Raw genomic sequence first — 144,179 nt, 5'->3', positions numbered from 1 at the left:
TGGGTTGTTTTTTTTGTTCAGAGGCCAAACCGAAAAAGAAGGAAAAATATGTCTTGGATCAGAATTTTCTAAAGTTTTCTTGGCAAAATGAAACCAAAAAACTCCTCATGCCAAAACCTTGAATGAACCATAGTGTTTCGTTCCACCAAAATGTTTCGTTTCACCAAAATGTTTCATTCCACCAAAATATTTCGTTCCACCAAAATGGAATGTTTTGTGTTCTGATTATTATTGTCTTTTTTTTCGTTTTTTTTTTTTTTTTTTTTTTTAAGTGAAAGACACTTTGATCAAAGAAGTTGCAAAACTTTACTTGCAAAGAGTTGGAATGGAAGGATTTGCCGTTTTCAAAAATCTATTCTTGTACTCTCCTTTCAGCCAAGAATTTAGCTGAATTCAACCTGAATTCACTCATTGTTTCCATTTTTGTTTGGTTTAATTTATTTATTTATTTTTATTTTTGAAATTCGCTGCCTGTGGAAAAACATTGCCCAGAACTTTCCCTCTTGCTATTGAACTGATCCTTGAACGTTCTTCAGTGCCCCATCAGTGACAAATTCTTGTACTTTTACACATTTTCTTTTGTCTTTGTTTTTTTCTGACGAAGAGCACTTCAGTTTTGTTCGTGGATGATCTGAAAGTTCCTGCCATTTGTTCTGTGTCACTGTTAAGATCCTTCGTGAGCTCTGCCTTGGCCCTCTCCTGCTCATCCTGTAACAGTCACAGGCTAACAGGGAGTGAGGTAAATTCTGTCTGTGCTTTATGGAGTGGATGTTGCTGCCAATGCACTTTATTTTAGTGCTTTGGTTCCCCAATGCCCTTCCCAAAAATCCCCAAACCTTTCCCTTTTCATTAAGGAACATTAAGCTAAAGCATGAGTTCAAAATTGTGCAAAGAGAGATGAATCAAAGATTCATATTTAGACTGGCATGTTGCATGCTCTTGAAACACATCTTGCCTTAAGGATGCTTGGCTCTGCCAGGGAAGCCCACAGTCCTCCAGGCAAGAGTCCATCTCTGCCCAGAAACATTTCTGCTGCTGTTTGTTTGTTCCTTGGCCCAGGAGCTTGGTAATCTGGGCTTTTCCCAAAGTACATGTACTTGTAGGCATAAGCCACTGTAGTGCATCCAGTGTGTTTGGAAGATGTCTGTTTTCTGGTTTTATTGTGGAAACAAGAATTCTAACCAAGAGTTTCCAATTAATTTCTCTCCAAAACCGGAATCTGGAGTTATTTCCCAAACTCTGCACCACTGATAACCTTCCATCCATTCTGCATGTGCATTGTAAGTATACAGTATGATTAAAATGAAATTATTCTGGGAGGATGAATGCTGTTTCCAAGGTTCACAATTTGCCCCTTCCAACCTTGAAAAAGTGACCCTTTTGAATGAGGTTTTCTAAGTCTGCTTTGTCTGCAAAAGTGAGTTTTAAATATTCCCATAAACCCTCTTCATTTCCTGTGCCATGTGCATGCAAACATAGTCTTTAGATTGTTGGGTCAAGGGAAGCTGAGGTTTGAAAATAATGCTGCATTTATATATAGAGCCAAACAGGCTTGAAAATAATCCTTTTAAGAATTTTATTTACATGACCAAAATCAATCAAGATCTGATTGTTTGAAAACTATAGTATGGTATGTCAGTAATATTTTAACAAGCAAACTAATCAACCATTCCTCCTACTGCCTAGAACTGATGAAAGAAAAAGATTCTTATTAATTCTACTTTTAAATGCTTGGGAGCCATGCAAATCCTCGCTGGTGAGAGCCAGATGGGTCCCTCGGTAGCAAGATTCTTTTATAGGCTCATTCCTCATTTCTGTGGCTAATGCTTTCTCCTAACAGGGAGATTGTCCCCACCAATCCTGTTTCTGGTAGCACTGCCATTCTCAGAGGCAGCAGGAACATGAGTCATGGCTAGCATGTCATTCTGGTGGCCATCACTTGGGTATTGATGTGACACTGAGACCTGAACCCACCTCCAAACCCTTGCTGCTGTGCCCGTCTGCTGCTAATGGATAAGAGTACTCCAATAGGTGCACTGGAGCTGCTGCAGTGTGAGCTCTCCTGGCCTTGGCTATTTGGTCTTAGGCAGAAATGCCACTGGACAAGCAAAGACTGCAGGAATCGGATCAGCCTGATTAGCAGCAAAAGCCTATACAGGGACATAAACAGCCATATGGGATGGGCTGGCCAAGCCCTCACGCTACGAAGAGCTGCTGCATAACAGCAGTGCAGAGCCCTGAGCTGGACATCAGCCAGAACAAATCCATAGCTGAAAAGTGGTATATTCTGAGCTGGAGAGCTCAGGAGTGGCAATGTAAGGAAGGAGGGATGAGTGCAATTAAAAGGCTGCAGGAGGCAGGGAAAGTGCCAGTTGGGTGCAAGGGGGCTTTCACAGGAATGGCAGTGAGTGTTCCTCTGTAACCAGGGGGTGTTGGGATGAGTTGTGCAGCTTTTTTTGTAGTTAGAGGGATCAGAGCAATGTCCTGACTGAGGCTTGCCATGGGCTACTGAGGATTACGTGAAATCTGAAAACACTTTGGGCAGTGGGGAATCTTGGGAGCTGTGACATTTTGATAGGACTGTATTCAGATTAGAGCTGAAATCAGGTGGAGACACATCATGAGCTTTTGCTGGTCAGTAACTTCTGACACCTGAGGTGCCAGTGGCCCACTGCAGAGAAAGTGGTCCCAAACGAGTCTGTGTCAGAGGTTTTGTGTTGTCTGGGGGATGTGGAAAGAGCCTCCTGCTGCATGTGTCAGAAAACTTTTCCTTTGAGGGTTGCAGACCTGGCAGCAATAAAAGCTGAATGTAGGAGACAGTTGTTAGACAATTTGCTTTGGGATTTTACAGTGACATGATACTTTGTTCAAAGAATATAAATTGAGACTAATTTTCTCTGGTGAGGAGTGGAGTCAGCCTCAACAGTGTCACAAGACCTGACGCTTATTTGGGAAATGCATCCTTTGATTTTTGGCTGCTCGGGCTATGCAAGGTACTTGAAAGAGAATTACAGTCCAAGCAAAAACACAATAGCAACTGAGAGCTAGAGATAGCTGGTGAGTGACTTTTGTCTGAAGAGGCAACGCTGGGTGTTGACTTGCTGTCTTGTAAATACAAAAGTAGCTATACCAGCCCAGACAGGAAGTTTAGTAGCAGAACCTCTATACAAATGCTGATAAGTTAGGGCAGACTTTATATTTGTTACTGCAGGGCAGGAAATATTACATGAGAAGTGTGAGAAGATAAGTGCTAGCCAACCTCTGCCATGCTGGTGCTGGGAAACCTGTAGGTCCCATCTCTGAGTGCTGCCTTGGGCAAGTGGCATTACACATCCTACCTAAACAAAAGTGTGCATGCTTAGTCTGCAGGCTGCATTTGGGTTGTCTGCTCTGCTCATTTTAAACAAAAATCTGCACAACAACAAAGTAGAGCATTGTAAGAGCGTGGGCATGGTGATGTGCATGTGTGTGAATATGCACAGATTTTCCTCTTGTTCAACCAGGAAAAAAGTCATTACTAGCTGTAGACAGAAAGCTGCTTCTGCTTCCTCTCTGATGTGTCTGTCTGTTCATGTCTGCCTTACCTTGCCAGTGACTATTTGCTTCTGTTGCCTACAAGAAGGGGACCTGAGATGGGATTATACAATAAGATATGTATTATTACATGTAATGAGCCTTCTGTTTAGTTTTATTTTGTGGCATTTCTTCAGCTCCATTTGTATGCAACCAGGCAGCGTGGTTCCCATTCCTGGCATCTTCTGAGTGAGTGTCTGTGTGCCACAGCTCCATTCCTTGGCCAGGGAAGAAGGGATGTCACACAATGCCACATTAGCTGCCACTTTCTTGGCTGTCCTACTTCACCAGGCCTGGCAACACTTCTTCCACCCCAAGGCAGACCAAGGCGTACAGCAGACAACCAGTGTTCAAGCCATGGATCCATGGCTGTGTCTATTGGCACTGGTGTCCCTGGCCACAATTCTGTCCCAGCATACCTGCATTTCATAGGGATATGGAAAACTTTGAGGGTCAGGATGTTTTTCTCCTCTGACAATACAGCACCTACTGTCTTGGTCCACTGCTGAGAACTGTCACAGGGCATGTCATAAACAAGCAGGAATATTGACACAGATTTGAGAAGAAAGAAAAGCAGAAAAGCATCCTAACCCAGCATCCACACACTCTTTGTGGACCATTTGGTATAAAAGTTGTCTGATCTATGACAAAGCACCAGTGAGGCAGATCCTGGTTCTGTTTCCTCCCCTTTCTTTACCACATCAGTGCAAACTCACTCACTTCAGGCCCAAACTCGCATTTTTTTCTTAAGCATTTTAGAGGGAGTTAGTAATACAGGCTATATGCCCGAACAGAGACAAATCTACAAATTAACTAAAAATTCTTGGCCTGAACCATGCTTATAAATAAATCACAGATGAGGAATGGAGTCTCCTTAAAAAGGAACTCCTTCAGTGTTGCAATGGCAATTATTTTGATCATAAGGGAAGCTGTTACAGACAAATGAAGCAAGACTAGAAAGACTGGTGAAGAGCTTAATTGAGGTGGTTCACCCCGGTCAAATCACATAAAGGACAAAGTGGTATAACTACATTCAAAGTCTCAACAAGCATCATTGCTGTGTTGTATGAAGTTTTGACATCACTAGGAATACATGACAGAAGTTTGCTAATGTCCCACAGGAAACCCTGTGGTGGAACTTAGGGCAGAAATCATTAAATTCCAGACTTCAAAGGCTGATGTGCAGTAGATTGGGAGAAAACAAAACAAATAGTCTAATCTGATTTTAAATAAGTTTATTTGGGGTCTGTATCTCTCTGGCTTCACAGAAATTTTACATAATCAAAATAGTGAATGTGGCTTCCTAGGCTCACTCTTGGCTAGTTGTGGGCAAACTTTCAGGCCTCAGCTGTGGGTTTTGTTTGGGTTTTTTCATAATTATTTAGTTCTTCAAAATACATTGAAGTAAGTTAATTCAACTTTTCATTCATTGTTCTGTGCTGAAACAGACCGAGCCATGTTGAAATAAACTTTTGAAGACTGTTGTCAAGGTCCATTTGGATCTGTCAAATTTACAGGATGTACTCTGTAAGTTAAACTTTTAGAGCTAATTAAGAAGGAAAAAATAACAAAATGAGCTTAATCCCCTTTGCACAGACTAGTCTATCATGTGAATTCACTAATTCATCACATAAGTTGTGAAGTTTCTCACCAAGTTCTCCAATTAACTTGCAACTCACAATGTAAAGCTTGTAACTCAATTCATGTACCTATGAGCAAAATAAATACCTAGCTGGTGATGAGAGCGCTCATCCTTCATCCCTCCTCCATCACGGTGTGGGCATCCACTGTATCACACCAGGAAGCACAAAAGCCCCAGGAGCCTGGCTGCTGTTCCAACAGCTTCCAGAGCTTTTTGAGTAAGCTTCCAGCCTGGAAGTTTGATCTGTGCTGTTTCCAGACAATCAACATGCAAAGATGATGGCTGCAGGTAATAATGGCTGCATAATGGTGCTTTATTTCTTCCTGTCTCTCCTGTCTTGTCCATGGGGTGCTCTTTTGTTGCTTCCAATATACATCAGTCCTTAGCAGAAGCTGTGTTAGCCAAAAATCTGAGAAGCAATTGAGGACCTAACAAAGGTCACAACTGTTTAATATTAAACTTTACCAGGAATCATCAGGTTGGTGAGTCCCAGACTCTGAGAAAACCATCAGCTGGGTTTCAGCTTGTTTTGGAAGCAAAGGTAATTCCCTCTCTTGCAGTCAGACCAAAATTCTGTCTGGGAAAAATTATAGCTACCATTTTCCAATACCTGATCAGACTGAAGTCCTTTTTGAAGTAATTGTTACTATAACCGCATCCAGGATTGGAAAAACCAGCTCTGAGTTTTCACTTCAAGTCTAAATAACACGAGTTGTTTTGGGATTTTGTATGCATTTATTACACATCTGCAGAAATTAATTGATGGCTGTGGCTATGTAATGCTATAAAGCTGTTTATTACTTTACCACATCACAGCTAAATTGCTGCTAGGTTTGTGTAGACTCAATATTTGATCAGCTGTCAACTAATGTTTACATTTTGTTGACGACTTCCTAAGACTGGACTTTCTCCTACCACAGGCTCCTGCCTGCTTAGTTCTAAAAATACTGCATCCTAATGATCACAAGGAAGGGCATAAACTGCTATGGAAGGATCATAGCATCATTCAGGTTGGAAAAGATCTTTAAGATCATAAAGTCCAACCACTAACCCAGCGCTGCCAAATCCAGCACTAAACCATGTCCCTAAAAGACACTGATGATGAACTCCATGGGACTGTTTGCATAAGGCTGTAGCTCCAAGCATCTTCACCTGCCAGTGCTGAGGGCTTAAGGAACACTTCACCCTCCAGTTCTTTTGCCATCCTCTTTTCTACTGCTCTTTTCTGCTCTCTTTGCCAGCATGGTTATTTGTGCAACAAACCAGATCCAGGAGTTGACTGGGCTGGAAAATAACTATTTAAGGAGTGATGAACCTAATGTGTAGCTGCTGCCTTAGACTGTTAGAGTAATTTTACAGCTGTGCTGTGTAATGGCTTTGACCATGATTATCTTTCTCACTGACATTCCTTTGCACTGCTGAAATGGTGCAGAGAAAACAAACTAGTCCTTTATTATTTACTTTACCATTATTTTCTGCTTGCTCATAATTGTTAAGATGTGTTTAACAATAAAGGATTAGCTTTTAGATATAGAAAGTAACTTAATTTTCTGTGAATACTGACTGTGAGCAAGAGTGATGTTTGTAGAAAGCCATGCACTGAAGCAGTGTATTTTGCCTGACAATAACCAAAATGCTGCTGTGTCTGAATGCAGCCTGTTCAGCAGTATCTTCATGGAGCCCAAACTGAAAGCTCTCCTGTAAGGAAAGCAGAGTGTGGTACACAAGAAAATACAACTACAGTATCTGCTACTTATTCACATGTAAACAGAGCTTCCAGCCCTGATGTCATAAAACACTAACCCAAGCTCATGTTCCCAGTGCTGCATGGAAATTAAACAGGTCGAGTTTCTCTTTGCAGCTACCCCTCTGATGAGGATCCTATATGGAGTCATTCTTCTTCAAAGTACTTTGAAAATTAAAATCCTAATTATGCTGATGTCACAACTTTCTTACGTACAAGAGAGTTGTGACTCTTACAGTGTAACTGATATTTATTATCACTTTCTAGTGTTAGATACAGTTGCCAGCAAAATATTTTAGTGCTCAATCATAAATGATTAATGGGTGACTATTACAAGCTCATAAAATATTTAAAGACGTGTACTCATGCTACAGGAGTTTGCAAAGCCATTAATAGGCAAGGGAGGAGTGACTTGCTTGTAAGAACTGTGTAGGCTTTGGTATTTAAGATCCCCTTCCCAATCTGCAAAGTTTAGTGGGTGCTCAGTGGACTGGTGACCTAAAGCTGTTGTAATAGGTGGGCATCTGGGAGTGGAGATGGATGTTGCCTTTCTGCAGACAGGAGAGGTGACTAATGCAGCTTGTCAGTGGTTGGAAAGGACCTACAAAGGGCCACGGAGATCTCTTTTGGAATCTTCATAGCACTCCCAGTGCTGGATGCTTAGATGCTGGCTTTCAGGAAGTCAAATACACTGTCCCCACAAAAGAGTCAGAGCCCATGCTCACCCGAAGTCCTCTGCTGTGTGCTGGTTTTACCTCTTCATCTGACCTGGAAATCAAACCAAATCTGATTTCCATGAGGAAATCACACCTGGGAGCATGTGATGCTTCTTAGCCAAGACAGCCGATTCACACACTGAGGCTGAGCTGATGCAGAGTCCTCGCACAAGTGTTGCTGAAACCCAGAAAATAAACTCTCTAACCAGAACAACAGGTTAGAAAGCTGGCATTACTTTATTATGGTATTGGGTGCATGGGCGATCGCTCCACCTAATACACACATTGAAAAAAGACAGGTTACAGCTTATACACCTTCATTATATACATACTCATTATAAGTGCATGAAATGCTCACCCAGTTCTCACTAATCATGCATATGGTAATTTGGGTGCTGTGAATTTTGAGGAGTGGTCTCTGGGGAGAAATGCCCCTACTGATTTTACCCATTTATGGAAATCTGTTAACTAAAGAGGTTAGAATGTGTTTAATTTTTCCAATTAACTACATGTTCTTGTTTGATCTAATTTACAATCCTGAAAGGCTCCTGGAATTGTTTTATTTCACAGCCATTTATCTGTTTCTCAGGCCTTATCAACAGAAGAAAGGAACACATTGGTTTGAGAGAAAACATCTGGTTCTCTTGTTGTATGCCTTCCTTATCTTGAGACTTGTAGCCTGTATACGTAGTAAAATTCTAGTTTAAGAGTCCTTGTAGACCTGTCTATGTCTAAGTCTCTATATTCACTGAAATACGAATTTAATTTGTTATCAGGAGTGGCCTCACTTGCACTATCTGACATCCAGGATTGCTCTGTGAAGCTCAGCTAATGGAGCAACCCTCAACCAGAAGTAGCATAAGAAAGTTCATTTTATTTTGTACAAATCAAGTATTGCTTGTGCACAGTCGTTCTCTCACAGATTTTACTTGTTCATTGTTTCTTACTCAGAAGCTTGGAGATGCATCTGCACGTGGTCTGTGCAGGACTATTTGCTGTGACAGGATGTGGGAAGATAGTTATTTAGTTCTTATTGTGTCTTCTGGGGTCTTATTATTGGCAACCATGTGGTTGGGTTTTTAATGGGTCTTTTATACCTTCTAGAAGTTGACAGTGATTGTGAATCCTTTGTTTCTCCTGCTGTCCCACCTCTGTGAGTCATTAGGCAAAATTGATGATTAGCTCATTGTTCTTTTGTCTCTCCTGAGTGTGGGCTGTTGTATTTAGGCTGCCCTTTGGTTCTGGTTGGGTTTATTTTTGTCTTTTTATTTATTTATTTATTTATTTTATTTTTCCTTATCTGGGTGTTCAGAGAAACTGCAGATACTTGTGCTGGGGGCTTTATGACCTACTAATTTAGGTGTCATTAACACATGCTATTCTTTCATCCATTTTTCCACTTCTTCCTGTTCTCCCACACCCAGACAATTTCCCGCTTGTGCTCCATCCATATCAAGCTGGGATTTCTACTACAGCTCTTCAAAGAATTAAGTGCAGTACTTCTGCTTCTGCTATGCTGGGGTCTAACAGGCCTAATAGGAAGGAAGAAGGCTGAGGAATGTGGTGCCATTTCCTATGGGAAATATTTCCTGCTCTCTATGGCAGTAACTCAGGCTTGTTTCAGCTGTACAGGGAGCAATGCAAATATAAACTTCTAAAATTAAAGGTAGCTCATGCGAATGTGTAGGACAGCGGTAAGATAAGCTCAATACAGCTGTGTCTTTTAGGATAATTTTCCTGGGATTTGTACTGAGGAGTCCACCAGGGCAACTTTAAAGGTGTATGCTTCTGTTAGGCCCAAGGCAGCATTATAACTCCCATAAGTCAGTGTCTACAGGCACAGGGGCAGCCATAGGTGTTAAAGAGGGAGCCATGTGATGTGAAGGGTTAACTGATGTACAGGGGGGTTAGGGTTGAGGTGCTTGCTTAACATGTTACTGCTTACTCATGCTTACTCAACAAATGCTGCTCAACACTTATCATGCTTGCTGGAACAGGGTGGGAGGACCAAGGCTATTGATAAGAGGAAAGAACAGTAACTCGGTTCCTGTTCTCCGGACCCCTAAACCAGCTGAAATCAGCTTTGCGGTTTGGACAGTGACTAAATCACCAGGGAACATGCGCGACAACTGGAGGTGAAAAGTTCACGAAAGACTGGTTTACTTCATCTTGAGACCCTAACTCACGACCACCAGGAGACACTACACAAGCAAGGACCTTTTACCTCATCATGATATGAGAGGGGATAGGTCATGAATATGTATAAGTGTGTTGTGTAACCTCATGAATATGTAATAGTTTAGAGGATAAATATGAAGGAGAACAATGCTGAGGGGCGCATGCCTTTGGAGGAGCGATCTCCCATGTGCCTCAGCGCTGAATAAAGCATACCTACATTACAACTTCAACGAGTTGTGGAGTCTACTTGGCGATCACATGGATGAGGTCAAACTTTGCCTGCTGTACAACTACCCATACTTCTAGAAGTGTGGGATAATCATCTGGGCCACCTGTATCTCCCCACCCAGAAGCAATATCCAAGTGGGTGTATCACCTGGATATTGCTCCTGGCCCAGGGACATGCAAAGTCAGTGGGGTAACTCACTTTGTGAAGAGATTGGTGATGATTGCATGAAAGCTACAGTGAACAGGCTCTGCTTGAGGGACATGTATTGGCCGGCACAGAGCAAGACTCCCTTATCAGCAAGGAGGCAGGGCCCACCGGGATGCCACGGCTATGGGAGGAGCAGGAATACCAGATTGGCTTCATGGGATGGCCATATGCCCCATGCTGGCAAAACCACAGTGTGACAGGCTGGAAGTGCTGGACCTCTATATAATGGCTGCACTGCCGGCATTGCATGGGGCAAGACAGGAAGTTAAGCATTTTCTAGTGGCAGCTCTGGCCAGTGACATTGCTCCCCTTTGTGTACCACACAACCAAGTGCAGCAGCCACTCAAATCCTGGTTGTACACCCTTGATTCTAACATGTAAGGATCTGTGGGGCTGCTGGTTCATTTTGAAGCAGTTCAAACTTCAAGCAGTGGGTTTGGACAGGAGGTTGCTTGCTTTCTGTAGATGGCCCAGGGGGATAGACTTGCCCCAGAACAATAAAGTGCCGTGATTCACTGGCTTGTCAAATGGCTGGTACAGTGTTACTGCAGGAGGAGGGGAAAGGGACCGGGCTTCACATCAGGATACAGAAGGAAATAGTGATTGGTTGTTTCTTCGGAAGAGTCACAGAGATGAAAAAAAGCACACACACACAAAAAAATCAGTCCTTTGTCATCTCACACTATTCCCAACCATAAAAATAAGAAAAATGACCTTGAAAGGAGGTTGGAGACATTAATTAATGTTTGTGAAGCACTAAGTACTATAGCAATAAATTATATGTGAGATCCTATGAGGATATTACTAATTGTGTATTCAGGGCAGAGTTTGAATAGGATATAGTAAATGAGGCATGAGGCCATGCACTTAACAATGAGGATAAAACAAGCTAATGAATAGTTGCTCATTAAATGTATGCCATCCACGTGCACAGAAAGGCCAAAGGTCCTGTGTAAAAAGGTATGTGTTATCCTGTAATTAAAGATTTTACAGTGCATGTTAGAGTTACAAGTTTAATTTGTCTGGGAAACCTTAAATCAGGCATTTCCTACCCTCTAAATAACCAGCTTTGCAACCCTAACTCTCTTTGAATGTAGGCTTTTGATGTAATTCAATAGAAATCATTTAAACCTTGTGTTTCCCCTGCTTGTCTTACCACAGCTGGCAGTGAGCTCCTTCTCCCATGCTGCATTCACCATCTGGAACTGACTAAATGGTTTCCTGAGTTGCCTTCATTCCCATCACCAAATTCCATCTTCTGGGCCTATAATTCCTATCTACCTTTCTCATTAAAAGAACCCAGCCCATTTCTTGACCAAGCTTGGCTCCAATAAACTTATATTCCTGTCAGGTCTTGCCTTTCCTTTTCTTTTGTGTTTTTATGCCACATAGACATGAATCTATAGGATGCCAGTATGTCTGCTACATTTATTAATATAAAATGAGACCATTAGTGATTTAGTGTTCTCAAGTTTTCCATGTCATATAAATTAGTTTGGAGAAGTGTTTAGTTTAGTTTAAATTAGGTTTTAATGAAATAGCAGCAAGCTGATTTACTATATAAACTCAGACTGACAGTTCTCTTTCTAAAGGAATCAGAATTCCAGTACCCTGTTGAAAATAGTAAAGGTAAATAAAAAGCAGAGAATAGATCACATTCAATTATTCCCCAGAAATAAAAAGCAAATTAATATGTTTCAGTTTTGTATTGCAAATGTATTATTTATAATACGTTTCTATAATTTATACACAATACAGTCAACAGTAAATAAATATTGAGCAGTAATATGGTTGCAGTGCAAATGCAGTACTGATACAGGAAGAGCATGTGCCTTTGCAGTTCTTTAATATATGCCAGCTGAATCTGAGCCAGCATGCTCTCTTTGTGAAACACAAAATGTAAGGATTTGCAACAAAACAGTGTCACTAGAATCTCTCTAATCAGTACTTTTAATATATGGTAGAAATAGCAGGTAGTGCAGAGGACGTTCTGACATGGGCATCAGCTGAAAGTGGAGATGGCACTTGGTGTCGTTTGCCTTGTGCTTCTGCTTCTAATATGCTTTTACTCTAATTGTTCTAGTAGTTTATGCTTTACAACTTCTCTCCACCATTATTTTATGAGATAACCTTTGTATGGGTTTTTTTTTCCATAAAATTTAAATAACTCAAGCCTATTGGTTCTTCTCATCACCCTGAGTTTTTCAAATTGCCACCGATGTGATTTCTTTTTGCTTTGAATAAGCCTGGTACAATGATGCTGTTATCTCAGACCTCCTGAGTTTCCACGGCTTTATATAGAGATCACAGATCAAATGCTCACATCCTGTGTTTTTTCCTGGGACCAGAGAACCATGGATTCTCTAGCCACTACAGACTCTTCTAATTGTGTCGTAGATGAGATTCTCAACCTGAAAAAGGACAATCATTCATATATCATGTGAATTAAAAAATCAGTTGTACGGTGTTCACTATGTTCTGCAAAATCTTTTTAAAAGAAAGTAAAATTAAGATAGCATGCAGATGAAATTCGAAGAAAAGAAACCAACCCTTCCCTGCTGACAAGCTAATTTGCATTGCTCTAAGAATTACAGAATGAAGTAAAATTATTTTATTGCCTTCTTTCATCATTATGCCACAGTACTAATTACACTCCTGGTGTTCTAAAGTCTATAATGGTATTTCCTGCCACCGAGTTCCTATTTCTTTATTAACTTAATTCTTTAAACACATGCTTTATGCCTCCAGTAAGGACCTGGTAACACTCTATCATCTTACAATGATACCAGTGGGTAAGCCTTCATCCAGTTTGAAGATGGAAATGGCAGAACAATGACTCTGTAGAATTGAAACCATAGAAAAATGATTAACATTTTCCAGGATGATCAGCATATGCTGCCACAGAGTGAATATGAAATCATCACATTTTAATATGGAAAAGTGATGAAGCCAAGAGCATAAATAATACAAGTTATGCAAGCATATCTCTGCATGCATATAAGAGACTGGTGGTTTTCAGTATATGGAAGGCACTATACCTCCTGAAGGATACTTTCTTTGCTGGAGTCACTGCTTTGCATAGCCCTCAATAAGAGTGACCTTTCATCTCAGACCCTATTTCCAGCTGACTTCAGAAAAAGCTAAGGAATTTCAACCAAAACCCAGCACATCTCCGACAAAGATGGACCTGCTGCCACAGCTCTATAAGCTCAGGGTCTAACAAGGAACAAAGGGTCATTGCTGTCTGGTCTGGGAAGTGTTAGCAAACTGCACATAAGCGTAAGCAAGCTTAAAAATAACCAGTTTCAAACTACTTCCCAAGCACTGCTAGAAAGAGATGCATGAGATATGACTCTGCCCTTGTTAAGAGTTGTAATAAAGTTACTGACATACACAAAGGAGTCCCTCATGGGACTCAAGCTTACACTAGTGAAAGGAGTGCATTATGGCAATTTAGTCTGATGACCAACTGTAATAGGACTGTAGAAACATTTTAATCTAGTCCTCACACTCACATTGCACCTTCTGCCTGTGGCTTCCAGGGAGCTTTTGGCAGCTAGGGATTTCTGCATAGAAGCTGTCCCTAAGAGACCCCTAAGACCAGAGCTGTGAAAGGTGATGGCAAAGGGCTTGGCACTGCACTGGATGTAAAGATACTGGGGATGTGCTGGAGAGAAGACCTTGGCCAGAAAGAAGTGGTGAGTTCCTGCAGTTCCTTTCCTCTGCTTGAGCAAAGAAGGTAAGCCTGGGACCAGGGCTGGAGGTTAATAAATGCTGACGCCACAGGAAATTCCAGCATTAAGACTAAGGCTCTGCTATTAAAGAATACATTTATGCCTAAATGACGTCTCCAAACATAGAATGCCTGTCATCATTTTGCCTGGCAAAATCTAGTGGTGTGGGTTCTAACGTGGGTTCCAACCATACTTCCAGCAGTTGTCACAGGCGTATTTGGAGACGCTGTCAGACATGACTTTGGAATCTTTCTTTCCATGGCCATATTTTTCTCTCCCTTTACAGATGCAATTCCTGATAAAGCCAGAGGAAATCATACCTAAATGTTTGGCAACAGAAACTTAATCTGTTCAGTTGAAGCCAGTGTAGAATTTTCCAAGGGCTTTTAATTAACTAAAATCAGGAAGTTGTTATTTATGTTTTTAATGAGTTGCAAGATTTTGTTTGAAGAGCTTTGTCACCGTCATTACTGTCCTAACCACTATCCTATTTAAGTGTTCAACATCCCTAGCATAAACACCGCAAAGTTAGACAAATTATTGCAGCGATTTTTTTGTCATACAAGCAAATGCTTCAGGCTAATTTAGATAATCAGAATTAATTCCTCATTTTTTTCCTACATTTAAAGATATTTTGTATTTTACTTTCTGTCCTGTTGCTAATTATTTTAAAAGAGGCGTTGTAATAGAAACAAAGATCTATCACCAAACCAGTCATTTTTCTGGCATGCTATGCTGCGAGTAATGCAATTGCTTAAGTAAAAATGGTGCAGCTTTAACATCATAATCTAATAATCCATTTATTTGCCTTTCATTCTAATAATGAAAGACATAATGAACTCTTAGTAGATACAGTAATACTCTGTAAGTATTTCTATAGGATTTATGTTGTCATTTAATATTATTTCAAGAAAACAGGACAAAACATTAATTCTTGACATTTTGCTCAGTTACTCATTTTGCGATTTTTGTATTTTTCCACCAAATATATCACTGAAAAGAAATGATCAAATTAACCATTTTAACAAGCTTTTGCTAGCTGCACATACGTACTATTCATTTAAATGACTTGTGAAATCAATCAAAGAATGGAAACTGGTCTCCTTTCCCTGAATAATGACTTCAAGGAAGATCCACCTCCCTCTCTGGGAAAGAATGGAGCTGGGAATGCTCAGGGGAATAAAAGGGTTTAAACCACAGCACATAAAAGGCTGAGTAGAGGAGTCTTTGAAAATAAATGCAAGCTTCAACAAAAGATGAGAAAGAAAAGGGTACAGAGGGAGTGGCCAACTTGGTATAGATATGGGCAGTGCATACAGAAGAGGTTGCTGAGGCAATGCATATTACCCCAGTCAAAGGGAGAATGAGCTGTAGGTGCAGGGTTGGAAGCAGAAAAAATTGCATTTTGATGAAGGGTGCGGGATGTGCAGAAGCTGGCTGTGGCATGAAGAGATCTGAAAAGAAAGACAGTCTGGAAAATGACACCAGTTTTCTCAAAATGAAGTGTTTGTATTTTCACTAGTATATGATGAGCTATTCTTCACAATCACAAGCTGATGAAGGTGAGAAAAAGAGAGCTGAGGCCCATATCAATATTCTTAAAATGACAAAAGTAGTAAAAATTAGTTTCCCTTTTCTCAGATGTAGATCTGACTGAAAAGAAAAGGCACCTGATTTCTCATCAATCTGGAGTGAATCAAAAATCATAATATTGCCTCGCAGTTGCACATCTTCTGTCTGGGTTGTTTGCATTTGTAGCAAAGTCTCACTGGAAAATTCTTTTAGAGCAAGGCTGGAGTAGGCTTTATGGAGATGAGCTAAAAGATCATCACTGCCTGACTGATTTCCAATAATGTATCAACCATCTCCATGAGTCACAAGACTTACTCATGGATATTTGCTATGACTCTTCATCTGAGATTACCTTTTGGACTAGATCAGTTGAGGGTCTGACTCAGTATTGTAATGGCTATGTTCGAGTGTTTTTTCTAGGGGAGTTTGCAGCAAAGTGAGATCTTGCTTGAGCAGTTGGATATCCTTGGTCTGGAAGAATATAAAAATGCTGGTCTCCTTCTATACTATACTGCTGAACCTCAAATATTGCAGTGTTTTTTGAATAGAGGATATGAATTTTAAGTAAATTATATATTATAAAATAATTTATAAATAAATATATATATAAAATATAAATTAAATGAATTATATATTATAAAACAAATCTAACGAATGGGAATATGTTGACAGTGTCAGATAGATAGGATGACCAGTGATGGGTGCAAGGCTTTTGTATGATTAGGAGTGATCAGGTCCTGGAGGATGGGAATGGAGTCCTTTAGCAAGGTAAGCTTCCTTCTCTCTGTTTCCCTAGTGGGGGCAAGAGCTTCTCCCCTGCTCCCCATTTGCCCCTTGCAATGGGCCATCAGCACATATGGGTCCTGCTCCTGCCATGCCCCCATCCAAGTGGGAAAGGTGTAAAGTAAACACTAGGAAAGCTTCAAGGAAAGGTCCAGGATAGGTATGAGAAGAGGTGCAGCTAACAGAAATAGGCTGGCTCTAGCATTCAAATGACAAAACATGTGACTGTAACAAGCCTACAGGAGAACAAAAAAGAGGATAATGAAAGAAGGGTTCAGCAAGGGGTTCAGCAGCAGAAGGCACGAAAAATGATAAGGGAAAGGCTTCAGTCTGGATGAATGAGGATAAAGCAGCAGCAGATAGGCAGACACTGCTGAAACAGTTGAGGACTGGAAGATGACAGCAAATAGGAAGATGTATATAGTACCTGACCCTGAAACCTCCTTCAGGCTTTGGGGCCAGTCTTCAGGGTCTGAGAGCCTTCTGGGAATGCATTTACCTCAGCTACATGCTGGAGGTCCTTGTAGTGGAAAATCCACACAAGGATTTAGGATCAATTACTCCACTAAGCGCTGAGAGTGCTGTGGAACAGAGCTCCCAGTTTGGTTTCACCCATCAGGAATCTATTTTGTACTCATTGGCATCACTTTGAGAAACCAGTTCTTATGTGCCGAGTGGCAACAGTCTGAAAATTTGCTTCAAAGCTACCACATTGCTATGAACCAAATTCTTAAGGTAGACAGCATGGTTGTGACTTAAAAGAACATGAATATGTCTGTTCCCAACCATGATCAAGAATTTTTATCAGACACTGTATTATTTTTTCCTTAATGGTTTTCCTGAAAGGTATATGCTTAAAAAGAAATAATATGATTACTGCCTGTAGTTTCTGGTTTTCTGCAAAATGGAGAAAACCAAAAAGGACATTTTCTGAACCAGACAGCTTTGTGATAACACAAGGGACTCCACTCATACTTTGCTTTTCTGCCATGTTGTAAATATTTCAATACCAAACAAGTTCATGTAGTAGCTGACAGATATATTGATTTTGCAAGTATAAATCTCTCAACAATGTCACTTGCATTTTTTTTTTTTTTAAGACTAAATAAATACAAAGATCTGCAGCCCTGAAGAAGGGAGGAAATAGTAACCCTCTGTGACACTTAATTTCGAATTTGCATCACAATAGTGAATTATTTGCACGTCTATTGCCTAAAGTTTAAATTCTGTTGATTTCCTAAACCCTAAAAACTGAGTCTGAGCCTTCAACTTTGCAGATGTCTGAAGCTCTGAAGAACTGAGATTGCTAAACTCTACTGTCTTGAAAATAAGCCCTTTTGTAGCGTTCATGTAAGCAATTTTCTTTCATGTTCTAGTTTTGCTAAGTTTAGCTTGCGTTTGAATATCTCAGACCATGGCCACATGGGCAGTTATAGCTAGGACCAAACTTCTCTGTCCTTGCTCTGCACCTGCATCCTGTGGACCATCTGTGGTCTGGAATCTGTGTGGCTGTTTTAGATGGGGGCCTGCGTTTATCAGCACCAGTGGAGAACCACTCTTGTGCCTCTCTAGCTCCCAGACTGGCATAAATCCCAGCATCCCTGAGCACACACAGTTGAGTTTGTTTCCATTAGTCCCCTATTCACGTAGCTGTGCCTTTTGTTAATGAAAGTCCATCTTCATGACAGCTTCAGGCATTTTCTACAGATCTCCTTTTACGTATCAGGCATCTTACTGTTAGTCATGAGGTAGAAATAAACAAGGCACACTTGGTTTAGTGAATCAGTATTCAGGAAACCCCAGAATGTCATCCTCTGATGATGATAATCATACAGTCAGTCTTTAAATTCAGAATTTGGATTGCTTGTTGATGATTGCACCTATTTGTTTGCTTATTCATAGAAACTAGAGATAAGAAAGATGCAATAAGAAAGATGCATTAACATCTTTTGCTTCCTCAGTCTAGAACTGTTCAATTTGAATCTTGCTCTGGCCTAGTTTATCAAAATTATAAGCCTTGCTTATAAAAATACTCATAAAAAAGTAGCACCAGTCTGGAAGATTCACTCTTAACAACTATCCTTTGTTGCAATATTTCACTGCCTTTTTATGGGTGAGTCTATAGACGGTCACCAATTTTTTTAAATCTTTTTCTTTTTTTCCAATGAAGAGAGGTTATAAAGTCGTATCTGGCAAAAGGGATTTTTGTGTAGCTTCTTCCTTTCACGGTATGAAGTTTTTCTGCACCTTTTTCTGAGAACTCAGAGATGAACAAGACTAACCAGTAAACATAACTGTAGTAGAGATCTGGACTACAGAGCAACACCTTCGTCATAAGAAATTGATAGAAATTGTTAGGAAGCTCCCTGTTACAACAAGATGAGATGTGGTTTGGAGAACCTTTGAATCTTGGCTATGTTTATCCCACAGTCTGTCACTAATGTGGCCGTGCTCTGAAGAAGCACAATCCCTGGTTGATAGAGCTGTGCTGGTAGAAACCTTCAGTATAATTCCACTGCATCAGCAAAACTTCAAGAAGGAGGCATATAGATATTCATGTGTCTCTGTTACTCCACCACTTTACTGAACTAAAGTCTTGCTCCTTCAGCTTGTCTCAGCAGTCCTTTAAGCAGAAACATGGGTGCCAAGAACAATTCTCGTACCAAAGAAAGGGCTAGAGATGGAGGGCTGTTGAACTGCAGTGAGTGAGATGGTGAGTGGCAGAAAGAAGCTCCTTATTGCTGCAGTTTGATGCCTCTCTTCCTCCATGAGTCAATACCTTTCTCTGTTCATGCTTTAGTGATTCTCTCTCCCACTAGGCTTAAACTCCGTAGCCAAGCAGTATGGGTAATAAATCCTGAATGCAGACAAGGGGTGCTTAAGATAAGGAATCTCAGTCTGCAGGATGAACCCAGAAGCTGAAGATAGAGATGATGACTGAAGTCTGCCAAGATTCAGAGGAGCACAGCAGCGTACCAGATCCTTGCTGTATTTGAGCATATCAGCCTGGTAAGCGTTCAGTAAAGGGGGACAACTGGGTCTGCAGTGCTGGTTTTGTGGTGCACCATCACTACTAAAGTAGTTTTACTACAGAACTCATCTCAAAACCAGACCATTTTTCCAAGCTAATGCACAGCAAGGCCTTGAAGACAAATCACAATGTATTTATATAATGCTTTTCCTTTTACCAGCAAACATGAAAAAAAGCACATTGATTTCAGATTACAATGTCAGAGATACATGAAGAACATCTGTCACTATGACAGAATCATAAATCATCGCACCGAAATCCTGACACGCCTTTTTTTTTTCATTGGCAAAGTAGCTTTTTAAAATGGGATATAATTAAGTTGCTTAGAGCCACATATTATCTATTTTAAACCTGTTATTTTTCTCATGTGAAAAATGTCAGATGAAACATACCAGTTTTGTTGTGTTTTTAAATGAAGCTAGTTAAAAAAATGACCACTATACACCAGGGTGCTGCTAGGAATTGTACTACGTGAAGGAAAATAAACCTGTGAGTAAATTAAATAGAGCTGTAGGTGCACCAGCCTGATGTGGGAGACAGATAAGTAGTAAGAGACCATTATGGCTGCATCAGGAATTCTCCAGTAACCTGAATATCAAAAAGAAAATCCTGCACAGAGTGAAAGCAAGGGCATATAACTGAGAGGAGTAATAAAGCAGTAGCATAAACATCTAAAGGATATAACTAGGAAGATTAAGTCACAAAATGAGCTACAATTTTCTTGGAGCATAAAATGGAAGAAAAAGAGGTTCTATAAATACCAAGAAATTAGAGGAAAAGAAGGGCAGAGAAACAAATAACAGATACCCAAATAAGAGTGAAATGCTTTACTATTAATTTTGTTACATTCTTCACATGCACATAAACATTCATGATAGGTAGCTAACAACACTTTTTTTTTAACAAGGGGAATGACATATACCAGAATAGGAAAAAAAAACAAATAAAAGAATATTTGAATAAATTACATCTGTGCAAGTCTCTGGAGCTTGCTGAAATTCACTTAATGCATACTGGGCTCTCAACTTATGCCTGAGAGTTCCTGGAAGTGTTTAAGTCACTGGGGCCTGCAGCAACTAAGTAGCCTAAGATTAAACTACAGTCAGGATCACACTTCAGATTTTTGGAAATAAAGAGAGATCTGACATTTTCCAAATTATTTTAAACAAAATGGTTTAAGGCTTGCTCTTCCTTAGTTCTTGCCATTGTGGCACATGATTTAAAAAAGAAAATAAAAGAAAAAATGAATAAGGTTTCTTAAATGTGGCATTCTCAGCAGGCTTAGATTTGGGCACTATTTATAAATCGCTGGCTGCAGATCTGGTTTGCAGGGTTGTGGCAATTTCTGCTTTTAAAAATTGGAAATGAAGAACCTAGGGAATTACAGAGTACTCTACATAACTTCAATATCACGAAAGATAATGGGACAAATTATTGAGAAGTAAATACATACATGCCATGAGCATAATGTGATAAGAAACAGCCAACACGAATTTGTCAAACTAATCTAATTTCCTTCTTGAACAGGTCCAATAGATAAGGAAAAGCAGTAGAAATGACTGTATATTAACCCAAGCTGTATCTTGAGGTAAGGCTTTTGACACTGTCTTGTATGCTTATAAATAAACTGAGAAAGCTGTCCCATTTGAAATCACTCCTAATTCAATCCACTGTTACATGTAAACTGAACATGACTATTGCTAGTTGCACTAGGAAGATATTAAAGAGGAGTCTTCATAGCTCCTAACAGTCAGGCTTTTGTTCAGCATTTTAATAGAGGAAGGAGAATGGATTGAGAGCAGCCCTGAGGAGAAGGACTTGTGGGTGTTGGCTGATGAAAAGCTCAACATGAGACAGCAGTGTACACTTGTAGCCCAGAAATCAACTGTATCATGGGCCGTATACAAAGGAGCGGGGCCAGCAGGTCAAGTGAGGTGACTCTCCCCCTCTACTCTGTTTTTGTGAGACCCCAACTGCAATACTGTGTGCTGTTCTGGGGCCTCCAGCACAAAAAGGATGTGGACCTGCTGGAGTGAGTCCAGAGGAGGCCATGAAGATGCTCAAAGGGCTGGAGCACCTCTGCTACGGAGACAGGCTGAGAGCGTTGGGCTTGTTCAGCCTGGAGAAGAGAAGGCTGCATGGAGACCTTAAAGCAACTTCCAGTGCCTAAAGGGAGCCTACAAGAAATCTGGAAAGAGACTTTTTACAAAGTTATGTAGTGACAGGACAAGGGGGAATGGCTTTAAACTGACAGAAGGGAGATTCAAATTAGACATTAGGAGAGTGGTGAAACATGGGCACAGGTTGCCCAGAGAAGCTGTGGCTGCCCCATGGCAGTGTTCAAGGCAAGGCTGGATGGAACTTTGAGCAGTCGATAGAGTGGAAGGTGTCCCCGCCCATGACAGGGGGGTTGGAACCAGATGATCTTTAAAGTCCCTTCCAATAAATCTTTCTATGATTCTATGAATAAAGACTAAAGTGACATAATTAGAAATAACTATATACTTCCAAGCTTGGTAGATGACACCATGTAAAGATTTGCAAAATGCATTCAGGGACAAAATTAGAATTCAAAAGTATCTCAATAGGTTCTGAGATATTCTGAAACCCAACATTAAAAATTTGAACAAAGACAATTGCAGAGGACCGTGTTTGGGATGACAGTATCAAAAGCACAACCACAGAATGCCACTTCAGATAAAGACCTAGTGATTAATGAGGACCATGAATGAGTCAACAGTGTGATGCTGTTGAGGAAAAGAGATAAATGTAATTTTAGATTCTCTGAATTGCCTGCTCAAAACAGTTTATGTAAGACTACAGATAATGAGGGTGCTCTTGTTGGCACTGGTGAGGCTTCAGCTAAAATACCATATTTTACTCTGAAGCACCATAATTTAAGAAAGATGTAGCTAAGCTGGGAACAATCCAGAGAAGATCAACAAGGACAAACAATATCCTTGCTGAGAAAGCAATATGCTCTTGTGACCAACGATTGTTGTTCCTGGGCTGTATTAGCATTGCCAGCAGGTTGAGGGAGGTGATTCTCCCTCTCTTCTGAGCCCTGGTGAGGCCTGCCCTGGAGTACCGTATCCATTTCTGGGATCCCCAGTAAGAGATGTGGAGCTCCTGGAGCAAGCCCAGCAAACAGCTAGTAGAGTGATTCAAGGTCTGGAGCATCTCTCATATGAGAAAAGGCTGAGGGAGCTGGGACTGTTCAGTCTAGAGAAAAGAAGACTCAGGGAGGATCTGTTCAATGTGTATAAGTATCTGAAGGGAGGGTGTCAACAGCATGGGGCAGACTCATCTCAGTGGTACCAAGCGATAGGACAAGAGGCAATGGGGATAAACTAAAATACAGGAAGCTCCACCTGAACATGAGGAAGAACTTCTTTACTGTGAGGGTGTTCTAGCACTGGAATAGGTTGCCCAGAGAGGTTGCAGAGTCTTCTTCTCTGGAGATATTCAAGAGCTGTCTGGACACAATCCTGAGCAACATGCTCTAGGTGACCCTGCTTGAGCAGGGATGTTGGACTTGATGACCCCCAGCGGCCTTTTTCAGCCTCAACCTTTTTGTGATTCTGTGACAAGAAGTTTGGAAAATCAGATCCATAAAGCAAGGTTGCAAGTTCTCCTTTGTTTTAATCTTGAAAATATAAGGTTATATAACATTCAACTGCCTTAAAGCACAGAAAAGGTTATTATAAAGAGAATAGTGATATGTTTGGTCATGCTCGCTAAAGATCTGGGCAGAATCTGAAAAAACTCTTTTTAGTTATACTATAATAGGTATTACAGTAACACGTTCTAAGTAGAGAAAAGATTATCACTGGAATTCATTACCCAAGAAGGTTATATAATTCCTGTCATTAATGTTTTTAGATACAAATCAGAGGGACTGCCATCTACAATTATCAAGAAAATTGCAGTCTTTCTTCAGAGTTAGGATTTGGACCAGATGAACGTTTTGCAGTAGGTGACTGAGATCCCTGGAACTCTGACAGGGTGTACAAGTTGTTACAAGGTAATCTATAACAAGATTTCACTAAGAAAGAACTTGAAAATTCCATGTGTGATCCTGGGCATATTCATTAACTGTTATGTAAGATTGCACTGGCTGTTCTCTGGACTTCCTTTTTTAAAAAACTTGTTTTCCTTTGATTTTGTGTAGTGGGGTAGTTTTGTTTTGTATTTTTTTTACGTTAGGAGGGTTAGGTACAACTTTGATTAAAAGCATAGAGGAATAACAGACTATGAAACCCCTTGAGATCCCATCCAAGTCTACAATTGTGGGATGCATGTGCAATCTACAGTATTTTTTCTGTGTTGCTGAAGAGCTTTGCAAGCACAAGTTAATCATTAAACTAGTTCTTTTCCCAGGGCAGTAATGATCTAATCATTTATGATAGTCTTCAAATGAGGAATTAAACAAACATATCCAAAATAAACAAATTAAATCATCTTTGGCAATGGAAAAGGAAAAAAAAAATATCTCATTTTCATGCCAGTGGGTCTGCACAGATTCAGACCTCAGTAAAACTAACAAGTCAGGACTTCTTAATCTGTGAGAAATTCTCGATTTTAGTAATTGTTTTTATTCAAAATTTAGGGATTTTTTTTTATAATTGGAAAAATATTAAAAATGGGAATGGGAGATGGGAAGGAGAATAAACGTAAGTGTTTTGAAAGGTTGGAAACTTTTTTGAGGGCTTGAATTACAAGTGAACATTTCAACATTCAAAAACCAAAATGGCATACCACATATATATTTTAGGTAGGGGAGCAGACTGAGCATTACAGGAGCCACAGTTCTCCAGGGGCCCTGGTATACACAAGAAAATGCCAATCAGAATTACAGTGCAAATAAAGTAGCACTCTGCAGTAAGATATTTTTGTGTGTGTGTTAGCTGAAAATAAATCTTAAAAATCATACTCCCAAAGGAAAACTCAGCAAAACTGAAGTTTTTCAGGAAATATGTTCTTCGTTAGAAATTCAAACCTGTGCAAAACTTCTGCCAAACTCTAGTCACTACTTGATATTAAAAAAAACATAACCTGTCTCAAAAATGTTGTCTAGAGAAATCTCCTCATCACAATGCACTGCGGTGTTGACCCAAATATGACTGTAAAAACTGGAAGTGTCTGCAGTCACTGTTGTTATTTTAGTTTAGTGAAAGATGGTCATAAGCATCAAAGATAAGACAAAAGATATAAATATATATAATTTTTTAAATATATTTATATATAAATATACAGAAATATGCAAGTTTGGTGTTTCTTGATTAGGCCATACTCCAGTGAACGTCTGATGGTACTTTTGTTCTTTTAAAACTATGCATGGTTTTTAGGCACCAGAATAATGATTCCATACTGCACAAGAACCTTCTCTCTTATAAACAAATACCAGAGCTTGTGAACTTTGCTGTGAAAATGGATAAATACTGATCTAATGAATCTTCTCTAGATCTACCATTAGACACCCTACCCTTGTTGAACAACAGTAAAAAACTGCAGATGTTCGAAGATCCTGGGACAACCCTGTTAGGTGTCAAGGGCAGCCTTAATTCCAAACTGCTTAAGGACAGTTAGACCAAACTGAACAAATTTCAGCTCAGCTGAGCTTGCCTAGGGCAGTCCTGGTGGTTTCATTGCTGAGCCCCGTAAACCTGAAGGTGAACTGTTTGGTTTGCAGACCAGAACGTTGCGTACAGCCCCATGGCACACTCCAACAACCTAAAGTGTCTTAAGCTGCTTAAATAGCTTTAAGCAGCTTTGAAGCCTTAGACACTTTAAGCTTATAAAGCAGTTTAAGCTTCTTAAACAGACACAGGACTTTAACAAGGGCCTCACAATGCTGCTCCTCGCCAGGCGAGTGAAAGGAAGCTGGCTGCTCCCTTACCACCGGCTGGAAGGAAGGAGCTATGGGTTTGCCATAGGTACAGCCAGGAGACTGCTCAAATGCAAACAACTGTTATTGACTTACCTTCACAATGATGTTGTGTAAAATAATGAAAAATACACTCCCCTCAGCAAGCTCACTGTTTCTTCCTCTTTTGCAGCTACTTCCCTTCCCTAGCCACCTCCTTCTCTTTTTTTCTATTTTTGCCCATTTTGCACATCCTCTTTCAGTATCTGTTTCCTCTCTAATTATTTCTGCCTAAAGAGATCAGTGGAGTGCTCTTACTGCAGTGATATACTTTTATGAAGAAAACATGTTTCGATTCAGTCTATTCAGTCCACAGAACTGTGCTGGGGGCAGCCGTTCATTTGTATCACAATAGTTTAAGCTAAATCTAGAACTCTTTTTTTCTCAAGAGAAGGGCTTGAGTTGACAGAAGCATTGTGCAAAACCAGAACTGCATAATCCCAGAAAGTACCAGTGGCAGCCATTAGATTGCCACTTCTGAAAGCAGGTAACCAGATGGGCTAGCATTATTCAGAAGAAGGAATAAAATTCGCTGAATCCGCATCACATTTCCTGACATTTTGGAGGTTTCAGAAAGGATGTAGAAGAAGGAAGTTTGGGGACAGCTCTCCAGAAAATGGGTGAAAATGTCTTCCTGCATTGGTAATCTCTTAGGCCTGAAAAGACTTTGTTTTCAGTTGTTTTCAGTTTTCATTCGTTTTCAGTTTTCACTCCATTTCTCTGAATTTGGGGCATGCTGCACAAACCACAAGTTGTCTTGTTCTTGCCAAAGCAAGTAATACCCACTCCCCATTACATAAAAGACAGCATTGTACAACTGAGTAGTGCTCAATTTAGTGCCAGTTGTCACCATTTAGTGACAGTTCACTTCAATCTGCCATGTTGTTAACTGGGCTGTGGTGATGATGTACTAGAACACTTGAGCTGGATGTGATGTCCTGGCTGCTGAGTATCTGCTCAGGCCTATATCATCATGTTTTATTCAAGTTTGAATTTTCTTTCCAGCTCCTTTAGTAGGAATGTTCTGCTCTTCTCTCATATCCTTCACTTATTTCTTGGGATGGTATCCTACCTTCTCAGGTGTTGTCTCTCCACAGTCCTCAACTTCACTGACCCCACATTTTTCACAGGATTATGCGGTCCCATCACATGTGACATATATATTACACATTCCAATCACAATTTAGCTGTGAAATGGAACTGTAAAACTTATTATACTCAAACATTGTGTTCTAAAGACTTGAGGGTGGAAGCAGGAAGAGGGATCATGGTCAGCCTTACTCACTGCTCTATTTTTTGCCGATTATCTATGTTATGCATTTCTAAATGATGTTACATATCACTATAATGTGTATTGCATGCACAGCATGTCCAATGTGGCATATTTATACAAGTATCACATAATACTTCTGTTGAGGCTTAACTTATACCAAATGCTATTTTTTTCCCAGCAGCCTGAAACCATGTTTGTCTTAATTTTTATTGAAGAAAATAATTTTTATCATAATCTATTATTTTCAAGTCATCAATGCATTTGAATTCCTTTTTCCATTTACCCAGTTGTCAATTATTCCTTCCTTCAAAATGTGTTCTAAAACTCCACATATGATGCCAGTAGGATTCACTAGCTTGTAAGTGATTGAATTATTTCTCTTTCTTAAATATTGATTTGATATGCTCCTATCACTATAACTTAAACATAGGAAGTTTAGATTGGATATAAGGAAGAAATTCTTTACTGTGAGGGTGGTGAGGCACTGGAATGGGTTGCCCAGGGAGGTTGTGAATGCTCCATCCTTGGCGGTGTTCAAGGCCAGGTTGGATGAGGCCTTGGGTGACATGGTTTAGTGTGGGGTGTCCCTGCCCATGGCAGGGGGGTTGGAACTGGATGATCTTAAGGTCCTTTCCAACCCTAACTATTCCATGATTCTATCAGATGACACCACTGGTAGTTAACACATTTATTCATAGTGGACTATTGGAAACATTGGAGCACGGCACCTACAACAGCCTCCTGCTAGCCCCAGCTCCTTGTCAAGCCCTAGCCATTTTGGCAAGAGAAAGGGCAGGTTGTCTGGGCTGCCCATGGGCTTTGTTGTCAGTGGGATGGTGTTAGCTGCTCAGTGTCCGGGCAGCTCTCAGGCTGAAGGTGAGTTGCACTGCCATTCCCTCAGCTGTAAAAGCGATTTGAGTGTCACTCTAGGTAGCTACTCATCTGTATCAACGATTAATGATGGGAGTTAATAAGGTTAATTAAGGTTAATGACGAGCATGAAAAAATCATCTTTTTTGAATTCTGAAAAGCTGTATGTAGCCACCTATTTATAAGTTATGCATTTTCTTTCAAATATTTTCCTTTACTTCTGAGAAGAAGAAGGTCCTGTTCATGTTAGAAGACAGTTTGGGTAGTTTCAGATCTGAGTGACTTTTTTAACATCTGTAAACCAGGAAACACAAAACACCAGGCACCAGGTCATGTACAGAGGTTGCAGTTTGGCAGACATTTACACATATATCCAATTTTTCAATTGGAACTTTATTTCCTTTGGCTTCCAGGAAACTTCAGTGCCTGTTAAAATTAACTCTGCAATCTGAGGCAATAGTGGCACTGCATGTTTGCATGTCTTGATAAAGAACTGCATGTGGGCCAGGAAAAATCATTGACTGCATTGAGCCTAGCTAGGCACACATCTCTACTGGTCCACCAATGGAAAACCAAACTTGTTCAGAGCTGCTGTTGGACTATATCACCAAGTGCTGGTGAACTGCTGGTGTCCTGTTGCTGCGCAGATAACCAGGTGCTGGCCCATCATTGAGGGCTACTGCTCTGATTACCAGCTGCTCACATAGCAAAAATGTATCAGACAGCAGACTCTCCCTTCCTTCCTTCCCGAGACTCAAGACAACTGTCTCTTTGATGAGTGTATAGGATTACAGTTGACCTCGCTACAGGACAGTGTGCTGGTTTTGGCTGAGACAGAGTTTATTTTCTTCATAGTAGCTGGTATGGGGCTATGGTGTGGATTTGTGCTGAAAACAGTGTTGGTAATACAGAGATGTCTAAGTTACTGCTGAGCAGTGCTTACCACAGGGTCAAGGTCTTTTCTGCCTCTCACACCACCTCACCAGTGAGCAGGCTGGGGGTGCACAAGAGGCTAGGAGGGTGTACAGCTGGGAGAGCTGATCCCAGCTGACCACAGGGACATCCCATGCCATGTGGGTCGTGCTCAGCATGTAAACTAGGGGGAAGAAGAAGGAAGGGGGGAACATTTGGGGTTATGGTGTTTGTCTTCCCGAGTAACCATTACACATGATGTAGCCCTGCTTTCCTGGGGATGGCTGAACACCTGCTGGCCGATGGAAAGTGGTGAATTGATTCCTTGTTTTGCTTTCATTGTGTGCATGGCTTTTGCTTTATCTATAAAACTGTTTGTAACTCAACCCAGGAGTTTTTTCACTTTCATTTTACCTTCCTATTCTCTCCACCATTCCACCAGGGAGGAGTGAGAGAATGGCTGTGGGATGCTCAGTTGCTGTTAGGGGTTAAATCATCACAGTTCTTTTCGGGGCCAAACATGAGGCTTGAAGAGTTCAAGAGAACAACAGATTTGACTGGAATTTATAGCTGTTATTGCTGTTTAGCTATCAATGGCAGGCTTCTGTGCCTTGCCATAGGGTTTGCTTGCATTTACTGTAGAGTCTTGTGTTTGTTAGTGGCTGCTTTTTGCTTTTGCTGCTTGCTCTAGTGCTGTGCTCCATATCACCTTGTTCTGCTGTGCCTGGGAACATTTAGATAGCAGCAATGGTGATGCATCTGGGCTGGCAGACAGCCAGGGCACTGCTGCTGGTTCTGTGCTGCTGTATCGGACAGGCTGGAACTCCTGTGTGACCTCAAGTCAAAGGGACTGTGACCTGTGGATGAGGGGGACTTCATAGGTCAAATTGCCTCTTTGCCTCATCATCTTAAACAGCATCTTCCCTCAAACCTTGACGTTCCCAATAGTGTGCAATTTTAATAATCTTGTTTATCTGAAATAAACTGATCATTTACTTCAACTTCAAAAAATAACTTTTCTTTACATTTTTTCCTAGTTTGTTTTGAGGTTTTGTTCAGGGGTTGGGGGTTTTTCTGTGTCCTTTCATTTTGTTTTGGGATTTTTTGTTTGTTTTGGGTTTTAGTTTTCGGTTGAGGTTTTTTTTGGTGGGTTTCATTGGTGTTTTTTGGTTGATTGGTTTGTTTCCCTCCTCCTTCCCCCTCCCCTTTCTTCAGCTTTGCTGGCTAGCTTCTTTGGCTAATGGATGATACAGTGGATTGCCTGAATCTATCACTTGTCTGTGAATACCATTTCCCTAGATTGCAACACCAGCTCAATTCTTTGGCTCTGCTGGAAGCCATCCTAAGAGGTTGGTAGAGTTTAAGATTTTAGGAAGAAAGCCAGCATTTCCACTCTACCTACAGTAATTTCATGCATTCCCTCTTGCATTCTTGATTCTGTAATTGAGCTGTGCTTCCATCTCCACTCATATCCTGCCTTGACACACATCCTTGTGCGGATGACAGGAGGAATGACAGGTGAGCCAGCCAGCGTGCAGGCTGAGTCAATGCAGGAAGGTAGAGCGTCATCTGGCAATTAGGATGGAGAAGAAGGAAGTGTGCCAGCGGAACAGGTGACCTGAGCCATGCACTGCACCCCACGTGCCAAAATGGATATTGCACAATACTGTGCTATGACAGAGAAATGCGGAGAAGAGCAGAAGCATGGTTTACAAAATGACCTTCAAAGTAGGAATTAAACAAACACCAAAATGCAGGTATTTCTTTTCACGGATCCCTTTAATTCCAAAGGTGAATATAACAATCAAGAAATGGATAAAGCAGCGGTATAGCATAACCCTCTCAGCATTTTTGGTCAGCTTTATTTGGGTGTCTTTTCCTGTGCATGGAGGCTCAAAAGCAGGATCACAAACACAATTTATGAGTATGCAACAATTATGCTATTTACTGGATTGTACATGCAATGAGTGGCTGGGACTAACACACTATTAGCCTAAGCACTAGTCTCCTCACCACCTCTGATGCAGGTATCCACTGGGTTTCTGCTGGTCAGGCAGATGGTAATCATATGAGGAAGTGTCAGTCTCCATTGTTCCTTGCAATAGGCTGATCTTCAGTTTTGCTGAGTTGCTATCTTCTATTTGGATATTTTTCTTCAGTGTTTCAGAGCTTTTTCAGTTAATTCTTTTTCCCTTCAGTCCTTGAGTAACTGCTACCAACTCAACAATTTCACTTCTGTCCTTGTTTCTGCTTTTTTTATATATTTTGCTTGGGTTCAGTTTATGTGCTGTCATTCATAGCTTAGCAACCTTTTCTTTTAGTAAAGCAGAGCTGGGGTCATACAGCTGACCTAGACTTTGCATTAAAATGGCAATAGTGTGTGAAAGACCTACCAAAATGTACAGAGAGAGACTGATCTATGCTTGTTATCTGACATACTCCTAAGCACCTTGCTGGTTTAAAAACATGGATCTTGCCAGATGGCTAAAAGACTCCAAGAAATAGATGCTTGACAAGACCATGTGGGGGTCAGATGTGCTTTATAACTGGTAGTATCAATGATGGCCTTCATAATACCAAGCAGAAAATTCTGGAAAGAATGGACCTCAAAGGGAAAATTACTTAGAAATTGGTGATATGAAATGAAACAGTGCTGCAGGATATTCTGACTTTGACCATACACAGATTTATAGGAAAAAATAAATAATTTGCTGTGAGGACAATTTATCACTGGCACAGGCTGCGCAGAGGGGTTTGGCTGTTTCCATCCTTGGAGGTTTTCCAGGCATGACTGGATAAACCCCTGAACAGCCTAGTGTGAGCTCAGCATCGACGTTGCATTGAATGAAGTGAACGGACCGAGGATCTCCTGAGTCCCCTTCCAGCTTGGATCATTTGGTCATTCTGTGGTTTAAGTTATTGCTGGAGCCAAGGGTAGGTGGGGTGGAGAAATGGTGGTACAAAGGGCAAATGCGCAGCATGACATTTCCCAGTATGACTGAGTCTCTGTAAAACTGCTGCCGCCTGTGTAAGGTGATCTCGTCTCTCTCCAGGTCCTGTCCTGGTGTTCCTAGTCTCCCTCTTGAGCTAGTGCTGGCCCTTGTCCAACATCCCTGTGAGCTGTTTCAGCTCACCAGCCCGGCAGAAGCTGATTAGTTTTTCTAAACTGGTTGGCTTTCTGCTGATTTAGTTAGCTGAACTATTTCACTGAGAGACAGATGAGCACCGCAGCATGAGGAGGAGGTGGGAACATGTGGTTGAGATTGGAAGGAGTTAAGGTTGGGCAGAGCCTTCCCAGTGGGAGTGAGCCGTTAAATTTGCTTTGCTGCCTCATGAAACAATGTGATGTATCTGCAACTGCTTCAATACGGGCATAACAGCAAACTGGGTAAGCCCAAAAAGGATCCATTGTAAAGAAAATAAAAACTCAGAAATTAAAATGATTTAATGTTAGGACAGATGAAAAGTGTGGAACTACAAAATGGAATATGAAAGCAGAGAAATCAGTGAAAAATAATGTTCAAGGAAAACTGAACAGAAATACATTAAAGACCTAACACTTGAAACTGAAGCTCCTACCATGGTAGGAAGCCACATATCTCGTTTACCAAGTTACAAAAATCCTGTGTGGCTAGTTTAAACAGGAAATGGGCTGATCAGAAGCAAAGATAGGGAAACGCGTACAACAGAGATAAAATTGATGGGCAAAGCATTTTAAAGAAGTCAGCAGCACAACCTTAGTCCTACCTTGACATGAGATTCTGTGATACCAGATGATGTGACTTCAAACAACAGGAGATTGCCACTGTCTCGGTGGTGATATCAGAAAAGCAAGTTGTAGTCCAGTAGGTAGGAGCAACAGTGCAATGAAAGACAATTTGACTGTATCAGGAATACTAAGAGCCCACAATTTCACTGCAGAAGTAAAATTTAAAAAGTTGTTGAATAAAATCGGGGAAAACCCCCAACTTTTGATGAGGGGGAATATAGAGTTGATAAAACATTTTAAAATCAGTCTGGGAAAGTGTGTCTCTCACCTCCATTATAGGGGAGGTCATTTGCAGTGGAATGCCACACAAAATGACACAGATGATGGATGCAGCATTGGAGGAGAACAGCCTCTGGACTTAGACCCAGGAAACTGGATATTCACACAAAAGAGCATCCTGAAAGAACACATGCAATGACAGGTTTTGCTCATCATCAGTTTCATTGATTGTTTTTTTAAGGTTACTTGACGGCAGCCTCAGGGATGCCTTGTGAACTACAGCACTTCAACTCATCCTCTGTCATCACAGCCTTGCAGAGAGGCATGGATGGCTGCATCTGGGAGTGCATCTAAGCAACAGACTGCTTCGCTTTCAACACTAGTGTAAAACAAGGGTACGCTTGCTTTCTGCTGCTGTTTCACATTACCATACACAGCTACTATGTAGGCAGCGCAAGTAGCAGCATACCATGGGGTGGATTACACGTATCTTGGAAGTGTAAATTGTGCTAGTAGTATCATGTTACTGAAACACAGACCTGAAAAAAACTGTGAAGATACACAGCCTAGCAAAAAAAGTGAACCGAACAGGATTCAAAATCAGCTATCAAAGCAAACATCCCTGAAAGCTTAACACCAAGCATCAAAGTCATGTTAGAAAACATAAATTCCAGGAAAGTAGAACAGCTTGCCTGTCCTGTCCATACGCCACTTCTGAGTAATTAGGAAGAAACTGACAACAGGAATAGGAGAGTCTCCCACTATTCATACTCATTTCAGCGTATGGAAATGCAAGATATTCAGCCCCAGAATGAAAACAAGGCTTTTAAAAATGATTATTTGCATGTAATTACAATGCTAAAATAGACCCTGCAAAATAGAGACATCAAAGGTTCTACAAAACCAGATGCCTTGGAAAAAAAGCGCCTATGAAAAAGTCTGAACATTCTCAGCAGAAAGTTGAACAACCACCAGCTCATCTTTCACCAGAGTCAGCGAGGAGCATAGGATGCATTTGGTATGTGTTCTCTGTAGGGCAGCTCCCAAAACAAGCTGGTGGACACCAGTGTGTATAAAGAAGAAGATGCTCGTTAGAGATCTTAAGAAGACCAATCTCAAATGGCAGTGATCAATCTCAACTGTGTCCACTAGAAACATCAATGAATGACAGAGGGGAATGGAAGACACTTGCTTTCACTGCATGTCCCAACCTTGCTATAGGAAAAAGACAGTAAGAATAAAATAAGGGCTACTAGAGAATCAAATATATTCCTCATAATTGCTTTGTTTTCTCTGTAAAGCAAAACTTGTGTTAGCTACCTTGTTTTATTAGCTGCCACTGGAGATAATAGTTGTGAACCTTACTGAAAGGGTGGAAAATAAATCTCTTGCTCCAGAGATGCAGAGAGCACCTGATGTCCAGGCTAAAGCACTCTGCCAAATGCTTCAAGGAGCCAGGGGCCTGTTGCCAAGGCACTGCCATGTGATTGCTGTGGTCATGATAGACTGAGGAGGAAGTCCATGCCAAGAAAAGTTGGCAAGTGTGGGACTCAGGTAGTCATGCCACAGTGGAAATTACATGATCCATGATTAAAGGGGTTTTGCCTTTCGTGTATCCTCAAAAGTATCTGGAGCCTACTGGTGTCATAAGTAACAATGGATTATTTTTTATTACCTCGAGTAAGTGACAGATCTTTAATCAAACTGAGTTGCATTAGAGACAGTTCTGCTGTTTAACCATAAATATTTGGGTATGCAATCTGGTGTTGATCTGCAAGGTTGGTAATATCTATAAATAAGTAGACTTTTTTTATCTGAGTGATCTCAAATTGTTGTTTCAGCTTCAGCTTGTTAAGTTGGAGCTTAGATCTGAACGTGCTTTTTGAGGTAATGCCATTGATGGAAGAGGGCACACAGAGTCCTGTTACAGTGTATCCTGAATACATTCAGGATATATATCGTCTCTGCTACAATTCCCAGTCATTTTCTTTGCCAAGTTTGAACATAAACCCACTATTTCTATATTTTTTTTTAAAAAACCTAAATCTCTGAAGTATTTTCTTAGCTTTCTTTTACTTTTCTCACAAAATCAGACCCACACATAGCTCAGATTCCTCAGTGGTATCTGGTGAAATTTTTCCACCTTCTTGTGCTATATATATTCCTATGTCTTGAGCAGCAGCATGCGTCTGTGTTTTGAGTACAGACTGCTGTTATTTTAGATGTCTGCCTCCATAAAGGAGCATCAGTGCTTCTCACATGTATTCATAATGAGAATTTATTCACTATTTTCACAGAGGCTTAACCTCATTTTCAAAATAGCATTGTTCTTGTTCTCCATGTAAAACAACGAAATATGTTGTGTTTTGTTCTTGTTTTAAATGTGGGAGTCTGCCCACCAAAGCCCATATGTATTTCTATGTATATAGCAGTTGAAGTAAAGACCCTTATTCAGGAGAGGTTCTTAAATCTGTGCCTTCTTTTTAAGCACCTACTGAAAGTAAGTTCGATGTGCATTTGCATGCTTTTCTGAATGGGAGTGCATTGAAGAACAGGCTTGTTCACTAGAATCAAAACCTTGACTGAAGTGTCACTGCCTGATCACTTACCGCTTGCAAGGCTGCCAGCAACAAGGGTGTATAAACCATAGCTCAGGCTTGCCTCACCAAGCATCCATTGTACACATTGCATGTAATTGTACAACAGTTCCTCGGCTGAGATCATGCTGTAAAGTATCACGCCTTTATGCAGTGGAAGCATCAAGATGAAGGCCATGGGTCCCAGAACACAGCCGTGACGAAGCAATATCTACATTATGACATTCAATTTTGTTATATAATTAGAGCATTCAATTATAGACTGGAAGACATACTTACACTATATTAGAATATTCACTGCTGTAAATGAGGTTGGGTTAATTCCCTAACAGGTCAGGCAGTGATAAGAGGTGGAGATAAGCTCCCAGCACTGACTGGGGACAAAATTAAACAAGTAGTGTGCTTGCGTGCCCTGCCATGTCAGCTCCCCTGCCTTGGTCCTATGGCCACAGCAGCCAGCTCAGCACTGACAGCCCCCATGGCAAAGAACAGTGGGGTGATGCACACTTTTTGTTATTATCTGCTAATAAATTATTTCTCCTTTGGATTCCAGCTGCAGCTCTGCTCTTGTGCAGTCTAATGTTTGGGTGGAGCAGCTGCAAGCCTTAGGAATAGCTAGGACTCTTCAACAGTTTCAGTAATTTTCTTGGATTAATATCGGCTTAATTTCATCTCTGTGAAAACAATGACTTTTGATATGAGACCTTGCCTCTTGAGGGTGATCTGGCAGGTTCAGCCATAGCTCACATAAGCTGGAACATTAAGGCTTGTTTCAAAGAGAAAGGGAATATGAGCCAAGACACAACCATGGCCCCTATTTTCCTTTGAAAAATATGATTAGGTTTCCATTTTCTTCTTAGGCAGCACTATGCTACCCCCCTGAGTGAGCAAAGGATACTTTACATTTTGCAGATATTTGGGTAAATTACCTTGGCATTCTTATCCCACAGGTCACTTTCCAAATATTCTAGATACCACACAGAGGTGGAAAGATAGTCTGTGACCAGAACACACAGCCTAGAAACAACTGAGATTAAATGCAAGGGCAGCAGGCACAATGTACAAAACAGATAAATCAGGAGGACTGCATAGTTGCATTCTTGTTTTTCCACTGTAATAACTCACAGGGAGCACAAAATAAGCCTGTGTAGCAAAGACATGAAAAAAGACATACTGAAAGAAATATTTATGTTGTATTCGCATATTCTCTGCTCTAAATGAGCTTGAGCTACTTATTTATCAGGCCACACAGGGATAAGAGGGGGAGATAAGCTCCTAATATCACATTAGAAAAAATTAATTAAACAGAATAAACATAATTTATTTGATTCTGCTATTTCCTCTTTCAATTGCTTGACTTGGCAATCTTAGTAATGTTCTTCAACAAATTCTTTATTTATTTTCTTCAATAGAAAAAAGAGAAAAATTAAAACAAACTGAAAAAAAGATGGATTTCATCATAATACCTCATTTTCCTCAGCAGGCTGAGAACTGCAGAATCAGCACGGATTTCTGCTACTTGAGGTAATGGAGTGCCACTACCGGTCACGGGTTGTCATCCTCTGCGTAAAGCACTCCCAGAAGAGGATCACTGATGAGCACTGGTGAGAAACATGAACCGAGGATTTGATTCTCAGCTGGGGTGACAAGTAATCTGACAGATGTATACTCCGGATGCAAGATAACCTGCTGCATCTCTTTCAGTCTCTCACCATCCTTGCCCTTTGCCTTCCCTGATTCATCCCAGATCGTCTCCTCCTACAGCAAGTCACAGTGGACCTCAACTCCTGATCTCCTGATCCTATTAGCTCTTCGCTCACTCCCAGTATGATGTTCTTTGCACCCACTCTACTTGGCTAGGCTGCCCTAACTTCCCAATCCCTCCTCCCAGCCCCGCTCCTCATCCAACACAGCTCTGGGATTCAGTGTATCTGTCTGAGATTTTCTCCATGGTGCATTTGAACAACTCTGTTCTTTGTACTCTTGGTTCAAGCAATGGGGCAGCTGGGACCAGAGGAAGGCAGACTTTTGCTTTCCGTTTTCTCATGGTAACAGATGCCTACAAATTGGACCTCTTGCAAAGTTTGCTGTTAAAATCAAAGTCATCTTTATTAAATGTGCACTGTGACTTTACATACATTTATTTCAAGAGGACATAAACGACACATGCCTGACACAAATGCTATCTTCTATCAGGTTTTGTCACGGAAGACACTGGAATTTTTAAGTGCAGAACATCTCCTACAGCCTGTCAGACACATCAGATATGTCTGAGTTGTTTTACACTAGCTCCCCTTGAGAATGTGTGTCAAGAAGAAGTCTTGAATTGTTTAGATAGGACAATGAAGCTGATACATTTAATCTAGTAGAAAGCATTCTAATATATTTAATGACCAATATACAGACTTTCATTTTTTAGAGAAGATAAGGAACGTCCTTGCAAGTAAGAAAAACTAGATCCTGCTGTGCCAAGGCCTATGCTCTAAATCGTTCAAGGTGACCAATGTACAGCTCAGCCTCTTACATAAAATAATTTGAAAAGGTCAGTAAAAATTAAAGACAAAAATGACAAGGTTTTTTGAGAAAAAAAGACCCAGTGATAAGCCTGAAGGACTTAAATCATGCCCAGTAAAGGAAAAAAGTGTGGGACTGGATTAAGTGGGACAAAATTGATACACTGTAGAGTAAGCTTTGTTGATGAACAATATCATGAGTGGATGGGCTACTCCACCTCTCTGGTGCTCCCAACCTTGTAAGTCAGCTGGAAGGATGCTTAATTTGACCCAAATTGCGGGAAGACAGGTGGACAGCAGGAACACAGCCCAGTATGATTGCAGTCATATGTCCCGTCCCCTGCAGTCAGTCATCACGGCTCCTTTGCAATGGGCATTGATTATCAGTATGAAAGGTGTAGAGAATGGATTGGGCCAGAAGGAGGAATTCAGGTGCCCTCATGTCTCCACTTGCATTGGCTAAATCCTGAACAACACCTGGAATCAAACTGTCATAGGCGCCCAGTCTGTGCTTTTCCTTCCCTCCCATTTTCTCTTTTTTCGCTTGTGTTTCCCTTTGTTTTCTGTTTAAGAAGAATGTGCTTGAGATGTTAAAGCTACGTCCTTTGGAGAGCTGCTGCGACGCTGTTAATAGACAGCTTTCAAAAAGCTATGTTAGAAATAGCAGGGCACTGCTGCAATTTCCATGTTTCGGTGTGACCAACAGACAATATATTGTGCTGGAGTTTTTCTAGTAATGAACTTCCTATTCGGAGCCAACACCAGAGTGAGAGGCTGAGTTCCCTTCCCCTGCAGTTCTTGAGTTATCTTTGTGCCTTGTTTGTATTGCCTGCCTCTCTAGGGAAGGACAGAGCTCTGACAGCAGCTCCAGTAGCAGTTCCAGCCCATCTCAGTGAGCTGAACAACTCTCTTTTCTAAAATAAAAAAACCCCAGTACATTGTCTTTCTTACTGTCTCTTTAAGCCTGTTAAACAATGGTAATTTCCTTATACAGATTCTTAACAGCGAATGGAAACTGGAGTTTTCTAAATTAAAGCCTTATTTTTCTGTATTCCAAATATTTTTGTTATTTTTCCCCTTATTTTTTCTCTTTAACAAAGGATTTAAAAGATTTGCTGTGGTTCATGTTGCCACGGGAACAAATAAGCTAAGATTTATGCATCTGAAACCTCAAACCCTATCCCAAAACATGTTTAGCAGTATAGTTTTGTTATAGTGACACAATACCTTTAGTACTTTTGACCCTCTGGGTCTATTTATTTTGCTGAAATTTGACTCAGCAAAGTTAAAACCCCTTATATCATCCTGCAAGTCAACTTGTTTTATGTCTGAATACAAACCAATTCACCTCCTAAGCTGCATAATCAACTCCCACGCTAACATACCGGTTAGCACTAGTGTGGCCGAATGAAAAAAGAAATTGTGATGGGTTTATAGAAATGCACTTAATTTCTATGGGATGCTCAGTGAGTATTGGAACAATAAACAGTGTATTAATTACTGTGCGTACTGACACTCTTTTTCCTTGGCTTAGGTAATATTTGTATGTACAGGGATAGCAGAATACTCTCGTTGTACTAACCAAAATTCTTGACTGGATACCATGAAGTAACCTTTTTTTTTATTTTTAGCTCTTTTTGAATTTTTTTTTTTTATTTTTTCTTAATTTGGGGAACTGTTCTGTAATGACGAGCTCTTGAACAAAATCTAAAAGATGGCATTTTCTATGCTTGAAAGGTTTCTCCATGTGATTGCAAATAAGAAAATTATGGAAACATATTATTCTGCAATTACTCCATACTGTCCAACCAACATGGTTTATTCTTCCCTCTTGCTATATACTTCTGTGTGCAAATTTTATTGTCTTTTTTTTTTTTTTTAATATTTATTAACAAGTAAAACAGATGAATCAGCTGTTTAAGGATGTGCTGGAGTAAACCACTGTAGGAAAATGACATTTATTTCCATGTTCGGCTATGGAAAGCTAGCCAGGAATATGCCTTTTCACCCAAGCATTGTGAGTCTATTGGGAAAGAATTAAGGATTGGTCAGATAAGGCTTTTATTTTTCTTCTTCCCTCTTTCCCTCCCCTTCTCCCCCATTTTGTGTTAAACATTATAATCTGGGCAAAACAGTCCACTCCTTTAAGCCATAAATCAGTTCCTTCTCCGTTTCAGGGAAATCTACTTGAAATGTGTCCAGCCTTTTTGATCTCCAGGCTCCTGGTCTGGCCAAACAGACTGGGATGTTTCTAAGTGGGCTGTTATTTTCTTTTCCTCTTCTCCCCATTAAGCCAAACCATTCTCCCCATGCAACACGAGAGGAGGAATTTGTAAACTGACATACAACAACGTCCTTGGCTGAGCAGATTACAGAGAGAGCCTAAAAATTCTCAGTACTCTTCGGTTCCAACACTCCAGCTCCTACAGTACCCAAAGTGTAGGGGCCCATCTGCTTTGTCTCCTTCACACTGCCCAACTACAGGATTTCCAGGCTCTGACAAGCTGGTGATGGCTACAGGACCTGCAGCCTGAAGAGGGAAGGACTGAAATACTGCTTTCATCAAGACTGACATATTAGAGGTGATCACTGATTGCTTGCAAGTCTGAATTACGCATTTTTTAGTGGCTTGCATTATCACCAACAGAGTTACCTTTTTCCTCTACATTGCTGAAGTGGAAGAAGCCTTTCCCTTTTGAAACATTGGCTTTCTTCAGCTCCTTATATTTCCTCTAATAGTCCTTAGGCGTTTTTCTTAATATAAACCTGTGCCTCGGCTACAACACATCATAGGTAATCGTATAAGAAGAGTGTAGTATACCTGATATGACTACTGCATGACTCTGATCTGACACAAGCTCATCTTAACACTTTCAGGATGTGATTACTCCATTGCAGTCAGCACGGAGCTGCCACAGTGCTGGTGGGAAAGTGCAAAGGCTGCAACAGAAATACAGCAAAATTGGGAAGAAGGCAGTCAAGTGTGACAAAACGTGAACAAAGGAATGGAAAGACTGAAATGTCATATTAACAGTGAATACATTCAGGCAAAAATATTGCAGAGAAAGGCTTCTACTGTAAATGCAGGTACTGGAAATGCAGATACAGGCATAGAGAAGAATGTATGTAGGAAAAATGAGTTAGGAAAATAGAAGAAAAACATTAACAAATGCACCCAAAACTGTGACAGATGTTGGACTGTGCCATTATATTCCAGTGGCAAGAGGAGGAATTACTAACTTGAGCTATTTTGCATTCCTCTCTGGGCAAATCTGTAGAAAATTACAGAGGGAAAATATTATGCACTGGCCTATTGGATAATCATAAATAATTTAAAGCAACTTCTCTCTTGATTTCTACAATTCAGTGGACAGTTGACTATGCTGCTATGTAGTTTTATTATAGCTGTTCCTTTTACCAAAAAATTGTTGTGTTTTTTTTCTTTTTTAAGCTAATACTCCTTTTTTTTTTCTTTTTTTCTTCTTTTTTTTTTTTTTTTTTTTTCTTTTAACCGCTCCTGTTTGGTTGTTAAATTATCTCAAGGGAAAAAAAATTGTCATGTTCATTGCCTGACACTGATAGTATTCAGGACTGATTTTACATTAATCCTTCTCAGTTTGTCACTCACCTGTGATTAATCAAGCAGAAGCTAAGAAATAAAATTACGTTTTTTGTAAAGATGAACTGAGATATGAGTCACTGCAAAACTGTAAGTGGGGACACTAGGACAGACTGTCAGGAAGTCCAACTTGACCTAGTTACAGCTACTTCAGTGGAGTTAATGCTGAGCCATATTTACCAATAATCAGAATATTGAGTTTCCTTGTATGTTCTTTTTCATACAGTATAGTCTTTGTAAGAGTAATAACTTGGAATAACTTTGTTTTGGCCAATATCTAGTTGAAAATTATGTCATTAGCTGTGAGTTGTCTCCCAAGACAAAAATACACCCACTTATTGCTTGAGAGCAAGAGAAAAAAAAAGCAATATGCCTAAATTTAATCTCCTACTGGATGACAGTAATAATAGATTAGAAATTACTTCTGAGTTCCAACTTCATTTTAACATTTAGGATATTCTCCTGCTGCACATTTTATGTGATTTCAAATTACAACAACACGTGAGATGTCTCAGTCTTTGAGGTCCCTCACAACATGCCTGGACAGAAAAATGCTATTTTTGTGCAAATGCAAATAGAGATATAGAGTCAATAATCTTCCCAGGGAAGTATGTGATCTATATAAAACAAGACAAGCCTGTTGTCTTTAATCCCAGAGTGTGTCTCTAATCGATGAAGCATCACCCTTGACCCTAGCTGAAAAGTCAAATGATACTTTCAAAAAATACATTAAAATTCACAATGCTGTAGATTACGAAGATATTCCTATGGGGTATAGCTTGTTTGAAAAAAAGTAAAAGAAATAAATTAGGCATTTAGGCATTACATATTGCCTACAGTTCTACAGAGTTGTGAAGAAAACAAATCTGGAGTGCTGCACTGCACAGCTTCATAATGCTGCAGTCAGATTTTCCCTTGTATTTACAGACTGGCTTATTTTAAAATCTGTTCAAGCATTCGAAAATCATAAACATGCGGCCCCACAGATCTGGACATTAGATTTCTGTGACTGTAATGCACAGCTTCTGCTTATGAAGCTTTTCAATTTAGGGTCAAACTCTGCTTGGTTTACTCACATTTGATTTAGGATGGAAATGCACGTGAGTGACAGAGCAGGTTTTGTCACAGTATTATATGGCTGCACAATGCCAACACTGCTTTAAACATAAAAATACGTACTAAGGTATTACTCTAGGAGGGGCAGAATATAACAGCATCCGGTAAGAACATTTCTAATAGGTGTCCCAGCACGTGCATGATTTCATAGGAAATATAACTGAATCCTGATATATGGCTATTTTTCTTATCAGTACTTCTGAAGGTTCTTATCAATGCAGTTGAAGTGTCATTTTGACTCCTCTATTAATATTACAAATTTTTAAAAAAGCAAGTCAACAAATACAAAAGCTGGTGTCAGTCTTAACCTCATCAATTTTGCTTGTACAATTGCATGCAGTAATTCAGATTCTGCAAATCTCAAATCCTATTGTTTGCTACACCAGTGTAAAGGAGCAGAAAGCAGAAATTTTAGTATGTCCTCTCAACTCTGCCATCCATTCCTCTCAAATCTGCCAGAGAGAATGGACTGCCCCAGTCATGTAACACCCTAAAATCAATAGTCACCCATTGATCCATGTGAACCACACAGGCCAATCTTACAGTCAATCTTTCTTTAGCCTGTCAGAACTGAGTGAGTTGGTTGGGATACTGCAGTTTCTCCAGCAATGGCCACTCTGTTAGGGTATTTGAGAGAGAAATGGGATGGAACCAACACTGACAGGTGTGCATTTCAGCTCACAATAATTAGAGGAATATTTCTGTCAACTTACGTATTCTTTTTTAGTTTGTACAATACTGTTTCTGATCATAAATGTAATCTAGAATCATGCCTTTATTTTAAAGCAAGAGGTGAGTGCCTGAGAAGCTGAAACATGGTCATAAGAGTATCATCAAGGCTCTATAACTCCATTGTGATGGGACAGTAGAGTTGCCACTGGCATAGTCATTGACTCCTAAAGATTTTCTTTCCAGTAGTCACAGAAGGATGACTGTGACTTGCCCCACAATAAAATGGAACACAAAAAATGTCTTATTTGTCATCTATCAGTGCTATGTTCTTGTAGGCCATGACTCAACATTTGTACAGCTATGTTGACACCACCTTACCACTGGCATTGGTGCCAAAATAGTTGTATGTCAAATTGTAACCCCAGTAAGAAATTTCTCTATGGCTGAAAATTGCACGTGGGAAAGCAAAGGCAAAAAAACCCCTTTCCCTGTCTCCCACCCTTCTTCCCAATATGCTAACCAAGAAGCACAAAGACTTTGAGGAGGAAATGCTCTTAGATGTTCAGTATTTGCCTATATCCATAAATGTATTGTGCTAATTGAGAGTAAAATGTGTGGGGTTTAGATATTGTCTATCTATCTGAAGTTCCTATATATATATTATCTATTACCTTTTATTTCATTATAATATAATCCCCTAAGAATCAGTACCTTAAATAGTGATGACAGAAGGAAAAAGAAAATGGAGAGAGGCTTGGGCTATTTCTTCCCCTAAGTCTTCGGGTTTAAACAAGTCCAGAGTGCAATGTCTCCCATCCCACAGAAGGCTTGCAGAGCTGAGAGGCCAGGTGAGAGCCTTGAACTTTGCGTGCAACAGTTCTGCCGTCTGTCCAGACTCAGATGGCTGGAGGGCTTGAAAGTGTTATTCTAGGTAATGCAGTCCTGTGTCACTCACTGTGGCTTTTAGCCAAGATTGTGACTTGTTTATCCTCTGTTTCATTGTCTCACCCTCCATTCAGGGCTGTTCAGAAAAGATGCATAAGAAAACAGAGGAATTGGTTTGACTCTGGCTGGTCCTGCTGCATGTTGTCTACTATGGCTTCAGTTTAGTTGTGTGGATGAGACTTGAGGCACAATGAAAGGAAAACTCAAAATAGCTCAGGGGCTTTTTAGGAGGTGAACATTTTATTTACTAGATAATTACTACTGTAAATAAAATTTTCAGTAACCAAGATAACATTGGTTATATCTTTCTGCTAGAAAATCTGTAGCATGCTCCTTTGGCTTAAATTGATGGATTCTGAATTTTCTAATAAGCTTTGCTCCATTGAAAAACAGCTCTTTAAAAGTAGCAACATGCAAAAGCAAACCAAACCTTCTTATTTTCCCTAGATGTGTGTTTAGAATCATATCTCCAAACAACCTTAGAGAAATTTTTGCTATTTTTTTTCTTATTAGTTCAGCATAGCCAACAGTAAAGGCCTTGTTTACATTAAGCAAATGTGCAATGATGCAGCAAAATCAATTTAGTCACACTGATGCAAATCTCTCATACAGATGTAATGCCTGTGTGCAAAGTAGGGCATTTCTGAATATACACAATATTTAAAATGAAGTGAGAGATTCTATTCTTCCCATCTGACTCCTTAATGTGATTGATACGGATGGCTCTGAAAGCCTAAGTTCAAAGAAAGGGACTTTCTGGTCAAAAATAAGGGTTCATTAGGAATCCCATTGATTGTGAAGGAATATCATGACCTTTAGATTGCAAGTTGCAGTAACTTAACAGAGAGACGAATACGTTTAAAAACACTCTTTTCTTTTAAACTTTTGACCTTATATTTGACCTTAAAGTCACGGGGAAAATAAATATGTGATTGCATAACTCAATTTTATAGTTACTTTTCAGAACAGAAATGAAAATGAATGTATTTTTGGTCCTGGGCTGTTCTTAGTAATTTAATGTGATCTGTGGTCTGCAAGAGGGAAAACAAACCTCTGACACTCATTAAGAATGAGAACAAAATGTACCTTACTGTAGGTATTCAGCCAAAAAAATAAGAGTGAAAAATGGTACAGCCTGTGAAGGCGTTACTGAAAACCAGGTGGGGTCAGCAAGTGAGGTGACAGGAGGAATACCAGTAATGGGATAATAACAATTTTTCTTTGCAGTCTGCAGAGGCTTGGGGATTTTTTAATTATTTTGGGTTTTGTCATTTTAATAAAAATGCTTCAGAAAATTCTGAAGTTGGAGTAAGAGTTCTGGTAATTTGGTAAATATCTCATAGATAGTTTTTCTGTAGGGAAGAAAACAAGCAAAAAAGATTTCAAATACTTTCTGTTGCAGTATAACATTTATTTTGCATAGCAATAAATAAAGGACAAAAATCCAAACAAAATATTTTCATTGACAACATAGTTTTTTAATCTAATCCAGACTATGTCTCAAAAGCTTTTCTTCACAAATTATTTAAAAATTGGGGAAACTTTCCTAATCTGAATTAGCACATTCTGAAACCTGAGAATCTTTTGTTAAATAAAATTTTGATTCTTCTTACAGCTAAAGACTAACACTAAGGAAGTGAAAAAGATGTCACACGGAGCTTCCTTTCCATATGTATTCACTTCCTATAATCAATGCTGACATTGAAAGTGACTGTTAAAGCAGTATTGCTTTCCTACTCCATCCTCCCTAAAATGTTAAAATAAGGAAGTCCCTTTTCAGGAGTGAAGTCAGGGCAGAGTCTCATCCTGCTGCATTACAGTTTCCCAGTGGAGCCAGGTGACTTGACTTCTCAACACTGCTCTGCAGGTCTCTTTGGACTTTCCCAAAAACATACATCAAAAGGAGTTTGCAATGCTTCATTTTTTCCTAGCGGTACTAATGCTAACAAGAGTCTGAGTAGGAAACCTTCATCAGATAAAGAGACAGGGGCAAGAGAAGTGCTTAGGCAGGTAGGGAGCTAAGCACTCAATTATTACTGAATTTCAGATCTACAGGCACTATAGTTATACCCCCTACCTTATAATTCCTAAGATTACTGAGATACATCAAGAGAAGCTGTGGCCCTCACTGGATAATTCTGGAGTTCCTTGAAATGAGTCTTATACCCAACAAGGTTACTTGTGCTGCTGCAGAAAGATATTTCTGGCCCTTTACATGTCACAAAAGAAACTCGATGTGATAGATTTAGAGCTGCCCTGTGATAATTTAGGAATATGGTCTGTTGGCCTGATTATTTGGATGAATGTCTAACTCATCAGGGGTTGGCATGCAACTGCACTCTTACATGATTGCTGGACCAGTCTGTACTTGCAACCCTGCAATGCCCCACTTCCACTGAGGCTGAACAAAGGGCACAGGGACTTGGAACAGGGAATAGGTTCAGTTTTGAACCCCAGCACCTCTACATGGGCAGTCCTAGCATCCTGCTCATCCCTAGGAGAGACTCAGGTCTCCAAAGGCCCACTGGGGATTAGAGATGGGACCTGTAATTGTGTGATAAAACAACTGGATAGAGCATTGTTAAGGGACATTAACTGGGATGTGTTCATGTTTAGCCATGCTGACTTCATGTATTTGTGGAATTTTCTGTGGAAGTGAAGTTTACCCCTAAAACATACACTTTTGAAGAAAAAAGGTTTGTGAACACCACAGGTATTTTTCAGCAGTTTTTGTCTAATACTGGGCATTCAGAAGTGGCATGTTGCCTCTCCCCCTAGGCAAGCCCCTTTCCCATGAAAAGGTACCCAATGGGACGACCACAGGGTTAACTTACAAAAGCACAGCAGCTTTTCTGAACATGAAACTAATGTGAAGCTGTGCAATAGTGGTGTTATTCCATAGTTACAGTGGAGGCATATTGGGTGGGGCAAGAGAAACATTACAGGGCAGCCGGCCCACTCCAGGATCTTGGGCACAGCCCCATCTGTGGTGAGTTTCCATCTGAGACCAAGCTGCTCAAGTAAATCTCCTCTGGATTGTGAAAGTAGAGTGCCACCAGCCATTTGCCAATATTTGAAATATTTGAAATATTCTTTTGCCCTATCATATAGGACAAAAGAAAGTTTCTAAGAAACCATCCTCAATTTGGAAGAAAAGGGTTTTTTTGTGTGTGTGCATATGTTGGGTTAGTGAAGTACAGAGAACAGAAAGCTGAAATTCCTAAGAAAATTACCCAAATCAGGTTTATCTCACTCTTTCACGGCTGAGAGGACAAGCAGGTTCTCTGTAAAAAGCAGTCTACTATAGCTTTATAGACTCTTGGTTGTGGAGTTCAGAAAGGCAGTCTACAGGCCTAAACCGTATTCTAGTTTGATTCCTAATTGGGCCAGTATAGCTAGGGAGGCACTATGTTCATGTGCTGCTTATTCCAACTGTTTGGGTACGTAAAGTTCTCTTTCTTCAATACTGCTGGAAGGGTTAATACATTACATCTCCCTATCTGTGAGTTTCTAATGCACTCATCTTGTCCCCAGTGAACATCTTTTATCTTTTATGGTTTTCACCCAACAGCAAAACCAAGCATATATTAAGACATCCATTTGTCAGGAGAAGCCAGATTAGTAAATGCTTTATGCTCTGGAGCAGATCCTCCTAGAGACTGCTTCATGTTATTGGTAGTAGAGTCTGTCCAAAAAGCTGCTCTGCCCAGGTCTTGGATGACCACAGTGGCAAAAGCATTTTTTAATGATACAGAGTGCTGAGTCTCTTCTGCCACTTCCTTCACAGTTGCCACATAAAGGACAAAAACTGAGCTGTCTGGATCGTGCTGCAAGCCCTGCAGCTTTACTTTGGTCTATGGAAAAACTTTGGAAAGAGACTGTTTCGTGTCGCATGGCTGTTTTAAGAGCAGGAAATGTACATGCTGATGGTTAGGGGTAATCTGGGACGGGTTGTCTTTTGTAAGGCTGAGTGACTGACTACTAGAAAATCTAGAAATACAGGGAGGAGACTAACTCAACCAAAGACAAAAGGAAGAAATCAGAGCCGGCAAATAAATTCTGAGTACAAAGAGCTCCTAGGTATGAGCCCTCCACTGAGAAGTTCTGCTGGGCAGCTGTCAGCCATTTCCTTCTGCAATTAAAGTTTCTGAATAACTTTTTGTAGAGAATGTTGCAGGAATCCAGATTACAAATGGCAAAAATCTAGACTGCGGTCACAAAGTGAACAGAAGGTGAAATGCTGGAGGAATAATACTGCTTTAATTGGCCTTTAATAAAATTCACATACTGTGAACAGCTCTTATGCTCTTCTGTGAGTGTTGAAAACGGAAAAAGAGATGAAGTAATCTCAAGCTCTAGTAATTTCCTGCAGCCAGTCAACATGATTTCCATGCTTTCTAAACTGTCTCTATCAGTTTATCACCATCTTCATTCTTTCTCCATTGATTTGCCTCATCCCAGTCAAACACTGGAGAGCCCAACAAATCTTCTTCTGACAGAAACTAGACAAAACTGGCTGCTGTTTTCAGACTGAAGGCAGTGCAGCAAGTATTGCCCTATGGCATGTTTGTCTACATCGCCTTTTACAAGCAGCCCCAAGTCAGCTTTGCCTGGGGTCCCTGTTGGCCACATGCCTTGTAGATGTGGTCCCAAGCAGTGCACCCAGGTGAGCATAATGGATGCAGCATCCTTCATTGATTGTTTCCACATTTTGTCTGAGCAACGCACTTAAGCTTAAAATCTTTTTCCTTCACTCTCTTTTCTTCATGCACTGAACAACTGGTTATCTCAAGCTTATTTCTGTTCCTCCTTACCCTTTTTGCTCCTGTCCTGAGTACTCCTAATATGATGCCACCACTAGGAGGAAGGAGAGCAGGGCTTTCTTTACTTTCAAATTCAAATTAAAAAAAAAATTGATGAACATTTATTTTAAATCAAATGATGGTCAGATGCCACATGACTTTACAGCACAGTTTGAGTGAGCTTTCCAAACATCCCAAGCAAACAAATTTTTCAGGAAATGTAATCATATAATTTTGCTAATCTCCGGGATACTCGTGAGGATCATATCTTTCAACAGTGTCTGCTCAGATCTTTTGCAGGATGATCTCCATAGCCTTAGATAATATCTCTGTTTTCCTGTTTGACATCTATCGGAGAGACATCTCATACTCCTTAAAGAAACCATCTAGTTTGATGATCTTATGACTTGCTATCATTCCTCACAAATAAATCATTCACTGATTTTCCTGTTTGCTATTAAAAGTAATCAAACATACTTCAATTATTGCCTGTTCCCTGACAGACCCATTCTAATGGCATTTTTGATACTTTTTCACCTTAAGGAATCTGTACTGTTCTCCTTAGCTTTAACTCCTCAATCCATTTCATCGTTAACACTTACACTGCTCTCAGCATGTTAGCTCCTGTCACAAGGAATTATTAGAACATCACCGTACAACGTTGGATAGCCAAGGCAGTGTGGAGGGGATTAGAGGAAGTGTACGATGGAACTCTACCCTACGAGCTGGTGATTCTTAGCAAAAGAGACAGGCAGCTGGACTGAGAGGCAGCAGGTGTGCTTCAGGAAACTGCTTCTGGTGACATTTTTTCCCCTATGTTTTGGCAGGTCACGGGTTGAGAAGGCATGACCTATCCCCTCTGTTGATATTCTTAAGCAGGGAATGATACTTATCTCTTTAACAGTTCCTCATTGTAAAGGCAAATCTGCTTCTCTCCCTGAAACAACTTGTAGTATTGTTCTCCTGTTATGATGGTAAATTATGGATGTGAGACACGCTGAATCATGACAATGCTCTATGCAGTTCTATGCACTGAAGAAATTCGTCATGAAAGGCTTTTCTATGCTCCTATTTATTATGGGTCTGATGTTGGGATCTTGATGGGAATGCAAGGCAGTGGGAAGCACACTGGCTGCTCTGGGATTTTAAATGCGGCTATCTGGAATATTCTCAGGAGCTCAGACCAGTTTATGATTGACCTGTGACCAACATGCAAGCAGCGCTTCATGTCTGCACGCGTACTTAAGTTACAAGTGTTAAATAGAATCACAGAACCATACATCAAGTAGGTTGGAAAAGACCTTCAAGATCACCAAGTCCAACCTTTACCCCAGATTGCCAAGTCCACCACTAAACCATGTCACTGAGGGCCTCATCTACATGGTTTTGAACACCTCCAGGGACAGTGATTCCATCACTTTCCTGGCCAGCCTTTTCCAATGCCTGAACAGCCTTTCGGTGAAGACATTTCTTCCTAATATCTAGTCTAAACCTCCTCTGGCACAGCTTGAGGCCATTACCTCTTGTCTTGTCACTCGTTACTTGGGAGAAGAGACCAATACCCACCTCACTCCATCCTCCTTTCAGGCAGTTGTAGAGAGCAATAAGGTACCCCTTGAGCCTTCTTTTCTTCAGACTAAACACCCCCAGCTCCCTCAGCCGTTGTGTCCAAACCAGAATCATACTTTTCCATTGTACTGTTTTCATTTTACCAGTCACTAGTTAGCTGCACTCAGGTGACATGCCTGTGCACAGTAGAGTAAATGCGATCCAGGACACCAGAACTGCACACAATGCTCCAAGCGAGGTCTCACAAGAGCAGAGTAGAGCTGCAGGATCACCTCCTTCGACCTGCTGGTCACGCTCCTTTTGATGCTATCCTTTTGATCCTATCAACCAGGATACGGTTGGCTTTCTGGGCTGTGAGCGCACACTGAAGCTGGCTCATGTTCATTTTCTCATCGACCAACACCCCCAAGTCCTTCTCCGCAGGGCTGCTCTGAATCTCTTCTCTGCCCAACCTGTAGCTGTGCCTGGGATTGCTCCGACCCAAGCGCAGGACCCTGTACTTGGCCTGGTTGAACTTCATAAGGTTGGCACTGGCCACCTTTCAAGCGTGTCCAGATCCGTCTAGATCCCATCCCTTCCCACCAGCGTGTCAACCCATTATTCAGGCAGGGTCTGAGAGGACCATGGGCACCAGTCATCAACGCCATGCGTGTGTGGTGCAGCTGCTACCCTCCCGCGCTGCCCGCCGCCATGGGAACAGGGCGGGGCCTACCGGGAGGTGGGGCCTATGAGGGCGGGGCCCTCGGGGCGGGGCTTCCGCCGGCGTTCGGCCGGGTTCCTGCGGGGAAGGGGCGGGGCGGGAGGAGCGCTCGCCGCACGCAGCGGTGGAGGCGTGGCCTCTCAGGGGGCGTGGCGTGGAGGGGCGGAGGGGGGCTGACACCGCGGGCGGGGCGGGGCGCAGCGGGGCGAGGGGCGGGTGCGGGCCGCCGTTGGGCAGCGTCCTCCCGGGGCAGGCACACAAACAGCGCGGGCTGCGCGGGTCCGGGTGTCCGGGACCGAGCGAGCGAGGGAAGCGGCGGGAGCAGCGGGGCCGCCACGCCTCCCTTCAGCGCTCCGGCAGCGGCGGCCGGCGCAGGACAATGGAAGAGGCGACGGTAGCGGGCGCGGCGGGGGGGCCTTGCCCGGCGGATCGCACGGGAGTGGCGGCGCTGAGCGGGGAAAACGAGGCCGAGAGCCGGCAAGGTCCGGCGGAGCGCGGCGGGGAGGTGGCCCAGCTCAACCTGTTGGACACTTGCGGCGTGTGCGGACAGCCCATCCAGAGCCGGCGGCCCAAGCTGCTGCCCTGCCTCCACTCGGTCTGCCTCCGCTGCCTGCCGCAGCCCGAACGCTACCTCATGCTTCCCCCCGCTATCCCCTTCTCGGCCGTCGGCACCCCGAAGGAGCCGCAGCCGCCGGTGCCCTCCTCTTCGTCCGTCTCCTCGCCGGCCTCACCCGTGCACTGCACTCCCGGTAAGTCGCCCTTTCGCCGCCGGCATCCGAAGTTGGCGGTGCCGTCTCACTCCCTTCCCTCGGAGCCGTGTGTGTCGCGATAGACGTGGGGGTGGGAGCTGTCGCGACGGGACCTTGGGAAGCAGTGGGTGCAATGGCGGGGTGCAGGTGCCTGGCCGCGGGGCTGCTGAGGTATGGACCTGTCAGTGCTCGGGGCGGGCTGTGCTCGCCGGCGCCAAGGCTCTGCGTGTGTTGTGTGTGTTTTGGGTTTTAATTATTTGTGTTTAAATTTCCCACCTCGGAAGGGACGGCGGTAATTGCACTTTCCCAGGACCTCTCTCTGTGCTGGTGGAGCAGAGAGGCGGGAGCAGTTTCTCTTCTCCCCCCGCAGGATCGCGGGTACGGGGCCACTTCCTTCTGTGTATGTTGGGGGGTTGCACCTAGAACGGGTTTGCTTTTGCCTGCGGCCGGCGGGAAACTTGAACTCGGGGTGGTGAGGCAGGAAAACGTAGCGAGGAAATAGCCTTGAGTCCTGTTTGGTGGCTTGGAAGAAGAGAAGGGAGACGGGGGGGGGGGGGGGCGGGGATCCGGCAGATGATACCCTCTTCACACGAGGTTCAGGCGGGGAGGGTCGGAGGGCCGGGGCCGTACCTAGTGCGGGCGGGCAGGAATACTTGTGCACGTGATGGGCAGCCTGGATGGCTGGATCTGGTCACGCACTAGTGTGTAAATTACGTGCTTGACTGTGGCGCTGAAGGGAGAATGCCGCGAGGAAGTTTTGGTACTGGCAGCTACTGAAAAAGTAACTCATGTCAGTGTGTTTACGGTACATCTTCCACAGCAAGATGCATTTTTATAAACTCCTGCAATCAGAAAGTATTTTCCTAATGTTTTTCTTAGGTCTAGTGGATTGCTTAATTTTGTAAAAGGCAACTTCATCTTAGGAAAAGGTGCAGACAAGCATCCTCTAGTGGAAATGGGTGAAGATCCTGGAGAAATTGAATAGAAAAGAGAAAGGGAGGTGGAAGCTGAGTTTCTGTAGGTATCAGTGGAGGTTGTGCTTATTGGGATGTGTAGTGGGGGCTCAGTAGAAAGCTATTCATGAAGAAAGAAGTAGTAACTCCAGGTTGGCCATTCTTAAGTGAGTATTGGCTATTGTCCTTGAAGTGCATTTAGGAAACCTTTGCCATCCTGCCAGCAGTTCTGAACAGAAGGATTACGACGTGAATATGCAAAATGCTTGCAGCAATTCATAAAGCAACACCCTTATGAGAGAAAGGAATATTTGGGACAACCGGACCAGAGACAACCTTGCTTCAGAATATCTGTGAAAGTCCCGAGTATGCTCTTAGCAGGACATGCTAAGCCTCATCATCTGTGTGGATGTCTGTGTTAGTGTATTCATTCAGTCTTTAATTTTAGCATGTGATTTGTATAGTAGTCAGACTGCCTAGTCAGAAGTTCCAAAGTGGGAAGATCTGTGAGCCCAAAGCTCCAGTATATTTAAGCTTGGTTGATCCAGGAGGTGTTATTCCTTGTACATCTACAAGTAGAACTGTAAAGTTCTGCATGAGAGGAACAGAAGCAGCAAAAGCTTTGGTGTATGATGGGATATTTCAAGATGAGATACTTGGGAGTGAGAAAGAGGGCAGAGATGTAGCTAGCTTAGGGGTTGCAACATAGGCTGAGAAACAACATAATCATTGTCCTACAAGTTTTGAGGTCATGAACAGCATAGCTCAATTCCCAGATGTTCAGTTTAAATATAGCAGAAATAAGGCTCTCTACTTGAGTAATAAATAAGATGCATCATAAGAATGAAAAGATTAGTGCTATTCAAACATCTGCTTGAAGGGGAAAATGATAGACAAAATAACGAGTTGTAGCAACAGTAAATGTGGAGCCTAAGCATGGTGGCTCTGTATGAATGGATACAGTATATATTCCTCTTCCTACAAATTTACAAACATACTGTTGTTTGGTGATGTTATTTTTACTCTGTTGACTTTACTTTCAAGTTATTTTCATGCTTCCATGCTACCATTCAGTGGCCAATAGGAAGAAGAAACTTGTATAGATCTCACTCTCCTTGATGCATTCTTACATCTTCTTGAGGTTTTTAGCCCATTTAAAATGATAATGGCTGTACACTAGCAAGCTAAGTCCTAACTTGATGATGTGCATGGGCTGCTGTTTTCCAACTGATATAAAAAAGTTCTGAGCTTAAGTTAGAATTGATTTAAAAAAACCCAAAACCTAAAAAACCAAAGAAACCCCAAATGTCAGTCCTTGGAGCTGATTTTGATTATATTGAGGAAAAATGCTATGGTTGGAGGAGTGATTAAATTCTCAGAAAATGAAAGGAAGGACAAAGCGGTGCAAATCTGTGACCTCTTCTGCTAATATGTTGTGCAAAATGTTTCTGTGGAGTGACCTGAAGAAATAAACTGAAGAGTAGAAGCTCAGAGAGTTGGATAGTGAATGTCCCTTGTAATTTAAATTATGAGATTGCTGTGACTAAACTGAAGAAATGAACAGCAAGGAAGCTGTTTGTGCTGGAAGGAATGTCCTAGGTAAGGAATACAATAGAACTATAAACTATGAAAAGCTACTGAAGGATAAGCAGACTGCTTATGTACATGTGCTGTGCAGTAAGGTGTTACACAAAGAAGCCTGAAGTGTAGAAGTGGTAGAAGGGAGTCTGGCTTGGACAAAGGAGAGACAATGTGATTTGTGATTCGGAGAAATCTCCAGGAACTCTCCAACAAAGTTTGACAAGCAGGTGTTCTTCATTGGGGCGCTGGGAGACCCCGGGGGATAGCTCCTCCTAGCGTGTCTCATCCGAGCGAGCGTCAACCAGCCTGTGATTATATTGTCCTTAAACATACATATTCATTAGATTACATACATATTCATTGAGTTACTTACACATTACATCATACTTCTAGAGAATTCCTCCTGCATGCGCACTAAAATGTGGTAGTGGGCTTTGGGACCCTTAGTGGTTATTTCTTCATCATCTTCCTCTTCATCACTTCGTTTTAGCATCGTTGTCATGTCAGTAACCACCAGGCTGGTTCTGGCCAGTTCTTGTCCAATGCTTATCTTAGCCATTTCCTTATCTCTATAGCTGCTAACAAAGCCTAACTTCCTTGAAGTTACTTATTTACAGCCCCATTCTTCAATCAACCCCATTCTTCATTTGAAAAGTGCTTCACTAGGCCCTGAGAAGGAGTGTTGTGCTAATACCCAAATGAGTTGAGAAACAGGTAGCAAAAGAGGAACTGAGGTTCAAGTATGTTCTGGATGTGCTTTTTGTCTTCAGTGAAGTGTTTCCAGGTAGAAACGGTCCTTCGCTTTACTGGAATAATTCATACCTTCAACTTCCAAGATACAGACAAGTTTAACTGGGAGAATGTTGGCTTGCTTCCTGTAAATATGCTAACAACTGAGTGCTGTGAAAAAAATATTCAAACATAAAGATCTAGAATGGGTTAACATTTCTAGTGTTGCTTTATTGAATATGAAGTTTAGCATGTATAATGACAAAGACAAATGTCAAGGCATACAAAGGAGTTTCCTGCAGTGGATGTTAATCAGTATTCCTCCTGCAAAGGTATGCTGGTGGCAAGGCCAGTTGACATGGATATACATTACACTGCCATGTGCATTCAGTTTTGTAATAAAATAATTTCTATAGAAAAGGAAGCCTGGAGTTTCTGATCTCTGTACCATTTCTGAAGTTTAAGATGTGGCAGAATCATCTGCGTGTCAGACTTCAGTGGTCTTAGCTGGCACTGAAAAACTCACGGCTTGTTTTGTCAATGTCTAGTGGCAGCTTATTTGATATGATTTTTTTTGTTGTTGTTGCTGTTGCATTGCCAAAAAACAGGCTGCCAGGTACAGAACATTATAAACTACGGGGAGTGCTGCAAATGTAGGTCTGTAAGTGTGATACTAGCTTGTGAGCAAGTGTTCAAGGCCAGGCTGGACAGAGCCTTGGGCAACATGGTCTAGTGTGAGGTGTCCTTGCCCATGGCAGAGGGGTTGGAACTAGATGATCTTAAGGTCCTTTCCAGCTCAAACCATTCTATGATTCTATGACTCTGCAACTAAATAACTTGGCTAACTTCATGTGTGTTTTCTTTTTTTGTCTCTCAAGTGGACATTATGTACTACTTGATTGTGTGAGCTGTAACTGGTGCGTACAAGAAGGCTGTTATTAGAAATCTGCCATTTGCCCAAATTTTGTCCAGAGTAGTGCTTCAATGGCTAGTTGAGTAGTCGTCCATTCTTAATTAAAGGACAGCATTCGTAATGTGGGAGTATCTGGACATCATAGTACTCTTGTGTAATTTTTTAATGAAAGAGGTATATGAAAACTGCAAAGTTACAGGATGAGATTCTGTTCCTTTCCAAAAATAATTTTGTTTGCTTTTTCTCATCAGTCTGTACAGAAAATAGGTTGGGAATTGGTATGGGAAAAAACTTGTGAATGGAAATGTGTAGCAAAGTTTTATGCAGGTATCATGATTAAATGTGTCAATACTAAAAATAGTAGAGGGATGATTTGTTTTCTTTGTTTATCTATAGACAAACCTACTAGCAAACAAATCTATGAAGTTGTTAAAAGCATGTAATATTTGGACACTCCTAGGATATAAATTACTGGAGAGTGTCCAGACTAACAACTCAGATACGTTCAGTACTTGATGTTAATTAAGGAATAAATACTTCATAATTACAAAGCAAGGATTTCAGTGATGTTCATGTTTGATATTTCAGCTTATTAATTCCCATAAAGTATTTGTTTACTGATACAATTTGGAGGTGTAATAAGGCATGGCATGAAGACCTTCATACCCCCTCATGTATGTGGATGACATCTGTTGTTCTATTATGTCCCACAGTCAGTCCTTATCCAGATAGCTTTAAACTCTTTCAGACTCTCATCTCATCTTGATATCTGGACTTTGATGTCATCAGTTTGACCTGGAAAACACAGCTTTTGAAATTGACTTAGAGTTTTCTTATTTATCCGTATGTAACCTGTTCTTTCCCTCTTTCAGTTTGATAATGATTAAGACCCCTGTTAATTAGTATGAAGGATATAATAGCTTCATTTGGGGTTTCTTACAGTGAAAATAATTTTTTTCTTTCAGGTCTTGGTACTCTAAAAAGTCATATAAGATTTTTTTTTTTTTTTTTAAATCTGCTTGCTATAGTTATGAAAGATGAAATGGAAATAACTTATTATTATATTGCTGCTTGCTTAAAGCAAATTCTCTCCATCTTCACCAACAGAAAGAGTCCATATTCTGTATGGGTATACACTCACACTTGCACATATATAGTTGCATTTGTGTATCTTTTCACAAGTCTTATTTCTCCTGTGGTGCCATCAAAAACAGAATTGTTTAACCTGTTTAACTAAGGATATTTGGGAGTGATGATAGTTTAAAATAATGTATGTTATAGGAATGTGTAGGAAAGATATGCCTGATTTTCTTACTGGTTTTGATTTGTGCTTACTTTGAATTGAAAAATCCTGGAGCCCCAGAGATTGCATATGTGAAAAAAAAATTAGCATTGTTACAGGTGAAGGGTAATATTATTGTTTTGATAGCCTGTAATAGACAAACCTCTTGGCTAGAAAGTCGTGAAACTAGTAAAACATTAAAATATTAATCAGAAAGCTATCCAGAGAAGATTTTTACTTTTCTAATTATGATGCCCTTCTTTTAGAAAAGCTATACTTTCAAGATATATATGATGGGATATGATACTAATTGTGCAAGTGTAATTTGAAGTAGAGGATGTATTTGCCAAAAATCCCTTCATTCTTTTCTACCAAGAATTCCACAGAAATCTGTGAATATACCTGTGCAGCCATTCTTAAGATGGACAACAGCATGATGCTGAAAGAAGCTTTGACCATGCTTGCTCCAGTATATGCTTAATATAAGCATATAATATATATTTATTATCTCATGTATGTCTACAGGATAGTATTTCAAGGGTAGATTAGATGCATATATATGCTTGCTTATTTTACTAATAGGAAGTGGGAGACTGAGACGCTGAAGCCGTCAGAAACATCAGGTGTTAAAACTACTGCAGTGATGTAGCCAGCCAGGTTAATTTGAATTAGAGGCCTTTTAGAAGTGAGGCTGTAGAAGTTATAAAAATTGCTGGATGCTTGTGTAAAACTTTTTTTTTTTTTTTCCATTTTTGTTTGGTTGGTTGTTTTTTGTTGGGTTTTTTTTTTTTTTTTAAAGCCAAGATTTAAGTCCTCAGAGGCCAACCTAGCTCTGTTCTGATTCAAAATCAGCTTATAATGTCTCTGGTAAGCAATCAGTACTTTTAATAATGGAAAAGAATCTGAGATCGTAAAGTAACATGAGAGGAAATATATACTAATGTATTAGAAATTCTCAGATGTGTGCCTAGTTGGAAGGATTGAATTCTTTTAATGGATATGAGAGACTTTGTAAGAAAATTACTTATCTGAAAAGCAAGGAAAATAATGGTGCATATGTTCATGAAGAGGCAAGTCGACGAAGGATATTTGTCCGAACTCTGTGGGCTAGCTCATTTGTAGGAGAAATGTACTGTAGGCCATGCAGGATACTTAAGGTGGCCTGGTGACTTACATAAGTACTACAAAATGGTCACATTCACTCAACTTTACCCAGCTTGTTAAAATAAGACAGGAATTTTGTTGAAACTTTTGATTCTGAATGTAGTGTTGTTTGAAGAATCATAGAATCATAGAATCATAGAATCATAGAATCATAGAATCATAGAATCATAGAATCATAGAATCATAGAATCATAGAATCATAGAATCATAGAATCATAGAATCATAGAATCATAGAATCATAGAATTGTTAGGGTTGGAAAGGACCTTGAGAGATCATCTAGTTCCAACACCCCTGCCATGGGCAGGGATACCCCACACTAAACCATGTCACCCAAGGCCTCATCCAACCTGGCCTTGAACACCGCCAAGGATGGAGCATTCACAACCTCCCTGGGCAACCCATTCCAGTGCCTCACCACCCTCTCAGTAAAGAATTTCTTCCTTATATCCAATCTAAACTTCCCCTGTTTAAGTTTGAACCCATTACCCCTTGTCCTGTCACTGCAGTCCCTGATGAATAGTCCCTCCCCAGCATCCTTGTAGGCCCCCTTCAGATAGTGGAAGGCTGCTATGAGGTCTCCACGCAGCCTTCTCTTCTCCAGGCTGAACAGCCCCAACTTTCTCAGCCCGTTTCCATACGGGAGGTGCTCCACTCCCCTGATCATCCTCGTGGCCCTCCTCTGGACTTGTTCCAACAGTTCCATGTCCTTTTTATGTTGAGGACACCAGAACTGTACACAATACTCCAAGTGAGGTCTCACTTGGTCTTCTGTACAGAAAAAGCTTTGTACTGGGTTGTGTGAGTTTATGTTACGATGCTGTAGGTGGAATTTCCATAGTATTTAGTGGAATTTCCCGGTAATGATACCAGCTTGTGAAGCTGGTATTTTTGCCCACTGTATCTAATCTAAAAACAAGGCGGGGGAAAACCAAAAAGAATATTAAGTGAATTTTAATGTGACTGTATTTCATTATGAGTGAGTGACTGTTTTTGAAAAGTCTGTTATTTCTGAAACTGGAAATTTAAGACTTTTAAAATATTTTTACAATTAGAAGAAATACTTTTAATTACAATAATTTTTCACTTATTTCCTAACAATAATATGCTGGTCAGGCAGGGTTCTTCAGGTGAAGATGGCCCCATAGCTTGCATTGTGGACCTAGGCGGTTGATCAAGCTGAACTGTGAATAGTAGCAAGGTCTTCTATGGAACTTACTGTTTCTTCTTTAACTTTTATCTGCTGTAACAGTTCTTTTTCTGTCTGTCTAATTTCAAGACTGCAGAAAAATTCTTCTCATAGTAAAATTCCAGTGATGCTGTTGAAATTTACCTCAGCAACTAGGTAGCTGTGGCATTATTTAATGCTTAAACTATGTACTTGTAACGCAAATGTGCTTTGAAGATGTTGGTGTCAGACAAACTGACTAAATATCTGTGTGGCTTTTGTTGTAGTGGCCAGATAGAATGTATAAAAGCATAAATGTTTACCATCAAAGAGCATTAAATAGTTGTGTGAAGTAGCTAAGAAAATTCCACCATTCTTAATGAGAAACAGTCTTGTAAAGTCAGGTATAAAACCAAAGATTGAGCTAAAGAATGTTCCTAATTACTTGGTATTGTCTCTCCAGTGCTTCAAGTAAATGCTTATTTGAAGCTTTTATGTGGGAGAAAATTGTGTGTTACCTTGCATGCATTACTAACTTATGATGGAGGACTGATGTTAAACAAGGTTTCTAGTTATTTTTGGAGTTTATCAGTGGGCTATGGGAAAAGCAAAGACAGTAAGCATGGCTCAGCTGTTTGAGCTGCACTCGTGGGTTTTGAGGGCCCTTGTTTCTAGCATGGATCTGGGTCACAGGCACATCCTCGTTTCAAAAATGAAATCTGCAATTCCAGTGCTAAAAGCTCCATAGGTGGGAGTACATGGACATGAGAACTGAGCCAATTGCTTTCTGACTGTAGAAAGATTCCTGCTTCTGATTAAATAAGTTGCCACGGGCAACTTTTTTAAAGGGTGAGTTCCCTCATTATATTCTGTATATAGTAGTGTTCACTATATTCACAGTTATCCCTCAAGGGAATATAGTGCAATTTGAATAAAACCAGACTGTAGCTGAAGCACCCTTTGAACTAAAATGGTTGTCTGTTTTAAAAAGTGACTTTGTATTTTCCCAGTGACCTGACACATGTTACTGCACATAGTAAAAAAGAAAAGTGACTATTTTTATGTAAATATTGACTTGGAAAGCCCCACGTATTTTCTAGGATGTCTGCTTGTGTTCAGAAAGCATGTAACGAGGTTCACGTAATCAGCTTAATTTTATCTGATACAGAGTCGCAGCATGGTTAAGGATGTGAAGAGCTGAAGTTTGTTGAACTAGTCTGTAAGCCAGCCCAGCAGAAATTCATGTTACTCTCTAGGCTGCTGCTCAACTTGGTATGTCAAGGTACTTGTAACAATGCTGCTTCCCTGGCAGTTGTGCAGGGAATGAGTAAGTGGGAATGAGAGGTGGAGAGCTGCGGTAGTCTGCTGGGGCTGGAGAATAAGACATTTAAAGTGGTAGCAAGGTTCTAACTTTAAATGCAAGGTACAGTGCCTTCATAAAACAGCCCAGCACCAACAGGTCTGTTACTAGAAGTGAGTGGTATATAAGATTGGCCTGAACAGCAGAAGTTGAAGTTGAAACATACTTCTGTTTGTTTGTTTTTCCAACCTGGACTTTGCTTTAAAATAAGTAAACTGCTTGCTGAAGTAATGTGGGAGTGTAAATTACATGCCTTCCTTGTCAGTTGGTTTAAAGAGAAGTGAAAGTAACTTTGAAATCTCTTTGCTGTTCAGAAAACTGTGACTTGTAAGTATTGTTTCAACACTTTTCAAGTAAGTTCAAATATGTAGCTCTGCCCAGCCCCAAAGTGATAAATTGAGGTACTGAGCAACTGATCACTCAGGAGCTGAGGTAAAGACAGTCTATTTAGTAGACAAGCTTTGCTGAATGAATATAGAGCAATGAAATTATATGTAGTGTCTAATAGTGGGACCGCAGTAATGACTAAATGTCATGGTAACTTTGAAATCCTGGAGCTAGCATACATCAGGGTTAGATTTAGCTCTTTTGAGTTTTTACAGGTTCCCAGTTTCCAGTATTATCTTTGCTAGCTTAAGCAGTTGGTTTTGAACCCTCAGTATTTCTGTTTCTTTCTTGCTTTTGTCTTGTTTGGGGGTCTTTGTCACCTGTTAGCAGCTATTGTTCTCACCTGTTTCAGCCTATGAACTGTTGAGTTTACCAGCTACAGACTATTGGGACTTCAGTAGTTCTGTTTTTTCTTTCCATTGCTAGTAGTGAAAGGGCACTGTGAGGTTATAATCCACTAGCTACAAAATCTTTGAAACCCCCTGTCCTGGGTTCAGCAGTAGCAGTCATTTTTCTCCTTAGTAGCTGGTTTCAGCCTGGGAACAATGCTGATAACACCAATGTTTTTACTTGTTGCTAAGAAATGCTTACTCTGACCAAGAACTTTTGTGAGTCTCATGCTCTGCCAGGGAAGAGGGGAAGCCGCGAGGAAGCAGAGACAGGAGACCTGACCCAAAATAGCCAAAGAGGTATTCCATACCACAGCACGTCACAACCAGTATATAAACTGAGAGCAGTTACCCAGAAGGGGTAGATCACTGTTCAGGTTGGGCTGAGCAGTATTCTCTTCCCTTGTTATTTCCCTTATCATTATTATTATTGGTGGCAGCAGTAGTGATTTGTGTTATACCTTAGTTAACTGGACTGCTCTTATCTCAACCCATGGGAGTTACATTCTTTCAATTCTCCTCCCCATCTCTCTGGGAGCAAGGGGAGGAAGAAGGGTGAGGGGGAGTGAGTGAGCAGCTGCATGGTTCTGAGTTACTGGCTGTGCTTGAACCGCGACACCCCCAAAATAATTTAGAATACTTTGAATTGATTGTTTAGTTTAATGTTAACTTGATCTCCCTTGAGAAGCTCTACTTAGCTTTTCCTCAGTCCCTTTTCTGTGGAAGGAGCTCAAATGTGGTTTCAGAGTTCATTCTTTAAATTTTCCTGAGTAAGTATTATCTCAAAATATAGAATTCTTTTCTGGGATAAACATAAGGTAGTTAACCTCCCCTAGTCTACATGAATGTGAGTCCAGAGATGCTAGGAGCTCTTCCTTCAAACATTATGCTCCAAACTGTAAAATAGAATGATTATTCTCTGCTTCATAGCAGTCCAATGTTTTGAAAGAGTGGAAGAGCCTGGGATGAAACGTATGGGAGGGCCTGTGGTCTTCCCACATCTAGCAGTGAAGGTTAAACAAAAAAAACTTCAAACCCTAGACCTCTAGTAGCAGGGGTTTATTTTACATTTTTCTTCATTCTTTATCTGTTTGTTAAGAATGACCTGCAAGAATTGCTGTGAGCACCCAAGTAAGTACTTTTATATAAGTTGTTGGGATTTGCACCATCACACATCAACAACCAAGTTGTGTATATCTTGATAGACTGAGCAGATTCAGCTGTGGATGGGAAGACAGTCCTCTGTTGCCTTTTTCTTAGAAATGGCCTTATAACTGAGACCAGATCCAACTTAAAAGCAAAACCACAGTTTATGGTAGCTCATATGTCTTCTAGAGTATGGTCACTGCTGTTTAAACTCAATGGGGCCAAAGATCTATTCTCAATCATTCTAGAAGCTGCTTTGGCAAAATGAAGAAGACTTAATGTATTGGCATCCCAAATGGACTGAACTGACAGTCTTCTACACCCTTTGTGTAAGAGCTGAATGTAGTTTGAATTCTTTAAGAAGCTAAATGCTAATCCTATTAAAGTCCATTTAACAACAGTATTATTGTATTGTGTTCTAATCTGATTGTATTTATTGTGTGGTTTTTTTCATTTTTTTTTTCTTTGCTCCCAGTTCTATTGGGATGAGATCAGATTTAATAAGGTTTTCTTTGGCTGCCTTTTGACTGATTTGAATTATTGAGAATACAGTGTAGGTGCTATGAGCTGCAGTATGTCTGACTTCATTGCCAGAGCAGCTGTTGTTCTGCCTTAAAGCTTTGGTTGCCCTTTTTTTCATTTGTCATTTTGCCAGCCAAGTATGTTATGAGCCACAATGCCATGGTTGAACCCTTGTGAATATTCCTTAAAAATAAACTAAGAATAGAAGCATCATCCTAGTGCATTCCCAAACTGGTATTGGAGGCAAAGTGTAATGCTTCCAGAACTGTATTATCTAAGCTAGTTTATGATCATACTACCAGGCAGTATGGCATAACAAGGTAAAAATAGGTCAAGTGAATCTAAAGGACAGGTAAATGGCACTTATGAAGAGCAGTTTTGGTAGAAGATTCATTCTCAATACAGAATGTGTCATGCTGAGAAAGCGCTTTTGAAGAAGCTCTTTGGTTTTGTGAAGATGGGGGGGAAAACTAGGGAGATCACATTTCTTCAGTGGATGTTCACATCAGCCAACAGCTCATGGTTTACTTATCTACTGCAGATTTCAGCAAAAGTGATCAGGAGATATGAAGTGGAAACATAAGTAGTATTAGTGCTGCTTCTGTAACCTGCTGTTTTCTGAGAGCTGTAGAGCAGCTGTTTGAAATCACTGTTGTTCTTTCTTGATCAATCAGTACAACTCTTCAACCCAGAAGGAATACATTTTGTTAGTTAACATTCAGTAATTTTCTTATTGCAATTCATTAATGCAGTGTCAGAGTAGAAGGAGCAACACTACTGCTTAATTAATGCTGGTGTTTGGAGGCTGTATAATCTGATTGGATCTCAATGCATATATTGGTCCAGCTTTGTGTCTTAAGGTTATGTGGGAACTAGAAAAAGCTGGTTACTTTGGTTTTTGAACACTAACAGCTGTCATGTGGGATACTAGGCACATATGAGAGGAATATACAGTGAGTTCGCTTTTTATTCCTGCACATCTACACCCAAAAGTGCAATGCTTGCAGATAAGTTGGAGGACGTTCTGCTCTTTAGCTACTGGTTTTAGAATATTAGAGGGATTCTTGCAATTGAACTGGATGCCCAATAGTGGATAAGAGTATCAATGTAGTTACTGGAAAGAAACGGATGTTTTTAAGGCACAATGCATCTGACCAAGTGTTACCCCCTGCTTTATAGGATGAGACACCTCATAACCTAACTGTATTACTTATGTCTGCATTGACTATGAGGGGAACTTGGTGTAAATCAACACTCAGTTGAATTCCGTCGTAGAATCATAGAATAGTTAGGGTTGGAAAGGATCTTAAGATCATCTAGTTCCAACCCCCCCGCCATGGGCAGGGACACCCCACACTATGGTATTAAAATAGGTATTAAAATCAAAGGTATTAAAATTAGGCAACACTACAAAGAAACTTCATCCCCCTTTCAAGTGCAAAGTTTAACCTTATGGAATCACTTGGCATCACCAGCAGATATAAAAATATTATCCCAATTTACTTGGTGCTTGTCAGGCCACACTGGAATGCTGTCTTCAGTTTTGGTCCCTGCTGTACAAAAAAGGTGCAGACAGGCTGGAGAGAGTACTAAGAAAAGCCATAAAGATGATCAGAGGACTGGGAAGCCTGCTGTCTGAGGAAAAGCTGAGAGATTTGGGTTTGTTCAGCCTAGAGAAAAGAAGGCTCAGGGGAGTATTTAAGGTGTGGCTACAAAGAAGATGATGACTCCCTTTTTAGAAGGAGTCACATGGGAAAGATGAAGGGTAATGGGTACAAGTTACCCCTGAGGAGATTCCAACTGGACATAAGGAGAATTTTTCATGATGAGAACAATCAGCCACTGGAATATTCTGCCCAGGGAAGTGGTAGACTTGCCAGTGTTGGATGCTTTTAAAGATTTGGCTGAACAGGGTGCTGGGACATCTAGTCTAGGTCATCTGTTGCCTAGCAAGGTTGGACCAGATGATCATTGAGGTACCTTCCAACCTATTATTCTGTGAATAGATCACTATTATTCCTGTGCTGCCATTTAGACTCTTTCATTTATATAGCAGAATACAGATGGATGTAGCAAACACTGCAATTAATAAGGTGATGGCTCTGAATATTGACACTTAAGTGATTTTTAACCAAGTTTTCTTTTGGAGCTACAGACTGCAGTTTGTTTGGGTGCTATGCAGGAGATCTTCTGTGTACCTCAGTTGTGTTTTCCACCAGGAATTTGACATCACATTTTTGAAGGTACATTGAATAGAGTAGATGGCTAAGCTGATATTCATCTGTCCAAACTGGAATATTCTCAGCCACTTTTGAGTTTCTGGGATGACTGTGACATTCAAAAAAGGGTTGGCAGAGGTACTGCATAATCCAGGGAAACCTATTTTCTTATGGAACAGTAGCTTAAAGCAGGGCAGGATATTCTCCTTAAATTAGGTATGCCTTTTTAGGTACCTGAATTGCTCCCCTGAGGCTAGTGGCTTGAAAAATGAGGGCCAAGAGACTAGTTTCCTAACTCCTGATAGGTAATTTCCAGTTACTGGGCGGTGATTATATTGAGAACGGGAGGAGACTTGTGAAAGAACAGGTTGCAAGGTTGGATCTGAGCACTCAAAGAGAAGGAGAAACATGAGCTAGTCAAAAGCCTTGCATTGCATTATCTTGTTTTGGATATTTCTATTGAAATTCTCTGAGTAAAGCCTGTTACTAATGTTCCCCCTACTGCTTCCAACTTAATTCCCTTAATGTGGTCCAGATTCTTAGATGTTGGGATTTTTTTAAGGCTTTTGTTTTTTTTTTACCTTCACATCTGATCAGTATTGATGGGAACTTTATGGTATCTGGGGCTAAATGGAGTAAGTGGGTGAAACAGTGAAGTGTCATGTGTTGGAGTATAGTTGCAATCTTTTCAACAAAGGGTTAAAAGGAACCAGCAACTTCAGTGTTTTCCAGAAAGGCTTGGTTCTTCAGCTTGTGACTGGTTCCAACTGCCCAAATGTGTTAATCTGCTTACGTACTTCTTCTATAACTATAATTTCTGGTAATAAACACATTGTACTGTAACTACTAAACTGTCAGCTGGTAGTAGTTGAGAATTTGAAAAGATGAAGACCAGAGCATGACGTTTCTTGCTACAAAGAAATGAGTACTAGCTGTGTAGTTCTTTTAAGGTGAGGTCCATCTACTTACTAGAGATTCTGGCAACAGAAATTTTTTACCCTGGTGATCTTTTATAACTAGTAATAAAACATTCTAACATGCTGCTATTCAAGGAGAAAGGTATTAATTTCCTTGTTCCTGAAGCACATGGGTACAATGGACTTGAGCACTGTTGGCAGGATCCTAGAGTGTCTGCAAAATGGTATTTCAGTAGAATGTATGAATCTAGGCAGCATTAAACCCACTTTCAAAACGTTAGCAACTTGAAAAATATTTGGCTGCTCAGAGAAAACGATGCAAGCATAGAATTGAATCTTAAAAATCTTTGTATCTTGTATGTTTGAATTCATTACATATAAGATGGAAATACTTGACAGTTTCAGGACTTGAAAGAGTGTATTTTAATTTTGATGAAAGAAATGCTCATCACAGGCAGCAGTGACAATTGGTGTAATTGTTGGCAGCTTCTGCATCGCATTGTTGTTTAAGCATGTTCATTGCAAGGCAGTGAAGTTTTTTATTCATCATTTTGTATTTGAATATTGTCTATCTCACAATAGCAGTGTTTTCCTTTGTTACCATTATGACACTTCTTATAATTGTGTTGTTGAAGAAAATGCATTGGACAGCCTTGGATGTGAACATAAACTCTCCCTCCAGCATTTCTTAAGGTATTCAGGAATGGCTGGAGAGTCAGCCCTTTCACAAATTACAATTTATGAAGTGCAATACATGATGTTTGAAGTGTTTGAAGATTGGGTATGTGTAGCAAAAACAATGAACCATTTCACAGAGCAGCTGAAATATTTTAATTCAGCTCTGCAGTGCTTTCCAAGAAAGTCAATGCACTGCAGCATAAAAACTGGCCTGTAACACTCTTCCAGAGGGGGAATTACAGCTAGTAGTCTTTGTCTGCTTTTCACCTGTTTACATTTTAAAGTGTGGTAAATAAAGCATGGTGATTTTAATAAACTTAGCCACTCGATTAGTGGTTGCTTTGAGTGTTTGTATTTTGGCAGTAGGTGCCAGTTTCCCCTCGAGATGAGCTTGCTTATTGGTTTAACCTATCTCCTTTCCACTAGCAACAGCAGGCTGTCAGAACTAGATAGGAGCAGTTTTTTCCGGAGCAAACTGGTTGCAAGAAGTTGCCAATTTTGCAGCACCAGCGTTGGCTTAATGAGAAGCAAGAGGAAAGCAGTAATTATTTTTAAAATTGATTCAGATGTTATTGCACATGAAACTGTCTCTTGAATTAAGCTTTTTAAGTGTTTGTTTTTAACAGAAAAACATGACCTGTGTAAATATCACCAGTTTACCTTCAACCCCATGCATTTTAATGAAAAACCTAGCGAGTATTCATGGTGTTTACATACACAGTGAGAGGAGAAAGGATTCTGCAGGTCACAATGGAAATGCCCTAATTTTCTGTGAGGTGATTCAAAGAAATCACTCCACAGTACGCACTGTAAAGCAGAAACCTTTATTGGTGCCAGGAGCACGTGGGGGTTCAAACCTCCATACATGTGTCCAAAGAACAGTAAATCTTAGGGGTTCTTTTATACCTACTTTTCATCTCAATGCAATTTTATGTAAAGCATACTTTCATACAATTTGGTAAGTTACATAACTTGTGGTTTCCTTACTCTGTTGTGCAATTGAGTTAGGGCTACAACCATAGTCTATGGGTTAGTATTAATCAGGATTCTTACAGCTGTTTACATTTTAGCTTAGTATTATTAACTGCTATTACTTATGAGTTATGTGCTTGGTTCTTCATTGAGATTGTTATCATATTTTGCCATTTGGGATGTCTCTGCTTATAAGCAACTTACAGAAACAGATGCAAGGCTGCCTACATACCTGAATTCTAACTTACTGTTTATCATGCCCTACCAGGAGGGCAGGTCCTTCCTTGCGGTGGTGTTTTAAAGTGCTGAGTCATCCTCGTGCTAAATAGCCAAGTTATGTCAACTAAAGCCTAATGGCTTGGTCTCAGTCCTTACGCTAAAAATCTTACAGCTGGCACTGTCTTTGGTCTCCGACATACTTTGTTAATGTTAACTGGCCTGTCTGGTTTTAAAAGACTTTAACTACATGTGTGACTTGCTCTATTAGTGTTTTCTATTCTGAAATCTTTATAGTTAAAATTTCAAACAAGATTTCTGTAAAACTGAGGAAAATTGCCTTATGCAACCCTAATTAATTCTGTAGATGACTGGTTTTTTTTAGATAAAACTAGCTACCAGTTGTTTCCAAGCACTCTGTTAAAGAGAGAGCTCTCTTTCCTAAAACTAGTGCATTTTTGACTGATCTGTGCTGAAGAAAGGGAACCCTTAAGCCCTCTTTTTTTCTTTTTTTTTAATTAAAGCACTTTTGGATCTACAAGTGATTATCCAGTGGCTTTATTAAATCGTCTCTGAAACCTGTTCACTACAGTGAAGCTGCAAATGAGATGAAACTGGGGCACAGACCAGAGCAGTCTCCTCCTATTGTCTCAGGATGCTTCAGTAGTCTGGAATGTACTCCCAGGAAATTGAGAACTGAGTTGGAAATAATAGTCTCTGCTGTGAATCCATTCTGCTGAATGGCTTGAGTGTTGTGGATGCAGCATGTCACTTCTGAAGAAGAGTGAGAATGTGCTGTGCTTTCTCCTACATGTCTAAAATGCAGGCTAGCATTGCTTGAAGAAGCAAATGCACTGTGAGCCTGTAGGCAGTGAGAACTGTTACAGGCACCATTATTCCCTAATCCAGCTCATTGCGTGGCAGCATAAGTCTGTGTTAGCATGGTATAGAAATGAATGGGCAGAGGATCCTGCATGGTTACTTTTGTTAGCAGTCTGTTGTCCGGGCCTGGTTCAAGCAAAGTCTGAGTGTAAGGTTCCACAGCTGCTTGATTTTTATATGAATGGATGCTGCTGCTAAAAAGGCTGGAGGTCTTTCCTCTCAACTCCTCCTACTCAAGAACCATGTGCTCTTGATCTAACTCACTGTATAGCTGCATTAACAACTATCCTAGCATGAGGGAGTAGATGAAAATGCGGGTTCTTTTCACTTAGCATCCTTGCACTAATGATGGGGACTGTGGAACTCCTCCCAAGCTAAGTAATGATTTTTTCACCTACCCACTGGAGCACTCTGGAAATGCTTGCTCCATAAAAAAAAAAAAAAAAAAAAAAAAAAAATTAGAAATCTTACAGGCTTATTTTGACAAAAATAGACCCTGATGTTCGAGACATTTGAGAGCTCATTCTTCTGACAAAAAGCAAACAGGTAAGTTATGCTTGTAACATCTTACTTGCAGTGATTTCACGTTAGACACTCACGGTTACAAACTGACACATTCAAAATACCTACATTTAAAGCTTAGTGGACTGCCTGCCTAGAATTAGGTTCTCACACAGCTTGAATCTTACAGAGATGGGAGGAGAAATAGTTTCAAGCCTCACTTCCTTCTTGATAGACAAAGTTTTTCTTTGTACCTTTGAATGAAGGTACTTATGTAACTATTGGTTATTAAAAGAGAGCAAACTATGCAATTCCTGTTAGGATTCTTAAATTTGAAATTGTAACCCAATGTAAAATGGGACTTTTCTCAGTGAAAGGCATTCTAACACGTGTTATCTTATCCCTTGCAGTGTTGACCTTTTGAAGATTCAGTAGGTGCTAAGACTATGGGAGAACTATACCTGCAGTGTTGTGTTTTGTTACTACCACAGTATCTAGGAGAGGCATACTTATCCATGGTCTTGAGTTAAGCCTTTGTACTGGAAAATTGGATGAGAAAAAAGGGCTTCAAACAACGCCTGTGATTCATATATCAAATTAACTCTGTACATACAAAATACATTATCAGCAACAGGCTTTGAGATAGTAGGGATAAAACTATTTAAACTGTCAAGTCATTAATATGTTGATATTTATCGTACAGCATTTCCACTTTTATGAAATGGATTTGGGTGGTGAGAAATGAACACAAAAATAAAACATAAAAACCCAACCGCCTTCCCCCTTGCAACTCTCTTCAACTTCAGTCTTCCATTCCTGAATTTACCTCCTCAAGTGGTGAAGGGGGGATGGGAAATGGGGTTTGTGGTCAGTTCATTACAATTCTGCTCTGCCCGTTCATCCTCCACTCACTTGTTCCTGTCTCCAGTGTGAGGTCCCTCCCGTGGGATACCGTCCTTCAAGACCTGCTCCAGCGTGTGTCCTCTCCATGGGGTACAGTTGTTCAAGGAGCAGGCTGCTCTAGTGTGCGTCCACTGTAGGCCACAAGTTCCTGCCACAAAACCTCCTCTGGCATGAGCTTTCCACAGACTGCAGCCTCCTTCAGAACATATCTCTCAATTATTGCCTTCTCAATTATTGCCACTGTCCCAGACTGCTGCTGACCATGGTCTGCTCCAGAAAGAGAATTTGTCACAAAAAGACTGCTGCAACGCAAACAGAGGTCCTGTCCCAAACCTTCTCTGTTCAGGTCTCCGGCTGCAGGGAGTGCCAGAACCTGCTGCAGCCAGGGGAGGAGGGCAGTTATTCCACCTGCGTGAGGTGTGATCAGGTACATGATCTGCTCAGCATGGTGGTGAAACTTAAGGAGGAGGTCGAGACACTGAGCTCCATCAGGGAATGTGAAAAGGAGATTGACTGGTGGAGCAACTCCCTGATGTGCCACTCAGAAAAGCCAAAGGGGGCAACCCACCAAAAAGTGATGGAAGACCCGAGACAGTCCCTGCCCTGTCGCTGTCGAGCACAGGCAGGGGACCAAAGAGATCAGCGTCACAGGCAACTCCCTTCCCTACCTGCTTTGCTTCCCCAGGTGCCCCTCCGTAATAGGTTTGAGGCCCTGGATCTTGAAGAAAAGGTAGGTGAGGATGTGGTACAAAGCCTGCCTACAAGGTCACATAGGAAGAGGCAGCTGCCTCCACACCTCAAGACTGCCTCTGATAAGAAAGAAAGAAGTGTAATTGTAGTAGGCGATTCCCTTCTGAGAGGGACAGAAGGCCCAATATGCAGAGCTGACCCTCATCATAGGCAAGTTTGTAGTCTACCTGGAGCCCGGATCAGGGATATCACCAGGATACTCCCCAAACTGGTGCACCCGACAGACTACTACCCGCTGCTGATCTTCCAGACAGCTGGGGAGGAAGCTGCATCCCATAGTCTGAGGGGAATGAAGAAAGATTTCAAGGCCTTGGGACGGATGGTGAAAGATTCAGGGGCTCAAGTGGTTTTTTCTGCACTCCTTCCATTTTCAGATGATGACGTGGGATCAGTTAGAAAAATTCAATCCATAAATGATTGGCTTCAAGACTGGTGCTACAGGCAGGGTTTTGGATTCTTCGATAACGGCTGGTTTTATAAGACACCAGTCCAGACAGTGATACGTTGGAAAGGTTTATCTTGCAGTGGTAGAAGGATGCTGGGACAGGAATTGGCAGGGCTCGTTTGGAGAGCTTTAAACTAGATTTGAAGGGGTATGGGGTATGGGCTTGCCCCAGTGGGGCAGCACTCTAGAATTGATGAAGTCTGGGAGGCCTCCTATAATCCTAGGGTGAAATCGGCGTGCTCAGCTCACACCCTGAAATGCCTGTACACCAATGCGTGCAGCGTGGGGAATAAGCAGGAGGAGTTAGAAACCTGTGTTCGGTCAGTAGATTATGATCTGGTGGCAATTACAGAGACGTGGTGGGACAGCTCGCATGACTGGAACGTGCTCATAGATGGCTATGTCCTTTTCAGGAAAGACAGGCCAGCCAGGCGGGGTGGTGGGGTTGCTCTTTATGTGCGAGAGCAGCTACAATGTACTGAGCTCTGTCCAGGGACAGAGGACGAGCGAGTTGAGAGTCTGTGGGTGAGAATTAAGGGGCAGGCTGGCAGGGGTGATACTGTTGTGGGTGTCTGTTACAGGCCACCAGATCAGGGTGAGGAAGTTGACGAGGCCTTCTACAGGCAGCTGAGAGCGGCCTCACAGTCACAGGCCATGGTCGTCGTGGGGGATTTTAACTTCCCTGATGTTTGCTGGAAGGACTACTCAGCAACCCAGCCACAGTCCAGGAGGTTCCTCCAGTGTATGGATGATAACTTCCTCATGCAAATGGTGGATGAGCCAACCAGGAGAGGAGCGCTGCTGGATCTCGTCCTCACTAACAAGGAGGGTCTAGTTGAAGCAGTAAAGGTTGAGGGCTGCTTCGGTTGTAGCAACCATGAAATGGTGTTCAGGATCTCGTGCATCATGAACAGAATAGCAAGCAGAATTGCAACCCTGGACTTCAGCAGGGCAAACTTTGGCCTTTTCAAACAATTGCTGGGGGAAATCTCATGGGCAAGGCTGCTCGAAGGTAAAGGGGCCCAAGACAATTGGCTAGCATTCAAGGACTGCTTCTACCAAGCTCAAGATCAGAGCATCCTGACACGTAGGAAGTCAAGGAAGAGGGCCAGGAGACCTGCGTGGTTAGACAAGGAACTGCTGGGTAAGCTCAAATGAAAGAGGAGAGTTTACAGATCATGGGAGGAGGGGCTGGCCACTTGGGAGGAATATAAGGCTGTTGTCAGAGGTTGTAGGGAGGCAGCTAGGATGGCTAAGGCCTCCTTAGAATTAAATCTGGCGAGAGGGGTCAAGGACAACAGAAAGAGCTTTTTCAAATACATGGCAGATAAAACTAACACCAGAGGCAAGGTAGGCCCACTGATGAATGGGGTGGGTGCCCTGGTGACAGAAGATACAGAGAAGGCAGAGTTGCTGAATGCCTTCTTTGTCTCTGTCTACTCTGCTGGAGGCAGTCCTGAGGAGCCCCGTACCCCTGAGGACCCAGAGGAAGTTGGGAAATTGGAGGAGTTTGCCTTAGTTGATGAGGACTGGGTTAGGGAGCAATTAAGCAATCTGGACATCCATAAATCCATGGGTCCAGATGGGATGCACCCGTGGGTGCTGAGGAAGCTGGCTGAAGTCATTGCTGGACCACTCTCCATCATCTTTGCCAAGTCTTGGGAAACGGGAGAGGTGCCTGAGGACTGGAGGAAAGCAAATGTCACTCCAGTCTTCAAAAAGGGCAAGGAGGACCCGGGTAACTATAGACCGGTCAGCCTCACCTCCATCCCTGGGAAAGTGATGGAACACCTTATCCTTGGTGCCATCTCAAGGCATATGAAGGATAAGAGGGTCATTAGGGGCATTCAACATGGCTTTACCAAGGGGAGGTCATGCTTGACCAACCTCATAGCCTTTTATGAAGACATAACAAGGTGGTTGGATTATGGCAGAGCAGTGGATGTGGTCTACCTTGGCTTCAGTAAAGCGTTTGACACAGTCTCCCACAGCATCCTCACAGCTAAACTGAGGAAGTGTGGACTGGATGGTCGGGTGGTGAGGTGGACTGCAAACTGGCTGAAGGACAGAAGCCAGAGAGTTGTGGTCAATGGGGCGGAGTCTAGTTGGAGGCCTGTATCTAGTGGAGTGCCTCAGGGGTCAGTGCTGGGGCCAGTATTATTCAATATCTTCATCAATTACCTGGATGAGGGAATTGAGTGTACTATCAGCAAGTTTGCTGATGACACTAAGCTGGGAGGAGTGGTTCACATGCCAGAAGGCTGTGCTGCCATCCAGCAAGACCTGGACTGGCTGGGGAGTTGGGCTGTGAAAAATGTGATGAAATATAACAAGGGGAAGTGTAGAGTGTTACATCTGGGTAGGAACAACCCCAGGTTCCAGTACAGGTTGGGGAATAACCTATTAGAGAGCAGTGTAGGGGAAAGGGACCTGGGGGTCCTAGTGGATGGCAGGATGACCATGAGCCAGCAATGTGCCCTTGTGGCCAGGAAGGCCAATGGTATCCTGGGGTGTATTAGAAGGGGGGTGGTCAGTAGGTCAAGAGAGGTTCTCCTTCTGCTCTACTCTGCCCTGGTGAGACCGCACCTGGAATATTGTGTCCAGTTCTGGGCCCCTCAGTTCAAGAAGGACAGGGACCTGCTGGAGAGAGTCCAGCGCAGGGCAACTAAGATGATTAAGGGAGTGGAGCATCTCCCTTATGAGGAAAGGCTGAGGGAACTGGGTCTCTTTAGTTTGGAAAAGAGGAGACTGAGGGGTGACCTCATTAACGTTTATAAATATATAAAGGGTGAGTGTCACGAAGATGGAGCCAGGCTCTTCTCAGTGACAACCAATGGTAAGACAAGGGGTAGTGGGCTCAAACTGGAATACAAGAGATTCCACTTAAATTTGAGAAGAAACTTCTTCTCAGTGAGGGTGACAGAACACTGGAACAGGCTGCCCAGGGGGATTGTGGAGTCTCCTTCTCTGGAGACATTCAAAACCTGCCTGGACGCCTTCCTGTGTAACCTTATCTAGGTGTTCCTATTCTGGCAGGGGGATTGGACTAGATGATCTTTTGAGGTCCCTTCCAATTCCTAATATTCTGTGATTCTGTGATATTCACCTCCTGCAGCCAGGGGTCCTCCACAGAAGACACAGCCTGCCTCACCATGGTCTGCTCATTAGGCTGCGGAGGAGTCTCTGCTCTGGCACCTGAAGCACCTCCTCCCCACCTTCTGCACTGACCTGCATCTCTGCAGGGCTGTTTCTCTCACTTTCTTCTTACTCTCCCAGTGCTGTTGCAGTTTTTTTACCCTTAAACACCTACACAGAGGTGCCACCAGCGTTGCTGATGGATTTGGCTTTGGCCAATGGTGGGTCTGTCTCAGAGCTGGCTGGAATTGGGGGCTGCCTCAGTGTCTTCTCCCAGTGTACACCCCTGCAGCTCCCTCTTGCCCCCATTACCAAACCATGGACATATGAACCCAATGCACCATGTTGCTTGCCCAAACATTATTCTAAAAGAGGACTCTGCACATGAAAAAACCTAACTGTTATGTGTCATCCTCAGAAACTGAACAAATCCAGTAACTTTCCTGTTCCTAATATCTCTTGTTTATAAGTCTCTGCAGCTTGGTGTTTTCAGGTTTGTGCTCTTAGGGTTGTGCTGATGCGTTTTCAGCTGTAAGCAAATGCCATCAGATCTGTGATAGTTGACAACTGTACTTTTTGTATTGGATGAATGGCTGAAAACTTTGCTTGTCTTATGTGTAGTTTTATCATTTTGTACAAAAAGCTGAATTCTACATCTATTATTGCAAAGTAAGAATTTACTTGAAAATTACTATTTCCAAAAAAAGCTTTAGTGTTGTCATGCACGGAGGGAATTCTTGACCTGGAAGGATTTTGTACTGCCATTGCCCATCTTGCTGCCAGGTAACAGCAGCTCGGCGTGATTTCTTTCCAGCATCGGTAAATACAGTTAGAGCATCTTTCAGAGGTCTGGATGATGCGAGTGGTTTGGCTACCCATTCTTGCAAGCCCAACCATTTTAACAAAGGCATATTTAAGGATTTTGTAGATATTACTGTACTTTCTGATAACAGTGCTACTAATAATGACATCGAGTTCTCCATGAACCATTGTAAAACGTCATTTTTCAGGGGTAAATAGATAGTATCGGGTTCAGCCCCTGTCACAGAAACAAGCCTATGACGACCTTTATTAATCAGTTCTGCCAAATTTTCGATTTCTGTTTGCAACGTTGTTTTTGGAACCAGTGCTGTGAAATAACCATTCCAACACCTGGATCTCCCCCTTTTTCTTTTGTTGAGCAAGGGCTGCAAGCAGCTGCGTCCTCCCTCGGAGAATGACGAGATCCACAGGGAGCTGTGGGTCACGTCGACTCACCACAGAAGTAGCAATACGAGCCCCAAGTTCCTGCAGTTTGGCTAACTGCAAAGGGGTAAGAGAAACCGGTGCGGCTGGGTCAGTTCCTTTCAACAACGGCCAAAAAATTTCAAGGTCATCATTAGAAATCCCTGTGACAGGGCGAAGCTACTGCAAGTCACCTAATAATGTTTGCACATCATGCAAGGTACACAACTGTGGATGAAATTCAAGTTTCAATGGCGAGACTGTGGACTCAGTAATTGACCACCCCAAATATTTCCAAGGAGATGTTTTTTGAATTTTGTCAGATGCTATCCCTAAACCAAATTGTTGCAAATGATTTTGAATGAACTTACACTGTGATTGAGAAAAGGGAGTTTCCTGACAAAACAAGATATCATCCATATAATGATACACAATAGTAAACGGCCACTCGCGTCGCAGAAATTGTAAGGCGGCGTCAACATATAACTGACATAACGTCGGAGAATTTTTCATGCCCTGTGGAAGTACTGTCCATTCATAGCGTAATGCAGGTGCCTGTCGGTTGATGGATGGACGAGTAAATGCAAATCGTTGACAGTCATTAGGATGTAAAGCAATATTAAAAAAGCAGTCCTTTAAATCAACGACAAGAACAAACCAATTTTCAGGTAACACTGAGGGTAAAGGGAGACCTGATTGTAGGGCACCCATAGCTTGCATTTGATCATTTACTGCCTGTAAATCATGCAGCAAACGAAACTTTCCCGATTTCTTTTTTATGACAAAAATAGGAGTATTCCAAGGGCTCGTAGAAGGACAAAGCTGTCCCTGTTGCAACTGTTCTTCGACTAGAGCATGTGCTTGTTGTAGACTTTCTCTCTTGAGTGGCCACTGCTCAATCCATACAGGGTTGTCACTCAGCCAAATCAAGGGGGTTGGGAAAGTCCATGCAGAGGCCGCTATTAAAAACCCTGTTCAGTAGTTAAAATGGGCTCCAATTTGAGCAAGTACATCTTGACCAAGGAGCATAGACACTCCGGCTGGCAGCGGCATAAGAGTTATTATTGCAGTAACGGTACTACCATCTATAGTCAGTTGTATCGGTGGACTCTTATATACAGATTGTGATCCCCCCACGCCTTCCACCTTACCAGCACTGGCTGTTAACGGCCACTCTGTGGGCCAGTGTCGTAGAGCAAGTATAGTTATATCTGCTCCCGAATCTAGAAGAGCCCGTACAGTACAGGTCCTGTCCTTATGGATTAGAGTAACAGGAATTTCTGGCCGCGAATCTAAGGTGACGGAGAACAACGCAAGCTGCCCAGTGGATCCAAAACCTGCTTGTCCTCGGGAGCTCATAGTTTGACTTGTTACCATCTGAGTCATAGGTATCAGTTGAGCAATTCTACTATTTTTAGGAATCAATACCGGTGGAAAGTCTGTTTTAACCATAATCTTAATCTCTCCCGTATAGTCAGCATCAATTAGACCAGGGACATTAAAAGTCCTTTTAAGGCGGCGGAGGAATGTCCTAACAAAAGTGCTCCCACCGCCTGCCCATTTATTCTTAAAGGACCAAACACTCCTGTAGACACCAGCTGAACACTTTTATCAAATAAAGTGATTTCTACTGTGGATGCCAGGTCCACTCCGAGGCTGCCGTTGGTGGCTGGCTGCAAGGCGATAGACTGGCTTGCAGCGTCTGTTGCTGACGAGTGGCAGGGGTTAGCCGAGTTGGACCTGCTCTTGGGGTCTTCGCGTGGCGGGTCTTTGCGCTCACCGGATAGTTTCCCAACCTCGCCTTCTGCCGGAGGCAAGTAGCCGGACAACGATTATCAAGCTGACAGTTTGGACACCAAACGACTGCGGAGCATTCCCTTTTAAAATGCCCGTTTTGTCCACAGCGAAAACAGCGCGGACCCCTTTTCAAATTTAAATTTGGATTAGGCTTCTGCAATGGTATCAAAGCTGCTAAAACCTTATCGCCTAGGGAATGGACCGCATCTACTAATAGGGCTTGGTGCCCCACAGGTACGTGGGACATTCGTTCTAGCATTTCTGCGATAGAAGCATTTGCAGGAAGTTGAATCAGAATCTGTCTTGTAGTATCATTACAATTTTGAAGTGCACATTGTCTCAAAAGTGCACCCTTCATATACTCAGGTAAATTGTGAGTTTTTGAAATAGCATTTGCGATACGATGTAAGAATTCACTAGATGGTTCATTTCTACCCTGAATTATCTTTAAGTAGGCAGATTCAGCATTTGAATCTCTAATTCTCAACAATGCTTTCATTGCCGTCTGCATAGATTCTTTTAGTAAATCTGGCCCCATTCTAGCTTGTGCCTCTTTATTAGCCCAAGCACCCATTCCCATAAGATGCTGCAATGTTACTCCTGCTAATGGGTCTTCGGCTCCTCTCTGCATGTCACAAACTTCTTGACACTCTTCCTGCCAGTACATATTAAATAGTAGCAACTGCGACGGTGTCAAAATTAACTTTGCTACACTTTTGATATCTTCGATAAGTAATAATCCAGAACCCCAAATATAATTTAGCATTTGTTTCGCAGGCTCTGACTGTACGCCAGAATCTGCGACTGTTTGGCGCAGTTGATTTAATAATTTCCAACTAAGGGGTGTAATATTAACATCAAGTCCACCCTGCACATTGGGAGTATACAGAACTGGAAAAGCATTTGTTGCCTGCAATTCTCGAGCCCCATCATAATCTTCATCCCGAATAGCCTCCTCATAAATGGTTTTCCAATTTATTCCCTGAGTCTGATTCTTACCCCTAATGTCAGAGGAGCAAGTTGCGGTACTTGCAACTGCTTCCTCCCTTAACGAGTTAGTAGGTCTGGGGTCTGGGGGAGCAGAAGGCTCCGCAGCGGCTACTGAGTTAGATAAACATGGAAGGTGGGGTAAGTGAATAGAAGACATAGATGGGGGCAAGGGAATATCCGTGCTACCAAATGCTATAGCCCCAGGGGGATCAGAATTTTCTGACGGAGGTGCGTTATTCAGTTTCTCTTTAGCTACAGCAGCGATATGTTGTTCAGAGGCATATTTTTGGATACACTGTATAACGCACCTCCAATCCTTTGCCAATTTACGCGCCTGTTTGTTATCATCTATAACCTGTTCCCAAAGTACATCACCAAATTTCCTCCACTCCGCTACTTCAAATATTTTATCAGGATCATGGAAACACCCCGCACTCTTCCCGTAATCGAAGAGTGCAGTAAGCCCTTTCCCTAAGTCTATCTCTTTCCCTATACCTCGCTTCTCTAAGAAGCACTTAAACAAATCAAAGGCCGCTTGTCTTTCCATTATTCACTACTCTCTCTTTTTTAAGCTTTGGTACCAATGCAGCTCATCAGCAAGCAGGCCAACTCGGCGGGCGGCGGAGGCTCCCTTTCTTGTCCTCCAGGCTCAGAGGCTCCTCTTCTTTCTTCTTTCAGGATTGACCTCTTTCTCTTCTCCAGGCTTTACGTTAGGACTTCTTCACTGTCCGACTCTTCTTTTACCAGAGGCTCCTCTTCTTTCAGGATTGGCCTCTTTCTCTTCTTTTACTGCCTGACCTCTGCTCAGCATTTTCGACCAGCAAAACCGAGCATTTTTTTTTCTTCTTTCAGCCCTCCGGATGCTGCTTCTCCGGTGCTTCCCCGCTCCGTGCGTAATTCTCCCAGCCACTACGGGTACCCGGGTTCCCTAAGTTTGTCCCTGTTCGGGCGCCAATATGTCGTCGCGCACGGAGGGAACACAAGCACAATCAATATGATTGATAAAAGTGATCCATTTATTGTGCTCAAATAATGGATATATATAGTGTCAAACTACCACGTACACACAGCTTCCCGTAGTGATTGGTTGATATACACAGTATTGGGTACATTCCAGGTGCATTTCGGTGGTTTCCCTTGTTCGTATACACATCCTCCTCTCAAGGTCTCTGCTCCTAGTTCACAGACAATTTTTAGCTACAAGGTTGGCCAGCTGGTCTTCTATCTCTATTGGTTAACTTCCAGGGTTTTTACACCGCTGGCGACTGTACACAGCTGGTGTTTTTTCTCACTTTCACAGGATCTGTGCTTAATCAAGCTCAGACATGGGAACATGACCTTTGCTTGCTAACCATGCTTCCACACTTTAGTACTTGATGACCGGTAACGCTGACAAAGTCAGTAGAAATGCTGATGTTAAAACAGAGAGATGTTTGTCTATGAGTTTTGATAAATCAGAGCATGTGTCTTTCCTTGAACATAATCAGTTTTCCTTTTTAACCTTTAAATATATTGTTTTCATATTTACTCAAGTTTTCCACTTAATTCCAGAATAGTCATTGTCTTTCATCTCCAGTTTTTTAAGTTCTGAATTCAGGATTCATTGTAAACCATAGTTGTCTTTCCCAGTAACTTAGCGTCTCTCTTAGTTACGTGAGTTCTGATGAGCTGCCAGCTCCTCGCCATGTTCTGCAGGACTGACGCGATCACGCGGCCTACTTCATTGTACTATTTGTTTACTGATAAGGAGCATGGGTAGAAATTCCAGTGTCTCTGGGTGGCTAGGCTGAAGTTCTGAAATGAACCTGCATGAGTTTTTTAGGCACTGTTGTTTGCCACGACCCTTTGTGTCTCAAAAACGCCATGCATGAAAGCACATGTACAGAACACCCTGCTTGTACCTTCCATTTCCCATGTGGAGAGTGGAGAGGATAAGACCACACGTGGTTTATATTCTTCAGTATGTTACTGAAAAAGCATTGGATACATTCGAAACAGTAGATAAGGACCTGAAAGAAATACTGCCTGAAAAATTTGCATTTTACATTTTGTGCCAGAAAGAGGGCTTTGTTGCCTGCTGTGTGCCTAACAATGTAAGCTGGCTGTAACACGCTGAGATTGTGATACTAGGTATTTTCACTTAAATCCATGGTGCTGAGATTGACTAAACCTGGTTTAAAACAGATTTGTGTAGGAGTCATCAATCCAGGATTAGAACAAAAGCAAATTTACCCACACACAGTTGCAGAATAAAACCTTGATTTAAGGGTAGACAGCATAAGGAATTCTAGAAAAAGTTTCAAGAGGATATGAGAGATTTGGACAGTTTTCCTTTTCTCCTTCTCCCATCTCTGTCTAGAATTTGTCATCTATTGAACACGTAGTTGGCAGTATTCTATTGGTGAACATGCAAATTAAACATTTGATTTACATTAGCACTTTTCCTAACTCGTACCCTGCCCCTTCCTTGCTCACCATGTTTTCAATGTGAGCTGATTTATAAACAGTGGTTAAACTGTGACATCAGCTTAATAGAACTGATCTGTTTCAGTGGTTTCATGTTTAATTTTCAGTGGCAGTGTTGGCCTGTTCCCATCCTCATGCTGCTTCTCATGTTGCTTTGGTGTAAGCAGCAGTGCATTTGGTCTGAAGCAGATTGGGGGCTGGAGGTGATGCTTGGGAGAGCTGGATAAATACATCCATGTTTGAATCAGTTTGCTGGTCTCATTCTTTGTCTATACCTGGCTCCCAAACACAAGCAAAGACTGACCCAGTCGCTTACGCTGACCCAGAGCACTGTGCTTTGTCAGGGTCAGGAATAAGCAGTGGAGGAGCAGAGGGCAATTTGTAATGGGCACTATTGAAAAATGTAAAAAATAGTCTCTTTCAGCAAGCATGTATCTTGAATATTAAGAGATTTGTTCACTCTTGACTGTGGTAAATTGATTTGCTTAATAAAAGGAGAAATACAGTCATTGGAGTTCTAGTGACTACCTGATACACCAGAATTGGACTTCTTAATTATCCTTCATGATGATGGTATAAAAATTTTACAGGAGTTTTAACCAAGATACAGACTTTATATCAAAGGAAGCTGCACAAATATGTATTGAAATGCAGACTTGCGAAACAGCAATTATAATAAAAGCAGGCTTAACATCATAGTCTTTCAGATAAAGTAAAATACCTTCTTGTATACAAGTGGTGAAAACTGCCAGCTAAATTTTCAGAGTGAAGACCTAATTTGGTAAAACTGGTGGACTTTTATTAGAGAATTGCTTTATAGTGGGTTGGCCAGTTAAATCTCTAGCATGTGTTGGAAGAACGTAATGAAAAAGTTACTTAGATCTTGTATGATGCACTTACATTAAGGAATTCTGCAGAAAACAAAATTTTTGAGTAGTTTCTTTCTTCTACATGTTATTGTAAAAGTGAAACAGGAACAGAATTAAGCCCATTCAGGCTTAGTTAAATATACAAGTGATGAATTGTATACTAGTGTTAAATTCCCTGAGTTAAACGGTGCTTCTGATTTTCTTTAAGGCCCTGCAGTCGTGCCTTCTCTCAAATTGCAGCTGTACGTCTAGAATCAATCTCTAGACCCATGTGACTATTCTACTGTTAGCTTTGCATGATGACTTCCACATCTTAAAGTGATTATTTTAACCTAACTTAGTTTCAATTAGGTTTTTTGGGGGGTTAATGACTGTGATAATTTTCTTAAAGCAAGATGTTAATGCATAGACATTTTCCTTGGATGATTAACAAGTCTCAGTGCTAATAAGACATTCTATTTTGTGCAGCTAGGAAAAGTGTCTACTTTAAAATGTTTGTATAGATCTTTTCCATTTCAGTCGGTTCTACTCATTGTTAAACCCCAAGTTTTGAACTTGACTTTGTCCTTTTTATTCTCTTTTTAGAGAATGTCTTCTTTTTATTAATTGTTTAACCCTTTGCATTACTGGTTCTCAGCTCTTTCTTCAACCTGGAGTGTAATGTTATTGTCCTATAATTGTTCCCCATTGTGTCTTGCAGAGGAGAGGAGGGAGGGGACTATGTTTGCTTATTCTTATGTCTGTCTTGCTTGTTTTCCCTTGCTTAGTGTGAAGGTAATCACAATATTAATACAGGTCTGTTCTTCCTCTATAGAACTTGCCTCATTTATTATGAAATTGAAATAATAATGAAAATAAAATTTATTACATTTCAGTTTCTCATGTAGTTGAAAGTCAGTCATTTCACACTGCTGGTGTGTATGTAAGTGTCACTACTACTCCACACTAATTAATATGTGTTTACTTTAATAAATTCTATAACAAATTGTCAGTGGGAATAGTTTCCCTTTAAAGAAAAGGAATTAATGTTCTATAAGATTATGGCAAGTACTTTATAGGATAGAAACAAAAAGATGTTTGACCTTGGTTGAAAGAACACATCATGAGGGAATAACATGTAAAGGTTACTTCAGTGATAAATGTGGATTAGCTGCTTTTACTCACATATTATTGACAAGAAGGTATTAAAACATCCTTTTAAAGATTTATCCTTACAAGCTGTCTTTGAAGTTGTTTGATATATCTTAAGTTGTCCTAAGTTGCACAAGCATAATCGGATTTTATTTTTTTCCCCTAGTTGGTGTTATCCGCTGTCCAATTTGTGGTCAGGAATGTGCAGAGAGACACATCATAGATAACTTTTTTGTGAAGGATACCACAGAGGTTCCCAGTAGCACAGTTGAGAAATCAAATCAGGTAAGTGACTTAACCTGTAATCAAGTTAACACCTTTTGGATGTGTATGAGTAGCCTTGGCTGCTTGCTGTGTGGCCTTTTTGCTGTTTATAAGCAGAAAAATACTTCAAGTGCTTAGTCATCACATGGGGTAGCTACTTTAGAAAATCAGTTAAAATTGATGAAAACACATGTGAAGAAGTGATTATCTTACTCTGAACTATTTTTAATTGTTGATGTACGATTGTATTGCTTGGTATTGTTGATAATAAAGGTAAGGGGTAGGCAAAAGAATGGAAGTTTCTGTACTTAGGACAGGGCACTTAAAGCACTCTTTGAAACAGAAACCTGAGCAACACTGCATCAAGGGATCCCAATGTAAAATGGAATCCTCTACTTAAATCAGCTATTTTTATTTTTTTATTTTTTAATCTCATCACTGACAAAGCATAGCACTAAATAGAGGCTCACACTTCTAATTGAGGAGGATGGTATGTTGTAGTGGTTTCTTGTTTTTCTTATGTAGGTAGCCTATTGTTCCTTTTGCAGTCAAATAATAGCCATCTCATAAAACCAGAACCTGCTTATCTGAAAGAATAGTAATACTGGGTTTTTTCCTCATGATGATTTTTCAGGAGAAGAGTACTAATGTGGAAGCAGTACCAAATGAATAAGTCACGTCTCTATAGTATCACAGTTTAGCTATTTCTGGGAACAAAATATTGCATGTCTTCATTTTTAGCTCGTAACAGAGTATGTAAAGTATTTCTTTACTCAAACTTTTTATTGAACTCTAGGAACTTACTGTAAATAATTCAGCTTCTTTAAATGTTGCTGCATTCTTCATAATAATACTACACAGGGTTGCTATGTCAGTGTGGCTTGCATTTCAACTCTTCCCCCAACATTTGGATGGTGGTCTCCTTTTATTTTGAAAATGCCTTTTTTTAGTTTTCTGCTTGAGACCTGTACCACTGGCTCTAGATCCATTTGTCTTGGGGGCAGCTTCTTACAGGACATTTATTATGTACTCTGCTTCTCTCAAAGCTTAACTGGAATTTGTGCTTACATGTATGAATGAGTATGTCACTCAGGAACAGATGACAGCACCCAGTCAAGCTTGTGACACGTGCTCACTGATGATTAAAGGCATAAATGTTGTCATTGTCTCTGAGGAAGAGGAATTAACTTATGTCTGAAAATCATGAACTTGCATTCAGCTTATAAGGAGCTTTGCAGCTGGATTTCTGAGAAATGATAGACCCTACCAGAAATTGAAGTTTATTTGGGAGTCGCTGGAATTACAAGCAGTGTTCTGTTAATGTGGGACAGTTTTTGGCATTTGTGTGTGGTTTTTTGTTTTGTTTTGTTTTGTTTGGGGTTTGGTTTGTTTGTTTTGTTTTTTTGTTTGGTTTTCCTCCCCTGGGTATTGCAGGGAAACATCTGAGTTTTGGAGGTGGTTGTGAGATTTACACGAATTCTCTCAATACTCTACCAGTAAGACTGAGAAAATTAATAGTCCATGTTGCGTTGAAAATTTGATGAGAACTTTTTTAAAGACTTTAAAATCAGGAAGAGAAAAAAGATAAAAAAATAACTTTGTAATGCAGCAGCAGTCCTGAAGTTTTTTTTGGGCCTGTGCCATAACCTCTGCTCAGTTATGTAACAAGTCCTCTAAGATGTTTCTCTGGGGAGTGATGATGGAATTGCAATTATTTTTCGGGGGTTTAGTGACAAAGTTGGGTTGTGGGGTGGTTTGTTTGGGGTTTTTTCCTACTTTTTGTGAAAGTTACATGGGGAATTGATGCCTTTGGGACTTGGATAAGCAACTGAAAATTCAAGAAGGACTCTTTATATTCTTGAGGTTGATCATAATCATGTACAACTGGATGGACTCCAGTGGGTCATAGGGTGTCAAAAGTTGGTGTATGCACCAAACTCAGTCAGTGATGTCAGGGTAAGCCGGACGCTTTCTTGGAATTCAGGGAGATGTCTTTTTTGTTTACCTTTTGGATCTTGATATGCTGGAGGCAAATACAGAAAAATTCCACATATTTCAGCAGCTGTTGTGGAATCATCCATTGTGTAAGCAAACGTCAGGGAGGTTCTTCAAAGCATTTGTGTTCCCTCCTCAGACTTCTATTTACCCTTCCATGTTTGTTTTCTCTCTCTCCCTAACAAAAAGCAGCAGGCTTGCCATTCAGAAAGCATGTCTGTTCTTCAGCTAAATTCCCTGGCTGAACTCTGCATACTTTCTGCAGCAGTTGAAGGCAGACCAGCAGACTTGCTGACCTTTTTTTGGTTTTGGGTTTGATTTGGTTTGTTCATTTTAAATAGAGCTAGATGCTTTTTTCCATACCCGCCAAGTAAATGTGTGCCTTACCTCCTGGAATTGAATGATACGTAGTTCTGTTTTGTTTTGGTAGATTTATTTTGGTCTGGTAATGAAGTTTTTTGGACTTTCACATTGGAACAAAAGAAAAAAAGAAAAAGCTGCACCATTCTATAAAGCTGTCTGTGTGGAATAGTAAAGTTAATAACAGTTAAATAGATCAGTGTCTTGTTCAAGGGGTACTGCTAGGAGGTTCAAGGCAGATGCATCCTTCTAATTGGCCTGTCTTGTTTTGCCTTGGAAGGAGCAAAGAGAAAAGAGAGGAAAAATTGCTAGTAGGAAGGTGGGGAACAGATCTGAGGAATTGAAGTGGAAAAGATACTGAGACTTGCAGGAAATACTGGATCAGGGATCATCCAAATTCTTTGGCTATTTTGTAGACATTTTCTACTGAGATAGACATTTTATAGATATTTTCTACTGGTTAGTTTGGCTTTGATAGTTTGGTAGCTTTAGCAGGATGTGAAGAAATTGGAATTAGAGGTAAGCTATAGGTTCTCTGTAAGTGACATGGTGGCTTAGAACCACTGGTCCATATCTATGAGTAGCCTGTGTACGTGTGTTGTCAGGAAAGACTGGTTTATTTCAATTCAAGACAGCAGAAAAAAACCCACCCCACTTTCAAATTCAATGATCAGTTGTTTCAGTTCTAAAATGGTACTAATGCTAAAATAGTTTTTAGTGTAATAAATTAAAACTGAATGATTGAATTGCATATCGTGGAGCCTGGCGTTGTGGGATGAGAATAATAACTAGAACCCATGAACGTGCTATCCATCTGTCTAAAATCATGTTTATCTTATCTGAGCCTGATTTTGGCTGTTTAATACTCTGCTTACATAGCTATGCTTTCTAGCAATTACTACTGCAAACTTTAGGAGCAAAAGAAGTAAGCATAAAGAAAATTTAAAACTCCCTAGTATGTGTTCTGCAAGGAATTTCCTGGCTAACATTAGAGAACATTAAGGATTTTGTGCTGGCTATTAGCATAGTAAGCTTTCCAGAAGAAGAGAGACTAATGGGAAATGCATTTTTGATCTTTCTCAAAGAATCATTCTAGGTTGTAGGCAACTGGAACTTAAATACTTGGGAAGAGCAGATCCTTTATAATTTTTTCACATTATGATTTACTTAAAGTCTCGGCAAAATTATTGAATGCTAAAGAGATGCTATTCAAAAATGAATTAATTATACTTGATTCATGAAAGTGAGTGCAAAGGATTTTCAAGCCCATGAGATGTTACTGAAGCAAATGCTAAATTTGAGTAAGACTAAAGGGTAGACAAGTGAAGGAAATCTAGGAACTTAACAGAAGAAAATTGTTTAATATATGTGCAAAGCCATGAAAGTAAAAATGCAAAGTGTGAGATTGATGCAGAAGAGAAGGTCATAGTGATAACTGATGCTGCTGCAGCATATAGAGTAATGCAATATAGTCTGGGTCCTAATTCTTACAGCTTCTGTGTCCAAAAGAGAACATACGTAAAATGATTTTTGATAGTAAGATCACTTTCTGTATCTTTACCAGTTACTGACCTGAGAGTTTGAAATGTTATAGTAGGAATGAGGAACATACGGACTTCGTGAGATACTGAGAATGTAGTAACAGAACAAGGTACAAGTCCAGATTTCTTACTAAATCTGGATAGTAAGACAGCAGGTCTGACTGGCATAATAGAGGAATTAATGAGGACAATTTAAAATAAAAAAATTATCTAGTTTTGTATAGTGCCGTCCATGTATTCTTCCAAAGAACTGGTATGATAAATAGCTAAGAGGAAATCCTGCCTGACCAATTTGGTGGCCTTCTATGATGGGGCTATGAAACTGATGGACAGTTTCTGATGCAGAGCAGTTGACATCATCTACTTGAACTTGTGCAAAGCGTTTGACACTGTCCCACACGACATCCTTGTCTCTAAATTGGAGAGACATCAATTTGATGGGTGGACCACTCGGTGGATAAAGAACTGGCTGGATGGCCGCACGCAAAGAGTTGTGGTCAATGGCTCCATGTCCAGCTGGAGACCAGTAACGAGTGGTGTCCCTCAGGGATCGGTGTTGGGACCGGTCTTGTTCAACATCTTTGTCGGTGACATGGACAGTGGGATTGAGTGCACCCTCAGCAAGTTTGCCGATGACACCAAGCTGTGTGGTTCGGTTGATATGCTGGAGGGAAGGGATGCTATCCAGTGGGACCTCGACACGCTTGTGAGGGGGGCTGATGCCAACCTTATGAAGTTTAACCATGCCAAGTGCAGTGTCCTAAACCTGGGTCGGATCAATCCCAGGCACGGCTACAGGTTGGGCAAAGAAGAGATTCAGAGCAGCCCTCCAGAGAAGGACTTGGGGGTGTTGGTCAGTGAGGAAATGCAGGCTTCAGTGTGCGCTCGCAGCCCAGAAAGCCAACCGTATCCTGGTCTGCATCAAAAGGAGCGTGACCAGCAGGTCAAAGGAGGTGATCCTGCCCCTCTACTCTGCTCTTGTGAGGCCTCACTTGGAGTAATAAGTAATACTCTTCAGTACTCAAAGTATATTTATTTGGAAGAGTGGTTAGTTACTACAATAGTTGAAAAGACAGCTTTATTATCTCAACTGCTTGCATGTAAATCTGTTTTTAAGTAAATATATAAGCTTTTACAACAGAAAAAATGGTACTTACCTGCAACATGCTGAGTAATTTCAGCTTTCGTTACATTTGAATGAAGGCTGAATGAACACTTCCCAGGGTTATAAATACTAGAACTAGTAATTGAATTAAATATAATTACAAGGGAAACTCAATTAAAAATAAATATCTGTCCAACCAGAATAAAGGCTTACAGGTTAACTAGGGAGGGTTTTCTTTGAAATCACTGAAACATTGCCTTGTATGAGTCACAAAAATAAGAATGAAATAAGTTTTGTGTTTTGTAAGAGCACTGCAAATATTTGTAGTAATTGTACTTCGTGTACTTTGGCTATATGACTTATTCTAATAACTAAGAGTTCTCTAGCAAAATCCAAAGAATCTGGAAATGGGTATTTCAAATAAGAGGTGAGCAGAAGGGAATCTAGTTTCTACCCAGAAGGCATAGCAATTTTGACAGCATGAGTTATGATGTCTGTGAAAAATTGTAGAAATATGTCTCTTTTCCACTTGGTGGTTTTGAAGTGTATAAAGCTGGAATATATATATTTGAGACTACAAAGGAGGAATTGCAGTTCATTTGGCACCACCTGATTATTGGTTATTGAATAACAGCCTTCATTCTAACTACAGCAGGTCAAACCAGTTGGAAAAAAGCCCCTAAAGCATATTGAAAAAAGAAAATAGATGAAGGTCTTGGAATCTAGGAGGAATGAATAACTTCAAAAATCTTTTGAACTTAAATGCCTCGATATGTAGCAAGTTTATTTGCCCGTTTGCTAAAGGTGACCTGGAAAGGCTGATCTGGGTTTGGTTTTTGTTTTGGGTTTTTTTTTTCTATTTCTTATATATTTTTTTTTTAATTGGGCTCCTGCCTCTTTCTTCCCACCCCCATTTTTTTGTCTTTGTTTTGCTTTTTTGACTTAGAGAATGCCTGAATACTTTTGTTGTTGTTGTTTGTGTTTTTTATTTGTGTTTTTCTGTATTTTGTTTTCACTGTTGGGGTTTTTTTACACTGAAAAAACAAATGCCCAATCCCTCACTCTCCACTCTAGCTTGCAAAACTGCCTCTGGTTATCTGGGGGCATAGCACAACCAAACCTTTCCGGCAATAAGGCCAATTTCACTTGTCTTGCAGTAGTTCACTGCAGTGGTGATGTAACCCAACCTTGGGCTATAGTGGTGTAATCAATCCACTTGCACACCACAGTCTTGCAGAGGGTTGCGTTGGTGCACCTGGGGAGAAGATGACTGGTAAAGGAGAAGGGAGGGGATTTCTTTCATAGGATTTTCTGCCAGAGAAAGTGTACCATTGCAGTAATACTTCAATGTACCTGCTTGTTTTAAATTGGCTTTTTTTTCTCCCAAGAAGCTGTGCTGAGTCTTTAAGAACAGGTTGTGTGGTTTGTGGGGTTTTTTTCCCTCCAAAATATCATTGAAACAAAGAGTTAAGAGCACGTAAAATTTTTCAGTTTTCTGATTGCAATTAACCTCTCAATTGCTATACTCTCATTTTCTTGACTTTTAAATGATATCTTGACTTTCATATTTCTCCCTAGTCAGCTAAGATGAATAGGATTAGAATTTTATTGTTAAGAGAACAAGGGGAAGAAAAAGGAAAAACAAATAGAAGATTAAAAAAATAGTAGATTTTTAAAAATAAAACTTTCAGGCCTCCTTTTTGTAGAGAAACAGAAAAAGGGGCACAAGCCCAATTTTTTCTCCTTTGCAGGTCACCTTTAATGAAAAGGAACTGCTTCAAACTCCAAGTGACAGCAAGAGAGGGGTCAACAACCCTTGTGTTTTAACTTCATTTCTCAGAAGATACTTGCTTTGAGAGGCAACATGATCCAGAAGAATAAGCACAGCATTGGGAATCTGGAACGCCTATATTCAAATTCCAGTTCTGTCAGTAACTTGCTATGTGGCCTAAGGCAAGTTCTGTGCTAATTTTCCTCTTTTTCTTGAAGGGGAAACTGGGACATAGCTCTACATGTATATTTGCATAGGATGTAAATACTTGCTTCCTCTTTAACTTAACCTACATTTATCTCGTGTGGGTGCAGGAGTTGGCTTTTTTTTTTTTTTTTTTTTCATTTAAATCAAACTGAAAATAAACTAAAATCGAAAATTTTCACCTTGTTGCTCCTGCATGCAGAATTCCATCACTCTGATCTGTAGGGTATAGACATCTTCAGATATCTTGAGGCTTTCGTTTGCGGCAGTGCTAGATGTTGACAGAAATGGATGGTAATGACCTGAACAAGTATCTGCATAAGCATGTTCATTGGTTTTACCACCAAAAAACCGTTGAAGGCATGACTACAGAAGCATTTTAAAGGAGGAGTTAAAAATGAAATGAATTATGGACATGTGTAGTGATGGTGTCCTTCATTCATAATTTTCAACCTGTTGTTCAAACTGTGGATCCATAGGATTTTATTCTCATGTGTATTGACTTTGTGCGGAGAGGTTTTGGTCTGCTTTCAGGTTTATTTTCCTTATTTATTTTTTTTCCTAGATCTCTTGGGTATAGTTCAGAGAGGCTTAGGAATTAACAGGCAGTAGTCTGAAAATTATTATGCATTGGTTGCAAATCTGTTCTGGTGTAGCTTTACTGATAAGCTTAACTGGAATGCTCTCTCTCAGTGGTGATGCAGATTCCTGAGAAGTATCCTTCTGTTCAGTACTGTGTGTACTTCCTGAAACTTTTAAGAGGGTGAACAGAAACCAAAACTAAAGCTTCTGTGTGAGCTAGGGGAGGCTTCTAAAAACTCAGAACAGTGTTGATTGTGTTCTGTCTGGAGTAAATATTTCACAAAAGTGTATTATATATAGGAAACATCGTATGACTTAAGTGTGCAGTGTTGGGCAGAAAGTAAAGGTTTTAGAGTAACGCTGACAAAATGACCACTTTCTTTGAAAAGTCACATTCAGTTACTTTTATGCAGTTATTTATAGTGTTCCTGTACCTCAGGCAGTTTTCCATTCTCATTTCACTGTTTTCAGAAAACTGTAGAAGTGCACCGATATGTGAACAACAGCTTGTATGTATATTCCATATTTATTTTAACAGCCACCTTTCCTTTCTCATGTCAGGTCTGTACAAGCTGTGACGACAATGCAGAAGCTAATGGGTTTTGTGTGGAATGTGTAGAATGGCTGTGCAAGACCTGCATCAGAGCTCACCAAAGGGTTAAGTTCACAAAGGATCATACTGTGAGACAGAAAGAGGAAGTATCTCCAGGTAACATACTTGGTTTTTAATTTCATAAAGAATGTGTGTCAGCATTGGAAAACTGTGTTAGACCACCACATTTCTTTCTAAAGTGATAAATAAAAAGAAAAATAATTCGTTAATACTAGTAAATGTAAAAGGACAGATTCACTATGATGTAACCCTTTGGTGTATACGGATTGGTGGAACTATGTTATTTTTCTGGTTGGGAATGGATATGTTCTAGCAGTCTCCTGCCCACACTTATTTCAATTATATTGCTAAAGGCTGTGAGCATCTGAACAAATTCTGGTGTTTCTTTGCCAGCTCTCCATCTAAGTGAATCTCTTAAATGGTCCACCTAACAAAAGAGAAAACTATTTTAAGCATTGGCTGCATTATAACATAGCTATTGAAAAGGGAATCTTTGTCATGGCTGAGCATATGGCAGCTGTTTTTCTGTCAGATACGTTACATACTGGCAAGAAACTCTAGAAATCAGTATTTCATATTTTAATGCAAAGTGTTTTAAATCGGTAGATTTAAACACATAGATTTTTATCATTCACCTACAGTGACTGCAAATTTTTGTCTACACTTCTAGTCCAGCCTGCTTAAAGCAGTTAGCTGTGAGATCAGATTAAGTAGCTCAGGGTTTTATCCATTTGGGCCTTGAGTACCAACAAGGGTGAACATCATGTACAGTATAGCCTCTCGGAGAAATCTTGACTGTTCTTGTGGCTAAAAACATTGTACTTTTATTCCTTGAGAACCTGTTTTGTTTCAGTTTATGCCTCTTATTTTTTAGTGACATTGTAGGCAATTATAATAGGATGCTGACTATCATTCTGCTCATTCTGGTGAGTCCATTGGACTTGCATGATTTATCTTGTAAATTTATAAAATATTTTTATAAATCGTAGAATCACAGAATAGTTAGGGTTGGAAAGGACCTTAAGATCATCTAGTTCCAACCCCCCTGCCGTGGGCAGGGACACCTCACACTAAACCATGCCACCCAAGGCTTTGTCCAACCTAGCCTTGAGCACTGCCAGGAATGGAGCATTCACAACCTCCCTGGACAACCCATTCCAGTGCCTCACCACCCTCACAGTAAAGAATTTCTTCCTTATATCCAATCTAAACTTCCCCTGTTTAAGTTTGAACCCTTTACCCCTTGTCCTGTCACTGCAGTCCCTGATGAATAGTCCATCCCCAGCATCCCTATAGGCCCCCTTCAGATACTGGAAGGCTGCTGTGAGGTCTCCACGCAGCTTTCTCTTCTCCAGGCTGAACAGCCCCAACTTTCTCAGGCTATCTTCATGACTATACATTATTATAAATTATTATAAACATATGTATTGTAATACATATTTAGTTTCATTCTATTATATCTAGTTCTGTGAATTTTATATGCAACATGGGCTTTTACTTCTGTAATCTTTATTGTTCAAAGGGAAGCTCCCAATATGATACTTTGGATATACACACTGTACTCTGTATCCCATGTTCAGATGTGGTTAATCGAAAGTGAGTACTGTGTGTACTTTCAGAAGAGGACAAAAGCAGTAGGTAAAAGTGTTTGGCTGGTCACGTTCAGTGTGACTTGGTGGTAAGAATGCTGTCTGTGCACGCAGGCCTCCTCTGAGTCTGCTGGTCAGTTTCAAAGAATTTTGAGTGAATTGGACTTCAATTGAAGAATACAGATCTGAAAATAACTTCTTCCATGTTTCATGAAAATAAGTAAACAAAACCTTATTGATCTGCAGTGAAGGATAAGTGCAGTGTGAAGCCAGTTTTCATCAGAGGCCATGTAATCCTCATGAATTCAGTGTCCAGTCTAACTCGTAACAAATTGGGTTTTGTTGATTCAGTTGTTCTAAAGAACAGAGTTCATATCTATCATCTGGTGGTGTTTCCTATGCTCTTTGGTCTTTGCTCACTATAAACAGAAGTAGGACCTCTCATCCATCTAGAATGGGGTCCTGAGGGAATGCTTCTGGTAACTTCTGGTTTTTACGTTCTGTATATTTTACACTTCCTGAATGCCCATGTCTTGATATCCTCAGACCCCTTTTCAGCCATTTGACTGAGAAGGAAGACAGAGTAATGACTTAAGTCAGCAATCTCCTAATTTCCATTTAAGAAAGGAACTTGCTTGGTTGTGCAATGTCTTTTGCAACTGCAACAGTACTGGCTACTCCTTCTGTAAATAGTTTTGTGGGGCCACAATAAGGTATAGTAAAATTGGTGCTAGGCATTCTCCATGAGAGAGGGTGTTAGCTGCATGCTTTATCAAGAGTAAGGCATTGCAATTTGAGCTTACAGCTGTTATATTCTTGATTAGGGGGCCTGATACACATTTATGGAGTCTAGTTGAGGAATGTGGTAAGGAAAAACAGGAGAATGCAAATCTTTAATAATTGCAGAAGACTGGACTGACATCTTCCTTTATTCAACAGAGGCAGTTGGTGTGACCAGTCAGCGACCTGTGTTTTGCCCTTACCACAAAAAGGAGCAGTTGAAGTTGTACTGTGAAACCTGTGACAAGTTGACCTGCCGAGACTGTCAGTTACTAGAACACAAAGAGCACAGGTATAGAAACAAAGTACATGTCTTATGCAACTCACTTACAGGAAGATAGCCTGAAGTTGATTGTAACTGTATGGAATACAGTCAGGTGAAAAAAGTGCAAAATAAAGTCTTTGGCTTAGAAATGAAGCCCACAAGTAAAGAGAGTTTGTATCTGAGAGTGTGGCGGCTGAGTGTGTGACAGTTTGGAATAAAGACTGATTCTTCCAGTTGTTAATCTGGTGACTTAAGCGCAAGACGTCTCTTTACTGTCAAGTTATTTGAGTAGAATTTGTTGGTATGCAGCTCTTCAGAGTCTTAAAGTGCAGGGGCTGTGTTATGCAACTGTACGCTTATATGCAGTTTCATTTGTCCTTCAACAAGGTGATTATATAATGGAACATTACCAAAGAATTTCAGAACAGAGTAAATGGGCATTTTTTTTATTTTTTTTTTTTTTTTCTGTGAAGAGCCCTTTAAACGGAAGAGTTAACCTAAAGTTTGGCTGTACTGTACTTTGACAACACTGTAACACTCAGGTCTCTGGGTTGCTGTTCTTTGGTTATCTCTTACTGGCCTTAGAAGCTGAAAAACAGGATTATATACAACTTCTGAGTACAAGACAATCTTGCTGGCTAACACATACTGTAGCTGTCTGGGACAGGTGTAATCTTAGGTTAAATATTAATATGCTCGTTATTCCTGATGCAACCTCCCAAAGAACTTGCTCACCCAACAAGGTGAACATCAGTTGGCTGAAGTGTTGGCCTTGCTCCTGCAGAACTGCAGTATTCCTCTTCAATTTTCCTTTTCTTAGAATTTATATCTCTTTCAGAATGTACCGCCTCTTTTTTCACCTCAAATTGTTGATGATTCCAGTTCCTTGATTTAAAACGTTGCTGACTTCTACTGACTCAGCAATCTCGCTTCTGTTTCTCCATCCTTATCTTGCATGAAGTAATAGCTTACATGCACTTTCACTTTCAAAGTGATGACTACAGCACAACATTATTTTTACTTTGCTAAAATTGGGCTATTATCTTGCAATATCCCCTCATATTTATGAAAATAATAAATTTCTCAAAAAATACAGGAAACATACTATAAATTCAAATATACTATAAATAAAATCGGCGTTCGCTGACGTGCTTCCATGATGACAGTTAAATTTTTGGACTTGAGCAACATCTTTCTTGAATTAAAGAAGTCTTTTGTAAGGCAGCCTGCTTTTTAGCAAGTATTAACTGCACATTCTGCATGTGTAAATGCTCACTGTTTTTTACTACAGGTACCAGTTTATAGAGGAAGCTTTTCAGAACCAGAAGGTGATTATTGAGACACTAATCACCAAATTGATGGAAAAAACTAAGTACATAAAATATACAGGGAAGCAGATCCAAAACAGGTATGTATCAGGTTTTGACACAGGGGACATCTTTATATACACTGTTAATTTCTTGAGATGTTTAGGTAGAGTGCATGTTGTACCTCTCTCCTTTTACCCTTCCAGGAAGATAAATACTAAAATCTCCAGTTTGCTGTCGTAACTGTTGCCTGTTTAATGGGCTTGGTTGTGTTAGGTAACTCTTCTGCTTAGCCAGAAGACTTTATGGGCAGCAAGTGGCTTGGGTGCAACAGAACTTAGGCAATAAACCCTGTGGAAGGCATCTTACATTCTTTTTCCACCATCAGCACTCTTAATTTCTCTGCGTAGATCCCTCTTAGAAAGTGAAAGGCTGTGACTCATGTTTTCATAATGCTTGTGACACATTTTGAAGATTTATGTAATACTTCTATGCTTGGGGCTTTATTCACTGGGTATTACAAACCTAGGAGAAAAATAAATCTGTAAAATGCGTGCTGCAGTAGGCCTTTCTAACTGCTCCTTCAGCACAGTTCAAAGGCAGTACCCAGGAAGTCTCAACGCTGTATGGGATGTTGAGTGCAACCTGAACTCTTCCTCTCTCTTTGTCTGTCTTTGAGTATGGTGGATGTGGAAAAAACCAGCAGACATCCTTCTGTTTTGCTGCATCTGAGTAGTTATTCTGCCTTGTATATTAGTAGTAGTAGTTTTCACTATGTAAGATGATGATTTGCTGTTACAAGTTTGACCATTATTGTTGAAAGAGCTAAAGTGGAAAATCTGTTTATTGGATTTTTTTGTTTGTTTGTTTGTTTCTGGAGTATCATTCTACCTTAGATAGAAATTAGACTTAAACTGTTTTGATTGCTATGGCCAGTCAAGAAATGTACTGGACCATTAAAAATCAAGAATTTTAATTCCAGTAAGCATTTAATTTTTATCAGTGGCACATGTCAGTAATTTTACAGACATACAGCATTAGAATTTGCCACCAGTTAATTTTATCATAGCTTACTGTTACTTGCTCTTTCTATTTCTCCCAGTAATTTTCCTGACCATAAGTATCTGATGGTGTATGTATTAATTGGTGCATATGACCAAGAAATATTGTAGTCTCAGTAACAGAGTAGAGGGGATTCGGTGGATTTGTGAATTAAAAAACACTGTTTTCTATGCTGTCTACTTACAGAATTCTTGAAGTGAATCAAAATCAAAAGCAGGTGGAACAAGATATTAAAGTTGCCATATTTACACTGATGGTGGAAATAAATAAAAAGGGAAAAGCTTTGCTGCATCAGTTGGAGGTAATTTAATTTCTATCATAAGAAAAAAATCAGTTTTCATATTTCTATTTTTTTTGTAGATTCACATTAAAATTTCCAATGTAGATGATTCTAAAATAAAATTGATTTCTAGCATCAGCCACCTGTGCATGTCCTGTCACAATTTCGAAGTACAGAGATGTCCCACAAAAGCTGTTTGGCCAAGTGAGATTTTGATAAGGGAGGAGAGGAAAATTTGTGTTTGGGGGGTGGTGGTTATTTTGTTTGTAACTATTATGTGTTCCCCCCCCTGCTTTGTGAATCAGAGCTACCTCTGACTCCAGTTTCTTTCTCCATGCTTTTGCAAATCGTGTCATGCATGAAAAGTATTTCCCTCAGAATTTTCCATAAATTCATCAATTCAATAACAAACCAAAGTAGAGAATTGTCTAGAACGAATACATGGAAAAATACTACCTCCAACTATTTTTTTTTCAGAAGAGTGTGTGCGCACAGGGAGGCATGTATGTATGTGAAAATGTGTCATAAGAGAATATGGGAATATGTACAGGAAGCCCTGATACCTTGAATAAATGTATCCTGACTTTTCTGTTTGATAGCAGCAGTTGGGGGCAGGAGTGCTTTTTAGAAGAGCTAAGCGATCATTGTGAATCACAAATATGAAAGCTAATGCCTGTTAACTGTAAATTGAACCCGCTGACTGGAACTGCATTTCCACTTGTAGACCCTGGCAAAAGAACATCGAATGAAACTTCTGCAGCAACAACAGGAAGTGGCAGGTCTCTCTAAACAGCTGGAACATGTCATGAATTTTTCCAAATGGGCAGTCTCCAGTGGGAGCAGCACAGCACTACTGTACAGCAAACGCTTGGTAAGGTTAGAACGGTAGCTGTCTTCATTTACGTAGAGACTGTTGTTAGTCTCTCACACACACACACACACACGTCAGTAATGCTAGGGAATTAGCCTTTCTAATGACTCTCTACCAATAGGTATATTTGTGTACAGATTTCAGTTTTCTCTTAAACATAAATGCAGAATGTTTCTAATAATTTAGAATTATTTTTCGATACTCACTAAAATGCTGCAGGCTATAGCAGATAGCAGAATATTACTTGGTTTTATCAACTTCAAGTAGTTAAATTCATTTTGCCTGCCTTGTACTGCCTCAGCCAGTCATATTTTTTTAATTGAATAGAGAAAAATGACATCAGTCTGAGTCATATTGTTTATAGCTGCTTAGTGTTGCTACAAAGACTTCTGCTATGTGAGTGAGAAAACAGGTTGCGTTGCAGGCATCTTAAGTTTATAAACATTATACGTTTGAAGAAAAGGAGCTTTGAGCCCATAAGGCCTCAACAAATGAGAAATATTTTTTCAAAAGAACAGATAAGCTTTAGGCTCCTGGGTTTTTTTTGCTGAAAGGTGGTGTTATCTGGGAATTGAGTAGCTGTCCTGTCTGTGGACACTGGAAAATCTGGTTTTGAACAGTGATTCATGGAGAGCCTGTGAGACTTCTGCTCCAGCATATCCAGCCACTTGAAAGTAGGACGGAGTAATGCTTAGCAGACTTCATTGTAGTTACACCCAGGAAGTAATGTCTGGGCTTCAGAGAAATAACACACTAAATGGTTTGCTGAAAGACATCAGTTTGCCAGCCTGGTCACCTGGCATGAACAAAACACTGGTAGTTACCACTGTTAGTTACAGGAGGTAACTAGTCTACTCATGAGTTTATCAACAATATATATGTGTGTGTGCACAATAAGAGGAATATGTGGAACAAGCTATGACAAGAACTGTGCGCAAGCAGTGTTAGTGACAGGACTGGAATTTCTATAGTGTGGTATACTTGATTCTGGTAGTGTACGTAGAAATCCTGGGAAATCTATATGCAAAATAGTAGTGTACTTAAAATTTTCCATGGTCATAGAAAATATTGAAGTCTCGCTAAATGCTTTTGTATTTGGTCTAAAACTGACCTGTCTAAAATTGAAAGAAAAAACTTGTAAACTGGAAGCCCTTGTAAAATTCCTATGTAAAAGATAACTAGTATAATTTTAAATGGATAAGATGTTTTCCAGGAAATCCTCTATTATTCAAGAAAAATAGGTATAAAAGTGTTGTTTTTCCTGTATCTGCTGTTTGTTATTCTAAAACTAATGCCCATGCTAGGTATTTCTAGTGAAACAACTGCAAGAAAATACTTTCTTTCTGGGAACTAGATAAATACTGAGCATTTGATGGAGTATTCTGTTTGTGTAATATGATCATAGTCCAGTCCTTTGGAACCGAGGTGACTGAATCTTATAAAACCTGCTCTTTGGATCTGAAGAAAACTTAAATTTATTATGGGAACAGGAAACATCTTTGTGATGACACTGGTTGCCAAAAGGATGTGATACTTTTCTTTGAAAGAAAAATGAATGGACTAGCGTAGGTTTGAGGGAAAACAGAACAACAATGGTTATGTGAATCTGTACTTCACTTGCAAGTAGTTCAAGTCATTGAATGTAATGACCAAGTTTGTGGAAGTATCTGTATTTCTACAAGGGAAAAATGATTTTTTTTCTTTATTTTTTTCTGTAGTTGATTGCTTTTAAAACTACTTTAGGAATAAGGGAAGGATGTTGAGAACACCTCCTTTATTTGTAGCTTGGATACATTTCTTTTTCACCTCAGTTCTCTGGGGGCTTGTTCAGGTTTTTTCCATTTTCTTGATTTGTGCTTTTTCGCTTTGGGGAGTGTGGAGTTTTTGTGGTAATGCTGTTTTTGTTTGTTTGTTTTGTGTTTTTTGCTAAAGGCTTTTTGTGCAGTTCGGATACATGGCTCTGACACCAGAGAAAAAATAATCTTGTTTTATTCCTATTCTAGATTACATATCGACTACGGTATCTTCTCCGAGCAAGGTGTGATGCTTCACCAGTGACTAACAATACCATCCAGTTTCACTGTGATCCTAGCTTCTGGGCTCAAAATATTTTCAATCTAGGTATGATAAAGTTTTATTAGCCCTTTGGTGTCTTGATCCCATTTTGAAAGCAGCTTGCTTTCTGTGAAGATAAATAGCCTCCGCACTATTCAGTTCTTGATTTACTTTGTTAGATTTATTTCCTTGTCTATAGAAGACATTTAAAGTGTGTTGTATGGAGAAAAGTATTGTTCATGAATACTTATGATAAAGTATTAGCAAACTTACCCTGCTTGAATGGTACATGTGGTGGTGAAAATAGAAACTTTCAGTTTACTGGGCAATACAATGAAACAAGAAACACAAGCTATAACGTACTTCACATCTTAAGAAAGGAATTTCAGAAGTCATCCTCATTCTGCATCTTCCAGCCCTTTCATCTCTTTCAATCCTGTCTTCCCAAGATGAAATCCATAGCAGCAGCATAAATGTCCAGTAACCCCCATTTGCTCTACTATCAAGCTGAACAATAAGCCTTGCAGAACTGAGATGAAGAGAAGGGAAGAATATACGAAGGAAAACCAAGGAAGAGAACACCTTCCTTCACAACTTCCAAAAGTTGTCTGGCTTTTTAGATTGTGAAGTTGTGGGGTGGAATCTTGAGAAAGCATGTTTTTAACAGATTTGCAAATGTACTTCATCTTCATTATCATAATAGATTTTGATTTAGTCTCCAAACTAGTCTCTACATTTTTCTTTTTCTTGCAACTCTTAAGTTGATAGATTTTTATGATACTGGTGAATCGCAGAACCTGGAAGCTTGTGTGAAGCCTGAGTTTAATGGAGATAACCACAGGAATTCATTAGCTTAGGAGCAGGAGTTAAAACTTAGAGATCTTTTTAGGTTTTTTGACTGCTGTTATGCTTCCTTTCTCTCTCCATTGGTAGCTGATGGGCTTTTTGTTTTTCTGTCATGTGCAGAATGCTTTGTGAGATACCTGTGAGACCTTTTTCTGCCTTTTATCAGGAAGTACAGTAAGATCTACAAAGGTACAGAGAGGTGCAAATGTGTGATTCTCTACAAAGGTAGAGAAAGAAAGTGTTATAGCAGTACTTTAAGGTGAACCAGCTCCTTTTCCCACACCCTGGGACATTGGATGGTAGCAGGGAAATTCTCCACGTTTCTTCTCTGTAAATAATTTTCTTCGGGAAAGGAATTGAAAGTGAATCTCTTGTTTTCAGAAACAAACTGTCAAGCTGTGTGGTGATAATTGTGAACTGCTGCTAAACTGAAATGATGCTTGCCGAGAGGGGCCTTCTTCATGTTTTTGGTTTTGGCTCTTTCAAGAAAATTTGCTTATTCAATGAGATGCTGAAATATGTTCCCTTAAATTCTGAAAAGTGCTACCATAGAGATGACACCTGTATAGATCAACATAGGAGTTCTTGTAACAGTTATCTCTTTAAGTGATAGATAAATGTGTTCTGGTTATATCTATCTGATTTCAGAAATCACAACCTTTAGGCTGTTATGTTTATGATCAAACATGTTCAATTTCTATAGATAAATCAGATTTAAGATCCCCTGAAGGAAAAATAAAGTCTGAGTAAAGAAACAACTTTGCTTGAACGGCTTGAATTCTAGTCAGGCTGCGTGTTGCTGACAGAGTGATAGTATCTGCACACTAATAGGATAGCTCTCTTGTGAACTTTAGAATGTATTTAGGGGAAAAAAATCACTTAAAGTGTTTTGATTCCATAAATTGTATGATAACCCATGGTTGATTTTCTTAGAATAATGGAAGGGAATCATTCTCTGTAGTACCTTTGGGTAAGTAGCTATACGACGGGTCTTAAGTCTGGAAAGCCATTTGAAGGTGTGATTAGACTTGGAGAGAACAGAATAAAAGCGTGATATAGGTTTGACGATTGACTGTAGTACAGTCAATACCATTCTCTGTCAAGGCAATTCCTTTTGTAGAGACAGAAAATTGAACAGCTCTATTTTGACTGTAGTGGAATATTTCATACTGCTGTATATAGGAAACAGTAGTACTAATTTTCAGTTTACTCTGCTTACTTTATGGGAAACATTGACTAGACCTGTTACGAGCTTAAAAAAGGGTGTCAGGCAATAGGTTGGTAGGATTTGTCAATTTTAATGTATTTAATTTCTTTGTTAATAACTGATGTGGTAGAATGATAATTAAAACATATGCAACACCAAAATTACCAAGTGTCAATATAGGAATAGGATTGTTGATGTTAGCTTTCTAGCCTGTTCTGCGCTACCGTATGTTGGCTGGCCTAGATTCCTTCTGTGCCTGGGTCTAGATGGGGCACCAGGATGATGCTACTCAGCTTCTCAGCTCTTGGGATGAAAAAGAAGAATACAAAATGCAAGAAGCTTTTCCTTCTGCTTCAGATAATCTACCCCAAAATGAGCCAGGCTAAACTGCACAGGATCCACAGAGAGAGGAGGAGAGAAGCTGCAGAGACTGATTTCAAGTTCTGCTGTACCAGGGATTGTCAAACTGTCATGTGGCATACCCACCTCATGAAAGTGAACTCTCCTGGGGAAGTAGCCCTGAATCTCTTGGACAGAAGGGAGTATGAGTTGTCTATCTCCCACTTGTATTGAAAAGCTGTTGTGCAGCCTTCCAAAAATCACTGGAATTTTTTAACTCATCTTGGACCATAACTTTCCCACCTTAACTATGTTTTAAACAAAGAAAGTGTTTCTGTCTTTTACTGTACAGTGTGCTCTTCCCTTGAATCAACTCAAACTGTGTTCTAGTTGGAATTCATGTTTCTTTGGATGAGGTATCCTGAACTTTACATGACAGTTTTGTGCAACCACACTATATATGTCTTAAGGTAAAATCTGTCACCCAGCGTTAATTCCTAAAAGTTCCTGTCGAGTCATCGTTCCTTTTAAGTCAGTAGAGAGAAAATATCTCCTGGAGGTGCCCATCACATTCTTGAATTAGTGGTGTGTAACAACTGAAAGTATCATTTGCGTATTCCATGATGTTAATTTAGAGGCCAGAAAGATACTGTGATTGTTTAAGTTTTATGATACAGTTACATTTCTTTTTTTATCAGATGATTTTTATCAGATTGTATCAGGATACCCTTTTCCCTTTGCTCTCTTGCTCTTCTGGAGAGGCCAGGACAGTTTTCTAGGGGAATATACCATATAGAGGAGGCTGCAGCATAAGACAGTTTGCTTTAAAATGCAACCGTTTCTTTTCAGGGAAACAAAATTAATGGAGCCCTCTAGCTCATGTTTATCCATTCCTACATTAATGAATGATGACAGCATGGTATAAAAGGAACTAAATGTGCAAGCAATAGCATTTTTGCTAACTGCAGTATTTTGGTATTCTATTTATCTGGTTTAAACTAGGTTCTTTGGTAATTGAAGATAAAGAAACCCCACCACATGTGCCCAAGAACCCGGTGATGGAAACAAACTTACAGCCACCAGGCAGCTTACCTTCAAACCAGCTCTCCAAGTTCCCAACTCAGATAAGCTTAGCCCAGCTCCGACTTCAGCACATGCAGCAACAGGTCATGGCTCAGAGACAGCAAGCTCAACGCAGAGCAGGTCCAGTAAGTTTACCAAATCCAAGAATGCCAGGAACCATGCAGCAGCCTCCAGCTTCTCATCAGGTAAGTTATGACTATTTCCAGAGGAGAGTCTTTTTCCATGGCAGTGAAGGAGAAAATAAAGAAAGATAAAATAAAGATATATAAAGAAAAGCGAAAGAAATTAAGTCTAGATACATAACTTCAGATATCTTCATAGCATATGGCTATGTAAAATAGGCTACGGAACGTTTTCTTCACAGAGAATTGAATCAGCACTTTAAACTTGCCTGTGTGGTAGCACTTAGCCTATTTTTATAAATAAAGAAAAAATCCAACATATGTTATCCAGCCATATATAGAGCTGAGTTACATATTTTGTGTTTTTGTCAAATGATTAAAAAGTGAATCTGTCATTAATTTTTTTCCAAGGTGTTTTTGCACAGAACTTTGTGATTCTTTAAAATGTGTAACTTTAAAAGTTAGTAATACTCTCACTGGCTCTTGTGAGAGAGAGCTCTCATCTGCATTTATTATATCAGAATAATTCAAACCCATCTGCTAGATTTTTTTTTTTTAACATTGAAAATCATTGTGTTGTGTGATCATTCAGATGAATGGTGTGGTACTATTTGCTGGCATGTAATTTTTTAAGGGTTTCAGAAGTTTAAAAGGTCCACTTAGTAAAAATTTGTGGAACATTGAATATGTATCAGCTAACTTGCAGAATTGTTTGTTTTCATGTAGGCACCTCCACGCTTGATTCACTTTCAGAATCATAGCCCCAAGCCTAATGGTTCGGCTCTTCCTGCACAACAGATGAGATTTCCCCAAACTCAGAACCTACCAAGGCAGGCAATAAAGCCCAACCCACTGCAAATGGCATTCTTGGCACAGCAAGCTATAAAACAGGTAGAGTTTCTTTCCCTTTTCACTCATCATGTAAAAGGAAAACATCAAATGTGCTTTATATCATCTTACTTTTAGATTATGTTTCTAGAGTGCTTTGCAATTAGAACAGAGATTGCGTTTTCTGTATGACAAGATACTCAGTTTTGTTAATGAGATAACTGTCAAACTTCATTTTGACAGTTCTAAGCAGCTGAAGTATTACAGAAGTGAGCCACTGCGTGTGCTATGTAGGTGTTTCATGCTCTTGTTTGCTATTGCTGTGGTTTCTGGGCATTTATGCAAGACAGCCCAGCCTTCATCTACACACAGCAATCAGTGAATAGCCGAAATAGAAAATTCCTCTCTTTTGCTTGAGGCTAATGATTTTGCTAGGAACCAGGTAAAAGCTTGCCAAAAAAGCTATAGCTGCCACCACGCTCCAGAGTATGCCACATACTAACTTTTACTGAGAAAGAGATTAAAAAGAAATGCACAATTGTGGGACCTCTGCTGAGTAAGACTTAACTGGGGCAGAAGCAAATGCATAATACATTTTCAGGATGCTCAGGAAGGCAGATCTTTATTGAAAAGCATATTAACACGTGAATTGTTAGCTATGTGGAGGGAAAGAGAAAATCATGTCACTAGAGGTAAGCAGGGAAGAATCAAATGAGACTTATCTGTAACTTGAGAAGTGGAGTAATACCATTCATCTTTGCAGTGCTTATGATGTCAGAGAACTAATTTCAACTAAATTGAAGAAACTGTAAAATATCTTAAGAAAACCTGTAATAATAAAACCAAGTTACTTGTATTCGCTGCCTCTGAAAAGATTGGCCTGTCTGCAAGTCTTTCTTTCAAGCATTTCCATTATCTAGTAATGTCTTTCTGAAACTAGAAATGAGTAAATAGAATGAGTGATTACAAAGGAATTGAGCAGGATCAAATTTTGCCTACGGTTGCCATGAAATTCCATTAAAGTAGTTGAAAACTGCATATGCCTAAATGAGAAAGAAATTTAGTCTGACTTGACTGTGCACTTCATATCATGGTGCTAAATGTATATGTGGGTGGAGATCCAGTCAGCATTTCAAATTCTTAATCACTATAAGTTGTTAAGGGAAGCACAACATCAAATACTTGATGGTGTCCAAGTGACACTATAGCTATTTACTTAATAAAGCACTGGAGCAGTTGTGCATTCAGCCTATTATCTGTAATGCTTTTATTTCACTAAAACTGTTACATTTCTCCCACAACACTGTCAATGCAGCATGAAATATTAATAGATACTTAACATGGAGATACAGCTTTGAATTTAAGAATTCACATTCATTTCTTCTATTCAGTTTTCAGCTACTTGTCATCTTCCCTTGTCGTGTAAGATTGGCTCTTGAAATTAGATAACTTCAGAGTAAATTGGGATTTTATGTTTGAATTCAGCTTCCTGAACTAAGTTGCCTGTTTAACTGCTGAGTAGTTAGAACCAGTATATGCAGTAGATGTGAACAGTTGGTGGAAAAAAATCAAAAGATTAATTGTGGATTATTGTCTCTTCAGTGGCAGATCTGTAGTGGGCAAGCTCCAACTGCTCCTTCAACTGCAAGCAGCACAACATCTACTCCATCCAGCCCCACAGTCACTAGTGCTGTAGGATGTGATGGGAAGACGTATGGTCCCCCTGTGATAGACTTGAGTTCTCCAGTGGGTAGCTCTTACAACCTACCATCTCTTCCTGATGTAAGTGTAACACAAGAGTGATGTTTTGTGGATTCTGTTTTGAAGTAAGTCTTAATATTTGTGAGAATTGAAAGCCTTTTAGTCTGAAATTCTTGCTCTGTCAAAACAGTTGCAGAAAGCAACAATGCAGGATTGCCTACGTGTTTCTGGCAAGAGTCAGGACTATTCTGGGAGACAGCTGTTGGGACAACTAAGAAAAATAACATTGCAGGTTGTAATTGTAATTGGACTTGTTTATTTGGATGGTGCATGTTTTTCCCTCACCTCCTGTAACGATACGAACAAAAAAGAGTTAATGTAGCAGTGTCTATGGATAGCACTGGTTTGCTGATGATATTTCTGGTAATTATAAAACATTTTCTAATATATTTTTAATTCATCAGAAGGGCTATCTTAGGTAGGTATTAACTGTTGGTATACTAGATACATTGCTTATATCTTTTCCTTTTGGTACTTCTTTTTTTCATATATCCTCTAACATGCCTGTGAGCTGGTGATAGAGCATCATAAGATCATCTTTTCTTAAGCTTCTGACCTTCTCCTTCTGTTGCGGTTTAAGCCCAGCCGGTAACTCAGAACCACGCAGCTGTTCGCTCACTCTCTCCTTCTTCCCCCCACTCCCGGAGGGATGGGGAGGAGAATCAAAAGAATGTAACTCCCACGGGTTGAGATAAGAACAGTCCAGTAACTAAGGTATAACACAAATCACTACTGCTGCTACCACCAATAATAATAATGATAAGGGAAATAACAAGGGAAGAGAATACAACTGCTCACCACCCACCAACTGATACCCAACCCGATCCGAGCAGCAATCTAGCCCTTCTGGGTAGCTTCCCTCAGTTTATATACTGGTCATGACATGCTGTGGTATGGAATACCTCTTTGGCTATTTTGGGTCAGGTGTCCTGTCTCTGCTTCCTCCCGACTTCCCCTGCTCCCTGGCAGAGCATGAAACTGAGAAAGTCCCTGGTCAGAGTAAACATTACTCGGCAACAACTAAAAACATCGGTGTTATCAGCATTGTTCCCAGGCTGAAAGTCAAAAGCACAGCACTGCACCAGCTACTAAGAAGGAGAAAAATGGCTGCTACTGCTGAACCCAGGACATATTCATTGTTTCTTCTTATTGGTACATGTTTGTCAGAGGTGCATGTTAGCTATTGAGTTCTGGTCAGTTGACTTTATTCCTTAAAAACAACTGCCAAGCCTATTTTTGTGGTCTAAGGTTTGTAGATATCTGAAATGTCATGGTTTTCTAGTCATAACTTACTGTTACTCCCTCTTTTCCCACCTGTTTTGTGTTCTCACCAATAGGGTCTCAGATAAGTGTTATATTTTTTTTTTAAATAGAGTACAGAATCACAGTATCTGTCAGGCTTAAAAGAGGAACTATGCAACATGATCATAAAATTACAAGTATACTCACTAGTCTGAGACACTTGACTATACTGATTTTTGTGCACAGTATTATGAACTCTTCTACTGGTGAAGTTTATGCTATCAAAATACATGTCACAAATCACTGTAAATATGCTGGCCTAGCTGAGGCTTCAGCATCCACTTCTGGTAAATCTAGCTTATAAATAGAAGTTTCATTGATCAATGCAGTTTATACCAGTGAATTTGTGAGGTGTCTGGATAATTGAGGTATCTGGATAATTGAGAACTTATACCAAGGTAACCTATATACTTAACAAAAATAACCCGATGTATTGCAAAACCCCCTAATATTTGAGAAGGTCTTTTCTCTGCATCAAACCAGAATGTGTAATTTTTACGGAAAGTTAGAATGGTAAATTGGGAGTCCCTAAGACAAAGTTCAGTTGTCTGGCCTGAGCTGTGGGTGAAAAGAACAAGTGGTGGTTTGCTGTTTGCACTTTGAATCAGTATGCATGGCCACTGCCCAGAAGATATGTGGGACAGATGGAATTGAGTGTTCTTTGATGTTCTTCCAGTCCTGTTAAACACTAGTGGATTAATGGGTGGTTTGTGTATTGCTTATTACCTTTTTATTTATTTATTTATTTTTAGAGTATATAAGGTGAGCATGTCAGAAAAAAGTGTGGAGATAAAAGTTCATCTCTTACTTCGGTGTGTGGAGGGTAGCTGTCTGATATAAGCCTCCTCTGTAACTGAAGGAGAAAAAATGGCACTGAAAGAAATACCTAATCTTAAAATGAAGCACTGTCTGGATGTGGCCATTTCTTTTCATTTTAGAGAAAGCAAGGTGACCTGTTTTAAAGTAACCATCTCACTTTTTGAATGGCCAGAGCTAGGTGAAATGCATTTTGGTCTTCACCTTCAAAGTAACAGGATGGCAGAGGCATGGGATGCTTTGTTGTTAGAGAGGGTGTGTTTTGTGGTTTATTTTTTTTCACCCATCTCAACACTACCTGCTTTCCCTCTCTTCCCCCACCTTTTAGATTGATTGTTCAGGAAACATCACACTGGATAATGTTGTAAGGAAGGATGGCACTGCAGAGCAGAATCAGCCAAAACCCCCTTCGAACAGGACTGTGCAATCACCAAATTCATCAGTACCATCACCAGGCCTCTCGGGTAATTTCAATGTGGTGCAATTTTCTGTTTAAGTAGTGTAATGGAAAAATGTCATGTGGCAGTGTTAACACTGGTAATGAAAATAATGGCAAAGTTGTAGAAACCCTAGTAAGGGGCAAAGTTGAAGCAATATTTTAGTGTTGTAATCAAAAATGGGCAGATCTTAAAAATATGGAGGAAAAACGTAGTAGATTTTCTCAAATTGCACAAAAATCCATAGAAAAATGCTAGGGGTACACCAAACTAAAACCTGTAAGCTGTGGTAAGAGACCAGTATTTGAAAAAGCAAGATAGGATGTAACAGGAGACAGTGGCTACAAATGGTAACTTGGGAAGTTCAATTTGGATATTAAAAAATCTTTTTTCACTGGAAGAGTAATGCATCAGTGATAAAGGTTGATAATAGTTATTGTTGTGCATAGCTAAATGCGATGGACTTGAAGGACCCAGGGGATTCCTGTCACCATGACTGGTGACAGTCAATAGCTGCTCCTTACTCCCATTTCCTGATCTGACCTGTAGTGAGCCTCTGGGAGTGTGAATTCCCAATCAGCACTTGTGTAACATTCATGCACTCACATGGTGTTTATGTGCTTAGGAAGATTAGCTGAGACAGGTGGATAATGCATTCACAGGTAGCACAAACAGCACAGTCTGGTTTCTCAGGACCAATGCTTTGCATTCACAGGTAGCACAAACAGCACAGTCTGGTTTCTCAGGACCAATGCTTTGCAAAAATATCCTTCACAAGTCTTTCAGCTGTCTGGTCCCCAGACCCTTGGTCTCTCTCATATTTGACCCCTAGACTTCTTCCTACTTGCTAGCTTGTCTGGCTTTAAGTTTCCTAGCAGATGTCCTGAGAGATCTGCTAGAATTTAATACGGTAAGGCAAAACAAGCTGCAGTGATCAGGTTGGGGGTCAGCCAGGCAAAGGTACTACCCATTAGCCTGCTTACCTGCAGTGGGCCCCTTTTTTAGTCCTCTCTTTGTTTCTATTATTCCACGCTTCTCACCCTGTCGTGATTTTGTATTAAATGAGACATGGATTAAATAAATTACACTGCATGAGAAATTTTCCCCAAAACTTGTGTATTTGAGTCACATCTCAGACTTGGCACAGATCTGTGTTTTGTTCTAATTTGATTCTTCTATCCTAGGAGGAGTCAGTGTGACAAACATAAACCCTCCAATTCGTTCACCCAGTGCCTCCAGTGTTGGGAGCAGAGAGAGGTAAGGACAGAGTGGGAGAGAAGAAAATGTAACAGTCTCTGTAGAACATGCCTCAGTCTCTTCTCTCATTAATGCGTACAGAAGTCAATTTGCCTCACCTTCTCTGTTAACAGGCCAGGCCTGACGGTTATTACAGCACTCTTTGCATTCTAAAAGCAGTAATTTTTTTGTAATTTATTAATAGCACATCTAAAAACATTAACTCTGTAAATGATGGCTAGGTTGGCATTAGTAAAAGAATTCTAAATTAGGTTTTAAATTCAGAAAAATCTGCTCAAGGAAAAAGTTGCATATTGAAAGTCCTCATGGAACTATAAATTACTTCAGATTTAAGGAACTGATGCTACAAAGAGTCATTAAGAATTTTCTACCGTAATACAGTTAGTTATGTGAGTACTAGATATCTACTGAGAGTCTACACAAATGTTTTTATCCCTCAATGATGGAATATTAATGAACAAATATATTTACACAATGTTGTTTGAAGAGTGCAGATCCGTTAATGTATTTCAATAAATTGGAGCATACATCTGACATGAGATTAATTTTTCATGCAGAGAAAAATCAGATGACAGTCATCCTACTTAAATTGGAAATGCAGATGCTTTTTAATATAGAATACCTTTTGTTCTATTCCATTTACACGGTAAATTCTGTGAAGGACTCTTATGAGCTGTTTAAATCTTCATCTGAAGAGTCTTTTACTTGAATTTAAAAAATGTGACTATCTGCTGCTGCTTGAATTAATTTTGTTAGATTTAAAGTTCTTCATTATTATTAAAAATAATAAGCTGGTATTTTTGAGTTTGGATGTCGATTCTCATCCTATTATTACTAAACACATGAGAAAAAGGTGGATATAGTTCTGAAAGTAGGGGCCCAGTTTCTTTAGAGCAGCAAGGCTGTAAGAAACCCTTCCAAGATAATGTAAATATGTGTTTTATCTGTCACATTCACTTGAGTGGTTTACAATGATCAATTCAGCTCTGGAGAAACACTAGCCTTTCTCAAAATGTGCTGCATCCCCTCCAAAGTGGGATGATACTCAGTGGCAGTGGGGTTTTTTTATGTATAACCTTAAAGAAACAGATTATTTGCAAATCTTGTGCTAATGGGAAGTCAAACCATGAGTAGTTTTCCAGTTTTGGAACTGCACCCCTAAAATTTTCCCTTTTTGTAAAGCGTTTTCCATGTACATTAAAGGGAAGAAACTTGGATGTGCTGTTATGTAAAAGTAATACTATAGTGCTCAAGAGTCAAAGAAGCAAAATGGTTTAGCATCCTGAGGTCTCAGAAACCATGAGTGTACCAAAGGTGTCTAGTTTTGACTCTTAATTTCCTCTTTTTTACTGCTTTATTCTGTCATTTACAGTTCTGGCTCCTCCAGCAGACCACCAGGAGCTGATTCTACGCACAAAGTCCCAGTTGTTATGTTGGAGCCAATCAGAATTAAACAGGAGTCAAGTGCATCAAATGAGAACTTTGATTTCCCAATTGTTATAGTGAAGCAAGAAACAGAGGAGGAATCCCGGCCTCAGAATGTAATATTAGCAGTTATAAAGATCTCCTTTCTCTTTGGAGGGTGTTTTGCATTTCTGGGGAATAAAATAACTTACTAATATTCTGTTGGGGACTTGTGAAGGGGAAAACTAAAAAGCTAAATAAAACGAAGAGGTAAAATTCAAAATCAGACTAGCTTTACTGCCAGTTCAATTAACTGGTGTGATCAGAGTGCTTTTATCCATTGAAAACCTGGGAAAGTAGGAAATAGCTTGCAAACAACAAATTCTTATGTGCTAGGAAGTGTTTCTAATACATAGTACACTTATATATATATATATATATATATATATATATAAGGTTGCTAGACTTCTCGGGCATCAAAGATCAGATGTTTATTAGTGGAGCAGTAAATAGCCTTTTGTACTGAATTTCTCACATTTAGTTGCTTGATGTTATACTGCAGTAGTAACTTTTGGATGTATATTGCAAGTTGCATTGGCTGCTTGTGTATAAATTTGTTATTACGGACAGTTTACTTGTAAGGTCATGTAAATTCACATAAATACTATAATTTGGCTTCTGTGTCTTCTTACAGACCAACTTTTCAAGAAGCATACTTACTTCATTGCTGTTAGATAGCAATAATAATGCCGCTTCTGATGAAGCTGTTTTAAGAACAGATGCACCAGACAGTACAGACGATCAACCAGGAATACTGCAGGAGAACTCGTCCAGTGGAAAGACAGGATGGATAGGCCCCTCTCACACAGGGGAGGGCAGAAAAGAGGATGATCCCAATGAAGATTGGTGTGCAGTATGTCAAAATGGAGGGGAGCTCCTTTGCTGTGAGAAATGTCCCAAAGTATTCCATCTGTCTTGTCATGTCCCTACGTTAATGAGCTTTCCAAGGTAACTATGACCCCTTCCATTCCATATAAACTTGTATTAAAAAACACAAAATTTGTATTGTGAAATCCAGTACAAGAAGTTTCAGCCTCAAAGGAAGCAGTGGTGTTTTTGAAGTCTTGAATCCAGAAGTTTTATTAACTGGTGAAAATTGGAAATTACATTGAAACTTCAGTTTAACTTTCTTGTGTCTGCAAAATCTGTAACAAAATTCTTCACTTATTTTACAGTTAAGCAGCATCACTTAACATCTAGGGCATCTATTGTTAAGACTAGGCCACAGAATTGCCAATCCATCGTAGATGTTTTAAGGGTGATGGAAAAGATTTACATTTCTTTAATAACAATAAAAAACGAAAAATCTTAAGCCAATGTAATATTAAATATATTATTTACTATAGTGCTAAACATGGCTGCACTCCAAGCATAGGATGTAGTGACTGGCATCTAGTAGTATCTCGGTCAATGTTGAAACAAGCAGCAGGCTTTCTTGATTGGCTGTTACAAAATAACTACTCAGTTTCTTGAGTTTCGAAATACAGTCTTAAATAGGTTGTTCTTATAAGCATTACTGGCATTTGCTTCTGGAATTAGTGCCTTTGATGAAAATAAATGACATTTTGCAATGTTCCAACTTGGAAATGCCATGCAATAAGCTTATTAGTATTAAAGGATAAAAACATCTGTCATAACATGCTCATTGTTTAATGCTTTTATAAATATTAGGTTTCATTATTAAATATCAGCACAGTTTGCTGGTGTAAAACATTTGGATAGCAACTTAGGTTTTGATCATCTCTGTGCTACTCTGAGCAAGCATACTTTTGCAAGCGTATCTGCTCCTTTAAATGTCAGTTGAAATGGCACATGAAAATGTTCCCTACTTTTTGAACCTTCAAATTACAGTTTGGGTTTTTTGCTTGGGTTTTGTTTGTTTTAGTAAAATGATGCTACCTTACAGCTTTGTGCCATAAGCAAAACCTAGCAAAGTTACAGTAAGCACTTACACTAATAAACATTTGTGCCTGACAAGAAAACAGAAATCTTCAAGCAGGCAGGAAAAAATGTATTTACAAGGCTTTGTTTCTATGAAAATTAAAGCTTCAAAAATAAGTCTTTAAAATTTCTCTTTTTACTGGATCATTGTGTGGGAACTGAGATGATGATATCTGGGGGAAAGGGAAACAAAATCAACTTTTCTGACACCCGTTTAGATCTCTAAATGTGCATATTGGTACAAGTACACTTTGTTCCTAGACTTCAGAACCAGGGTTAGCTTAAGTTAGCTTTAGATGTATCAGGGTTTTGTTCTCATCTTTGTGGGGTTTGTTTTGTTTTCAACTGTAACATTCTACTTAACAAACTTTTGTCTCTTAGCATTAGTTCCTTCAAACACGCAAAATAATTCCTTTATTATTATGTCAGCAGTGTCACTCTACTTCTTTCATGATTGCCTTTTGTTCTTGCTTCAGGTGGATAGAACAATTTCATAGAACCATAGAATTACAGAATGGTTTGGATTGGAAGAGACCTTTAAAGGTCATCTTATCCAACCCCCTGCAATGAGCAAGGACATCTTCAATTAGATCAGGTTGCTCAAAATCCTGACCAACCTGGCCTTGAATGTTTCCAGGGATAGAACATTGAGCACCTCTGCAACCTGTTCCAGTGCTTCACCACCTTCACCATAAAAAATTTCTTACTTGCATCTAGTCTGAATCTACGTTCCTTTAATTTAAAACCATTATTACCCCTTGTCCTGTCACTGTTCTTATAGATGCACAAGGTCACTGCATCTTTGTTCCTTCACTCCGACTCACCACGATTTTCTGATTCTCAAATATTTAAACACATCATTCTGCCATCTTTCATGTTTCTTGTTTTCTTGTATCAAAAGATCTTTTAGTCATGATCTATATCAATTTTTGTATATCTACCACATTTCTGAGATGCTAGTCCAGGCACAGAGGTGACGCTGTCATATAAATAACTCCATCCAGTTAAGACAGTAGAAGGTAAAAGTCTCTTTGAGGTAAGATGCCCATTGCTCACTAATGCGTGCTAAAACTAGCAGATGGTGGAAATTTTTTGATTACTCTGAATAAAAACCAGTAAGATTTTTTCTTTTAACTTGGAAAGTCCCCTACCTTACTATTGTAATTAATTAAAAGGTGCTGCAGAAACTATTTCCCGTATTATAACGTACCCCTGAGTAACTAACACACAGAGCTCTAAACTGGTTATTGCTGAATTCTACTATAAGAAGTACAATTCAGCCCTCTTGTGGTTATCTGCAAGCATGCAAGTTTCCTCATTTATGGAGAAATACATCGAAAACAGAGCTTTCATAAGTTTTTCCACACTTTGAGGTTCAGAAATTGTGTTACAGAATCAGTTAACGTATCTTGCGGAGCAAATTTTGTCCAAATCTTATGTTGTCATTTAAACTATTGGTTTTTCCTAGACCAACTGATAAAATCAGGAACATGTGAAAGTTTTAGGGAGTGAAGAATTCCTAGTTTTCCAAAAAGTCTTGTCTAGGGCAATCTATATAGAGTAGTAATGCATTGTAGATCAAGCTTGTAGAAATAATGTATAGTTCTCACAATATAATGCTTTTTCCTTCTGTTTGGCCTATACGATTCCTTCAGTATCTGTAGTTAGGCAACAAAAATGCTTTGCTTGAATATTGTGAGCTCAAGTGAAATATTTCAGTACCAACAAAGGTAGACAGTTTGTCTACTATGACAAACCATTTTTCTGTTATGACACCTTTAATGACACCAGTGCCATTAAAAAGCAAACAAAGTTCTAATAAAGCATTTTTACCAGCAGCCTTTTTACCCTGCAGATGAGGAACTTAATGCAGAAATATATGGAAAGCCTTTTGTTAGGAGTGTGCTATAGTCTTTGAGATCAATGTGTCTGTCTTGTTTTTAGTGGAGAGTGGATCTGCACATTCTGTCGGGATTTGTCCAAGCCAGAAGTTGAATATGACTGTGATAAACCTGCTCACAGCTCTGAAAAAAGAAAACTGGAAGACACTGTGGGTTTGGCGCCAATAGACCGCAGGGTAAGGATAAAATGAGTACTGTCTTGCTGCTGCTTGTATTCTGAAATGCATTCATCTTTTCGAAAGTGATGGTAAGAAAGGAGAATTAACTTCTTAAAATAAGCTCTGCGATTATAGCAGCCTTCATGTAAACACGCTGAAAAACACATGAATGTCTGAGGAGTGGTTATGATCTGGTGCTCTGAAGTGGGAATGTGTTCTAGGAATTCCCAAGTGGTGTTTCTGACAGAGCTCTTGAATGTAGTGACTTTGCACTGAGAATTTTTTCTTGTGCTTTCCAAATTTGGCATAGGCTGATGTTATCAACTGATGGTTTTAGTCTTTAAAGCACTTTGTGAGCATGCTTACATAAAATTTCTATTGAAAACTTTCAGCAGTGTTTTACTTGCTTTCAGTTGGCAAGTACACTGAAATTGGTAGTTTATTTGGGGCCTTTGTCTACCTACCATTATTTACATGTGCTGCTGTCTAAAAGGAAAAAAAAGCTAGCTCCATCTGTGTTTTGTCGTAAATGTAAATTATAAAAATGTAAGTTATAAACTTAACTGTAAACATTCTGATAAAAGACCAGCAAGCATAAAATCACAAAACTATTTTAAGAATCTTGAGGATTAAGATCCAGTTAAATATGTTTGGATTCGCAAATGAAAGAGATTCCTTCCCACTGCTAACAAAAGCTCTGTAGGCTTTGCAGTTACAGAGCAGTTCTACTCAGACCAGGAAAAACATTATAGCTGTCTCTGAATATTTGTAAAGCACTAAGAGCCATGCATGCTTTTATTTATTCTCTTGAATGTCTGCTGGGCTCAGCAAATGCTGAATAACACTGCTAGTAACTGTATGAGATTCCATAGCATGCATTTGAGAGTTGATAAGGATGTAACTATTGCCAAGAAGGAATACTGTAGTTAATCTTGCTTCCAAATGCAATTTCTGTGCTCACTTTTCCATTTAGGTCTGAGGGAGTACAGAGCATGTGTTTTGTATTTTCTGTAGCCTGTTATTTTAGAACAAATCATGCAGGGTTCTCTAATTACTTGTGTTTCTATTTTTCTTGTCACAGAAGTGTGAAAGACTGCTGCTGTATCTCTACTGTCATGAAATGAGTCTTGCTTTTCAAGATCCAGTTTCTCCCACAGTATGCACCTTGCTTCTTTCCATTTTATGTTAAGCAGCATAATTGGCATGTTTCTAATGGCATTTTTATGTCTTATCATTATCAGCAGTCGTTTCCCAGACATTGAGTGTATTAAATGTGTTTAGTTTTATTAATACTGTCTGAAGCACAGTTAAAAGTTGAAGCACTGGGTTGGAAGGTGATTTACTAGTAAAATTCCTCAAGAAATGATTTTACTTAATAGTTCAAATGTAGACAGAAAAAGTAAGTTCTGAGCTGATTTCGCAGTGCTGAGTGATATCACTGAAAAGGGGAATTGGAATATGTTGTTTGGTTTTGGGTTTCTTTATTTTTTTTTTTCCAATTTACTTGATTTTGAGAATTAGGATACTCCATAAGACTAATATGATACTGAATTTCTTTATTATTAGCTTGAAATGTATTAGGTTAAGATGATAAACAATACCTGGGTATATTGGAAATCCAAGGGTGCCCAGAAGAGTTACCAGCATGATCAGGTGAAACATACCTCTTTTATGTTCTTCAAGGCAAGTCAATGGGAAAAGAATTCATCAATAAGTAATATGCTCCTATGCACCCTTTTTATTCCATTTGAATAAGAATTTTTCTTTTGGAGAACATTCAGCAGAGTTTAATAATAAGAAATGACACAAGAGATTAATTCATATAATGGTCATGAAATAGTAAATTCAGGTATTATAACATTAAAATATTAATCTCTCTCTCTTAAAATGTGAATTGACTTAGGAAAAATGTATAAAACCATTATAATTGGCTTTCATAGCCCATCTTATAATTTCTAATTATTTCTAAAGAAAGAATAAATTTTAATACCTACACCCACAGTTTGAGTGCCAAAATCATCGATATATCTCTGAAATTTGCCACCATTTCCAAGGACATATTTCATTAATATTTATTTTTGAATGCGTTAATTCATAATGCATTCAAAAAATTCATTTTAAGCAGCCCATGTACCATCTCCATTTGAGTGGGTTGCCAAAGTTACCATATGATGGTCTTGAGAGTGAAACTTATAGATGGCTCATTTGACTACATCCAAAAATAATGTCCAAATTGCTTCCTCTGTTGTGTATAATCAATGTAGGTGGGGGCTTATTTGGTTTTCTTTTATTTTAAAATAGGCAGGAGTATATTTAGGCAACAAAACTAGCCTACATCACTGTTAATCCAGACACTGTATGCATATACGTTAAAGGTACAATTCGTACATCTTAGAATTGTAATTTGAAGATGAGACTAAATCTTGCTCTCTCCCTCAGAGGCAAAGGTTTATAAAACAGTAAGTAATGAACATGACTGCGTTCAGTAAATTCTATTTTTCTCCATTTAGGTTCCCGATTACTACAAAATAATCAAAAAGCCTATGGACTTGTCAACCATCAAGAAAAGACTTGAAGTGACCAATTCATTCTACACAAAGCCAGAAGATTTTGTGGCTGATTTCAGACTGATTTTCCAAAACTGTGCTGAATTTAATGAGGTTAGAAAAGTAGATACTTTATCTGGTTTTGTAGGTGTAGTTGCTTTTAGGAAAACTGTAGTGGGGGTAGAACTTACAGCTTAAGAATTAATTGTATTAAACTTAGTTTGATGGTGAGACTGCAGTGAAAACATCACATTTGAAACTGCTGGAGTGCTAGATCACTATGCAGTGGAGATATTTCCACAGAAGGAAGGAGTATTGTAACAGACATGCTAGCTGGATGGCAGGATAGCAGGTAAAGAAGAGGATAATTATTTATCATAAAGATTAATGGTGGCCATTTGATTTTTAAAAATTGGTTTAATCCTCCTTGCCTCAAATATTGAATTCAGTGGGTTTTTCATTCTGGGAGGTCTGTACTCACCCTTATATATGTAGTTGCATGTTTAGTGATTGTTATTACCCTCACTGTGCATAAGGGAACACATGGTGAAAAAGGAATGCAGATAATGACTGGATCGGATGTTCCAAAGCAATTTAACATCCTGAAGGCATACCTATGTATTTCACAGCATAACCTGACTTTCCTCTTTATTTATTTTCTAGTAAGGATCTAAGAGTTTTTAGATTCTCTTTATATAGCTTTCAGGATGGGAATATGGCGTTTGCAATTGGCTTCTGTGATAATCCATCAGTGAAAAAAGTCATTAGAGGTGTTGGCCAAAAGATCTGTCCTCACCCTCTGGTTTGCAGGCTTGTGGTCTTTGGGACCAAGCGTTCCACAGGTGTCATTCTTGCTGCTGATTGGGCTTTTGGGTGTAGTTCGTAAGAGTACCTGAAAGACCAAATGTGATCCGAGTATAAACCTATTTTGTGATGCACTGATGTTGTTAATTCACCCAACAGCCCGATTCAGAAGTGGCTGACGCTGGCATGAAACTTGAAGCGTACTTTGAAGATCTTCTAAGGAACCTTTATCCTGAGAGAAAGTTCCCCGTACAACCCAACTGCCAGAGTGAAAAAGATAATCCAGAGCTTACTGGTGACTCAGATGATGACATTGTACAGCCCCGGAAAAAACGCCTCAAAGGAGAAGACCGTCAGTCGCTCAAATGAGCTGCATGTGTTGCTATGGGACTTTTTTAAAAACTAAGGGTATTTATCACTATTAATTGTGAAAAGGGGAAAAGTCATAACTGCTTTGACTTGTAGGTTTGTGGGTATTCACTAGACTTTCTACTCCTTGTCTGAAACACAAGTCTAATGGTGATCAAGGCACATGGAAAGCTTCTCTGAAGTTCTAAGCTTTCGTCGTACTTCTGGAGCAGCACAGAAATTGCCATTTGCGTGGCATGACAGCTGTTTAACTTTACTTTGACAAAGAAAAGAAGTTTGTATAGAACTGAACTTCAAAACATTACATGGGTTCAACATGTGGCTTTCTGAGTTTGAAGAAAATGTGATCTCACCAGACTTTTAATTTTACCAAAGGCATGTGGCTGGCCATAATTTGATTTCTTTGTACTGTATTTAACACAAGCCATGAGAACAGATGGTGTAATATTGTCCTGCAATACTGACTCGTACAATGGAAGTGTAGTTACTCCCAAAGAAGTTATTGGTAATTTTAAAATATAAGGGAGAGCGTATTAAAAATAACTTCAAAAAAAAAGAAAAAGAAAAGAAAAAAAAGGAATTTGTTTGAGAGTTTTTAATGGAGGAAGTAAAGGACAGTACTTTGGTTTGCGCCATTTTTCTCACCACCAGCAAGAAACAGTAGTATTCCTGTATTATTTTTGTTTAATCAAGTTTTGATGTATTTCTGTTTAATGGAGTTGACAACAAAGTTTTGAGGAGAAAATTGTTTGCTTGCAAGTAAAAGCCAGTCTTTGTGTATGTTTAGAATGGGGGGGCAAGGACAGCCTTTCTGTCCACAAGTTCTTGTTTTTCCAAATTTCTAAATGTCATTAGAATGCAACGAGCACCATTATTCACTTGGAAGTACAAAGTTTGAAGAGGTAGACAAAAAAAAAAAGGAAGATACGGCTCTTTGACCCTTCATCTGTCCCTGTTAAAATCACCAATAGGTGAGGACAAATGACCTTTTCCAGTTCTGTCTACTTTCCAGAAGCACTGACAACAATATAGATGGTTGTTTCTGCCCTCAGGGATTGCAGAGTTAGAGAAGTACTTGTCTCTTGTTGCTCCAGCTAGTGGTTTATATTCTTAATCAGTCACCTTAAATGGAAACTGCGTTGTTGTGGGTGCAGGCAGTCCTTTGGATTAATTGAGCTCTGGTGTGCTAGAATTTTGCAGATGGACTTGTGAAGACATCTGAGTGTACACAAGCCTGCTTCTGATTTGCTACGTAGCACTGATGTGGTGCTGTGCATAGATCATTGAGGAGACTAGATAAAAGTGCTGCTTGTGCCTCCCTGCTGTGTACATATGCACTCAGAAAAAGGCTTGGTGAGATACTGTCCACCTGCCTTTGTCGTAGGGTGGCACTGCATGCTTAAATGTAGTGGACTCCAAGTAAAGAACACTTGGTTGTGTTTGCAGCAGCCTTTGATGTAGCTTTTGAAATTGGTTGATTTTTAAGTTGCCCAGAGGAACCATTCATTTTCTCTTTTTCCTTCTCTTTTTGTTGTTGTTTTATTTCTCTGGTTTGGTTGTGGTTTTCTGTAGCAAGTTTTTATTACCTGAAATGAGTTGTTTGCAGCAGGAATTTTAGCATCACAACAGTACCAAAAAAAGAACAGAGGTGAAGGAGCAGAACAGGAAGACCATTCTAACAGAACAGATGTGATCAGTGCACGCTGCAGTAGCACAGACTTAAGAAACAAGAGGCACTGCCACTGCAACATTTGATGTCTTAAAGATCTGGCAATGCCTGGAAATCCTACATACCTTGTCATGAAGTTTAACAGTGCTTCCAGAGAAAGGTGCTGCATGTTTCTCTGGACCATAAGTTGTAAGCACAGATTTATTAGGTGGCTTGTTGCGTTTAGAGGTGAAGTTAGACACCTTTACAGCTTCACACTCAAGTTTTTCTCCCAGTGCAAGATACGGAGGAGAAGAGCATATACGTAGTCCTGCAGTACAGTTGCTTATCTGTCTGCTGTAAACTGTTTGAAACTGTCTTGTTTAATCCACTGGAAAAAATCTGACTGAACCTTCATTTCATGCTCCTGAATGTCACCCTAAGAATCCTCAGAAATTGTCTTTGCAGTGAGGTTTTTGAGATGTTAAATTTAGCTACTTTAACGCAGGTGGTATAGGCACAAATAGTTGAGGAAGGCAATTTTATTTTTGAAGTACTACATTCTTTCAAGCTGCTATGGCAAAGACTGTATCTACTTTAATGTATTTTCCCCCCTCTGCCTCAGTCCACTGAATAGTGGCTGTTTTCCTTTTTTTCTGGGGGGTGGTTTGGTTGGTTGGTTTGGGATTGGGATTTTTTTTTGCTTGAGGTGTGTGTAATGTCACTACTAATAGTATTGGTAGTAAAGAGTCTTCATTTCACTTCACGGGACAGGTACAAAGCATCTATTTATTGAATCATAAGAAAGGGATTGTCCTTGAGAAGTTTGCCATTTGTCTATACAATTCATAGCTCTTGCACTGTTCAGTTGCATTTTTTAATAATGGAAATGGTATGGAGAAGTAATCAACATCAAATGCAGCTGCCAGGAAATGACAGATTCCAAAGGTTTATTTTTCTTTCCAACCTAATCCAACATCAAACACTTGCTTTCATTTTACTTGCTAAAAAGGGGAAAGAAAAAAAAAACATAAAATTAATAAAATGCACATGAAAACCAACAGAAATATGAATACAGGGGAAAATAATGTGCATTTGGATCTGCCCAAATGGTGTTGCCCCATGCCTGCTTTGAGAGAGGACTGATAAGTAAATACACTTTTTAAATGTCATTTTCTAGATTTCACAAAAAGTTATTTACATAATCTTTATTTTGTTGCTTAAACTAGCTGTAAATGAAGGAACACATATATTGTCTGGAGTATTAGGTCTAAATATTAACGTAGAATGGTTTGGTTTGGAAAGGACCTTAAGATACCCAGTTCCAACCCCCTGCCATGGGCAGGGACACCTTCCCCTAGACCAGGCTGCTCCAAGCCCCATCCAACCTGTCCTTGAACACTGCCAGGGAAGGGGCAGCAACAGCTTCTCTGGGCAACCTGTGCCAGGGCCTCACCACCCTCACAGGGAAGAACTGCTTCCATGTTAACAGAGCTTTTACATAATGTGTTTGAATTCTTGTATGAGTTGGATGGTCTATTGTGTGAGGCCCTTGGACAGCATGTTCAATAGTCATGATTCAGCAATCCCTGAAGGACTATGTACACAAAACATAATCTCTGAAATGACCCTGAGATGAGAGCTAGCAAGTTCAATTTAAGATCTAATGGCAACTTCCCAGAGTACACAACTAATTCTGTAGGTTTTTATTATTCCATCCTTTTGACTTGTGCATGTAAAGGCCAGCAGCTGGAGCTTATAACCCTTATTTGTAGCAAGGAGGATAATAATGCCATTGAGCTAAGTCTGCAGGAAAAGGGGGGATCCTGTTAAGGAATCGTTACACTCCCATTTATCTTGACCACTGTTAGCCAAAGTTCATTCAACTGTAGTTGAATCAAAGCTTTCCTTTAATGTCTAAAGCAGTTTTAATGAAGTGTTTTGCTTAGTAATTGTTGTAAATCCAACCATTTGAAAGCCTAAGTGGCTCTCTGGCCTCTGTGCATGGGGTTGAATTTCACCCACAAGGGAAGATTAAGTTGCTTTGTCCACTTCCTTACTTAAGCTCTGATTTTTCCCCCCCCCATATCTTTTACAGAGTATCATATAAATATTTTAAATGGCATAAAAACATAGAAAACAAGCATTTCTAAAAGATAACCATTTAAAGAAGCAGGCAATGATTAATATGTTGTTTTTCTGAAAACCCCAAGGTCCCAGTGAGAAAACCTTAGATAAGACCCAGTGAAGTTAAGTACATGCATATACGTAATATGTGTGTGTTTGTATGTCTGGCTTTTCAAAAGTGTAGTTCTGAAGCCCACATAAAACCAGTTTGTTCAAACATCTGTTTCGCTCTAAGCCACTGAAGAACATGGATTATTTAGCCCATGGTCTTCTGGTTTGTACAGGTAAGACTGCAGAATAACAGGCAGCGTGGTGGGGGCATGCTGCATGCAAGATGTGAAAATGTCCATGCTGGTGTAGCTGAATTGACTAGAATCGCACAACTGCTCACCACCTCCTGTAATTAAACTAATGAAACTTGTGCAAGGGAGGCTGTCTGAATTTAAACTTTCCCCATAATCTTGTGTGTTTTGACTGAGTGTTTTATAGGAAATACTAGCAACAAGGGCTTGGGTAACATACTGATACAGTTGGGTGTTTTGACTTGAATTTGCAAAGAAACGGCTTTAGTAGTTGAAGGTGTTATATGTGCCTGCTGTCCTTTCTTCCTGCAGTACCAGCAGCCCAGAATATGTGCCTGTGAAGCAGCAACTTCAAGTCAGGGCTGGAAAGGTACTAGCAAAGAGAGGCTTGCACTAGCTGAAGCTAACATGCTTGCATGAGGTAGCTGGGACTAGGGGCGGCATGCTGGTTTGTTCTTTTATGAGAAATGAGCTTTAGGCAAATGGGGTGACAGTGCTTTAAGCTGCTGCCACAGCACGGTCTGTGCTTGCCAGTCAGGCCTTTCTTTGGCTTATTAATCCCCAGGAGAGTTTGGTTTGGATTCCAGCTGAATCATAATCTACTAGTTTCTAAAGAGCATTTAGAATAGCATTTAGCAGGAGCTCCTGGAGTGGTAATACAAACCTGCAGTGCTCTGCCTTTGGTCTCGATGGGCAGTGTGAGCGCAGAGATTGCACAGACGATGCACACAGATGAGAAAAGACACAGGGCCCCAAGGAAAGAAGCATTCATAAGAACCTGCAGGCAAAAACCAGTTCAAACATCAGCTCAGTGGTATGGGGGGCTAGCAGTTAGGAATTAAAAGAGTGGGCGAAGGTTTGGAAGCACCTGAAAGACGTGATGATAAGGAAAACAATGTCTTATGAATCTTTAAGTGCTTTCAGAAAGTAATAAATAATAGCAAGCTAAGCTCTGGGATGAGATTTATGCAGAGCTACATCTGGCAAAGACTTCATAAGTACTCTGTATGCAGAGTTGGGAGCAGAGAACTGATTGCATCCACCTTTTCTCTGTGTGTGTGTGCGTGTGAACTTCAGGGACATCTCTTTGTATATTTGATAGCAGTGATTGGCACTATGTTTACCAACATTACCAAGTGTTCTCTTACTTGCGATATAAATGGGGCCACCATAGCTCCAACACGGCACAGTGACCCACTTGTTCCCATCCCCAGGGCCCGCATTGTCGTGGGATAAACCTAAAACAGGCCAGAAGGAAATCAGATTTTAGTGCAACAATGATCTGTGATATGTGTCCTTATTTTTACTTTTTAATTTCATCTTATTAAGGGCAGCTAGTGGGATAAAATATGAAAAGAAATAAAGGCTCCTTTGGGTCTCATTTGTGCCATTACAAATCTGCCATTTTATGCCCAATGGAAAGCTGTAGGGCAAGTCAATCAAAGCTGGATGCAATTCCCCTGCTCTTTGCTTGCCACTACTACCACCTTTTTCCCAGCTGTGCAGGGGAGCCTACACCAAAGTTATAGAGGTTAGGCTGGATGCTAAGAGAAGAATTCAATTTATATTGTCAGGCTCTGTATCTGGAAAGCAGAAAGGATATTGCCTGCAGTCTTTGAGATTGCCTATTTATTTGTATCAACAGCACTTCTGTTTAGAAGGAGGAAAAATTAAAACAGATGCCAGTAAGAAACTTCCAGGCTTAGAAGAATGTGCTTTGTGTATTTTCTTTTTCACATCTTCCAAACACCTGTGCTAGTAAAACACTTAAGCATGTATTTTGTTTTACTTTAAGTAAAGTCCTGCTACTATCAATAGATTTTAGCAAGTATACTCATGCAAGCCTTTGTAAAAATGCTTTACTAGGCCAAGCCAATGGAAGTAAGGTAAGTCAGGAGGAGTCCAGGCATGTGGCCAGAAATGGGAGTTCTGAGTTTGGTTTTGATCACTGATTGAATTGTGAGTAGTATTGGCTTATGATATGGCCACGGCAGCAATGGTCTTTACATCAACATGCAATTCAGGACTATCAAAATGTTGGTATTTATGAGAGCCCAGTGGAAACTTAAACTAAACACTGTACAGATAAAAGAAATATCAGGCCAATGCAGGGAGCTACTCCTGCTTGCTTTTTATCATTTGAGTCAAAATCTGCATGGCAAACCATTTAACTGCACTCAACTGTGTAAAAAAAGAACAACAATCCCCAGTGCATACTTCACCCACAGAACTAATGGCTCTGAGGTTATGCAAAGGACAAGCTCGCGGAAGGACTGAAACTTTGCAGATGGAACACAGCAATTTGCATTAAGTGAACACAAATTGCATATATAACCTCATACTACTCCTTAGGTACTGGAAAATGTTATTTTTAAGTAGTAGCTTATTTTCTAACTTTGCAGGGGTTGAGGAAGGGAAAGAGTGTGGGGGTTGGAAGATGGTAGTACACAACATCCTCAAAAATAACGTTTTGTAATAGCTGACCAACAGATGCCTCAGTAGGGCATTCCTCTTCCAAGTCCTCTTGTCATCTTCAACTAATTTTCTGATTCCTCCTCTGATCTTGCATATGAAATCAGTCAGAGATACTTAGTAGAAGAAAGCCAGATCATACTTAGTACAAGGAAGGTGACTCTTAACTAGTCGATAAATATGGCAACATTCCTGGGTATAGGCAAATGGTCTTTCATACAACAGAGCAGATGATTACAGTAGTTTCAGGAGCACCCACCTCTGCTGTGTAAATGTAGATGGTGTTAAAGTTGGCTGAAACCAAGGCACGCAGCATGAAGAGAAACCCAGTCATGCCTGCACTGGAGAGAAAGCCATGTGGAGCAAAGAGTTAGGCACTGAAAGGGGAGCAGCAGAGACGCAACCCAGCATAGGCACTGTGCTAAGGCTTTCATAGCTTAATACGAGGAAAAGCATACGGAAAAGTTGATTGCTGACAAGAATAAACTTTCTTTTGTCCATTGGCATGGCATGTTAGACAATGGGCTACTGCTCCTTCAGTTTCCTTTAGGCAAGTGTTAGAGCCTGGATGGAATCATCTGAACAGGACCATAGTGTCTCAGCTGGTGCCTTCAGCATTACATAGAATCACAGAAGGGTCTGGGTTGAAAGGGACCTTGAAGCTCTTCCAGTTCCAACCCTCTACCAAGGGCAGGGACACCTTCCATTTGATCAGATTGCTCAATGCCTCGTCCATCTTGGCTCTTGCTGGATTTCCCCTAGTGAAGTGCCTGATTCTAAAACTTAGAGGAAGTAGATCTAGCATTGCCAAAAAAAGGAAAAAGCAAATTAAAAATATGACTACCTTCTGGCTGATGTTGTTCACATCATTTTATGTGAATTTAGTAGAAAACAACTTATTGTATGCTTGGGGGAAGCCATGTGGGCTCAATAATACAAGTGACCCCCCCCTGCACACTGCTGCACCACAGCATGTCCTGCTGCAGGAAAGGGAGGGATCCAGTCAGTGGGATTTTTGCAGATGTACAAGAATTACTGGCCTGACCAACCAGTGACCTGAGACTACCACGGATACTGCCCTCTGCCCAGGATTGCAAGCCCCCCCAAAAGACTCTCATGCTGATCCAGGCTACCTGGAGGTGCAGATATTAAGGAGAAGAAAGAATAGGGCCGTACATCCCATGGTGATACTCAGGCTCAGTCGTCTTCCGAGGAAATTGATGCCAAGAATGTTCAAAGGATTTACTGCATATAAAAAGGAAAACTGTAAAATGTTAGACAACCTCACTGTGATGATTGTCTGTGTCTTGATAAACCTAATATAGTGTGCTTCAGAATACCTCTCTGCATCCCCACTGCCTGCCAAACGCTCTGTAAAATGCACAAACCCTGTAATTCTCTTCCTATACCCCAACCCTGTAATTTGCTCCCATACCTCCTCTTTGTCTGTCCTTCCCCTCAGAGGATGGAGCCTGTGCTTCTCTGACATTTCCCTCCTCTGAAGGCATCCACTGGGTGAGCACCACAGGCCTGGGTGGTTTTGCTCCCTCTTGCCACAGCCAAGCCAAAAACAGGCACAGAGTGTGACCCCCCCATGAGCTGGGAGCCAGGCAGGCACCTGAGTGCATCACTGGACTGGTCCTAGCCTGGCTGTACCTGCAGCATCCAACACCCACTCACTTTGTAGCTCAGTTGCTGAGACATGAGCCAGGGAACATGTGGATGTCCCAGGCATGTTGCAATACTAGACACACACACAGTGCCAGGTTCTTTCAAGGGTGCCTTTGGGATGTCTTCCCATCCCCCGGCACTCCCAGGAAGGCTGCACCAGGAAGCATTTTGGTTTGCTGGGAGTTTAGCTGTCCTTTACTGTAGTGCTCAGCACAGGACCTGCTCCTGAGGCCGCCATCTCTTGGAAGGTAGGACACTCATGCCATGCATTTATTTACATCAATCTGACTATTTGCAATCCTTGTTTATTTATGACTTTCCAAAAGCTACGTGTATGGGGAATTTGGGAACCCACGCTCAGTTATTGTATGTTGGGAGCAATTTTAACCAAGACTGTCAGTACATACTAACTGCTAAGGACTTTGCTGTTGGAAGGACCTGTGCTATCATCAGAAGCTGAACTGCTTGCCTAAGGAGCAATGCCCTCTCTTACCCCTTGCCACCAGCTCATGGCCTGTGTCCCAGACCTTTGTTTGAAGTGCCAGTTGCCAGCAATGCAGAGGACATTGCAACACCTGGCCCATCAGTAAGTGCACACACAGCTACACGCTGTGCAGTGGGTGTTGGCTGGCTGTAAGAAGGAGCTGTCAGGGAGGGGAGAGGAGGTTACATGCGATCTCTCCAGCAGTGCTGATGATCATGGTTTGGTAGGCTGCGGGCCCGAACAGGCGGCAGTGGCAGGGGCTGCGGCTCTCCTCAGAGTCATCGCCGGAGTCCTGCACCGGTGAAGCTGCGGAGCCACAGACGAGGTCCTGCTCCAGTAACTCGGCGCTGGCCAAGATGACGCCGTAGTAAGCAAAAGCTATGCCAAGCCTGGGTGGGGAAGGAACGCTGCTGTGAGTGGCAGCAACCATGAGGAAGGTAAGGGAAATGAAATGCAGCAGGTTTTGGTGCCCTATTCTGATGTGCCTAGCCAGAGTCAACCCACCACGCTTGCTTTGCTCTCCCATTAGTGCTGCACCTTGCTTGCAGCAGGTGGCCAGGGGAGAGCTTGCCCCTGCGGTCCCTTTCCTCATGTAGGGCTCTAAGTGGAGACATTGCCAAACCACCCTTCCCCGGGAATCCCTGGAGTCTCAACATCAGGCCCTGATGCTGCAGCTCACACAAAGCAACTGTCCAGGGTTTTGCTGTTCTTCTCTTTCCTGCCCAGGGATTTTGAAAGGAGCTTTCATTAAGTGGCTGGAGAGGCTCACATTGCACCCTGGCTGGCTGTCAAGAGCACAGCACTGGTGATGGCAGCCTGGCTGTGTCATTATCAAGTAATTCAGCATACACCTAAGCACAAGCAGGCCAAGAAGTAATTTTCACTCTTCTTTAACCCCCCTGGCAGTTCCAGAAATGAGCAGCAGAATCTGAGCTAGGAGACGAGCTGCCTGGGGAGGCGAAGGATGCTTAGGGATCACGGGGGGTGGGAATGCAAACCTGAGAACACGCCAGCGACCAGGAGAGAAAGGAGGATTAACAAACAAAAAGAAGGATTATTTCATAACATACAAGTGGAGGGTGAGAGAACATGAAAAATTCAAGGCCTGACTTAGCAACAGTTTGGGTCAATGAGTTCCCATGGACTCATTATTTATACATTTCCATTCCAGACAGCAAAGTCAGGGAAACATATGCGACCCTTGCATACAGGACGGGGAGCACTGCATATGAAATGCATCCATCTTCAATTTTAATTTTCCCCAGCCAGTGGCACTGGTAACAGTTCATGAGTTTCTGCTGAAGCCCTGTAGGGACTGATGGATTGGCTGGCCTGGAAGGTGGTGCATTTGTCCTCCTCCTGGGAGGAACACGTTCACATGAAGAAGGGAAGCACAGCCGCGGGCACACAGGGGGTGCGTGCTGCTGCCTTTCTCCTATGGCTCCCACCCAACCTCTCCTGAGCTGCCCTGTGATCATCACAGCTCACAGCACCCTGCACCACCCTGGACGTCCAGCCTTCTTCTGCTTATGTTAACACTGACTGACACAGGGTGTCTGAGACCAGGACCCATGCACACATACCCCTCCTCCAGCTGGCAAGGATCTACAGCTGCCTCCTAAGGCAGAAGTGGTGCCTTGTAACAGCAGAGTCATGGGGAGGCTTCTGATCCCTGCGCACATTCAGCTGAGAGAATGAGCTGATAACCAAGAGAAACAAAGGAAGAAAAAGAAAAAAGACTTTTTTACCATATGATCCATATCTGCAAAGTGGTTCTGAGGTATTTGGGGTGGATGAGGTCCTTGAATCTTCCTCTCCTTTCCTGTAAATCGTTTGAGAGAAATATAATGAAATATTATGAATTATATACTATGAAATACATATTATGAAATATTATAGGAAGTTTTTTAAAAGGCATCTTTTATACAGGGTGAGCGTTCTGCGAGAGCAGCAGGAACCCCAGGGTCTCTCTGCCCTCACCCCAAGCTGCTCATGCACAGACAGACTGACAGATGGACTGAAAGCACCCCGTCAGCTCTTCAGAGAGGAACACCCCTCTTCCCAAAGGATGTCCGCAGGAGGATGAGCTGCAAAGGATGGAGAGGAGCAGAAGAGAACACCCTGAGCACCCCTGACTCCCACAGAACCCCCCCAGCTCTCAGCAGCCTGGCCCCAGCATGACCATCATGGTGCTAGAGGGTGCCCCAGTTGATGCTGGCAGCTCCTGTTGCCCCATGTGCCGAGGAGAGGGTCCCAGCGTCCCCTGCTCTGCACGTGGAGCAAGTCTGTGGCCACATACGTCTTGCTGGGAGGCCTGAAATGCCAGTGAGCAGAGACACAAGCAGGCACTGCGGGGCCCTGCCTGCCCTGCTGCTCCCCAGGAGCTGGCAGCTGCCCCAGCATCCCACCGCTGAGGGGACAAGAGTTCCCAGGGATGGTTTGGGTTGCCTTTATTTTCCTCATCATTGGTTAGGGCCGAGAGGGGGCACAGCGAACAAAAACCCTTCCCACAGCCAAGGCCGGTCCATTACATAAATTCAATTAAGCTACAGGGAAGCTTTAATCCTAATTAATTCCAATACAATAGCACCATCTTGCATGAATTGCTAAGGACAATGCTTGGTGCCTGTGGGATTGAATAAGCAGCAAAGAGGTCCAGAAAAGGGACTTACTTAAAAAGAGCTGGATAACAATTTTGAGGCCCTGGACAATAGGTTTGTCCAATCTTCATCTCCTGGGGGTCAAAGGAGTCACGTGAATAAGTCTTCACACCCCAGAGTCAGCATTGCTTAGACTGGGGGTAAGGGAGAGCAGCCTTGGGGGAGAAATTCTGGTTCCCAGCTCCTGTCCTGTTCTGCCTGCAACATCCACACATGCTTCTGGGCATTTTGTTCCAGTAGTAATCAACTCCTGAGTGCTCAGCTGCTTACAGGTGGAAACAGTGGTAGCTGTGAAATTGCCTCTCCTGCTTTGACCCGCTTCTGCTGGTCCGTGGCTCCACATTCAGGGACCTGGGTGCTGGGACCCCGTGGATAAGCCCAGACAGGGGCTGTGAGAAGCTTCTGAGAGACATGGGTTGACCTCATGGCTGGGACCCTGAGCAGCCACAGTCCCGGGAGGGACCCCAAGGGGCAGGTCCCAGGTCTCATGGCACAGGGGACAATTCTGGGGGATGGCTGGGCAGTAAGGGAGAACATACTTTGCCAAGAGCCCTCTGTATAGTAAAGGAAGCAGATCTTTTCTCAGCACAATATTTTTCTGAGTGAAGATAGAGAATGCAAAAAATACCCCAGAAAATTCAATTCCAGTTTGAGGGACAAGATTGCTGCCTCTCCAAAAGAAAAATGACATCTTCATCATCACATTCAATAGCTGTTTGGAACCAAACCAAGCAAGAAGGGGGAGAGAGGCAGAGTGAAACGTGCCTGGCCATCCCGCTCCCTTCCTGATCCTCAGATCCCATCAGCCCTGGACAGAGGGGCCAAGCAGTGCAGTGGCTCAGCTTACCTTGGCAGGCTCCCTCAGCACCCCCTCGGGCATCACTGCCCCATTCATCTTGGCTATCCTCTGCAGTGTGGCCAAAGCAGCCGCCACGTTGCCCATGGATATGTTGTACCGCGCCGACTCCGGGATGAACTGAAAGCAGAGCAGCGTCAGAAAGCCTTTCTGCACCTCTCTGTCCACACAACCCTACTCACAGCTTCCCGCCATGCCCAGGAGCCTGGCCAGGCTAGCACAGGGCACCACCTCAGCTGGAGCAGCCTTTTGCCTCTGCTCCTCCCCAGCCATGCCCTGGCGCATCCCTGTGTGTCCCAGCTCCCCATACCTCATGGTGGGCAGCTCACTCTGCCCAACAAACCCTTTTCTTGGTCCATTTCCTAGGGATCTGCTACAGAGCTGACTGTGGCAGGCACTCACAAGAGGTGGAAGCCAAAGACACAGATTTAACAAAGACAACCCTCATTAATTGTAATTCTAAAACACGATGAGGCACTTATCACTTACTTAAGCAAAAGTCTTAGAAGACACAGCAAGGCCATTAGAAAAAAGGAAGACATGGATGAAATTTAGGAACAAACTCATCATTAGCATTTGCAGCATTCACCCACACCTGTGGTCTTTCCAAAATAAGATGCCTTTTCATTAAATGACGGTTCTATTAAATTATAAACAATTACATCTCTATCACTGAAGTGGGAGTTAAAGATTCCTTCTCTTCTAAGGGCATGTATGCTGACTGTGTCTTTATTTTTCCTTCTAGACTAAAACTTTTGGTACCCTCTTTTATTTATTTTTTTTATTTTTTTTTAATGGCAAATATCAGGAATACCAAACATCAAAGTTTTATGAGTGGACATTCACAGTGACTGCCCAGGTAGCACCCCAGATGGACTTGTCTATTTGTTCAGCTGCAGAAAGGGCTTTCTCATCTTCACAGCTTGCACCAGCCACAGCTGCAGCACCCATGAGCACTGCAAGTAAGGATTTTCCGCACCACTCCCCACAAGTAAGACTGTCCCCATATCTGAGGCTGACATTTCTGAAGCTTGATTAAACCTGGGGAAGCTGCAGCTGACCCGGACACCCATTTGCTCTGTGAACACTTTACTGAGGTTTCATTCATCAGCACTAACACATGTAAAGACTGAAGGGAGTGCACTGTGGCCAGCACTAGGCTGAAAGTATTGTGATTTTGATACCCTTCCTAGCCTGTCTTCCTCTCAATGGTGCCCATCAGCATGGTCCCTGGATACTGCTGGCACCATGGACACTAGAGCCTGGGGTGCTGGAGGGCGACAGGAGGGCAGCAAAGTCAAGCCATCTCTCACAGGGTGACATCTCCTCAGCATCTGATCTGCAGCCTCCCCACACCATCAGGACCTTCCCAAGTCCCCCACGTGAGAAGGCTGAAGTGGTCAAAGGAGGACACTGTGAGGGTGGTAAAATACTGGAGCAGGTTTCCCAGAGAGGTGGTAGGTGCACCATCCCTGGAGACATTGAAGGCCAGGCTGGATGTGGTTCTGAGCAACCTGATCTAGTTGAAGACATCCCTGCTCATTTCAGGGGGGTTGGACCAGATGACCTTTGAAGGTCCCCTCCAACCCAAACTATTCTATGATTCTATGACATCCCCAGGTTTGGGGGTGTTCAGGGCAATGCCTCTTGGTGCCTAGGGAGATGCCAGGTTGGTGGCAGGGAACGGGGAGGGAAGCTTTTCCTACCTTGAACATCAGGATGAGAAGGATGCCGGGGATGGAGGCGATTCTGATCAGCCATCGCCAGCCAATGGTTGGGTTCACCACAGATGCCAGGCCAATGATTAACATGGATCCTGCCAACCAGAACACCTTTCCAAGGGAAAGGAGGGAGTTAAAACATGCACACATGGCAACAATTTGTTTGTTTTCTTCCCTTCATGTCTGGTTCCATGGATAGGTAGGGATCTGTGCTGGGGAGCACTGCAGTTCAAACTGACCCATCCTATGCCAACCATGAGGAGCTCAGCTTGGGTTGAAGGAAGGAGGGAATGAAAGACAAGGATTTGGCGAGGGATGGTGGAAGATGGTCTTAATTAGCTCCAGATGCAAACAGATCACTTGCTGTTATGTTGTATTTAAACCCACTTCTTTTGTCCTTCCAGTCACTGCTCTGCTAATGCTCATGCCCATGAATTTTCCTCTTGTCTAAATCTCTGCAGGGATGCAGCAGATTTACAAGCACCAAAGGCAAAAGTGGGCCAGATTTCCACTGCTGGAAGTTGATGGGTCTCCAGGAGACTCAATACCAAGTTATACCAATGGAGAATCTGGCCCCCTGATCTGCAAGTACACTCCTCCCCAAAGTTCACTTGTTGCTATTAGGAGACGCATCCCTTTCCAGGGGACCACCCAAGGGAGTTCAGCCAACGCAAAGCACAAACAAACACATAAGAGCCACAAGAAGTCATGAGTAATCTGTGGGCAGAAATAAATTTCTGGGGAGAAATAACATTGTTCCTTTTTATAAAACCTTGTGTTCTGGTGACACTTTCGTAATGAAGCCCTGGGATCAAACAGGCAGTAATGAAAAGCAAATTATCCCTTCCACCAAGACCATATACAAACACTTTTGGTTCAATAGTCAGATGGACTCATGGGCTCAGTGAGGGCTCCACAGATCATTAGCACATGCAGCAAGTGCCCATTGCAGAAATCTGACGTAAGCAGCCACCCAAGCCATGCTTGCTATGGTCTTTGCCCAGCAAGTGGGCACAACCCTCCCAGCACGTCTGGGGCCAAATCTGGGAATCTGTGTTACCCCTATCCTGCACAATGTCCAATGTGCAGGGACAGGGAGAGGCACAGATTAGGACCTCATCGGGGCATCACCTTTTTAACTGCTTATTATCAGTGGGGGTCCAAAGAGAGGATGGGGTGAGCTCAGGCCTGGAGGCAGCCAGCAGTGCTGGTGGCTCTAGTGCCTACCAGCCCATCAGCACTGGCCCTGTTAAAGCCATGGTGCCAGCCATCACTCAAAGTCCCCATGCAGTGGTTGAAGCATCCAGTTACTTGATGTTAGTGCCTCTTTTCTTCAGGCAGCTGCTTTTAATAACACAGATGCCACGCTCTGGGACTCAGACCCAGACAAGTGTGAATAGTCTGGGAGAAATGCTGATGTCCTGGAGATCCAGCTTCCAAACAGCGACGGGACAAATCTTCTGGGACTTGGGGCTAGAAGGAACAGTAATGTGCTCACTCTTACCTGAGATAAGGGCAACATGTATCCTCTGTATTTGGTGGGCAAAAATTCCGTTTTTATGATAAGCCTAGTGAAAAAGGGGGAAAAAATACAGAAATACAGCAACAATGAGAATTCCTATACTAATGAAGTACCAGTTCAGCTCAGTCAGTCCTGGATGTTGCTGCCTGTAGACAGACTGCCATCCCACTTTCAACACTGAGCAGCACCCCAAGATGACGGATCCCTGTTTAATACGCCTTCCACTCAGGCACCAAATTACACACAAGGGAGATGCACACCATGAATCCTTTCCCACAGCCATGGCTGTAGGATACAGGCAGGTTAACACTTCAGTCTGTGCATGAGAAAACCTATGGGAAGATCCTGTGGGGTGACCAAGGTGTCAGCACAGACGTAGAGCATGTTTGTAGACACTGATAATTTTTAGTGAATCATTATTTTTCATTACAGAAAACAGCCTGTTCCACTTTTTATCAAATGGTTGGACAGCGCCTGGGGGAGGAGCTCTCACAGGCAGCTCTCAAGTTCACAGGTGGGAATTGTACTTCCTTGGCTGGAAAGAGAGCGGTAGTGAGAGACCCATGTTGGCTCCTTCTATCTCAGCTGTTGAAGAGTTTTATAAAACGTGCAATCTGTGCAATTTCCCTCCATCCTCAACAGGCTCATGAGCAGCCTTCATGGCCAGGGAATGGGGGCCCTCCTGTGAAGGAGGCAGCGCTGATTGCTCAGCGGATGTGGGACCCAGGAGCAGGGTGCCTTCCCCTTCCAGCAGCACCTATCTCCCTCTTGTCTTTCCCATGGCAAAGGGTTTTTCGGTCAACACAACTGATTTGGGGCTTTTCTCCCTGGGCAGCAACCAGGCTTCAAGGAACCATGGAAGATGCTCTCCCTGAGAGAGCTGAAAAAAACAATTTACTTTCCCAGGCTCCTAGTGCATTGGTTGCCAACCCTGTGAATTTCTTCTCTCTCTCTCCGTGCCCCCCTTCCCACCCCAACAGGGCAGAAAATTTCATGTAAGTGGAAACGTTTTACATCAGTTCAAGAAGAATTTGCTACTTCAGCAGAATTGCTGTGACTTCTTTAGGAGGAAGCAGCCTTTGCTCATCTGTTACCTGCCTAATTGGTTTTATATGTGTTTAATAATCCTTCTGTAACTGGCTTAAGGTAAACCAGCTGCCTCCTCTATTCCAGGGCTTGGGAGTCCTTGGGAACTGCAGTTTAGGTCGATCAACCAGGATTCAGTGAAATTACAGAACAGCATTTTGTTTTAAGGAGATGTGGGAATTTGCTCCCCTTTCCGCTTCCAGCCCCAATGGAGGCCCCTTCCCCACTGTCTCCCCCAGGTCACGGCACAGCCATGGCTTATCAGGCTCAGCACAAGGGAAAGAGGGCACACTGCCAGGATCAGCCAAAATGAACTGAAGAGCCTTTCTTGCTGCAAACCCAGGAACTCAGCCCCTCCAGGCCCACGGGTGGCTTCATTAACCTCCCTATGGAGGCTGGCTTGGGGCTGCCTGTGCCATGAGGCATGAGGCACAACCTTACCCTTGCGCATGGCCCGATACACCACCTCCTACCATGGCCCGCAGGAACACAAACCAGATGTAGGACGGGGCAAAGGAGGTCAGCAGGGAGAAATAGGCTCCCCAGAGGAATGAGAGCAGCAGAATCTGCAAAAGGGTTAAAATGAGGGTCATCAAATCATGGGCTTGTCAGGATGCATGGCTCCTGTGGGGCTCAGGAGAAGACATGTGCCCCATGGCACACACTCACCTTCCAGCGGCCATACCTGTCGGCCAGCAGCCCGAGCACTATGCTGAACACCATGTAGCCAAAAAACACCATCTAAAGGGAATTGAAACACAGCTGTGGAGGGCCCAATCCCGGCAGCACCAGTCAGCTCTGCTCTTAGAACTGCAGGCGAGATGAATGCTCTCTCTGAGCAGCAGGATGAACTGCAGTGCCCAGAACCATGAGCGAGGTGGCTATCAGGGGTTGACTTCCTCCAAGCTGGCACTCACTGCTTCAGCCCTCAGAGATGGGGGTTGGGTGGCAAGGACTCCAATATGGAAGTGTGGGCTTGTTTTGACATGACAGTTCTGGGCATGGATGTGTGCTCACATCAGCTCGCTTTCTGGTTTTCTACAGTTCTAGTCCCTGAGAGGAGACCCCAGGAATTTATTTGGTCCCCTGGGAAATGCACTTTACAAAGCCCATGGCAGTGCCCTGACAGTGACCACATGGTGGATGACCTGCATGAGGGGAACACAAGTCACTCACCGTTGTCACTAAAGCCACCTGCCAGTCTTGAAGCTGCCATTCACATCGGATGTGAGGGGACACAACAGCTATTAGCATGATCTCCATGGCTTCAGCCACCTTTGGGAACAAATGTGCAAGTTAGCAAGAAGGGAAGCCCACAGGGTAAAGTCCCTCAATCCTACCAATCCTGCAGCCATGGCAGTTCCGTCATGTTGAAACAGCCCTGTGAAGCCAAGGTGCCTCCATAGTGGTCTGAATCCTGTGCCTAATCTGGAAAGACATAAGCACTTGAAAAGCAGGTATCTAGGTACACTGTGTAACCAGGAAGACTGGAAAGACTCATCCTTTCCATAAGGCACTCTTACGCATCTGTGCTAGTGGAAGACCTTCAACTACCCCTGGAAACCAAGCTGCTTGGTTAGGTACTTAGCTATGAATTCAGGCATCTAGCACAAAGATGACCTCTTAAAGCTGTTTTTTATTAAAAACTTCATTGCTCCATTGGCTGTTCGCCCCAGCAGCTGGCTTCAGTTAAGAAATGAGCCTATCATTTACACATAGCTAGAGGCTTTTATATCTCAGCTGAAGTGATTCTCATGGATGTGGCCCCATTGCATCTTTACGCCAGCCTGGCCTCAGGCTTTTGCCTCTGGTCACAAATCAGACCTACCTGTCAAGGCCCTGCCAGTAAGGAAGGTTTTCGTATAGCCAAGAGTAAGAGGACAGCAGCCAGATTGTACAGGGTTTGGGTATCCTCGGGATGGCATGAAAATTGCTGTTGGGAGGCTGAACCTAACCCTCAGGTGCTCCTGGAGATGTGTCCCTTAAGTGCTGCCTGGTGGGACAGGTCAGGATGCTCTAAGCCACCTTGCTCAGCTTTGCCCTGAAATAGCAATGTCAGTTGTGGCCAAGATCTATTTTGAGCAAAGATGACAACAGCAAAAATTCTGCTTGAGTAGGTATGTGTGAAAAATATGGGCTGCAATATGGTGCTTATGGTTGTTACTGCACATAATAAGGAAAATGAGGAAAGTGTTTTTTGGGCCAGTGCAGATGGCTGCAGATACCTACCCCAGTGCTCCCCATGATCAGGAAAAGCAAAATGTGGAACCTCCCAAATCCAATGGTTTCCACAGCTTCTTCTACTGTAAATGTTTTCTGTCCTGAACATCAAAGGGAAAGGAAGATAGAGACAAAAAAAAAATATCCCATGTCAGCAGTCAAATTCTACCTCTCTTTTATGAAATGTCAACATTTTCCATGTTACTGTGGGTCCGCACCAGGAAAAAGGCTGGAAACATCTACTAGTGGTGTGTCCATTTACCAGCCCCTGGGCAAATTGGTGGCTGGACACATCAGGGGGTTGCAGGGAAGAAGGCATGGGCCTGAAGGACATCCTTGTACTGAATTACTCCAGATGCTTTGGAAACCCATGGCTTAGACTGTCCATTCCTTTCCCCTGCCCAAACTGCCGTAAGGCTCACTTCTTCTGCACCCCTGGGGTATGGGCCCACTCCCACCATGGGCAGTGTGAGCCAGGGGGTGCCCCAGTCCCAAAGCCCTGCAAGAAACCACAGCTGGGAGCTCTGGGCTCAGTTTTGTCTCCTAAGCCTTTACTCCTGACTTTTCCACTCCATTTCAGGAGCAAACAAAAGCATCTCAAGATCAGGGCTGGGGTGGCTTTATAAACAGACCTGGCAGAAACCTTTCAGTATATGTATGCTTTTAAGCTCTTATTTAGGTAAAGTTAACACTGTGTAAATTTTTCTGTCAAGCCATTTATCTCCCAAGTCAGTCATCTCAAACTCATCAAAGTTACCTATGTAATGGAACAGAGAAAATTCTTTATTTTTTGCAAATTCAGGCCTTTTTAATGGTTTTCTACATTTTTTTTTCACTTAAAAATCCTTTTGAAGTAGAATACATTTATTTATGTGCTAAAAATAAAAGAATACTTGAATTACCAACATAATAAGATGTTTGCACAAAGCAGAGGCCTGAGAAAAGCCAAGCCAGCCAGCTCTTCCCACCACCATATGTAGCAGCCACCAGCCTGGTAGCTGTGGTGAGAGAAGAGCAGTACAGAGCTGGTACTTTTGTTTCCACATACAGAGGTTTTAGGTAGCTAGAGTGCCAGGACTGGGGACCCTCTCTCTAGCTCAGCTAAATGAGGACCCAAATTCCTAGTCCTGTCAATAAAAACCCACCTTTTGGGGGTTCTTGTCTCTCCACGCGGATTTCCTCCAGACCAATAGTATTTTCTGCCTCTTTTGGTGCAGTGGCCATCTCAGCTCCTGCTGGGATCCACCGTCACTGTCAGGCAAGGCTGGGATTTAACTGTGAAACCTCTGGGCAGTCACAAAGCCATCCAAGCAATAAGCCAGCAAAACAGCTTCCCGTGATGGAGTGGAAACATTAAGACATGGTCAAACATGACTTTGTTTCAAGCAGCTACTGGGACATGTCCCATCCCATAGTGGGTCTGGTGAAAAATACATAGAAACTGCACAGGATAAGTTAGTTGAACTGACAGAGAATACTCACTGCATTGCACTGGCCAGGGATTGACTTAGGGAAGACTGGAGGCCTGCTAACCTTCCCCAGCCAGAGGAGAGTGAAATGCAGAGGCTGGCAAAAGATTCTGCATCTTTAAGAGTCAAGATATAACACGATTGGCAGCAAGTTGCCCCTGTTGAAGGCAGAAATTGCTGCTTCTTGGGAGCTGGGGTTGAGAGGGCTGTAGGAGTGCTGCAATCTGTAATTGGTCATGGGAGTACTGAGGCCGAGCCAGCGAGTGGGAACAGCCAAGGAGCAGGGTGGCAAACCTGATACTCTGCCTCATGCCCCACTGCACTAATCCCTATCCTCTCAGGTCAGCAAGAAACACAGCCGTGTGTTCTGGATTGCAACAGGGGAGAGCTGGCTTCCTTCACCCATGTTTCTGTTTTCCACTGCTAGATCTCTTGGCCTGATCACAGCCACTTTTCCTGGTCAGAAAAGCTCATCTTAATCCCAGGGCAGGGATTAAGCACACCACTTGCTTTAACCCACAAGCTTTCCTGCTGAGTGCTCAACACATCTTCAATTTGAGGACACCCTCTCCTTTGATTACCTCCCTTCATGGTTGCTGGACTTGGCCCAGGCAGCATTTACAGCCACCCACCAGTGATTGGGGATGCTGCAGTAAGGTGAAGTTTGAGGGAATCAATGAGTAAGAGCATCTAAGATACAAAATCCCAGCTGAGATAGAGGGCAGCACAAACACAGAAAGCACAGAGTTAGACACTCCCAAGCTGGAAACCTTAAAAGCATTATACTGAGGTACATTTACAAGGAGGTCATTAAGTGCTATTGGCAGATTAGTCAGTTGGGTCACATGCACTGACCTTGTTGTTACAGATCATTACAGTCCAGCATACGCAAGAGGATACGTAGGATGCTGCTTACAAATGTTTCTCAGCAGTGTAATCAGAGGCAGCAATAGCTGCCAGCAGCACACAGTGCTACCAGCTGACTATCAGCTAGGGATGATTTCCAAGTGGAACTGGCTCAAGAGCAACCAAATAGGATGCTTGGAAGAGCCTGGGAGAAAAGGTAAAGCTTTACTGAGTGTCTGAATTGCAAAGGGGTCTGCAAGCAGGTCTGGGGACCTGCTTGTCTCCTTTTCAGTCTCTTCATGATTAGAAACCTGCAACTGCATTCTGGTCCCAGCTCCAGCTCTTCCAGAAAAGCAGAAGAAGCCCCAGTCCCTGGCATTGCTGTGCAGAGCCCCTGATGAGGCTCAGGTGCTCAATCAGAAGGGTGCAGTGACACCTCTGACACGCCACAGTAACCAAGACACCCTCAGAGGCATCAGGATAGTGGATTGCACCTATGTGAGATATATACTGCTCTCAAATAGCAGTGGGTGAGCAGGTGGGGTACCTTTTCTAGCATCTCAGCTAACACCAGAAATCTGTGGAGGCACCTGTATCCCTCCCTGTCCAAGTACTGGGGCAGCTGGAGCAAAATTCACTCATCCATAAGCAGACAAGAAGCCACTGTTCAGGTAAGTCCCTAGCACTGTACACTCTGATATAGCATTTATGTTCAAAGAACAGAGATTCAGATGCAGCACTTCAGTAAGCCTCCTAACTGCTCCTACCGAACCCACAGTCTGATCATCCCAAACCTTTGCAGCCCTGTTTGCCTTGAGGGAATAGCTAATATCTATTACACTTCTTTGGGGAGTCGCTATTTGTAAATCCCACTGAAAATACTAAATACCAATTACAAGAGCTGAAATACCAGCAATGAGAAAGCTGCTGCTGGCAGGGAAAATAGCGATTCTGTATCCAAAGTGAGCAACCAAGAGTGCAGTGAAACTGCTGCTGGGACCTGGCAGAAGGATGCTGTGATCCCACACTGGAGGGCTGCGAGGCCACAAAGGGCACACAGATGTGATCACAAATCCTGTGATTGGGACCAGCTGGGAATCCTGTCAGTAAAGTCAGTGAGCTTTCTGCACATGACACAAATGATCAGATACCCCCACTATTAACCCAAGGCTTATTTAATTATTTTTTCTCTGAATGCAGCTTTCTTACCTCTGCAGTGTCTTAGGCATGAAGGAGCAGACCTTTTCTTTACTGGCTTTTTTCTTTCCCTTCTATTTTCTTTTAGAGCGCTGGTGGTGCTGTGGTTGTGGGATGCAGCTCCCGGGAGTCAGGTTTCTTCTTTGCTGGGCACGGGCAAGTCCCTCTTCACCTGCCTCCACCCCACAGGTGGGGTTTCCCAGTGCTGACCTGTGCTGGTCCCTTGGCACTTGCAGGTCCTCCACAGGAGCTGCCCACCATGGGTGATGGTGCTTGCCCATCCCTTCTCGTGGGGATGACCTCAGGGAGATGGAGGGAGGGCAAGGGGGAGATATCCCTATTGCAACACCAGCAAGATTTTAGCTGACAGGTTTTAGGGGCAGGTTCTGAAGCACCGATGTAAAGTGCCCTTGCCATCCCCTTCAAAGTCATGTGCAGTCACAGGCCCCTCTTAGGCCAGACAAAGTCAATTGAGGTGCCAGCACCATGAAAAAAATTAGACCTATTTATCTGCTTCATCCGAAATTTCTTGACCAAGTACCAAACTGTAGGGAGCATTCACGGCTTAAACTGCCACAGTGATCCTGACCTTATCACGCAGCAAATCTCAGTGCTCCAGGTTGTGTTGGCCAGCGAATCTGAGCTATGACAGGTATTGTGCTATAGACTAGGAGCGTCTACGCCAACCTTTACTACTCAAGAGTGTTGGTGTTGCTGAAAGCTAGCAAAGACACTGGGATGTTTTTTCTCTCTCCCTCATAAGGGTTTCCAAATCCTTTTGTTTTGAAATACCTACATTGAGCTGGCAGCAATGCTGCAATAGTTTTATCAAAGCATGTATCTCTCACTCCAAATATCATGCTTCCAAGCATCTGGAAGACATTTTCTACCCGCCAACATATGCTATTTAACAGCCTTATTTTATATTTTCTTCTTAATAATATCTAATATTCAGCTACAACCATTATTGGCATCTGCTGAACTAAGATGCATGATCCAGGCTGCCAGATACATACCATTATGTTTTCATTGCAAAAACTCAGACAGCGTGCATGCAGTCACAGGAGGGTGCAGAATCATAGAATCACAGAATAGTTAGGGTTGGAAAGCACCTTAAGATCATCTAGTTCCAACCCCACTGCCATGGGCAGGGACACCTCACACTAGATCATATTGCCCAAGGCATGATGATTATGATCAAATATAATAATATATTATAAACATAATATAATTAGTATAATAATGACCAATATAGCATTGACATTCTCAGCCAGAGAGATGTGCTCCCAGGCCCAGGTGTTTGGGATTGAACAAAGAGATACTATGTCTCTTACATTTTTTTAACCACCTCATGATATTTAAGTTACCTGTTAGGAAAATGCAAAGACTGATCAGAGTAAAATATGAAAGGAAATGTCTACTTGTGTGAAAGCTCCAGAAGAAACAAAAGAATGAGGGTGAGAAGAAAGGTCTTCATGCTGGCCATAGACAGGATGAAGAGCCATCATATCGGTAAACACTGAGGAAAGCACTATTTGCTGCAGGAGCTGGAGGCCGGGATCCAAGAAACAGCTGACTCCTGAAGTTTCTGTGAGCTCAGTCCAAAAGCCAGTTCATCATCAACAGTCGAGAGGACCTACAAGACTGGACAGGAGTCTGATACCTGGCTTTCCTGATCCTTCACATCACCAAAGTTGTCCTGGCAGGAGGGCCTGGCCACACACAGCAATGGCTCTCATGAGAAGGAATAAAAACTCCAGGAGAGAATGAGCGTGAGTGACTGACACCAGTTTGATTGACTTTGTTACCCCTTTCCCTTCCTACATGGTCATTCACTGAGGCTTTTTATATAATTTCCTATAAAATAATATAACCCATGTCACCAGCTTTCAAAACCAAACCACATTCTTAGCAATGGAATGAGCTTTGGATCCAGAAGCACCCATTCCTCCCTAGGTACTGATCCTGAGTCCACCCCGGAGGAGCACACCGAAGAGCTCCCAGTCAGGTAATTACAAGTCACACCTCCTCTAGCAATGAGTAAAGTTCAGATAAAGACATGTGAGTGTTGTATCAAGGTCTACTAGTCTGTAACAGTGGTCTCTGATGGATCTGACCACATCTGGTGGCCACATTCACAGAACCAGCTAGCAAACATGGTTCCATTCAGTTTAGTAGCTGTGCAGGGGAATGGGTTGCCAGTGCTCTACTCCAAAATTCTCTCCATCTTCTGCAGCAAAACCTTTTAAAAACAAGGAGCTCTTTGGAATATTTGTGAGGTTTTAAAGAAGCCTTAAAAATAACCTAGATGAAAGCCAGGGCTCTCCTCAAAGTGTGTAAGCACAACCTTGTCTCTCAGCAGTATTTCATCTGAATGCTCCCTGATGATAAGTGGACTTGGTCCTCTTGTGGAGCGGCAAAGTGCCATCTTCATATCATGAATGCTCAAGTGAGCCACAGGCTCTGCTGCGTTACTCAGTTGCACACAGAAAGGAAGAACTGAATACAGAATTAAGCCAAATGTTTGAATCGCTGCTCAGTGCAGTAAAAAACAGAGCATCTTGTCATATGCAGTATTCACAGGATAACTTGTTTTTCCTGCTTAAAATGTAAACCTCAGACAAAAAGCAAAATACCAAGAAGTTCTAAAAGGAACATATATTCTGTTTCAGGTAAACACCTTCTCAGTTTCATTGCAATCACATGGCTGGGTGCAATGAAGATA

At 41.2% G+C, this 144,179-nt stretch overlaps 2 protein-coding genes across 4 annotated transcripts; one reads left to right on the top strand and one right to left on the bottom strand.

The window, feature by feature from the left end:
- The first annotated feature begins 51,124 nt into the window (after nt 1-51,124).
- On the top strand, nt 51,125-120,472 carry TRIM24 (tripartite motif containing 24). 3 transcript variants are annotated; one of them, XM_080613860.1, is made up of 19 exons: nt 51,125-51,660; nt 83,515-83,633; nt 91,732-91,879; nt 94,312-94,444; nt 95,709-95,825; nt 96,973-97,087; nt 97,791-97,937; nt 99,941-100,058; nt 103,387-103,652; nt 104,316-104,480; nt 106,020-106,199; nt 108,625-108,760; nt 109,918-109,990; nt 111,363-111,531; nt 112,089-112,402; nt 115,340-115,472; nt 116,536-116,610; nt 117,965-118,114; nt 118,964-120,472. In XM_080613860.1, exons 1-19 carry the CDS (start codon nt 51,291-51,293, stop codon nt 119,171-119,173), a joined length of 3,138 nt encoding a protein of 1,045 aa, XP_080469986.1. In that variant the 5' UTR covers nt 51,125-51,290; the 3' UTR covers nt 119,174-120,472. The 3 variants fall into 3 exon arrangements, with proteins under 3 accessions (XP_080469986.1, XP_080469987.1, XP_080469988.1); XM_080613861.1 differs by lacking the exon at nt 116,536-116,610; XM_080613862.1 differs by lacking the exons at nt 51,125-51,660; nt 83,515-83,633 and adding an exon at nt 90,417-90,566 and having other exon boundaries at nt 118,964-120,069.
- A 3,355-nt stretch (nt 120,473-123,827) lies between these two features.
- Nucleotides 123,828-136,463, bottom strand: SVOPL (SVOP like; the record flags this gene model as incomplete). Its single annotated transcript, XM_080613889.1, has 11 exons — nt 123,828-124,028; nt 124,399-124,488; nt 125,982-126,063; nt 126,856-126,967; nt 128,064-128,266; nt 129,626-129,699; nt 131,385-131,513; nt 133,100-133,225; nt 134,619-134,682; nt 136,164-136,288; nt 136,392-136,463. The coding sequence occupies 11 exons, from the start codon at nt 136,461-136,463 to the stop codon at nt 123,843-123,845; spliced, it is 1,263 nt and encodes a 420-aa protein (XP_080470015.1). The 3' UTR covers nt 123,828-123,842.
- Between the last annotated feature and the right edge of the window lie 7,716 nt (nt 136,464-144,179).

Source organism: Psittacula echo (genome assembly GCF_963264785.1).
Source record: "Psittacula echo genome assembly, chromosome: 1".
Classification (NCBI taxonomy): domain Eukaryota; kingdom Metazoa; phylum Chordata; class Aves; order Psittaciformes; family Psittacidae; genus Psittacula; species Psittacula echo.
This window is presented reverse-complemented; position numbering and strand designations above follow the sequence as displayed.

Bases quoted from the DNA above. Each gene is read 5' to 3' on its own strand.
- TRIM24 (XM_080613860.1), top strand. From the start codon at position 51,291: ATGGAAGAGGCGACGGTAGCGGGCGCGGCGGGGGGGCCTTGCCCGGCG. The intron at 94,445-95,708 runs GTATAGAAACAA...TTTTTACTACAG, and splicing joins CTAGAACACAAAGAGCACAG to GTACCAGTTTATAGAGGAAG. The intron at 97,088-97,790 runs GTAATTTAATTT...TTCCACTTGTAG, and splicing joins CTTTGCTGCATCAGTTGGAG to ACCCTGGCAAAAGAACATCG.